Source organism: Rhinoderma darwinii, chromosome 2 (genome assembly GCF_050947455.1).
Source record: "Rhinoderma darwinii isolate aRhiDar2 chromosome 2, aRhiDar2.hap1, whole genome shotgun sequence".
In the NCBI taxonomy this organism is placed as follows: domain Eukaryota; kingdom Metazoa; phylum Chordata; class Amphibia; order Anura; family Rhinodermatidae; genus Rhinoderma; species Rhinoderma darwinii.
The window spans coordinates 19,756,004-19,900,182 of NC_134688.1; the positions used below are offsets into that span (position 1 = coordinate 19,756,004).

Here is a 144,179-nt window from a genome sequence, read left to right on the forward strand (position 1 = left end):
TTTATTTTGCAGGGAACGAAATCTAAATGACTGATGTATTTTCACCACTAGAGGGCAGTATAATGTTCTATACTACATTTGCCTGAATTCATATACTTTGTGTTCCAAATGGTGTAACCGCAGTAGGATTAGTTACTTACTAATGTGCTGTCTGTAGATGAGATGTCTCAGTACGTCAGTCTCACGTGCAGTCACATGAGCAGGTTCCTGGTGATTATCTCCTACTTGTGCGACGTCTCGTACCCTAAACACGTGGGTACGGTATCTCCGTGGCTGATTTTGGCCCGGGACCTGCCACAAAAAATCTGACGTGTGAACTAGCGCTTACGTTGTGACTGTTTATTTTTGTACAGCTATGATGATGGGTGGCTTGCTAGAACCTAAATTGTAGGCGCTATTTTGTTTGCGTTGACGCGCCTTATAAATGTTCCGGAATGACAACACCGCGCCCTGGTGCTGGGGGCTTGGTCTTAAAAACGGCACCGTTTGCGCCAATACTTGTTCAGTGTTTCGGTGGGAGATTAGTAGAGTAGTGAACCTGAAATGTGTTATTGATAGAAAGAGTTGTGAAGTGTTGGAGAGCTGAGACAAACTGGAATTGAATAACGGCACTGACATTGGGCATGAGTCTGGGTCCTGGAGCGTGTTGTGGGTGCCTGGCAGGAGCCTCCCTGTGTGCGGAAGTCATGTGAGCAGGGGTGGGTACGGGCAGGAGCCTTCCCACAGACAGCAAGCAGTCAGCTATTTACGGCCTACTAGGCATATATTGCCAGACAAAACCCCTGTATCAGGAGGTGCGCCCTTGGCCCTGTTTGCGACGCCAAACAAGCTAGTCAGGTAGCCATCATCATCCACTTGCCTGAGCAATGTCTAAGCCTCTCACATTGAGAAGTGTTATTGCTGTTTTTTCTGCTGTGACCATGTGTACCCTGAATACTGTCAAAGTAAAGTTGGAGTCTGCAACAAATCTCCTGCTTTATACAATAATTGCCACCCAACACACCTACAGGAGCCGAACACCATTGAAGCCCTCACCTTACATCTCCACTGCACTCTGCTCTTCACTCTTCCTCCCTGTCTCTGGATGGATTGTGTTTCACATGCTGGGCAGCAGATAGAGTGGTATGTAGGCAATGTCTGTGAGAGGAGAGAGTAATTATGGGAACTGTCCCGCTGTCAAACTAATTCTGATGCAGGGAACCATCAGCTCCCTGCTTCAGAATTAGTTCAGAGCTGAGGAGCAGAGGGATCACCTTCGCTCGCCGAGTACTCCGCAGGCACAGCGCTATTGTAAGCGCTGTGCTCGGGGAAGCCTTTGATGTTACTGTCCATATGTGGACAGTGACATCAGTGGCTACTCTTGGAGCGGAATCCCCGGCAAGAGTCGGCAAAACAGAGATTCTGCTCAAGGAGTAGCCACTGACGTCACTGTTCATGTATGAACACAGCAGCGTTGTGCCTCGGCGAGCGGAGGAGCTCCCTCTGCTCCTCCGCTCTGAACTAATTCTGAAACAGGAAGCTGATGGTTCCCTGCTTCAGAATAAGTGACTACTCGTGGAGTGGAATTCCCGTTGCCGATGATCTGGTCAGGGATTCCGCTCTTAGAGGAAACCCCTGAGGTTACTGTCCATTTATGGACATTGACGTCAGTGGCTCCTCCTGGATCGGAATCCCCGGCCATAGTCGGCAACAGGGATTCCGCTAAAGGAGTAGCCACTGATGTCACTGTCCATATATGGACAGTACTGACGTGCACAGCGCTGTGCCCGGGGAGTCCTCGGTGAGCGGAGGAGCTGCCTCTGCTCCTCCGCTCTGAACTAATTCTGAAGCAGGGAGCTGATGATTCCCTACTTCAGAATTAGTGGCTACTCCTTGAGCGGAATTCCCGTTGCCTATGATCTGGCCGGAGATTCCACTCTTAGTGGAAACCCCTGGGGTTACTGTCCATATATGGACATTGACGTCAGTGGCTCCTCCTGGATCGGAATCCCCGGCCAGAGAGGGCAACAGGGATTTCGCTAAAGGAGTAGCCACTAATGTCACTATCCATATATGGACAGTACCGTAGTGCACAGCGCTTACAGTAGCGCTGTACCCGGGGAGTCCTCGGTGAGCGGAGGAGTTCCCTCTGCTCCTCCACTTTGAACTAATTCTGAAGCAGGGAGCTGATGGTACCCTGCTTCAGAATTAGTGGCTACTCCTTGTGCGGAATTCCCGTTGCAGATGATCTGGCCGGGGATTCCGCTTTTAGATGAAAAAACTGAGGTCACTGTCTATATATGGACATTGACGTCAGTGGCTCCTCCTGGAGCGGAATCCTCGGCCAGAGTCGGCAATGGGGATTCCGCTAAAGGAGTAGCCACTGACTTTGCTCTGGCTGGGTATTCCACTCATAGAGGGAGTCCCAATGGTGCTATCTACAGGGGGGGGGGGGCCGGCGCTATCTTCATGGGGGTGTGGCACTATCTACATGGACATTGTGGCACTATATAGGGGCACTATCTACAAGGGACACTGTGGCTCTAGGTACATGGGCACTATATACATGGGCACTTTGTCACAATCTGCAAGGGCACTGGCACTAGGGGCAGCTAAGGGGGCATTATAATGTATTGGGCAGCTAGGGGGGCATTATGCTGTATGGGGGAATTTGGGCCTTATACTGCATGGGAGAATGTGTGGGCATTATACTGTATGGGGGTATCTGTGTTGGCTTTATGCTGTATGGTGGCAGCTATGGGGGCATTATACTGTATGGTGGCAGCTATGGGGGCATTATACTGTATGGTGGCAGCTATGGGGGCATTATACTGTGTGGGGGCAGCTATTTGGTATAATACTGTGTGGGAGGCACTATGGGAGCATGATACTGTGTGGGCTGAATCGGGTATGTATGGGTGGGATTAGAGGCATGGCTTAAAAGAAAAAAATTGTCGAGACGCGCCAGTTGTCCCTCTTTGTGATTCTTGAAAGTTGGGAGGTATGCTTTACATGATAATCCCGTCCACAGCAAGTCCTAGCAAAATAAAAAAAACAGTGCTGCACAGAACTGGGCAACATAATGAAAAATAACTACTTCTGATCTATGGTGGCATCATCTAGTGAGCATTCAGACACATACAGGTTTTCTGTCTGTTTTATAAGCATGGAGAAAAACCTTTAACAGCACGCCCCATGTTTTGCAATGCAGAAGATGACAAAGATCTGCAAAGAAAATCCGTGACTAATCCGGAGAAGAATTGGAATGCTGCGGATCTGAAAATCTTCAGCATTCCCCGATTTGTACACAGATTATTTTCACCACATATGAATAGAGCTTTCAAAACCCCATCCACATGCATTGTACTGTAAATTATGGCAGATTATAGGTATGGAATCTGTGACGTGTGAATTCACCCTAATAAAACATGCCTTTTCTATGGGGAGTCCGTTTGTCCCTGTCGGTCGTCTCCACGCTACTACATCTGCACAATTCCCATTGGCCCGCATTTATTAAGACTGGTGTATCCTGTATCAGTCAGGTCAGCGGCACTGACGGGTTCATTGTCAGTGGGTCATGTCTCTGACATGCAGGATGGAGCTGTTACCGATCACATCTAAGTTCATGAGACCACGCCGACTTTTTTCGTGACTATCCAAATTGGCCGAGTGACAAGAAAATTCTGCTCATTTTTCAAAAATGTCTAACAAAAAGACTTAGGCCTCATTCACACGGCAGGGTTTCCCGGCCGGGTGCCGGCCGTTCATAAATCGGCCGGCACCCGGCTGCATTAGGAATAATAGACCCCTAATGGGGCTATTCACACGACAGATTTTTAAAAAAATAGGACATGCTCTATCTTCGCCCGGGTACCCGGCCGCCCGGCTCCCATAGAAGTCTATGGGGCCGGGTAATACACGGCCATCACCGGGATGTGTCCCGAGTGATGGCCGGGTTTTCCGGAGCTTGCGCTCTATCTCCTCCTCCTCACAGCGCAGAGTGAATGTGAGGAGGAGGAGTTGATGCCATTCTGACGAATGGCATCGCTGTACACTGTGGCAGGGCCGGGGTGTACAGCAGGTGGAAGGGAGCGCTGCGCTGGCTCCCTTCCCCTGCTTGTTTTAAAAGCACCCTGGCCCGGGGACACCTTCGATGGCGCCGCTAGCAGCTGCAGCTGCTACTACTGTAGCGACGCCACTATAGCAGAGCGGGGAGGTATCTCCCCGCTCTGCTATGTGCTAGCCGCACTTTAGCTCCTTGAAGGAGCGGAATCCCCGTTTTTTCGGGGATTCCGCTCCTGGACAGAGCGCTTGATGTCTCTGTCCATATCTGGGCAGTGACATCAGGGGAAACTCCTGAAGCGGAATCCCCGAACACATGGGGATTCCCCTTCAGGAGTTGCCGCTGATGTCACTGTCCGGATCTGCCCGGCCCGGCACGGACGCAAAACTTAATGCAAACCGGCCGGGCAAAATGGCCGATTTTACCGGCCGATACTCGGGCTCGGGAACGACCCGGTCGTGTGAATCCCGCCTTAGAGACAAGAACAAAAAGCACGGCGCCACATAGTGCAGATGAACCTAGCAGGCAAAAAATAAAAATATTCAATCGTAGGCTCACCTGGGTACAATAAGCCAGGGCTCAAGAATGGTAATCCAATATGTGCTGCTGCCAAGACCCAAAACTGGTAAACCATATGGTCACCGCAAGTAATGATAAGATCAAAGAGTAAAAGGAAGTCATCTTTTAGGAGGCGCTGCTACATTGCGAATAAATGATGGGACACGGAGAATGGTAGTCACATAAAACATACATCTATTTAATAACGGCCTGAAGAAGACGCTAGTTCAGCGTCGAAACGCGTTGCCACTGATATTACTTTTATTATTATTAAATAGATGTATGTTTTATGTGAATACCATTCTCCGTGTCCCATCATTTATTTAAGAAAAATCCAAGAAAATATGATCGACTCAAGCACATGAAATTTATGAAAAAAATACAAAATTTTATTGACATAAAAACATAACAAGATAAAATTGGAACAGGGAATGAGTCACTCAATAAAAAGACATCAAATCGATCACGCACCGGATGTAAATATCAAGTGATTATGTGAGCACTAAACATGTAGTAAAACAGCAAGGATGATGTAAGTATACATGCAGATCTACGTCTAATGGAGCCGAGGTAAGTAATGACAAGAGGAACAGTTCAAGAAGATCCAACAAAAATGTATGTATGTACTGGCCCGCCTATGTAAGGGCATACAACAACAGTTACATATACATACAGGTACGCAAATGCAGTGGTGGTCTGAATAAATCTGAAGGGCTAACAAGGACCCTAATGTAAATACTGGAGGATCAACAATGAAAAGTCAGGTGTACCATGCACTTGGGCTCAAAAAAGAAGACATGACATAAAAAGCTCAATGACAGCTGTCTAACAAGGAGAATTTGTAAACCATACCGGTGGACATGGAAGAAGCGTGAAAGAGATGTCTGTACCCGACGCGCGTTTCGGCAACTGCCTTCGTCCGGGACGAAGGCAGTTGCCGAAACGCGCGTCGGGTACAGACATCTCTTTCACGCTTCTTCCATGTCCACCGGTATGGTTTACAAATTCTCCTTGTTAGACAGCTGTCATTGAGCTTTTTATGTCATGTCTTCTTTTTTGAGCCCAAGTGCATGGTACACCTGACTTTTCATTGTTGATCCTCCAGTATTTACATTAGGGTCCTTGTTAGCCCTTCAGATTTATTCAGACCACCACTGCATTTGCGTACCTGTATGTATATGTAACTGTTGTTGTATGCCCTTACATAGGCGGGCCAGTACATACATACATTTTTGTTGGATCTTCTTGAACTGTTCCTCTTGTCATTACTTACCTCGGCTCCATTAGACGTAGATCTGCATGTATACTTACATCATCCTTGCTGTTTTACTACATGTTTAGTGCTCACATAATCACTTGATATTTACATCCGGTGCGTGATCGATTTGATGTCTTTTTATTGAGTGACTCATTCCCTGTTCCAATTTTATCTTGTTATGTTTTTATGTCAATAAAATTTTGTATTTTTTTCATAAATTTCATGTGCTTGAGTCGATCATATTTTCTTGGATTTTTCTTATGTTAATTTTTGATCGATGCACCAAGGTTATCTTGGTTATTCTAGGACTTAATACAGTAGATTCTATATAGTTCAGCAACGTTGCCTTACATTGAACATTACTCTGTATTTGTGTCCTTCTCTGTTGGTATCTCATCGGTGTATACCCATCATTTATTTGCAATGTTGCAGCGCCTCCTAAAAGATCCGTTCCTTTTCCTCTTTGCTCTTATCATAACAAAAAGACTGGCCTTGTAGACCGTCTTGATAAATGAGGCCCAATGTGCGGTGCGCAAGCAGTTCATCAAGTCTTTTCGTGAAGTGTATTATGTATTTCGACTTTTCTTAGAACTCTCTTACGGAACGGTGTTTGGCGTCTTGAGAAATGACAAAACACGACCTTGATACTTTTAGTGTAACGTTCCCTGCGAGAGATGAGTCATCAGTAGCGATCATTGCGGCCACCACAACACGTTCATTGGATTTTATTTAACAACTGAACCAAGGCAAGAACAAATAATAATAAAAATTAGAACTTAAAGCAAGCAGAACAACTAGGTATTTTAGAGGAATTCAATTGGGGTTTTACAACGTCCGGCTCCACAGATTGCATTATGTCGCTCTCACTGGCAATGATGTGCTTCACCAGACACCTCGAGGCCTCGTCAATGTTTATGTTTTCCTGCAAGAAGAAAAAGTAAAAGTTAGAATTTATAAATTCTAATATCTGGCCAAATTTTTAGGGTCAGTTCACACGTAGCGTAAATAGTGCAGGTTTTGTTGCGAAAATCTATAGCAGAATTACAGTGGCGGCAGAGAGGATGAGAGTTGTACAAATCTCATCCAGATGCTGCGTAAGTGATAAGTGGAAAAAATGCTCGGAAATTGACCTGCGGTGCAGTTATTATTCCGCAGCATGTCAATCGTATTCGCGTAATTGCTGCTTTTTTGTTGGAAAAGCAGAGATTCTGCCGCAACTCAGAAAAAAAATCTTATACTTACCCAGAAATTCTGTGCTTCTTTCTCCAGGTCGGCCAACTGGGATGACGTTTCATCCCATGTGACCGCTGCAGCCAATAATAGACTGCAGCGGTCACATGGGATTAAATATCATCCCAGGCAGTGGCGTAACTACCGCCGTAGCAGCAGTAGCGGCTGCTACGGGGCCCGGGGCATGAGGGGGCCCGGGGCATGAGGGGGCCCGTGTCGCCCGCCGGCACGGCCCCCACCATGGCCGGAGGCTCCGCTAGCAGCCGCTATGGCTGCTACAGCGGGACGCCACTGAACACTACGGCAGAGCAGGGAGGTATCTCCCCGCTCTGCCATTAACTGGTTCCCGACCGCTGGCTGTATTTTTACGGCCAGCGGTCAGGGTCCTTAAAACCCGAGCCATAGACTTTCTACGGCTCGGGTTTTAACTTGCTGCCCGCGCGATCGGGCAGCTGAATGTCGGGTCTCCGGCTGTCAGTGACTGCCGGGGACCCTGAGGAGAGGATAGAAGCAGCTTTCATTGCTTCTGTCTTCTCCGATGTCTTTTTACACAGCGCTCAATGAACGCTGTGTATAGGAATAGAGACAGCAGCAGCGGCGCTGTCTCTATTCCTCCCGGTGATCATGTGACTGGTCACATGATCGCCGGGTGCCATTAGTGACAGACTGCTGCTGGGTCTTACTAGACCCAGCACAGCCCTATTAGTGACAATCGTCACTATGAGAGGGCTGATTTCCCTGCTGTGCAGCTCCAGTTACAGTGGAAAAGATGGTGTAAAAGAGAGAAAAAATATATAAAGTTCCCCAAAGGTCTTTTTTGACCATTGGGGGACAGACCATAGTAATAAAAAAATTATAAATTAAAGTGCAAAAAAAAAATAAAATAATAAAAACACATAAAATACCCACCCCAAAAAAAAAACGTTCCCCCCCCCCCGCAAATCATTGTTGTAACGCTAGCGCTGACCCAATTACCCTAATATAGACATGTAATATATAAAAATTTACGGTAGACAATGGCGATCACAAATAAAAGGTCTATTTTAGGGTAAAACTATGTTATTACCAAAAAAAAAATAGCTGAAACGTAAAAAAGCTTATTTTTTTACTATTATTTTCAAACTTTATGAATAAAAATTCGAAAATAGCAAAAAAGGTGTGTATAAAAACGATAAAAAATGAAACCTGCATTGTCTACGGAAAAAACGTCGCAAAAATCACGTCGTTAGCCCAACAAATAAAAAAGTTATAGCCATTTAACTAACACGTGCTAAAAATGGCTAAACGGTGTCTGGTCCTGAAGGTGCAAAATAGAGCAAAAGACATGTATCCCCCCCCTCTCCACAGGACATGTATCCCCTCTCCACAGGACATGTATCCCCTCTCCACAGGACATGTATCCCTCTCCACAGGACATGTATCCCCTCTCCACAGGACATGTATCCCCTCTCCACAGGACATGTATCCCCTCTCCACAGGATCTCCACAGGACATGTATCCCCTCTCCACAGGACATGTATCCCCTCTCCACAGGACACGTATCCCCTCTCCACAGGACACGTATCCCCTCTCCACAGGACATGTATCCCCTCTCCACAGGATCTCCACAGGACATGTATCCCCTCTCCACAGGACAGGTATCCCCTCTCCACAGGACATGTATCCCCTCTCCACAGGACATGTATCCCCTCTCCACAGGACATGTATCCCCCCCCTCTCCACAGGACATGTATCCCCTCTCCACAGGACATGTATCCCCTCTCCACAGGACATGTATCCCCTCTCCACAGCACATGTATCCCCCTCTCCACAGGACACGTATCCCCTCTCCACAGGACACATATCCCCTCTCCACAGGACACGTATCCCCCCCCTCTCCACAGGACATGTATCCCCTCTCCACAGGACATGTATCCCCCTCTCTCCACAGGACATGTATCCCCCCCTCTCCACAGGACATGTATCCCCCCCTCTCCACAGGACATGTATCCCCTCTCCACAGGATCTCCACAGGACATGTATCCCCCCCTCTCCACAGGACATGTATCCCCCCCTCTCCACAGGACATGTATCCCCTCTCCACAGGACATGTATCCCCTCTCCACAGGATATACACAGGACATGTATCCCCTCTCCACAGGACATGTACCCCCTCTCCACAGGACATGTACCCCCTCTCCACAGGACATGTACCCCCTCTCCACAGGACATGTACCCCCTCTCCACAGGACATGTATCCCCTCTCCACAGGACATGTATCCCCTCTCCACAGGACATGTATCCCCTCCCCACAGGACATGTATCCCCTTTCCACAGGACATGTATCCCCTCTCCACAGGACATGTATCCCCTCTCCACAGGACATGTATCCTCTCTCCACAGGACATGTATCCCCTCCCCACAGGACATGTATCCCCTCTCCACAGGACATGTATCCCCTCTCCACAGGACATGTATCCCCTCTCCACAGGATATCTACAGGACAGGGGATACATGTGTGATCGCTGGCAGGGATAGGGAGAACGGGGGACTGAAAGTCCCCTGAAGTTCTCCATCACAAACCTCGGACTTCCGGGGTCTGTGTCGGCAGCTCTGTAGAAATGAATGGAGCGCCGGTCGTGCTTGTGCGCATGCGTGACCAGCGCTCCATTCATTTTTATTGAGCCGCGCAGACGCCGGAAGTCAAAGGTTAGTCATGGAGAACTTCAGGGGACTTTCAGTCCCCCGTTCTCCCTATCGCTGCCAGCGATCACACATGTATCCCCAGTCCTGTGGAGATCCTGTGGAGAGGGGATACATGTATTTTGTAGGACACACTGTAGGTTGCATTTTTTTGGGAGGGGGGACGCTGTATGGCGTTCCCTACAGGGGGGATGGCTGTATGGCGTTCCCTACAGGGGGGGCTGTATGGCGTTCTCTACAGGGGGGGCTGTATGGCGTTCTCTGCAGGGGGGCTGTATGGCGTTATCTACAGGGGGCTGTATGGCGTTCTCTACAGGGGGATGTATGGCACTATCTACAGAGGGGGGGCTGTATGGCGTTATCTACAGGGGGTGTCTGTAAAAAAGGCACTATCTACAAGGGGGGGGTTGTGTGACACCCAGGGGAGGGGGGGCCCCAGTCAAAAGTTTGCTATGGGGCCCAGTCTTTCCTAGTTACGCCCCTGATCCCAGGGGACCGGTTTGCAGGACGGCAGAGGGACGTGTAGCCATGGCTACGTAAGTTTAAAAAAAATGGTGTCGTTTTCCGCAACAGACGTTACGGCTGAAAAACTGCACCACAATTTGGTGCTGTTCTTTGGTTGGAATTCCCTGCAGCAACCAAGGAGAATACGCTGTGTGCTTTTACGTAGCGTATCTGCCCTGAGTGAACATACCCTTAAAGGGAAAGTTCACCTTTAATAATCTGGGCCTATAAGACTGGGATCATGAAATATTAAAAAGGTTTTATAGACCACAGTACATTGCTGAGTCAGTTTATGCAGCTCTGAGGACGAGATGTATACATAAAAATAAATGTACAAAAGTAGCAGAGCTGAGTTTGTCATTTGCCGCAATTCATTGTGTTAGGCCTCATGCACATGACCGTAAGGGTTTTTACTGTCCGCAAATATGGATCCGCAAATAAAGATGCACCTCCGTAACAGTCCGTATTTGGGGAAGTGCCTATGGACTTCTATGGGCGAGTCCGTGCCAGAATTGTGGACAAGAATAGGACATTTTCTTTATTTTGCGGATTATTTTTACGGCCCGGACACACAACCGCAATTTAACCCGTAATTACCTGGTCCATAATTTTGGATGAAAACTACGGTCGTGTGCTTGGGGCCATATCTATGGAAGTGTATGGCATTGTTATTTCTGAGCACTGAGCAGTTCTGTTATTTTTGGGCACTGTTGGGCACATATAAGTATTGCAGAGCTGAGCTTTATCAGCTGTAGCAGAGCTGAGTTTATCATTTTGCATAACTCATTGTGATATCAATGTATTATCTGTGTTTTTACATAGAACTGCAGGTCATCCATGGCTTTACATAGGACTGCAGGCAAACATAGTGTATGATCTTAACCGAGTTATCACAGTGCACAAAAGAAGCCGTTAAAAGACCAATTCAACTTTGCTACATCCGTAAATCAAGTAGAACCCAGTTACAAATGTTAATGTATGTACAGTTCTGTCTCCAGTAAATATTCGACACAGGAAAAAAATATCCCTTGTGCTACTTCTCTGTGAGTTAGGGCATGACCACAAATAACAACTAATACCCCATGTTTCATGGATATTTCTTACTACGTATACTACACTTTTTTTCAGGACGCAGCCGGGTCTTATATGCTGGGAGGGCATGATGTGCTGGCGTTTGGTTTGGAATGCAGAGCAGCCCGCTTTAGCTAACACTAGCGGCGTTACAAATAGGCTGTTATTCGGCAAGATACGCCATGCCTGACGACCAGCACATTATCCCTCCACGTATTACACATAGTACTGACACCCCATGTACTATTCACAGCACTGACCCCTATTCATCACATTTATTTATTTATTTATTTATTTATTTTTATTACATTATTACACACTTTCATACATACATATTTATTTTTTACCATCCATTCACACCCTAGCACTACACTGACACTCATTTATCGCACACCTTTGAGCACTTAGTCCGCCACTCCCCTCAAGACTAGTGGGAGGGGCTATCACTACTTAATGCACACTCCTTCTGCAGCATTCTTTGACCCGTCTGCGTCCTGATGGGAACGGGTTTTCACCCACCCACCTACCTAGTGAGTATGGCCTTTTTTGTGGTTTTGATGATCTTTATCAGCTGTAGCAGAGCTGAGTTTATCATTTTGCATAACTCATTGTGATATCAATGTATTATCTGTGTTTTTACATAGAACTGCAGGTCATCCATGGCTTTACATAGGACTGCAGGCAAACATAGTGTATGATCTTAACCGAGTTATCACAGTGCACAAAAGAAGCCGTTAAAAGACCAATTCAACTTTGCTACATCCGTAAATCAAGTAGAACCCAGTTACAAATGTTAATGTATGTACAGTTCTGTCTCCAGTAAATATTCGACACAGGAAAAAAATATCCCTTGTGCTACTTCTCTGTGAGTTAGGGCATGACCACACATGGCGGAATTCCTCCGCAACTGTCCGCATCAATGCCGCACCTAATCCGGGTTGCGGATTACGGCTGCGGATCTGCACAAAATGTGCAGAAAATTGATGCGGACTAGCTGCTGCGGACTGCGGGAAAAGTGCTTCCCTTCTCCCTATCAGTGCAGGATAGAGAGAAGGGACAGCACTTTCCCTAGTGATAGTAAAAGAAATTCATACTTACCGCCCGTTGTCTTTATGACGCGTCCCTCCTTCGGCATCCAGCCCGACCTCCCTGGATGACGCGGCAGTCCATGTGACCGCTGCAGCCTGTGCTTGGCCTGTGATTGGCTGCAGCCGTCACTTACACTGAAACGTCATCCTGGGAGGCCGGACTGGAGACAGAAACAGGGAGTTCTCGGTAAGTACGAACTTCATTTTTTTTTACAGATACATGTATATTGGGATCGGTAGTCACTGTCCCGGGTGCAGAAACAGTTACTGCCGATCGCTTAACTCTTTCAGCACCCTGGACAGTGACTATTTACAGACGTCTCCTAGCAACGCTCCCGTCATTACGGGGGCCCCATTGACTTCCTCAGTCTGGCTGTAGACCTAGAAATACATAGGTCCAGCCAGAATGAAGAAATGTCAAGTTAAAAAAGCAAGACGCATCCGCAGCACACATAACATGTGCATGACAGCTGCGGACTTCATTGCGGAACTTTGAATCTCCATTGAAGTCAATGGAGAAATTCCGCCATGAGTCCGCCACTGCTCCGCAACAGACAGAGCATGCTGCGGACACCAAATTCCGCTCCGCAGCCTATGCTCCGCAGCGGAATTGTACGCATCGTGTAAACGAACACTGCTAAATTAAAGTGAAAGTCAATGGAGAAACGGCTCCGCTGCGGAATAACGCTGCGGAGTGTCCGCAGCGGAATTTAAGTGAAATTCCGCCATGTGTGAACCCGCCCTAATGGCTGAATATAGCCCAAGTCCTGACAACGAGGCATAAATCACAGGAGGGTATTTTGAGGCCGGGTTCCCAGATTCCACAGCTCTATAACATCACTATCAGATCGCTGTGAAAATCTAATCAATGCAAAGAACCAATCAGGAGCCGGCGCTTCACAGCGGGTTACACGGATAACGGGAGATTAGGAATGCACAGATGAAAATAGTTCCAGCTCCCGAAACATCACAAGGGTTTAGGTGGACCTTGGAGATTAGCGCAGGGATGTCTATGTTCCCAGCGTCCTAGGCAGAGCGGTGTCTCCGATCTCATGCAGGTGTTCAGCCCGTGTGACCTTATTACTTACTTTTGAGGAACTACAATTCCCATCATGCTTTGTGAGCTCAGAAGATCCTGGGAGTGACATTTGATTTTTAGTGCAAATATACAGAAATATAGTATAACATTGTTTGTATGCATCTATATTTAATATTGTATACTAGCTTATCGCTTAAGCTCTAGTCACATCTAAAGCTGCATTTCTTTGCATTTCTATTCGGAATCCATCAGCTCTGTGATGGGAGGTATGCGGACAGCCCACCTAATTATTGAGTTCAGGTGTTTCTGTCACACAGGTGCGTAAAATCAAGCACACAGTCATGTAGACAAACATTGCTAGTAGTATGAGTGGCGCTGAAAAGCTCAGTGATATTAAGTGTGGCACTGTCATAGGATGCCACCTTTGCCACAAGTCAGTTCCTAAAATTTCTGATCTGCTAGATCTGCCTCGGTCACCTGTGTTATTATTATCTGCTATATCTGCCTCGGTCACCTGTAAGTGTTATTATTATCTGCTAGATCTGCCTCGGTCACCTGTAAGTGGTATTATTATCTGCTAGATCTGCCTCGGTCACCTGTAAGTGGTATTATTATCTGCTAGTTCTACCCCGGTAACCTGTAAGTGTTATTATGATCTACTAGATCTTCCCCAGTCACCTGTAAGTGTTATTATCTGCTACGGTCACCTGTAAGTGTTATTATAATCTGCTAGATCTGCTACGGTCACCTGTAAGTGGTATTATTATCTGCTAGTTCTACCCCGGTAACCTGTAAGTGTTATTATGATCTACTAGATCTTCCCCAGTCACCTGTAAGTGTTATTATCTGCTACGGTCACCTGTAAGTGTTATTATAATCTGCTAGATCTGCTACGGTCACCTGTAAGTGGTATTATTATCTGCTAGTTCTACCCCGGTAACCTGTAAGTGTTATTATGATCTACTAGATCTTCCCCGGTCACCTGTAAGTGTTATTATCTGCTACGGTCACCTGTAAGTGTTATTATAATCTGCTAGATCTGCTACGGTCACCTGTAAGGGTATGTTCACACGAGGGCGTCCATAACGGATGAAATTACGGGGATGTTTCAGCCTGAAAACATCCCCGTAATTTCAGCCGTAACGGCATGTGCAGGCGCTTGAACGCCGCGTCAATTACGGACGTAATTGGCGCTGCTATTCCTTGGAGTCAATGAATAACGGCTCCAATTACGCCCAAAGAAGTGACAGGTCACTTCTTTGACGCGGGCGTCTATTTACGCGCCGTCATTTGACAGCGGCGCGTAAATTACGCCTCGTGTGAACAGACAAACGTCTGCCTATTGCTTTCAATGGGCAGATGTTTGTCAGCGCTATTGAGGCGCTATTTTCGGACGTAATTCGGGGCAAAAACGCCCGAATTACGTCCGTAATTAGTGCGTGTGAACATACCCTAAGTGTTATTATTATCTGCTAGATCTGCCCGGGTCACCTGTAAGTGTTATTATTATCTGCTAGATCTGCTCCGGTCACCTGTAAGTGTTATTATTATCTGCTAGATCTGCCTGGGTCACCTGTAAGTGTTATTATTATCTGCTAGATCTGCCTCGGTCACCTGTAAGTGGTATTATTATCTGCTAGATCTGCCGCGGTCACCTGTAATTGTTATTATTATCTGCTAGATCTGCTCCGGTCACCTGTAAGTGTTATTATTATCTGCTAGATATGCCTGGGTCACCTGTAAGTGTTATTATTATCTGCTAGATCTGCTCCGTTCACCTGTAAGTGCTATTATTATCTGCTAGATCTGCCGCGGTCACCTGTAATTGTTATTATTATCTGCTAGATCTGCTCCAGTCACCTGTAAGTGTTATTATTATCTGCAAGATCTTCTCCGGTCACCTGTAAGTGCTATTATTATCTGCTAGATCTGCTCCGGTCACCTGTAAGTGTTATTATTATCTGCTAGATCTGCTCCAGTCACCTGTAAGTATTATCTGCTAGACCTGACAGGTCACATGTAACTGTTATTAATATCTGCTAGATCTGCTCCAGTCACCTGTAAGTATTATCTGCTAGACCTGACAGGTCACATGTAACTGTTATTAATATCTGCTAGATCTGCTCTGGTCACCTTTGAGTGCTATTTTATCTGCTATATCTGCTCCGTTCACATGTAAGTGTTATTATTATCTGCTAGATCTGCCCCAGTCACCTGTAAGTGTTATTAATATCTGCTAGATCTGCCCCTGTCACCTGTAAGTGTTGTTATTATTATCTGCTAAATCTGCCCAGTCACCTATAAGTGTTATTATCTGCTAGACACAGATACCTGCTCCGGTCACCTGTGTTATTATTATCTGCTAGATCTGCCCCAATCCCCCGTAAGTGTTATTATTATTATATGCTAGATCTGCCCCGGTCACCTGAAAGTGTTATTATCTGCTAGATATGCCCTGGTCACCTGTAAGTGCTATTAATATCTGCTAGATCTGCCCCAGTCACCTGTAAATGTTAATATCTGCTAGATCTGTCCCGGTCACCAGTAAGTGTTGTTATTATTATCTGCTAAATCTGCCCAGTCATCTGTAAGTGTTATTATCTGCTAGACCTGCTTCGGTCACCTCTGTTATTATTATCTGCTAGATCTGCCCCAATCCCCCGTAAGTGTTATTATTATTATATGCTAGATCTGCCCCGGTCACCTGAAAGTGTTATTATCTGCTGTATCTGCCCGGTCACCTGTAAGTGTTATTATTATCTGCTAGATCTACCCTGTCACCTGCAAGTGCTATTATTATCTGCTAGACCAGCTCTGGTCACCTGTAAGGGTATGTTCACATGCCTCGAATTACGCCTGAAAAAACGCCCCTAATACGCCTACAAACATCTGGCCATTGCTTTCAATGGGAATTACGATGTTCTGTTCCCACGAGCCTTTATTTTACGGGTCGCTGTCAAAAAACGGAGCGAAAAAAGACGCTACGTAAAAAGAAGTAGCAGGTCACTTCTTGAGGCGTTTTTTGGAGCTGATTTTCCATTGAACACTATGAAAATGCCTCAAAAAACACCTCAAAAAATGGCTCCAAATTTCATTTTTAGGGTATGTGCACACGATAACGTCAATTACGGCTGAAATTACGGAGCTGTTTTCAGGAGGAAACAGCTCCTGCATTTCAGATGTAATTGCTCGTACTCGCGTTTTGCGCGGCGTCAATTACGGTCGTAATTTGGAGCTGTTCTTCATTGGAATCAATGAAAAACGGCTCCAATTACATCCCAAGAAGTGTCATGCACTTCTTTGACGAGGCTGTTATTTTACGCGCCGTCTTTTGACAGCGACGTGGAAAATGACATGTCGTCGGCACAGTACATCGGCAAAACCATTGAAATGAATGGGCAGATGTTTGCCGACGTATTGGAGCCGTGTTTTCAGGCGTAATTCGAGGCGTAAAACGCCTCCATTACGCCTGAAAATAGGTCGTGTGAACCCAGCCTCAGCTTCAAAAACGCCTGAAAATCAGAGGCTGTTTTCTCTGAAATCAGCTCCGTATTTTCAGACGTTTTTGTTAAGCGTGCGAACATACCCTTAGGCTGTGTTCACACAGAGTTTTTTGCAGGAGGAAAATTCCTCCTGCAAAAACTGCTCCAGACGTTTTGCAAAAACTCGTCAAAACACTCGTCGAGGCGTTTTTTTTCCCATTTCTGACTGATTGAAATGGGGTTTTGGAGGCGGAAACCGCCTCAAGATAGGTCATGTCGCTTCTTTTTACCGCGACAAGATTTTTCTACTCGCGGTAAAAAAACTTGTCAAAAAAACTCTGTGTGAACAGGGCCTAAGTGTTATTATTATCTGCTATATCTGCCCTGGTCATCTGTAAGTGTTATTATTATCTGCTAGATCTACTCTGGTCTAACCAGAAGGCCAGGTTACATAGGTTTAAAAAAGACACAGATCCATCAAGTTCAGCTTCTCTCAAAAAATTATCCATCATTCATTGCTAGATTAGTTATAACCCTCAATGCCATTTGTATGTAAATAATCATCTTGTCTTATTTTAAATGCTGACATAGTATCTGCCATCACTACCTCTTGGGGAAGGGCATTCCATAGCTTGACCACTCTAACTGTAAAGAACCCTTTTCTATATTGATGTCTAAAACGTCTTTCTTCCACATGCAATGGGTGTCCCCTGGTCCTTTGTAGAGTCCTTGGAGGGAACAGATCATGTGCTAGTTCTCTGTATTGACCACACACTTAATAAGATCCCCTCTAAGGCATCATTTACATGACCGTGATATACGTCCGTGCGACGCGCATGCTTTTCACGCGGGTCACACGGACCTATACAAGTCTATGGGGCAGTGCAGACAGTCCGTGAGTTTTGCGCAGCGTGAGTGCGCTGCGTAAAACTCACGACATGTTCTATATTTCTGCGTTTTTCGCGCATCACGCACCCATTGAAGTCAATGGGTGCGTGAAAACCACGCAGGTCGCACGGAAGCACTTCCGTGCGAACTGCGTGGTTCGCGCAACAGCTGTCAAACTCTGAATGTAAACAGAAAAGCACCACGTGCTTTTCTGTTTACAAACATCCAAACGGAGTGTCAAAATGATGGCGGCTGCGAGAAAATCTCGCAGCCGCGCATCATACACTGATGACACACACAGCTGTTAAGTGCCTTTTGCGCACGCAAAACGCAGCGTTTTTTGCGTGCGCAAAACGCACACGCTCGTATAAATCAAGCCTCAGACTTATTTTTTCCAAGCTGAACAAGCCCAATTTTTCTAGCCTTTCATTGTAAGCGACACCTCCCATCCCATGTAATAATCTCGTTGCCCACCTCTGAACCCTCTCCAGTTCTCCTATGTCCTTTTTACAATGTGGAGCGCAAAAATTAATTCCATATTCTAGATGTGGCCTTACTAGGGATTGGTAATAGGAGTGGGAGTGGTAATATTACATTTGAATCAGAGGTTTTTATCTCTTTTTTATACACCCTAAAATCCTATTTGCTTTTGCAGCTGCTGCCTGACATTGAGTGCTGCTGCTTAGCTTATTTGTTACCAGAATACCCAGGTCCTTCTCTTGTTCCGCTATCCCCAGTTTTATTCCATTTAATGTATATGAATTAATACTATTATTGCGTCCTAAGTGCATTACTTTACATTTATCAACATTACATTTCATCTGCCATGTTTTTGCCCGTGCTGCCAGCTTATCTACATCTTTCTGTAATATTTTATAATCAAGAGTTCACACGTAGATGCAGATTTTTCACAACTAATTTAATTGCGGAAAATCCACAATGTATTCTAGTAGCAGCAAAGTGGATGAGATTTAAATAAATCTCATCCACACGCTGCGTAAAAAAAAAACGGCTGAAAAGCTGATATAAAACTCATAAATTGACTTGCGGTGTCGTTTTTTAATCTGCAGAATGTCAATTTATGTTGCGGAATCGTTGATTTTCTGTTGCAGGTTTTCTCCATTGAATTCAATATAGAGGTAAAACCTGCAACAAATAGCAGATGTTGCGATTTTGGCGGCGGAAAATCTGCAATTCCGCTGCAAAAATCACAACTCAGAAAAAAAAAAATCATACTTACCCAGAACAGAACTCTCTGCTCCTTTGTCCAGCCCGTCCTCCAGGGATGACATTTCATCCCATGTGATCGCTGAGCCAATCACAGGCTGCAGCGGTCACATGGGATGAAATATCATCCCATGAGGCCGGGCTGAAGGACGTCAGAGGGAAGCGTCGCCATGGCTACGGGTAAGTATAGGCTTTTTTTTTTCACTTTCTACAATTTGGTGCGGTTTTTCGGACAGAATTCCCTGCGACGTCCAAGGAGGATACGCTTTGTACTTTTACGCACCATATCTGCGCTGTGTGAACATACCTGAAGAGTGAAGGCTGTTAAAAAAAGGACCAACTTCATATTAACCCTCATGGTTTTGGAATGGGATGTCCAACAAAGTCAAATAAGTGTGATGGTCAGGTATCCATATACTTTTGGCGAGACAGTGTACAGGGCGCAGCGATTTTTTTACTTTTTATCATTTTCGCATTTCGAAAGCCATAACTTTTTTTTTTTTCAACATTAGGGCGGGGTGTCGACTGCATAATACAGCCGACACTCGTAAGTGAAAGCACGGACGACACAGCTCCTGCGCCTATACCATCACTGCAGCATAATAGTATGGCGGTAAGCGGGAACGACCCACTAACTGCAATGTACTATTGCTCCTCATGCACACGACCGAGTGCGCCGTCCGACCATTTTTCACGGACCCGATTCACCCGCTAAAGTGAATGGGTCCGTGAAGACTATCGGGTGCCACTCGGTTGCCGTCAAAAACGGCCCGAGTGGCACAACGGTCATGTGCATGAGCAGGGGCGTAGCTAAGGGTGGGCAAGCGGGGCATGTGCCCCGGGCGCAGTTCAGAGGGGGGCGCCAGCGCCCCCTCCTCCTGCACTATAATTGCACCTGTGTCGCAAGGACACAGGTACAATTAGAAGCAATGAATGACCGGGCACGTTCCGTGCCCGGCCATTCAGCGCCTTTCCACGAATGAAGCGACTGGTACCTTTTGTACCAGTGACGCTTCCGTCGATGAAAGGCGCTGACTGACAGGGAAAGTCATCCTGCCCAGCCAATCAGCGCCTTTCATAGACGCCGCGTTCAACCCCCAGGAGACCTGCGCAGAAGAGAGCAGGTCTCCATGACTGGCGGACGGCGTGGGAGCGGGAATAAGGTGAGTTTGAAATGTGTTTTTTTTTAAAAATTGTAATAGAAGTGTGCGGGGGGGGGGGGGGACTTTGTCTACTCGCGGGGGGCTTTACGGGGGGTGTCTATCTACAGGGCTGGGCTATATACAGGGGGACTATATCTACAGGGGGACTATATCTACAGGGCTGGGCTATATACAGGGGGACTATATCTGCTGGGCTATATACAGGGGGACTATATCTACAGGGGGACTATATCTACAGGGGGACTATATACAGGGGGACTATATCTACAGGGGGGCTATATACAGGGGGACTATATCTACAGGGCTGGGCTATATACAGGAGGACTATATCTACAGGGCTGGGCTATATACAGGGGGACTATATCTACAGGGGGACTATATCTACAGGGGGACTATATCTACAGGGCTGGGCTATATACAGGGGGACTATATCTACAGGGGAGCTATATACTGGAGTGGGCTGTCTATAGAGCACCATATACAGGGGTGGGCTATATTCAGGGGGACTATATCTACAGGGGGGGCTATATACTGGAGTGGGCTGTCTATAGAGCACCATATACAGGGGTGGGCTATATAGTATATAGCCCCCTGTAGATATAGCCCACCCCTGTATATGGTGCTCCATAGATAGCCCACCCCAGTATATAGACCCCCCTGTAGATATAGTCGCCCTGTAGATATAGCCCAGCCCTGTAGATATATTCCCCCTGTAGATATATTCCCCCTGTATATAGCCCCCCTATGTATAGCCCACCCCTGTAGATATAGCCCCCCTGTGTATAGCCCACCCCTGTATATAGCCCCCCTCTGTAGATATAACCCCGCTGTGTATAGCCCACCCCTGTATATAGCCCCCCTGTGTATAGCCCACCGCTGTAGATATAGCCCCCCCTGTCTATATCCCAGCCCTGTGTATAGCCCACCCCTGTAGATATGGTCCCCCTGTAGATATAGCCCACCACTGTAGATAGTGCTCTACAGATAGCCCACTCCTGTATATAGTCCCCCTGTAGATATAGCCCACCCCTGTATATAGTATCCCACAAATAGCTCCCCCTATAGTGCTCCACAGAAAGCCCACCCCTGTATATAGCCCCCTTGTACATATAGTCCACCCCTGTATATAGTGCTCCACAGATAGCCCACCCTTGTATATGGTATATACAGGGGTGGGCTATCTGTGGAGCACTATATACAGGGGTGGACTATCTAGTGGAGCACTATATACAGGGGTGGACTATATGTACAAGGGGGGGGGGCTATATACAGGGGTGGACTATCTGTGGAGCACTATATACAGGGGTGGACTATCTAGTGGAGCACTATATACAGGGGTGGACTATATGTACAAGGGGGGGCTATATACAGGGGTGGGCTATCTGTGAAACACTATATACTATATGTGGAGCACTATATACAGGGGTGGGCTATTTCTACAGGGGGGCTACATACATGGTTGGGCTATCTGTAGAGCTCTATATACAGGGGTGGGCTATATCTAAAGGGGGCTATATACAGGGGTGGGCTATCTGTAGAGCACTATAGGGGGAGTTATTTGTGGGACACTATATACAGGGGTGGTCTATATGGGGGCACTATCTACAGGGGCTCTATGTCAGGCACTATCTAAAGGGGGCTCTATGGCAGGCACTATCTATAGGGGGCACAGTGTGTGTGTGGGACACGGTGTATGGTGCTATTATAATTAGAGGTGCAGTGTATGGCGCTATTATATTTAGGGGCGTAGTGTGTGGTATAATGAGAACTTTATATTTATTTATAGGTCCAGAAATGTTGGAAAAGTGAGAAGCTGAAGACATGTGAGCGGCAAACTGCAGAAATGGATCGGTAGAAGTCACCATAGAGGTCTGGACCGGATGGAGAAAAAGAACTAGAATCTGAGACGTCACCGGTGAGTCACTTAATGTAAATGTTCACTCTGCCTCTAATCAGCACTGTAGTCACTGTACGATCTGCAGCGAGATGATGGGTGGTATGATTATGATAGGATTTATTTTTTGTGAAACGGCATCTCCCAGCATATCCTCACCATTGTTCAGGCCATGCTGGGAGCTGTAGTTTTACGCCGTACAAACCTATACGGCAGGGGTTGCACAGCTGTATTTGTTCTGGGGCTGTATATATGTACCGAGCTTGGTTCTTGTGTTGTGTATAGAACCGTATTGCTTGTGAAATGTACAAATAATTTTATGCTCGCGTTACATAAAAAGAAATGACACGTCGATTGATAGAGAAAACAAACACGGCGAGGGGGAAGGAGATGTCGGGAAAGAAGCTGGGGGGGGGGGGGCGCCAAACTGAATCTTTGCCCCGGGTGCTGGAGAACCTAGCTACGCCTCTGGCATGAGGCATAACTGCAGGGTAGGAAGGGGTTAAAAAATAAAAAGCAAGTGTGACTGAGGCCTTAGATGTATTGGTAGCTTAAACTGACGTCTTTGTTCGTAATTATGTGAACACCGGTGTTATACCATAAATAGATCGCACCTCGTTTCATTAACGCCGGGAACAATAACGGGGATTTTTATAGTAATCATTGTTTTCCAGCTCATTCTTCTGATGAATTCCTCTCTCTGGTAATAACTGTGCAGTAATTCACTGCTAAATTTACAGTACTTTGTAATCAGCAGACTGGATGTGAAATCAATAGTCCCGTGTTTCATGAATGCTCAGGGCCTATTTATTGGTAGACGACGCGCTGGCTGCTTGTTTTACTGCGAGCGTTTAGCAGAAACATAAAAAATGGGCAAGAAGCGTAGACTAAAAGGAGAAAATCCAGGTCTAATACAGAAGTGTGATATTTTTGTCGGAGTCCCAAATTCCAGGTGATGTCCTGCTGTCCCGGGGAGGCCTGTCGCATTTCTCGATTTTAACTGAATCCGTGTCCTCAGGACGCAGATACAGTTGACTACAATGGTAGAGCAGGGAGCCATCTGCTCCCTGCTCCATCCGTCACACTGTGACACCTCCCGTTAGCAGATTGGTGATGCAGTGACATCATCGTGCCTGCCTGCACAGAGCCACACACCTTGAGGCACTAAATCAAATAGAGAAAGTGCCTGGGACTGTATGTGATAGGGGGATGGAAGGGGGGAAAAAAGTGCGGGAAAAAATCAGGAGCAGGGATTGGTTGGGCAAGGGGATAGAGGAGGGGTTAGGAGCAGATAAATAGTTGAGGTCAAGGGCAGTTCACTATCTTACCTGCTGGAGCTGCAAACGTCAGACGTCTGGTCCTGTGAGAGATCTTCCTCTGCGGTCCAGGGCGTTTTCCGGAGTACAGATGGCGGATGAGCTGATGAGGCAGGTGGCACAGCGGGTTGCCACGGAGGGTACAAGCTGGCTGGAGGTGTTCCTGGCAGGGGATCGCAGGCAAGAGGTGTTACCTGCGGCGGTCGTCGGTGTCAGCAGCGGTGGAGTCCCGTCGGCGTCGGCAGTTAGAGGTAGGCCGCGCCGGGTTTCTCGGCCTCCTCCCCGTTTGAGCCCCAGTCCACCTTCAGCCACACAGAGGCGGGCCGGCACCGTTCGCTCGTCAGGAGCGGGACGGAGGCGCCGTCGCCTGCTCTCCCCTTCACCCGGTCCCGACGTCGTGCCACCCACTCCCCTGGCTGGGGGAGCTTCTGCAGTTCTCCCCATCCGGGCTGCAGGCAGTGCAAGGCCGCAAGCAGCCGCAGAAGCCGGGGCCGTGATTAGTGCACCGCTGGTTCTTCTTCCCGGCCCGACAGCTTTTTCCCTCTCACAGCAGGCCGTGGTTGAGAGGGGAGCTGGAGGGGGCGGTCTCAGGAGACCAGAGACGCAGGCCTCAGGCACCAGCAGGTTAGGTGTGCAGTTGCTGCCACCTGCTGGTGGTTCTGAAAATGACACAGAGCTGGGGAGAGAGCTGGTGAGTGGCCTGTTTTTACCAGGCACAGGCACTGTGAATGAGAGGAGTGCGCTGGGTGGATTGTCGTGCGGTAGCAGTGATCTGTTGCCGTGCAGGCAGTCTGCGGAGCAACGTGATTTGCCAGTTTCTCTTTCGGAGTTTTCTCTTCCAGGTGCGGTGTCGGCGAGACGCAGACGGCGAAGGAGACGGCATGGAAGGGGACATCGTCGTGGTGGTCACGGGCGTCCACGCCATCAGGTTGAGAGACGTCGCCGTTCCCGGAGTAGGAGTGTGTCTTCCAGTACAGCATCTTCTTCGCCGTCCCAGTCGTCGTCGGGAGCTAGTACACCCAGCCGCACGGGAAGGAGATACACGAGGAGTCATCGGCGGGAGCACAGGGATCGTCATTCGTCTTCGCTGGTTCCAGTTCCAGAAGTCGCCTCAGCCTGTCCACCTGGTGGGGATCTGTCTGTGGTTCCGGTATCTGGGAGAGTTGATGCACCCTCGGAAGTGACGAGGACGCCCTTCTCCGGTGAGTCTCCATGTGGGAACGCATGGCTACCTAAGGGTGATTTATCTGCTATTGATTTAGTTTCGGCATTAAAAAGCTTGTTGGATGGTTTGGGTACAAAAGGCGGAGCTTCGGTTCCGTTGGTTTTGCCAGGGGGGGCTCAGCCTCCGCCTGAGCGGGCGGCCAGTATGTCTGGCTTGGCATTCCGTGATTCGCTGTTTTGTGGTGTAGCTCCTTTAGGTACTCACCTGTCTGCGGAGATCAAGGACAAGATATGGGCACATGACTTTGTGGATGTTTGGTCCTTGGTGTCGGTCGATCATGTGACGATAGATAAGGAGCGTGTTTTCGAAAGAGGTTCGGAGAAAAAGGTGAAAGTCGCGAAAACGTTTGGCAATTGGCTCCAGGGTTTTTCTACCTTGGCTCATGTCATCTGTCAACGTTTTCCGGAAAAAGGGGCCGAGCTGTTTGTGTATGTAGACACTATATTCAGTGCCCACAAATTGCACGGAGGTGCAGCTTGGTGGAGATATGACGAGGAATTTCGCCGTCGGTTGGCGATGACGCCTGACATTGGTTGGGCGTCGAAGGCGACGGATGTGTGGTTACAGCTAATTTTGGCTCAAAAGCAGGCTCGGCCCTTTCAGGCAGGAGTCGCAGTTTCGGGTTCAGCACCCGGGATTGCGGCGCAGCGCCCAACAGGAGCATGTTGGCTCTACAATGAGGGACATTGCAGGTTCTATTCTTCCTGCAAGTTTCGTCATGAGTGCTCCATCTGCGGGGGTGCCCATTCCGCGCTTCGCTGTTTCCGACGGGCAAAACAACCTTCCAAGGTGGATCCTGCCGGTGTAGCGGAGAACTCCGGTGAGCGCTCTCGCGATGGAACCGTGGCTCGCCAGGTATCCCAAGAGACAGGAAGCAGACTTGTTAGGTCGGGGCTTCAGTGAAGGTTTTTTCATTCCGCATGTTTTTTCTTCGGTTTTGATGTTGTCAGATAATTTAAAATCGGTGAAAGAAAACGTGTTTGGCACGGGAAAAAGTGCTGAATGAGGTGTCTTTAGGCAGGATGGCGGGCCCCTTTGGGGAGCCACCTTATACGAATTTACGGGTTTCTCCTCTTGGCTTGGTCCCCAAAAAGGAACCGGGGAAGTTTAGGTTGATTCATCACCTTTCCTTCCCTCGTGGGGATTCGGTCAACGATGGGATTTCCAGAGATGAGGCTGCAGTGTCTTACACGTCTTTTGATGTGGCTGTGCGGTTGGTACGGGAGGCAGGCGTAGGTGCCTTGCTTGCTAAATCGGACATAGAGTCAGCTTTTCGTTTGTTGCCTGTGGATCCTGCCTGTTTCCATTTGTTGGGATGTCGGTTAGATGAGCAGTTTTTTGTAGACATGTGTTTGCCTATGGGTTGTGCCATCTCATGTTACTATTTTGAAGTTTTTGGTTCCTTTTTGGAACGGACGGTTCGTTTCAAGACAGGTATTTCTTCGGCCATTCATTATCTAGACGACTTTTTATTTGTAGGTCCAAGTGATTCAGGGATATGTGGTTATTTGCTGAAAACCTTTCGAGTTTTAATGTCCGAATTTGGTGTCCCGGTAGCAGAAGAGAAGACGGTTGGTCCGGCTACGATTTTGTCGTTTCTGGGTATTGAAATTGATACGCAAGAGATGGTTTTCAAATTACCTGACGACAAGCTTGCGCGTCTGCTTTGTACCATTGACGAATTTGTTTTATCAAAAAAGGTTACCCTGAAGCATCTTCAGTCACTGTTAGGGTTGCTGGTTTTTGCTTGCAGGATCGTTCCCATGGGTCGCGTTTTCTCTAGACGCCTATCATTGGCGACTAGGGGTATTTCGCGCTCAAATCATTTCATTCGTGTCACTAGGCAAATGAAAGATGATTTGCGCGTGTGGCAGACTTTTTTGCGATCTTTTAATGGTAGGGCGATTTGTCAGTCGGAGGAGGTTTCCAGTTTTGAGTTACAGCTGTTTACAGATGCTGCTGGCAGTGTCGGTTGCGGTGCGGTTTTTGGAGCGGAGTGGTGTTTTGCACGTTGGCCTGTGGGCTGGAGTAGTATGGGTCTGACATTGAATTTGACTCTTTTAGAACTCTTTCCCATTGTGGTTGCAGTGGAGTTGTGGGGTTCAAAGATGTTGAATAGTCGCATACGTTTTTGGACGGACAATATGGCAGTGGTGCAGGCTGTTAACAATTTGTCTTCTGGGTCATTGCCGGTTTTGGCGTTACTTAGGCATCTAGTTCTACGTTGCATGCAATGTAACATTTGGTTTCGGGCTACACATGTGCCGGGTGTTGAGAATAAAATCGCAGATGCCTTATCTCGTTTGCAGATGGGGGTCTTTCGGGAGCTTCACCCGGGAGCACGGCTGGAAGGGGAGCGTTGCCCGAATCACTTATGGGCCCTGGTCGAGGGGAACTTGCCCGGCTAGTTCAAGGTTCTGTGGTACCAGGTACATGGCGGAGCCATAATAAGTTTTGGGCGGAGTGGTTGGAATTATCTGGCGGGGTTTTTCCTACAAATGATGAGCGGCATTATGAGGTTACGTTGGAGTATTTGTCTCGGATGCGTATTAATGGTTCTTCGGTGTACACGGTGTCAAAAGGTTTGACTGGTATTGCGTTTATGTTGAAGTTGTGGGGTTGTACTGATGTGACGAAAATGTTTGTTATTAGACAGGCATTGAAGGGGTGGAAGAAGGAGCATATTGTGAAGGATGCTAGGAGGCCTATTACATATGCTTTATTACTAAGGATGCTGATGGTTGTTCCGGCTGTTTGCTTTGATCCTTATGAGTCTGTTTTGCTACGTACTGCTTTTTCTTTGGCCTTTTTCGCAGCATTGCGGGTGAGCGAATTGGTGTCACCGAGCGCAAAGCGGTTTGGGGGTCTTCTGTTTGCGGATGTTTTATTGGAGGAAAAAGTGGTCCGGGTATGTGTGAGACGGTCCAAGACTGATCAGATGGGCGTTGGTGTTGGTTGTGCGTGAATTCATTGGGTGGTGAATTCTGTCCAGTTCGTTTGGTGCGTGAGTTTTTGTCTTTTCGAGCTGATGGGGTTCCTTTCTTGGTACATTCTAATTCTTTGCCGCTTACTCGATTTCAATTTGGAGCCGTTCTTAAGTCTTGTTTGGAGCATTTGGGCGTTGATCCTGCTGAGTTTGGGACTCATTCGTTTAGAATAGGGGCAGCCACGGAGGCTAATGCTTTAGGTATGGGGGAGGAAGATATTAAACGTCTGGGTAGGTGGAGTTCAACTTGTTATAGGTCCTATGTGCGTCCGGATCTGGTGTTGTTTTGATTTTCTTTGTCAGTTCAGAACATCGGCCGGAAGTATGGATAGTTGGCCATTCTTTTATTTTCTGGGCAGCTCGGCGGGCTGAATATCGGCCTTTAGGCCTCAGTCTTGGGGTGTCATCGGCCGAGGTGCACTGGAAAGGTATCAGAGGGCTGAGGTGGGTTCAGCTGTTGCCGTTAATAGTTGAAGTTAGTTGGGAATGCCGTGGTCCAATTGTGCTCGTTATACATGTTGGGGGAAATGATTTGGGAAAGGTGAAATTGTCGGAGTTGTTGTCCCTTATCAAGGCTGATTTAGGTCATTTCAAACAGCTTTTTGCTGATTGTGTGATTGTCTGGTCTGAGGTGATTGCACGAACTCATTGGCGAGGAGCTAGAAGTGCTGTGGCCATCGAGCGGTCAAGACGGGTGTTGAATGTTCGTATTTCCAGGTTTGTTCGTTCCATTGGGGGGGGGTAGCAATTCGTCATTTGATGTTGGAAGGTGACAATGGGGACTTATTGTTATCTGACGGCATTCATTTAAATGACATTGGGATCGACATCATGCTGTCGGGTCTGCAAGATGGAGTGGAGGCTGGTTTGGCATTGTGTGGTGGGGGTGGTCGGAGTACCGCATAGGTGTTCGCGGTATCCTCCTTGGCGGAGATAGGCTCTGAAGAGTAAAATCCGGAGAAGAACCTACATGCGCGCCGCTTCACAGTGGGCGGCATCACAGGAGATGTGAATAAATTAAGTGGTTACTTCAGGGCCATGTGATACAAAAATGTTTGGTTGTGTTAAATAAAGCTGTGGCCATTCCCACATTCTCCAAGAAACAGGTTTCGTTGCTTTATTGGTTTATTAAATGGGGTAATGATGCATCAGCGACACTTAATATGGGGATAACATTAGTACATGCAGTCTCACAGACCAGAGGAGACCTGCAGAGTGATCTGCTCCTTTCGTCATGAGAACGGGGCTAGGTGAGTAATTTTTTTTTGCTATTTTTAGGTACACTGTGTCTGTGCAAAAAGCACTATGGGGGCATAATACTGTGTGGGGGCACTATCAGAGCATGATACTGTTTGGGGGCACTATAAGAGTATGATACTGTATGGGGGCATCATGCTGTGTGTGTGGCACTATGTGGGTAAAAAACTGTGTTGGGCCCTATGTAGGCATGATACTACGTGGGGAATCAGGAGGCTATTATACTGTGTGGGGTACGATAGGGTCATTGTAACCTGTGTAGGGGGCACTATAGAAGCATTACACTGTGTAGGGGCACTAAGGGGGCACCATTTTGTGTGGGGGCACTATGGGGGCATAATACTATGTGGAAGCACTATATTGGCATAATAATCTGTGGGGGCACATGGGGCCATTATACTGTGTGTGTGGCACTATGGGGGCATCATACTGTGTGGGGCACTATGGGGGCATCATACTGTGTGTGGGCTACTATGGGGGCATCATACTGTGGGTGGAGCACAATGGGGTCATAACACGGTGTGGGTGCACTATTGGGGTATGATACTGTGTGGGCGCACAAGGGGCCATTATACTGTACCATGAGGGAATCATACTGTGTAGGGGGCCCCAGGGAGACATTATCCTGTGTGGGGGGCACCAAGGGGGCATCATACTGTGTGTGGGGCACTAAGAAGGCATCATTAATTTGAGGAGGCACTAAAGAGGTATCATCACTGTGTGGGGAAACTATTTAGGTATGTTCACACGCAGTGTTTTCATGTGTATTTCGGGGCGTTTACGGCTCAAAGAAAGCCTGAAAAAATGGAAGCTGAACGCCTACAAACCACTGCCCATTGAAATCAATGGGAAAAACAGCATTTAGTTCATACGGGGCGTCTTTTTACGCCGCTTTTTAAAAAAACGGAGCTTAAAAAGACGCTCCGTAAGAAGAAGTAGCATGTCACTTCTTGGGGCGTTTTTTTGAGCTGATTTTCCATTGAACACTTTGAAAAATGCCTCAAAAGAAGCCTCAGGGTATGTTCACACGCACTGTTTTCAGACGTAATTCGGGCGTTTTACGCCTCAAATTACGCCTGAAAAAACGGCTCCATTACGCCTACAAACATCTGCCCATTGCTTTCAATGGGTTTTACGATGTTCTGTTCCTACGAGGTGTTATTTTACGCGACGCTGTCAAAATACAGCACGTAAAAAGACGCCCACGAAAAAGAAGTGCATGTCACTTCTTGGGACGTTTTTGGAGCCGTTTTTCATTGACTTCATTGAACAACAGCTCCAATAAGGTCCATAAAAAACGCGAGTAGTTAAAAAAACGTCTGAAAATCAAGAGCTGTTTTCGCCTGAAGTATTTTGCTAAGCCGTGTGAACATAGCCTTAAAAGAAGCTCCAAATTCATTTTCAGCTTCAAAAACGCCTGAAAATCAGGAGCTGTTTTCGCTTGAAAACGACTCTGTATTTTCAGACGTTTTTGAGTTTGCGTGTGAACATACCCTCACTGGCGTAGCTATAGGGGTCGCAGCGGTCGCAATTGCGACCGGGCCCCGAAGCCAGGGGGGCCCACAGCCCCCCGCACCACATCAATAAAAAGTTACTATAGGCCGCGGGCCCCTGTTACTATAGTAACAGACTTTACTTACCTTCCTGGTTCCGGATCGCAGCGGAGGCCCTGACGTCACAGCGCTATGCGCCGCGCACAGCATCGAGACGACAGAACTTCCGCCGCGACTGAAGAGGAAGGCAAGCTTAGCCCTGACTGGCGGGGTCCGACTCCCGGGACCCGCCAATCAGCTGTTTTGAAGGGGCCGCAGCACTCGTACGAGAGCTGCTCCCCTTCATTCCGGTCACACTGTGAATCGGTGTCGGCGATTCACAGTGTGGGCGAGTAGTGAAATGAAGGGGAAGCAGCTCTCGTACGAGTGCTGCGGCCCCTTCAAAACAGCTGATTTGCGGGTCCCGGGAGACACATCAGCTATTGATGGCCTATCCTGTGGATAGGCCATCAATGTTTAGGGACTGCACAACCCCTAAGCCTACGATGTAGCAGGCTTAGGGGGCCCATGAGACAGGATCACAGATTGTGTGATCCTGTCTGCTGGGCCCTGTATCTAAGCCAATCACATGGTAGGCTTAGATACACGGCCCATGCGTGATCCTGTCTGCTGGGCCCTGTATCTAAGCCAATCACATGGTAGGCTTAGATACATGGCCCATGCGTGATCCTGTCTGCTGGGCCCTGTATATAAGCCTACCACACTGTAGGTTTAGATACATGGCCCATGTGTGATCCTGTCTGATGGGCCCTGTATATAAGCCTACCACACTGTAGGTTTAGATACAGGGCCCCAGCACACAGTAATCTTATACTGTATAAGATTACTGTCTGCTGGACCCTGTATCTAAGCCTACCTTGTGGTAGGCTTAGATACAGGGTCCCACAGACAGTATCACACATAGGCCCTGTATCTAAGCCTAACACATGTGTTACTAATCGTTTTTTTGTGTGTTTTCTTACAGGTTCGGTCGTTGGACTACGGCGGATTCCAGGACTACTTCGATGACAGTTTTTTTTTTATTATCAATAAAACGGTTAATGAGGGTTGTGGGTTTTTTTTTTTTTTATTTCAATAAAATATTTTTTCTATGTCTTTGTGTTTTTTTTTTAAACTATATTACTACCGCCTTAGTAATGGCCGCCGGCTGATTGACAGCATCCATTGCTAAGGCGGGGCTTAGTGTTAGCCGGTGCAGAGGCTAACACTAACCCTCTTTATTACCTCGGTACCCAGCGCCACCAGGGGTGCTGGGAAGAGCCGGGTACGATCCAGTACCTGACCATCTGTAGTGATGGTCGGCCACTGGGGTGGTCGCAGGCTGGTATTATCAGGAGGGGAAAGGCCAGATACAGTGGCCCTTCCCACCCTGGTAATGCTAGGCTGCTGCTGCTTTATTGTATCTGGCTGGTTATGAAAAATGGGGGGACCCCACATCATTTAAAAAAATAAAAAATAATTGGAAAGAACGATGTCGGGTCCCCCCCAATTTTCATAACCAGCCAGATACAACACAGCAGCAGCAGGCAGCATTACCAGGGTGGGGAGGGCCACTGTTTTTGGCCTTTCCCAGCCTAATATTACCAGCCTGTGGCCGTCCCGGTGTCTGACCGTCACTGCAGATGGATGGGTACTGGTCTGCTGAGCCACTGTATCTAATCCTATCATGTGTGATACTGCCTTCTGAGCCACTGTATCTAATCCTATCATGTGTGATACTGTCTGCTGAGCCACTGTATCTAATCCTATCATGTGTTATACTGTCTGCTGAGTCATTGTATCTAATCCTATCATGTGTGATACTGTCTGCTGAGCCCTGTATCTAATCCTATCATGTGTGATACTATCTGCTGGGCCACTGTATCTAATCCTATTATGTGTGATACTGTCTGCTGAGCCACTGTATCTAATCCTATCATGTGTGATACTGCCTTCTGAGCCACTGTATCTAATCCTATCATGTGTGATACTGTCTGCTGAGCCACTGTATCTAATCCTATCATGTGTGATACTGTCTGCTGAGCCACTGTATCTAATCCTATCATGTGTGATACTGTCTGCTGAGCCACTGTATCTAATCCTATCATGTGTGATACTGTCTGCTGAGCCACTGTATCTAATCCTATCATGTGTGATACTGCCTTCTGAGCCACTGTATCTAATCCTATCATGTGTGATACTGTCTGCTGAGCCACTGTATCTAATCCTAGCCATAGTTTATAGGGGTAATAGCAGGGAAAAAGGAAAAGGGAGGAAACCTCCAGCTCACCAGCTTCACACTCCTGTGTTGAGTATCGCCCGGATCAGCCGCCACGGCTCGCGGCAGGTAACAATAGCAACGAAGAGAAAGGATCCAGCGATGTATAGTGTAGATAAGGGAAAACTGGGTTCCCACTTTATTGAAAAATAATCCACGAACAGTGACACAAAGTAACGGAAACACCAGGAGGGTAACAAGGTGGAAAAATGGCAAAGAATGAAGCCTACGCGTTTCAAGCACTGGCTGTGCTCTTAGTCATGGCTCAGACATGTTTCCGTTACTTTGTGTCACTGTTCGTGGATTATTTTTCAATAAAGTGGGAACCCAGTTTTCCCTTATCTACACTATACATCGCTGGATCCTTTCTCTTCGTTGCATAGTTTATAGGGTCGTAGTGCTATAGATATTCTGTGCTGTCTCATATACACACACTTTTTTTTGGGCGGACACATATGTATTGGGGCTATTTCCCTGACATTTTAAGCCCTGAGGGTATGTTCACACGGCAGCGTCTGTTACGGCTGAAATTACGGAGCTGTTCAGGAGAAAACAGCACCGTAATTTCAGCCGTAATGGCATGTGCAGGCGTCTTTCGCTGCGTCCATTACGGACGTAATTGGAGCTGTTTTTCCATGGAGTCCATGGAAAACGTCTCCATTTACGTCTGAAGAAGTGACAGGCACTTCTTTGATGCGGGCGTGTTTTTTACGCGCCGCCTTTTGACAGCGGCGCGTAAAAAAAATGACTGTCGGCACAAAACATCGTAAGACCCATTCTAATGAATGGGCAGATGTTTGCCAACGCTTTTGAGCCGCATTTTCTGACGTAATTCAATGCTAAAACGCCCGAATTATGTCCGTAAATAGGGTGTGTGAACACAGCCTTAGTGACGCCCCGGCTGCTAGTGCTGCATTGTTGGATCACTTAGGAGACCCAGCGATGCAGCTGAAAGCTGCGGACCGTCGGCCATGAGAAGTTTGCGGGGGGGGGGGGCAATAAGAACTTTTGCATCGGGGCCCGTGAGCCTTTAGCTACGCCCCTGCATACCCTTACTGTGTGCCACACAAAGAGGGCACTATGAAAGTGTGTGGGACACCAAAGAGCAATTTTCTGCGGTGCAGAATTTTCCCTCCGCGGCATGCACATTATGTTGCAGAGAAGCAGCGGAATTTCACTGTCAATTTTCAGACTGAAGATGCAAAAACTGAAATCTTCGGCAATATCTGCAACGTCTGAATTACCTGACAAATATGCAAATGTTGGTGAAGATTAGTTGCGTAATTGTCCCGAATCTGCACCAACATTTGCAGCGGAAAAATTCTGCCACGTGTGAACGTGGCCTTACTGTGTGGGGGCACAAAGTGGACTGGTCGTGTATGGACAAAGATTGGGCAGGTTTAGGGGCATGGCCTAGTGGTAAAAAACCTTGCTGTGTGCGCCACATAAGTTGTCCCTCTTTAAGGTTGTCCTCATTTTATTCTTCAGATTTTGAGCTCAATATCAGAAAAAAGATGCTCCAACCACAGATGCATTAGGGAATTAAACAGTAGAATTTACAGTAAAAGAACAGTGCAAGCACCAAAATCAATTCCGCAGCGCACAAAACTCCCTTCATTTCAGGTCTCCCTGAAAATGAGTCTCAAAAGTAGGCAAATATGCTTTATAGGCCATAGTGGTGGATGATTCCGAGAACCCATGATGTCGTTTTAGAAAACCTACATTTAATGGTCCAGGTCAACAGATGTCAATTTAGAAGGATTGTCCAATTTGGACAGCACCTGCCCAGCTAGTGCTATTCATAGCAGCCAATCCAAACAAGCAGAGCTGCAGTATAAAGCATGAAGGAGATGCTGAGTCACTGATGAGAGAGCAAATGTGTTACAGACTACCCCAGACTTTCTTTCCAGCAGGCACCTAAGATCATACAGTAGCTGTGGGGGAAGAACTGAAAAGCAGCTAAAACCGAAGTAACTAAATAAAAGGTAACATCATCCACATCACTCGGATATGTTTGCACGTTTTTAGACCTCAATTGGAATTTTGGCTTTAAATAACAAATTCAGCTCTGCTGCATCTGCATGATGTGCTGGGGGAAGGATTATACCTCTGATAGGCTAGATTAGTTGTGGTCAACCTAAAAAGTTATGGGGGCCTCAGATGCAGCCCTCGACACCAACAGGGGGCCCCAGATTACATTCCGGAGGGTGCAATAAAGAAACAAAAGTCCCCAGCTTCTTTTGCTTTGTATCTATACGCCATTCGCCGTGCGGTATAAATAATGCTATGGGCCGTTACGATTGCGGACGTACCTAATATTTATTTTTTTAAGGTCAACCACTTTTTAAAAATAATTTAAAAATGCAAAAAGAGATAATTTTTTTTTTTTTTTGGGGGGGGGGTAGTTTTTCATTTTATTAAACTATATGAAACTCAATTTTTCTTTGTCCCACTAACAGGCTTGAAGCAGCGATAATTTGGGCTCTTGTATTGTATAATGCTTTGGAATACTTAATATTGCCTGCCAATATTAGGCCACAGGGTATCATGGTAACCCATCGGCGCCCGCGCTTATGTCTCAGGTTGCCGATGGACTGTCAAACACCTAAGATGCCACGGTCAGGGGGTTACCTCTTCACTACACTAGACCACCAGGGAGGATTACCTTTCTCTGCTGGAGACCACCAGGGATGTGCTGACAATAACTCCTAAGACTATGTTCATAATGCCATCAGGGGTGAGGAGAATAGCACTGCATGTATGGAGACACCACGCCGAAACCTGACGGACCAGAATGTAAATGAATTGGGTCTATCGGGTGCTGGTGGTATCAGTCATACGACGTATCTGGCAATGCGTTTGCTTTAACACCTTAAGGGCCTGTTCACATCAGCGTTGGCTTTCCGTTCCGGGGCTCCGTCGGAGGTTTCCGTCGGGTGAACCCCGCAACGGAAAGTGAAACTGAAACCACAGCTTCCGTTTCAGTCACCATTGATATCAATGGTGACGGAAACATCGCTAATGGTATCCGTTCGTCACCATTCCGGAAGATTTCCGTTTTTCTGACGGAATCAATAGCGCAGTCGCACGGACGTATATCCCGTTCGTCTGAATAAGCCCTTACAGTACATATATGGAAGAAGGGAGCTCGAGGCCACTGGGTGAGCCCCCGAGGGCTACATGTGATGCCTGTTCACCAGTCGGTGAAGGAAAGGCTGGATTTGTCTAAGTTTGGGCAGATACGGGTGTAGTAAATTAGGTTGCAGATGTGTCAATCAAAAAAGTAGCGGGGGGAGGATGGGGGGTCGAAGGCGCTGGGAAATTACAAGCAAATTAAGAAATAGTACAGACTTTTTATTTTCAGTATGCCACGAGACTGGCATCTACCACCCAGAGGCTATTAGTGATGTACTGGAGTCACTGTCATCAAACCTGCCAAAATTTGAATCCTCATTCGCGGGGCATTAAGCCCTTCCTTGGCTCCGCCCATGAACAACTAAAAACTTTTATGGTCAGGGGCGTAGCTAAAGGCTCATGGGCCCGGGTGCAAGAATTCAGCTTGGGCCCCCCTACCCCTCCCCAACACCACCATCATCAGACCCCTGCGCGCGTCTATGCCCAGACACCTTGCCCAACAGCCTGCATAGTATAATGCCCCCACACAGTATACTGCTCCATAACGTATAATGCCCCCATAACAGCCCCATACCATATAATGTTCCCCATATCAGAAGCCACAGTATAATGCCCCACATAGCTGCCCCCATACAGTATAGTGCCCCACATATCAGCCCCCATACAGTATAATGCCCCCCATATCAGCTGCCCATACAGTAAAATGCCACCCATATCAGCCCCCCATACAATATGCCCCCCATATCAGCTCCCCATACAGTAAAATGCCCCCCATATCAGCTGCCCATACAGCAAAATGCCCCCCATATCAGCTGCCCATACAGTACAATGCCCCCCATATAGTTTAACGTCCCCCATATCAGCCCCATGCAGTATAATGCCCCCCCCCATCTTATCAGCCCCCCATGCCATATCAGCCCCCATGCAATATAATGCCCCCCCCCAATATCAGCCCCCATGCCGCATAATGCCCCTCCATATAGTATAATTCCCCCATATCAGACCCCATGCAGTATAATGCCCCCATATGTGTATAATCGGAAAATAGCATAATTACTTACCTATCCCCGTTTCTTCGCCTCCTCCGGTGTGTGCTATGAGTGACTCGGCGCAGACAGGCGCGATGATGTCGCTACATCCCACCAGCCTGTGTCGAGCCGCTCAGGGCACAGTGAATGCTGGATCAAGGAGACGTCAGCTCCTTGCTCCAGCATTGAATGGAACCGGGACTTCGGTGAGTGACTCGCGACCCCCCGGAGGTCTTCACACGAACCCCCAGGGGGACGCGACCCACAGTGTGTAATGTATTGTGCAGTTTGCAGTGGAGAGAGAGGGGGGGGGGCTGTAATTTAACGGGCCCCCCCTCTCCACCGCAAACAGCACAATACATTACAAGGCAACACAATACATTACAATACATTACATTACAGACTGTGCAGCTCACCTGGAGTCCTCTGCACCGGCTCGTCCACTGCACTGGCTGGAAGACGTGTCACATGACAACACGGTCACATGGTACACTAAGTGTACCATGTGACCGTAACTAGGAAGTGCCGGCTTCACGGCACAGAAAATGTATGTAACAAGCCTGCTGTATGGCAAGGGTGGCCCGAGGGGCCCCCCAGGCTAAGGGGCCCGGTCGCAACTGCGACTGCTGCGACCCCTATAGCAACGCCACTGCTGAAGGGGTAAAACACTGATGTGATCTTGAGTACTTACATATACATTCACATTTGGGAAAAGTCTAAAGCGCACTTGACATCAAACCCTTGTTTTTGGAATATTTCTGTACAAATAGTTTTACAATGATACAATTACTAGATTTTATATCACCTGTGAAGAATGAGTAGGAGTAATTTCCCATTCAAAATATAAATGTTATTTCACATGGATTAAAAATACCATATAGACAATAACAATTGATGGAAAACCTGGAAAAAGAGCGTCACAAATTACATATAATAGGATATATTTCCATTTGGCTGTATATAAACTGCTGCTATAACATTCAAATGAAAATCACAAGTAGTAGCCACGCCAGTAACAGTAGTAAAGCATCCAGACGAACGATAGAATTAGGCTGGGTTCACACGTGGCGGAATTTCACTTAAATTCCGCTGCGGACACTCCGCAGTGTTAATCCGCAGCGGAGCCGTTTGTCCATTGACTTACACTTTAATTTAGCAGTGTTCGTTTAGATGAGGCGTAAAATTCCGCTGCGGAGCATAGGCTGCGGAGCGGAATTTGGTGTCCGCAGCATGCTCTGTCTGTTGCGGAGCAGTGGCGGACTCATGCCGGAATTTCTCCATTGACTTCAATGGAGATTCTAATTTCCGCAATGAAGTCCGCAGCTGTCATGCACATGTTATGTGTGCTGCGGATGCGTCTTGCTTTTTTAACTTGACATTTCTTCATTCTGGCTGGACCTATGTATTTCTAGGTCTACAGCCAGACTGAGGAAGTCAATGGGGCTCCCGTAATGACGGGAGCGTTGCTAGGAGACGTCAGTAAATAGTCACTGTCCAGGGTGCTGAAAGAGTTAAGCGATCGGCAGTAACTGTTTCTGCACCCTGGACAGTGACTACCGATCCCAATATACATCTATCTGTAAAAAAAAATGAAGTTCATACTTACCGAGAACTCCCTGCTTCTGTCTCCAGTCCGGCCTCCCAGGATGACGTTTCAGTCTAAGTGACGGCTGCAGCCAATCACAGGCTAATAACAGGCTGCAGCGGTCACATGGACTGCCGCGTCATCCAGGGAGGTCGGGCTGGATGCCGAAGGAGGGACGCGTCACCAAGACAACGGCCGGTAAGTATGAATTTCTTTGACTTTCACAAGGGAAAGTGCTGTCCCTTCTCTCTATCCTGCACTGATAGGGAGAAGGGAAGTACTTTTACCGCAGTCCGCAGCAGCTAGTCCGCATCAATTTACTGCACATTTTGTGCAGATCCGCAGCAGAATCTGCAACGCAGATTCTGTGCGGCATTGATGCGGACAGTTGCGGAGGAAATCCGCCACGTGTGGCCATGCCCTTAGCCAACTGAATCAGTTAGAATGCACTTACTTACATTTGACAGTTTGGCGGTTATCTCCTTCTTTCACGTGTGCTTTATCAAGACGCGTGGTTAAAGTGGGGATCGGCTGCTTTTTAAAGAGGTAAGGGGCCAATAGAAAGTTGTGAAGGACTTACGTGTTGTATGCCGCGTGTTCAACAGCATCTCCTAACTGATAATGGCTACTTCAGCATGCCGCTACGAACTGCGCATGACCGAGGCCGTGACCGTGGGGAAGCGTCCCCTGTAGTTAATAGCTTTGGGCTATGTTCACACGGGGTATTTTGCAGGAGGAATATCTGCCTCAAAATTCTGTTTGGAAGTTTGAGGCAGATATTCCTCTTCCTGCACGTTGATTTTCGCTGAGTTTTTCGCGCCGTTTTTCGCCCGCGGCCATTGAGCTCCGCGGGCATAAAACAGCGCAAAATATGCTTTCTCTGCCTCCCATTGAAGTCAATGGGAGGTCAGAGGCGGAAGCGCCCGAAGATAGGGCATGTCGCTTCTTTTTCCCGTGAGGCAGTTTTACTGATCGCGGGAAAAAGACGCCGACGCCTCCCATTGAAATCAATGGGAGGCATTTTCGGGCCGTTTTTGCCGAGTTTTGCGACGCGGTTTCCGCATAAAAAAACTCGGCAAAATACACCGTGTGAACATAGCGTGGATTCACACGACCGTGTATTGCGTCCGTGCGGGCCGCATGGTCAATATCTCCGCGTATTTCGCGCATCACGCACCCATTGAAGTCAATGGGTGCGTGAAAACCACGCAGGTTGCACGGAAGCACTTCCGTACGAACTGCCTGTTTCGCGCACCAGCTGTCAAAAGGATGAATGTAAACAGAAAAGCACCACGTGCTTTTCTGTTTACAAACATCCAAATTGCGTGTCATAATGATGGCGGCTGCGCGAAAAGCACGCAGCCGCGCATCATATGATGCTGCCTCACGGAGTAGGCAAGTGGCTTTTGCGCAGGCAAAACGCCGCGTGTTTTGCGTGCGCAAAACGCCACACACGTCTGAATCAGCCCTTAGACAGGCGAAACTCGTTGCAGCAGCAGTAATAAAGTGCCCAGCTCGGGCTGCTGATTCAATGTGTTCCAGGAAAAATATTAGCTTTTAAGGTAGACGGACAAATGTTTAGTTAATATGAGTATATCTCATAAGGGAGGGAAAAAGTGAATGGGATCAGGGAATTAAAGAGGCTCTGTCACCAGATTTTGCAACCCCTATCTGCTATTGCAGCAGATAGGCGCTGCAATGTAGATTACAGTAACGTTTTTATTTTTTAAAAACGAGCATTTTTGGCCAAGTTATGACCATTTTTGTAGTTATGCAAATGAGGCTTGCAAAAGTACAACTGGGCGTGTTTAAAAGTAAAAGTCCAAGTGGGCGTGTATTAGGTGCGTACATCGGGGCGTTTTTACTTCTTTTACTAGCTGGGCGCTCTGACGAGAAGTATCATCCACTTCTCTTCAGAACGCCCAGCTTCTGGCAGATCACGCTGTGACGTCACTCACAGGTCCTGCATCGTGTCAGACGAGCGAGGACACATCGGCACCAGAGGCTACAGTTGATTCTGCAGCAGCATCAGCGTTTGCAGGTAAGTAGCTACATCGACTTACCTGCTAACGCCGATGCTGCTGCAGAATCAACTGAAGCCTCTGGTGCCGATGTGTCCTCGCTCGTCTGACACGATGCAGGACCTGTGAGTGACGTCACAGCGTGATCTGGCAGAAGCTGGGCGTTGTGAAGAGAAGTGGATGATACTTCTCGTCAGAGCGCCCAGCTAGTAAAAGAAGTAAAAACGCCCCGATGTACGCACATAATACACGCCCACTTGGACTTTTACTTTTAAACACACCCACTTGGACTTTTGCAAGCCTCATTTGCATAACTACAAAAATGGTCATAACTTGGCCAAAAATGCTCGTTTTTTAAAAATAAAAACGTTACTGTAATCTACATTGCAGCGCCGATCTGCTGCAATAGCAGATAGGGGTTGCAAAATCTGGTGACAGAGCCTCTTTAAGGAAGGGCAAGCCCTAATAATAAGGAATACATGAGTTTACACAGTGTGTAATGTATTGTGCAGTTTGCGGTGGAGAGAGGAGTGGGGGCTGTCATTTAACGGCCCCCCCACCCTCTCCACCGCAAACAGCACAATACATTACAAGAAAACACAATACAACACATTACATTACAAGACAACACATTACAACAGCTTACCTGGAGTCCTCCGCACCGACTCTTCTGCACTGACTGGAAGACGTGTCACGTGACAACACGGTCACATGGTACACTAAGTGTACCATATGACTGTAACCAGGAAGTGCCGGCTTCACGGCACAGAAAATTTATTTAACAAGCCTGATGTATGGCAACGGGGGCCCGTTGTCCCCCCAGGCTTAGGGGCCCGGTCGCAACTGCGACCGCTGCGACCCCTATAGCTACGCCACTGTTTATGGTCCTTTAAACGGGACAATCCCTAGGAAAACAGGATGGTTGGGAGGTGTGCTGTCATTATCAGTGGTGTCTCACAAGGTCCGGGCCTGTATCAGCATCAGGCAATGTAAAATCTTGTGTGTCTCGCACATCTCAGCCTTCTCCAGATGAGAACTCTCCAGAAAATTATCACCTTGCCGCAAGTGCACTCAACACAAATACTGTCATCTCTGCAAATGTTCCTCTTACCCAAGTCCTAGAAATGATGATTTACCAAAGAAATGTCGGACGTGACTAAAAATAAGAATCATCTGCCGTCTGAAGCTTTCAATATTTGTGTTTTTTAAAGGTCATGTCCGGTCGCAGTGGAAATTAAAGGGGATTTCCGGTTTTATACAAATAATTCTTAAAGTGGTATTCCTATCGCAGACATTTATGACACACCATATGCACAGAATATGCCATAAATGTCTGATAGATGCGGGTCCCACCTCTCTCCATTTACTTCCCTTGGCGTTATAGAAACAGTAGAGCATACTTACCACCTCACCAGGTGGCACGAGGGTCGGGCACCCTCATTCTCGACATAGGTGCAGGTCCCAAAGGTAGGATCAGCATCCATACAACATTTATGGTAAATGCCATAAATGTCTGTGATGGACTACCCCTTTAAAGGGGACCTGCCACTTCTCCAATTTTAGTACATGCTTGTATCCCCCATTGAATAACAATTCTGCAACATTCTTTCTCAGAACTTTACACTGTGCCGTTCCTCTGTTATTCCTCCTAGAAATTTATGATTACCTCGGCAACTGGTGGTTACCATTCCCCTTGTCAAATGGGCGTGTCCCTACACAGTCTAACACTTTTAGCACTGATTGGACTGTGTAGGGACACACCCACAACTGGTAACACCTAGTTGGCAACTTATTCATAGATTTATAGGAGGAATAATGGAAGAACGGCACAACGTAGTTGTAATGACAGGGTAGGGAGACAGACAGGTGAGCCCTAATCTACCCGCCACTCAGTTCCTGCCTACCTGCAAAGACCCGTCCTAAGCGACGGGGTACAACTGGGCGACGGTCCCTACAAGACAGACAAACAGACAAGGGTACACAGAAGCTAGGGAAAACGGGGCAGCTGCCCACGGAGACACCGTGAACAACAAGAGTAGTGAACGAGCCGAGTCAAACCAGGAGAGAACGAGGTACAAAACGCTGAGCAGGAGAGTGGTCAGTAAGCCAAGGTCAATAATAAGCAGATGATGAGAAGTACAAGCAGCAGCAGCAAGCCAGGAAACAAGCATAGAAGAATCACAGGCAAAGGAGGAACAGGAAAGGCACTTAGAAATAGACAGTGGGCGGGAACTAGCTCCGTCTGGCCTGGCCAGGCCAGGCTGTGATAGGCTCTCCCACTCCTAAGCCTGCCATCCTAAGTGGTGGAATATGGAGTCAGTCTCACAGACATAGGAGCAGGTGCAGACTGATTGCCTATGGGCGTTGACACAGAAGCTGTGCCTGGCAGATCCTTCACAGTAGTGTTCTAAAAAACGCTGTTACATAAATAATGTTAAATGGGAAATACACGTATGTACTAAAATAGACATGTGAGGAGAGGTGAGAGGTGACAGGTCCTCTTTAATCAATTCCTCATCATTTTCAAAATATGTTTGATGTCAGTGAATGAGAACTTTCTTGTTTACATTCACTGGCTGCAAACCTGTACATACCACGCCACTGCCGCAATTCCTGCAGTACTCATGGCGATATGTCACCATGGCTATCAGACTACGGCATCCCTCCTGTGGCAATATGGGGCAAAGCAGTAATCTAAGATTGTACTGGGGCCTATAATAGACATTAGTACCATCTACATGAATGGAGCGGGCACAGCTGGTCACGTACCAGCATCTGCCCACCTTCTCCATTCTGAAGCAAGCAGAGGAGCTGCAGCTGAATGGAAAATTCAAGCATTTAAGGAAAATTATCTGAATGCCATTTTTCATTCTGAACGTCCTTCCCACTATTCATCAGGTTGGTGAGGAGATATTTTATAATATCTTGACTCCGGACAGAGCTTTCACCTATGCCCATTCTCGCTCCCTGCTGGGCGTAATGTAATGTAATCCTTGGTTACAGACTACGAACAATCCCTGTGTATGTGCACACGTGGAGTTTTCAGACGTTTTTCAGGCAGTAAACGTCCTGAAAAACGGCTGAAAAATCGGAAGCTGAACGCCTCCAAACATCTGCCCATTAATTTCAATAGGAAAAACAGTGTTCTGTTCCGACGGGGCGTTTTTTTTACGCCTCATTTTCAAAAAATGATACCCGCGAAAAAGAAGTACATGTCACTCCTTGAGCAGTTTTTGGAGCCGTGTTTCATTGACTCTATAGAAAAACAGCTCCAAAAACGGCCGTAAAAAACGCAGCGAAAAATGTGAGTTGCTAAAAAAACGTCTGAAAATCAGGAGCTGTTTTCCAATGAAAACAGCTCTGTATTTTCAGACGTTTTTAATTTTGTGTGTGAACATACCCTTAGGGTATGTTCACACGCTTACTAAAAAAACGTCTGAAAATACAGAGCTGTTTTCAAGGGAAAACAGCTCTTGATTTTCAAACGTTTTTTTAGCAACTCGCGTAAACGCCCCGAAATACGGCTGAAAACACTACGTGTGCACATACCCTCAATCTCTTCCATCCTGACTCTACTTCTTGATAACCTGCAGACAGTAGAAGAGGAGAGAGATGGAAAAGAGTAAAACATGGGCCCTGGATCTGACTACACACATGTTTTTTTGTAGTCTGTAACCATGGAGGCACATAAGTTATGCATAGATGCTGTATGCCTAAAATAGTAGACTTTTTGCAAAGTTGCAAATGAATGTATTATCGTTGGGGCAAGACAACTGTGACCCTCACGATCAATAGCATAAGAAGGTGATGGTACTAGGAAATCTCTGCGCCGCTTTATCTCCTGTTGGCTCCGCTCAGCTTTTTCCAGGCAGCTTCATAGTAGACGATTTGCGTTGTAGTCTCTGTTTCAGCGCTATTTTTACAGTCAAAACAACGGACACCAGAGACGGACCACACAATGAGTCAATAGGGTCTGTCAGACACAGGTGATATCCGTCGTACGATGGATCCGGCACTGCGTCATTGCTATTGTTCTATACGGAAGCTACAATGCCGGTGTGAACTGAGCCTTAACCACTCCCATATCTCTTTACACCTACCTCAACAATTTGAAAAATGTAAAAAGTCTCAAAAACACATAATACATTTGGCGCACATCATTTATTCCATCTTTTTGGCACACTTTGCTTAGTAAATCCCCTCATTCATTTATGTTTTTATTAGGTTTTATGCTTTTAGTGTTTTTACTTTTTAATTATCCTTCTCTATTTTTAGTCTTTGTAATCGAATTTCACGCTTGACCAGAGTATATCAGAGCAGCTACATATAAGCGGCACGCTCCCATCCTGTCTTCTCTATACTCTCCACTATATTCTACTCCATGGAGAATGGACTGATGCTCCATGGTTTATAAGAATCATCTATCAAGGGGAGGTTTGTGCTAAATTTGTATGTTTTTGTTTTCATTTATCTACAAGCAGAAGCTTTAACATGACCCCCCAAAGCTAATTTAAGGGGCTGTCTTATCATAGACAACCCGTTTCATATGGGAGCTGGCGCCTGACAACCCCCGGCAAAAGTGGATTTTGCTGGAAGAAGCCTCGACAAGCCAGACATTTCCCCGGCAGAGGCCACTTCAGGGAAATGTAGAATTACACGAGCGGGAGTTGTTCGTACGGGGCAGCTCCCCTTTGTGGCTTATAGAGGGGGCCCAAGGATAGGCCATCAATATCAAAGTCCTGGAAAAACCCTTTAATATTAAATTCTGCTTATGGGCCGAGCTGTTAATTGACTATTTCCGTTAATGGCGCTGAACTAATTGATGCTTGAAGGAATGTTTGAAACGTTGTTATTACTAAATTAATTCAACTGCGGAAACTGAAATAGTAAATTAAGTGGATAATTTTGGGACAAAGCATTTTGTAACCAGTGAGGTCAGGTCGAGTTTAAGGACTCGAGTATAAAATGTTTGGGAACATTACAATCAGCAGGGCCGGCTCCAGGTTTATGTGGGCCCTTGGGCGACACAGACTTAGTAGGCTTCTTTGCGGGGGAACTCACGGCTTTGTGCCCCCATATAGATGTTAGGCCCCCAGTTTGTACCCCCATAAATTTAGTGCCCTCTGTAGATAGTGCCGCACAGCCCCTCTCCCTGGTAGTGCCACACAGCCCCCCCCCCCGGTAGTGCCACACAGCCATCCCCGCTGGTAGTGTCACACAGCCACCCTCCCTGGTAGTACCACACAGCATCCCTTCCTGTAGGAGTGGAATCCCCAGCCAGAGCATTGCCGATGCTCTGGCTGGGGATTCTGCTTCAGGAGAAACCCCTGACGTCACTGTCCATATATGGACAGTGTTGTCAGGGGCAACCCCAGAGCCATAGTCCCGGGCAAAGCAGTACTAGCACTCTGCCTGGGACACTGCTCTGCTCCTGACAACACTGTCCATATATTATATATATATTTACTAGTATTTACTATTTTTAGGGCACATACCTTGGCTGAGGTTTCAAACCAGCCCACAAATCCGTGCTCCTTGCAGAACTGGTCCATCTTGCTGCAGTTGTTTTGAATGCCATCTTTGCCCTGGTCACATTTGTTGGCTAGAAGTACTGCAGAAACTGGCAAACCATTAGAGAGAGTCAATTTTGAGTCTAAATCCTCTTTCCACTTTGTTACAGCCTCAAAGGTCGCCGGCCTCGTGACATCAAAGACGATGAATGCTCCGACAGCTTCTCTGTAGTAGACCCTGGTCATGTTCCCAAATCGCTCCTGGCCTGGGAATGAAAGTTGGTGTTAAATACAATAGACAATGCGGTGAATACAGGATTAACGGCTGTACTGATATACTCTGTGCTGCTGTTAACACTTTAATGCTGTGTCTCTTCGCTATCAGCAGAGATCTCATAGCTAAGGGGTTGTTACAATTGTATCTAGGCTATGACATCAGCAGACACCAATACAAATCTCTCTCAGGTCCTGATGGTTTGCTACAATGTATCAGTGTAGGAAAAATGTATCAGTCTGGAGTTAGACTGTTTAGCTGACAGATGATTATCTATACTGGATACAATTGTAACAAACACTCAGCTGTGAGAAGTATTATATCTGCATAGGTTTCAGCCTCTGGGTGTAAACAAGAATGTTTCTATTCACTGACATTTACATACATATCACTTTTATGTTGTTTTTTTTTCCAGTGTTTACAATCCTTTCTATCCGTTAGGTATTAGGTTTGCCTAGACTGGATACAACTAAAGTATATACTATTCACCTCTCTGCTGCGTGAGCAGGACTGGATCAGGACAGGTTTTCTGCCTTTAGATATAAGCAAGAATGTTTCCATTCACTGACAGCAAGTGGAGATCTTGAAAATAGCGAAAAATTGAAACATAAGGCCTGATTTAACCTTGTGTATGAAATTACAGATCAAATACAGATGCGCAATAAAAATATTATTTTTTTTGCAATTTGTTCCATTTGTGTTTCCGTATTGCAGGCGTTTGCTTCCGTGTCATGATCTGATTTGTTAGTTTTTCTACCGTATTTGTTCCGTTTTTTTAATGAGGGATCAAACTGTTTTTGCTGCTTTTTTAATGTTGTGTAATGTCATAGAAAAACAGATGATAAGAAACAGTAGAAATATGGGGGCCGAGCAGCTGCGTGCCAGCCTTACATCACCAAGCACAATGCCAAGCGTCAGATGGAGGGGTGTAAAGCCGCCGCCACTGGACTCTGGAGCAGTGGAAACGTGATCTGTGGAGTGACGCTTCTCTATCTGGCGTCTGATGGATGAGTCTGGGTCTGGAGAATGCCAGGAGAACGTTACCTGCCTGACTGCATTGTGCCAGCTGTAAAGTTTGGTGGAGGAGGGATAATGTTATAGGGATGTTTTTCAGGGGTCGGCCCTTTAGTTCCAGTGAAGAGAAATCCTAATTCTTCAGCACACAAGACATTTTGGACAATTGTAGCTTGTAACTTTTGGAGAATAGTTTGGGGTTCGGCCCTTTTCTGTTCCAGCCTGACTGCGCCCCAGTGCACAAGGTCCATAAAGACACGGCTGGTTGGTTGGTTGGTTGGTTGGTAGGCTGGTTGGTTGGTTGGCTGGTTGGTTGGCTGGTTGGTTGGTTTGGGGAGTTTGGTGTGGAAGAACATGATTGGCCGCAGAGTCCTGACCTCAACCCCATTCAACACCTTTGGGATGAGCTAGAACAGAAATTACAAGCCCGGCCCCGTCCCCCGCATCAGTTTCGGAACTCACAAATGTTCACAGACTCTCTAAAATCATGTAGAAAGTCCCCAGAAGAGTGGAAGATGATTTAATTGCAAATGGAGAACCAACTCCTATTAATGTCTATAGACTTAGGGTATGTTCACACGCAGTGTTTTCAGACATAATTCGGGCGTTTTACGCCTCGAATTACGCCTGAAAAAACGGCTCCATTATGCCTACAAACGTCTGCCCATTGCTTTCAATGGGTTTTAAGATGTTCTGTTCCCACGAGGTGTCATTTTACGCGTCGCTGTCAAAATACGGCGCGTAAAAAGACGCCCGCGAAAAAGAAGTGCATGTCACTTCTTGGGACGTTTTTTGAGCCGTTTTTCATTGACTCCATTGAAAAATAGATCCAATAACGGCCGTAAAATACGCTGCGAAAAACGCGAGTTGCTACAAAAATGTCTGAAAATCAGGAGCTGTTTTCGACTGAAAACAGCTCCGTATTTTCAGACGTTTTTGGTCACTGCGTGTGAACATACCCTAAGAATGGGATGTCAGAAAATCTCCTGTAGGTGTAATGTGGAGTTGTCCCAATACTTCTGTCCATATAGTGTATATATATATATGAACGGGTAGTGTAGTATAATTAATATATCGGAACAGACTTTGCTATGTGCCTTTGACATACTGAGAAACCTAAAGAGAAAGAGGTCAAGTACATTCAAAATAATGTGTAATAGAAAAACTTTCTTTATTAACAGATAGAAAGACAAACAGTTAAAAATGAGTCATACAGTGTAAAAGGGCGTCAGCCAGTGGCGTAACTACCGCCGTAGCAGCAGTAGCGGCTGCTACGGGGCCCGCGGCATGAGGGGGCCCGTGTCGCCCGCCGGCACGGGCCCCCACCATGGCCGGAGGCTCCGCTAGCAGCCGCTCTGGCTGCTACAGCGCGACGCCACTGAACACTACGGCAGAGCAGGGAGGTATCTCCCCGCTCTGCCATTAACTGGTTCCCGACCGCTGGCTGTATTTTTACGGCCAGCGGTCAGGGTCCTTAAAACCCGAGCCATAGACTTTCTACGGCTCGGGTTTTAACTTGCTGCCCGCGCGATCGGGCAGCTGAATGTCGGGTCCCCGGCAGTCAGTCACTTCCGGGGACCCTGAGGAGAGGATAGAAGCAGCTTTCGCTGCTTCTGTCTTCTCCGATGTCTTCTTACACAGCGCTCAATGAACGCTGTGTATAGGAATAGAGACAGCAGCAGCGGCGCTGTCTCTATTCCTCCCGGTGATCATGTGACTGGTCACATGATCGCCGGGTGCCGTTAGTGGCAGGCTGCTGCTGGGTCTTACTAGACCCAGCACAGCCCTATTAGTGACAATCGTCACTATGAGAGGGCTTATTTCCCCTGTAACTGGGGCTGCCGTGCAGCTCCAGTTACAGTGGAAAAACATGGTGTAAAAGAAAGAAAAAAAATATATAAAGTTCCCCAAAGGTCTTTTTTGACCTTTGGGGGACAGACCATAATAATAAAAAAAGAATAAAGTAAAGTGCAAAAAAAATTTAAATAATAAATACACATAAAATACCCACCCCCAAAAAAAACGTTCCCCCCCCCCCCCGCCAATCATTGTTGTAACGCTAGCGCTGACCCAATTACCCTAATATAGACATGTAATATATTAAAATTTACGGTAGACAATGACGGTCACAAATAAAAGGTCTATTTTAGGGTAAAACTATGTTATTACCCAAAAAAAAATAGCTGAAATGTAAAAAAGCTTTTTTTTTTACTATTATTTTCAAAGTTTATGAATAAAAATGCTAAAATAGCAAAAAAGGTGTGTATAAAAACGATAATAAATTAAACCTGCATTGTCTACGGAAAAAACGTCGCAAAAATCACGTCGTTAGCCCAACAAATAAAAAAGTTATAGCCGTTTAACGAACACGTGCTAAAAATGGCTAAACGGTGTCTGGTCCTGAAGGCGCAAAATAGAGCAAAATACATGTATCCCCTCTCCACAGGACATGTATCCCCCCCCTCTCCACAGGATCTCCACGGGACATGTATCCCCTCTCCACAGGACATGTATCCCCTCTCCACAGGACACGTATCCCCCCCCTCTCCACAGGACATGTATCCCCCCCCCCTCTCCACAGGACACGTATCCCCCCCCTCTCCACAGGACATGTATCCCCCCCCCCTCTCCACAGGACATGTATCCCCTCTCCACAGGATATCCACAGGACAGGGGATACATGTGTGATCGCTGGCAGCGATAGGGAGAACGGGGGACTGAAAGTCCCCTGAAGTTCTCCATCACAAACCTCGGACTTCCGGGGTCTGTGTCGGCAGCTCCGTAGAAATGAATGGAGCGCCAGTCGCGCATGTGTGACGAGCGCTCCTTTCATTTTTATTGAGCTGCGCAGACGCCGGAAGTCAGAGGTTAGTCATGGAGAACTTCAGGGGACTTTCAGTCCCCCGTTCTCCTTATCGCTGCCAGCGATCACACATGTATCCCCTGTCCTGTGGAGATCCTGTGGAGAGGGGATACATGTATCTTGTACGGCACACTGTAGGTCGCATTTTTTTGGGAGGGGGGACTCTGTATGGCGTTCCCTACAGGGGGGAAGCGCTGTATGGCGTTCCCTACAGGGGGGGGGGGGTGACTGTATGGCGTTCCCTACAGGGGGGGAGCTGTATGGCGTTCCCTACAGGGGGGGGCTGTATGGCGTTCTCTACAGGGGGGGCTGTATGGCGTTCCCTACAGGGGGGGCTGTATGGTGTTCTCTACAGGGGGGGCTGTATGGTGTTCTCTGCAGGGGGGCTGTATGGCGTTATCTGCAGGGGGCTGTATGGCGCTATCTACAGAGGGGGGGCTGTATGGCATTATCTACAGGGGGGGGCTGTAAAAAAGGCACTATCTACAAGGGGGGGGGGGTTGTGTGACACCCAGGGGAGGGGGGGCCCCAGTCAAAAGTTTGCTATGGGGCCCAGTCTTTCCTAGTTACGCCCCTGGCGTCAGCCCACACGGAATACATGAAAAGATACTGATGATGGTATTAAATAACAAAGACCCAGGGTTAAATGTTAACAGTGAACAGCTCGATACATGTAGCATAAGTATAAGGGAATAGATCAAGTGATCAAGTGATTCTGATGTCTATAACACCATAAGCTGGTATTGGTAGTTGTAATCAGTAAATATAAGTTAATATCATGTACCGTGTTTCCCCGAAAGTAAGACAGTGTCTTACTTTCTTTTTATCCCCAAAAGCCCCACTATGTCTTACTTTCGGGGTATGTCTTATATTGAAAAAAAATTGTCGAATTATTATTATTTTTTTTTTAACAAACTTTATTTAACTGTTTTACATTTTTTTTTTTAGTCCCACCAGGGGACTTCACTATGCGATGTGCCGATCGCATATATAATGCTTTGGTATACTTAGTATACCGAAGCATTATTGCCTGTCAGTGTAAAACTGACAGGCAACCTATTAGGTCATGCCTCCGGCATCGCCTAACAGGCAGATGCTGAAGGCAGACCTGGGGGTCTTTGTTAGACCCCCGGCTGTCATGGAAACCCGACGGCCACCCGCAATTTGTTTGCGGGGGCGCCGATCGGGTGACAGAGGGAGCTCCCCCCTCTGTCAAACACATTAAATGCCGCTGTCACTATTGACAGCGGCATTTAATGGGTTAAACTGCCGGAATCGGCGCGCGCTTCGATTCCGGCAGTTGCAGCAGGAGCCAGGCTGTGTATAACAGCCGTGCTCCTGCCGCTGATCGCGTGGGTACAGTCTCAGTACCCGCGCCATCACAGGACGGATATATCCGTCCTCCTGCGCGAACTAGCAGCTGCTGAGGACGGATATACCCCCGTGTTTCCCCGAAAGTAAGACATATGTCTTACTTTCGGGGTACGGCTTATATTAGCCGACCCCCCTGAAACCCCCGATACGTCTTACAATCGGGGGTGTCTTACTATCGGGGAAACACGGTAGCAGTATAGCTGAGACTGATTGAGGAGCAATACAACCTGGATCTAAATGGCCATGTGCATTAGGTAAATAGAACATGTCACGTACCCGGATTCATGTAGCCGCATGGGGGAGACGCCAAGCCCGACGCGCGTTTCGGCGGATGCCTTCGTCCGGGGGTGGCGTCTTCCCTGCGGGACCCTCCCTTATATCTGAACATAATTAGAGAAGATTGGTATCTGTGTGGGTAATATGGGAGGTTATTTCGGCGACACGCACGTCCGCCTCGATGACGCGGTTCACCGGAAGTGGGGCAGTAGCCATCTTGCTACCCCCGGCCTGTCGCCGAAATAACCTCCCATATTACCCACACGGATACCAATCTTCTCTAATTATGTTCAGATATAAGGGAGGGTCCCGCAGGGAAGACGCCACCCCCGGACGAAGGCATCCGCCGAAACGCGCGTCGGGCTTGGCGTCTCCCCCATGCGGCTACATGAATCCGGGTACGTGACATGTTCTATTTACCTAATGCACATGGCCATTTAGATCCAGGTTGTAGTGCTCCTCAATCAGTCTCAGCTATACTGCTACATGATATTAACTTATATTTACTGATTACAACTACCAATACCAGCTTATGGTGTTATAGACATCAGAATCACTTGATCACTTGATCTATTCCCTTATACTTATGCTACATGTATCGAGCTGTTCACTGTTAACATTTAACCCTGGGTCTTTGTTATTTAATACCATCATCAGTATCTTTTCATGTATTCCGTGTGGGCTGACGCCCTTTTACACTGTATGACTCATTTTTAACTGTTTGTCTTTCTATCTGTTAATAAAGAAAGTTTTTCTTTTACACATTATTTTGAATGTACTTGACCTCTTTCTCTTTAGGTTTCTCAGTATATATTCATGGTCAGAGTACCAGGTCATGTTGGGTTTACATGTATGTTCCTCCTACTTCATAATCCTGGTTATTTATGTCACTTTGACTGTTACCGGTACTTACGAAGATATATATCTTTAGTATCTTTTCTGATGTGGAGTGCATACGTTTGCTGCATGTGTACAATTTGGTTTTCTATGTGCCTTTGACATATAGAACCTGGACTACACACTGAATTCTATGGTGATATAGAAACACGCTATGGGTGGGATTCGCTTGACTGTGGGGTCTCTTATATAAAGTTTAACTGAATTGTGTCTCGTGATTGCGGAGAGTGAATTTATCAGATGAGCCGTGGAGTCATGTGTCCTTCAACAGACTCGTTCTTACGCATCATTTCCTGACAGAACATATAGTGGAAAGATAATATAATACTTGTCACATTATGAATGCTCCATTTCCCTGCCAAAGCTACAAACGAAAATCTCACCAGGGTAACGGCCTGTAAGACAATATCTACATTACTTTTATTTAGGCTGAGCGACCAGTAATCTTAAAGGGGATCTCCTCTTCTGACAACTCCTTTCTTTCAGAAGGGATCCCCCGACGATTAATAAGCTGATCACAGGGTGTCCGTCTTGGGATCCTAGTGATCAGCTGTAATTTGTGGGGGAACCTGGCCAAGTGTTCAATTTCACTGCAGCGCCACCACAGGACAAATAAAGCGTTACACAGTTCACATTGAAATCAATGGGCTGTCCATGTATTGCACAGGTATGTTGGGTCCCCCAGAGAGAGACATACGCCTCATGCTGCTTTCCACTCTTTGTTATAGATGAGGTTTCTGATCAAGGGATCCCACTCTCTTAACATAGAATTCCCTAATAACTTATTTGATATTGGGTTTTATAAAGCAGACAAACCCTTTAAGGCATAACTTCACTAAAAACCTAAAACTTTAGCTGTGAATAAAGTTTTTTTACAATACCCTCTCACACACACACACACACACACACACACACACACACACACACACACACACACACACACACACACACACGCACACACCACAAGTGACATTCATAAGGATTCAGGGAGCTGAGATGTGAGGTGTTGTTTGATGGGGTTTTAACACTGGTCATCGAAAATTATATTTCCCTACTTAACAAACAATTAGGGTATGTTCACACGGCTTATTTACGGACGTAATTCGGGCGTTTTATGCCTCGAATTACGTCCGAAAATGCGCCTCGATAGCGTTGGCAAACATCTGCCCATTGAAAGCAATGGGCTGACGTTTGTCTGTTCACACGAGGCGTATATTTTCGCGTCGCTGTCAAAAGACGGCACGTAAATAGACTCCCGCGCCAAAGAAGTGACATGTCACTTCTTCAGACGTAAATGGAGCCGTTTTCCATGGACTCCATGGAAAACCAGCTCCAGTTGCATCCGTAATGGACGCGGCATTCAAGTGCCTGCACATGCCATTACGGCTGAAATGACGGGGCTGTTTTCTCCTGGAAACAGCCCTGTAATTTCGGCCGTTACGGACGCTGCCGTGTGAACATACCCTAAATCTCTGGAAGGTCAAGGAGTAAAATATACATCAAACAGCACCTCATATCTCAGCTTCCTGAACCCTTAGTGTTGTTCGATTTAGTGGGTGCTGCGGTGCCTTGGAGTTGGATTTTTTTCATAAGCCAGTCTTAATATACCGATCGCTGGAGTCAACTGCGACTAATTTATTAAGAGGCGCATGCTTCATAGTAATTTAGGTGCATCTCTGGCTATACATGCGCCAGATGGAAATAATCAACATGTTATTTAAAATGACAGTGCAACAATCTCAAAAAAGTCCACTCTCCTTTTCCACCTCATACACATGCCAAGCATTATGTGTATATAGTGTTATTATCCTGCATTATCTAGGAGCTGTCATTAAATGTCCCACCCTAATAAGATGACTCTGTTTATTCTATCACAGTCTACACAGCAAAGCTAACAGATGAAAACAAGGACATTTTTATATCGATAGTTTACTTTAAAGGGGGTCTGCTCAGGTAGGTCCACTAAAAATCTGCTGGCTTCTGGTAATGCCCTTTATGTTGCTTTAGGGTCTATTCATACGGTGTGGTCGGATCACAGTTTAATCGCTGTAAAGATGTAGTTTTGCTGTGGCTCTGCAAAAAACGCGGCACTATGCTGGTTTTACCGTAAACACAGTAATAAACCGCGATATAATACTACACTGGGTAAATATTCCACTTCAGTGCTGCCGTCTATGTGCAGTAATTTCCAGACACAGGATTGGGGCATAACAACACCTGCAGTCTCACCCATATTCAGATTTAGCTGCTCACATTGTAAACATTGAGGGCAACACAGCAGTGGTCAGTATAGAACAAGAACGGTGTTGCTTTTTAATTTTGTAAAAATTTCTAATTATTTCAAATTGATAAATATTCATATTATTTTTTTATAATATGCCATACTGTAAAACAACATATCTACAATATATCTTATGAGGCACCTTATAATGTCCTAATACTTTTTCTTCATTTCCTAAAGAAATGTTCATTAAGAAAAAGTATGGTCTCTATAAATTCTAGGTCAAATTTCTGCCTGTAATGCACTATATGGGACATATAAATTATAACCTTTATATATCAAAAGTCCTAATTATGCAGAATGTTTCATCAAAATCATGAGAAGCGGCTGCCTGTATCGGATAATGAGATTTCATTCACTGGGAAATCCCACTGAGAAATTACGTTCACATGACTTGTGATGATATTATTGACTGCTGGAATCTTAAAGGGACATATGGCCTCTATAACAAAAAAGCTTTTCTGTTTTATAGCCCTGAGAAACAGGCAAAAAAGAAAAATACATTATCTGGCCAAAGTATGAGGACCTCTGACTATCACACCGTACCATCAAAAACCATAGGCGTTAATATGGAGTTGGTCCCCCCCTTTGCAGCTATAACAGCTTCCACTCCTCCGGGAAGGCTATCCACAAAATTTTGGGTTGTCTGTGGGAATATTTGCCCATTCATCCCGAAGAGCATTTGTGAAGTTGAACGCTGATGTTGGAGGAGAAGATCTGACCCACAATCGGCATTACAATTCCTCCCAAAGGAATTGGATGGGTAAGAGGACAGCCACCGGTGTTCCTCCACACTAAACTCATCACCCCATGTCTTTAGGGAGCTCGCTGTGTCCACAGGGGTGCAGTCATGCTGGAACCGCAACCTCAAACTGATACCACAAAGTTGATAGCTCCAATTGTGTAACTTGTCTTTGTATGCTGTAGCATTACCATTACACTTCACCCTTCATTGGAAATAAGGAGTCAACCCGCAAAAACAGCCCCAGACCATTACCCCTCCTCCACCACATGTTACAGTAGTCACTATATATTCCGGTAGGTAGCGTTCTCCTGGCATCCGCCAAACCCAGATTCCTCCATTACACTACCAGATAGTGAGACGTAATTCATCACTCCAAAGAAGACAGTCCTGCTTTACACACTCCAGCTGCCTCTTGACATTGTGCATGGTGATCTTAGATTTGTGTGCAGTGACCATGGAAACCCATTCCATGAAGCTCCGGACACACAGTTCCAGAGGTAGTGTGGATCTCTGTAGTGAGTGATATAACAGAGAATAGGCGATTTTTATAAGACACCCACTTCAAAACTTGCCATTCCTGCTCTGTAAGTTCTACCACTTTGTGGCTGAGCTGTTATTACTCCTAAAAGCTTCCACTTCAGAATAATCGCGCTTACTGGTGACTGGGGCAGATCTAGCAGATAATAATAACACTAACAGGTGACCGGAGAAGATCTAGCAGATAATAATAACACTAACAGGTGACTGGGACAGATCTAGCAGATAATAATAACACTCACAAGTGACCGGGCAGATCTAGCAGATAATAATAACACTTACAGGTGACCAGGGCAGATCTAGCAGATAGTAAAAGGGTTTTCCCATGAGAGACATATAAGACATATCTACAGATATGGTCGGAATTCACCTCATTCAGCCGCAACACAGAGTGGCGGAAAGAGGTTTAGGGGACACTGTTCTTGGGATGGGTGCGGGTCCCAGAGGTGGGAGAGAAGATCTAGCAGATAATAATAGCATCATAATTTCATCAACTGACTATGGCAACATTCTTTGACAGTGCCCCGTGTAAAGTCACTGAGCTCTTCAGTACGACCTATACTACTAGAAATGTTTGTCTATGGAGAATACATGGCTGTGTGCTTAATTTTATGCACCTGTTTACAATGGGTATGGCTGAAACATCTGAACTCAATAATTAGGAGGTAGTTTGAAACAGAGGACATTGTGGAGTCCCCGCAATGTATCATAGACCCGCCCTGCATTATTACGGCTAATCCTCTGCAAGTTAGAGACATCCCTCCGGGGAGGACTTTTTTGCGGTTGGTAGACAAGAGGAGAATCGTTTGCTGGGGACACTACTCCAAACTGGCTGGACTCGTGGGTGTTTGTAAGACTCGAGACATGATAATTCGTCATTTATGGTGGCCTACGCTGCCCAAGGATGTTGTGGACTTTGTCTCTTCCTGCACTGTGTGTGCTTCTAACAAGGTTGCTCACTCCAAGCCTGCTGTCTGCTCCAACCTCTGCCTGTGCCCAATGCCCCCTGGCAGCATATTGCAATGAACTTTGTCACTGACCTTCCTCCCTCAGCAGGATGCAATACGGTCTGGATGGTGGTGGATCGGTTCTCCAAGATCGCTCATTTTGTTCTGACTGGCCTACATTCTGCTCCTCGAGTGGCTCATCTCTTCACTCAGCACATCATCCGCTTGCATGGCTTGCCCCTTCACATCGTGTCTGACTGGGCGGTTCAATTCACCTCAAAATTGTGGAGAGCCCTCTGTAAACTCCTGGATGTGAGATTGGACTTTTCCTCAGCCTATCACCCCCAGTCCAATGGTCAAGTCGAGAGGATTAACCAGATCATGGAGAATTATCTCCACCACTTCATCTCCATGCAGCATGATGACTGGGTACAGCTTCTTCCATGGGCCGAATTCTCGTACAACAACCATACAAGTGAGTCCACCACTTCCACTCCGTTTTACATTGTGTACGGTCAACATCCTAGAATACCTCTTCCTGTGTCGACTACATCTCAGGTACCCGCTACTGATTCTGCATTTGGGGGACTTTCTGCAAATCTGGTGACAGACCCGGTCTTCTATTCTGCTGGCAGTCAATCTCATGAAGCGAAAGGCGCATACTAGAAGAAGAGAGCCGCCACAGTATCTTCCAGGTACCAAAGTCTGGCTGTCCTCGAGGAATATCCATCCTTCATGCAAATTTGCTCCCAGGTTCCTCGGACCTTTTCAGATCCTGCAACAGATTAATCCTGTCTCCTACCCTCAAAATCCCCAACTCCTTTCATGTGTCCCTCCTGAAACATGTGGTGCTGAACCGCCACAGTAAGACTCCTAGTCCTGTGGTTGCTCCCAGCGTTTTTTCTGATGTGTTTGAAGTAAAGGAGATTCTGGACTGCAAGTGGGTAGGAGGAAGGACTGTCTATTTAGTGAATTGGAGAGGGTTTGGTCCTGGGGAGAGGTCCTGGGAGCCAGAAGAAAATCTTAATGCCCCTACCCTCATGAAGAAATTCCTGTCTCGCTCTGGACCCAAGAAGAGGGGGCATAAGGGGGGGGTACTGTAACCGCCTGTAACGACGGGGTAGGGAGACAGACAGGTGAGCCCTAATCTACCCGCCACTCCTAGGCGACGGCGTACAACTGGGCGACGGTCCCTATGCTCAATATGTGCACGACAGACAAACAGACAAGAGTACACAGAAGCTAAGGGAAATGGGGCAGTTTCCCACGGCAACACCGTGAGCAGCAGGCATAGTGAACGAGCTGCGTCAAACCAGGAGTGTACGAGGTACAAAACGCAGAGCAGGAGCGTAGTCAGTAAAGCCAGGGTCAAAATGAAGCAAGGTGAATAATAATAGCAGGAGCAGCAGAGCCAGGAAACAGGAAAGAGTCACAGGCAGGGACAAGCAGGAAATGAAGGTATAAATAGACCGAGGGTGGGAGCTAGAACCGTCTGGCCAGGCTTTACACCGCCCCTTTCATCCTGACGACGTCTTCCTCTTCGGAGATGCCAGCACAAATGCGGCCATCCTGTCCTGCAGTGACCACAAGGGTGTGCGCGCGAGCTCATTCCTGGCCTTAAAGGGCCAGCGCCCGCACATGTTAAGAATTAACTAATTAGTCTCAGACCCCTGGACTATAAAAAGGGCTCCGCCCTTTCACTCCTTGCCTGAGCGTTGTTTGTATTCCTTCGTTGTTAGTCTTGAAAATGGTTCCTTAGTTGTTTCCATTTCCCGTGCCCTGCTACCTGTATCCCGTGTTCCCTGCTGTATTTGTCCCTGTGCCCTCTATAGTGTTGGAGTCGTGTTGTGCCGTTTACCACGTCTGCTGTGTTACACCACGTCTGGTGTCATCTGCCACGCTTTTCATCATCTGCCGTCTCAAGTTCCATCTGTGCATAGCCACCTCGACTGTCTGGACTATTCAGGTACCCTTGTGCTGGACTTTGCATTGATTAGGTGCTCTGTTGTTTGGCGAGCTGACTCCCTGCTATGGGGGTGTGGCCTAGTCCACATACCCACAGATCGTGACATCCACATACTTTTGGCTGTATACTGTAGTGTACAAAATATAACAAGATATGATGCACTGCCTTAGATTAGAATGAGCTGGTTATAAAAGTGCAAATATCTGTGGACTATGTATCGTCCATGGCCGCGGACCGCCAGGTTTTACTCACCCCCCGGCGGACGCAGCCATGGATCTGTGAGCGCTGGCTCGCATCTCCTTCCCAGGAGACGCCAGCGCTCACTTCCTCTACGGTGTCCCGTAGGGTGCGTGCGCATGCTCGTGCCTTGTCTTAAGGGGCCAGCGCACGCACAAATGGAATCATCGTCAACTGCCCATGATTCCCTGGACTATAAAAAGGGCCCTGCCCTTCTGATCCTTGCCTGAGCGTTGTTAGTGTTCCCATGTCAGTCTTGAAAATGGTCCCTCAGTGTTATCCTGTTCCTGTTGTTACCCGTGCCCTGTATACTGTATGCCGTGCTGTGTCCTTGTTCCAGAGCCTGTTAGTGTTGGAGTCGTGTCCCTCAGCACATGCTGTTGTCTGCCACGTTCAGTACCATCTGCCACGTCCAGTGTGATCCACCACATCTGGTGCAACCTGCTGTCATCCACGTGTCTGGAGTAACCAGCTGCATCCATCTCCATCCGTGCCAAAGGCTCAGCCACTCTCTGGACTATTCAGGTACCCTAGTGCGGGACTTTGTATTGCTGGGGTACTCTGTTGTTTGGCCAGCTGCCTCCCGCTACGGCGTTGCGGCCTAGTGGGTCCACATATCCACAGACCGTGACAGACTATATCAGCAGTACTGACATTTTTAAATTGCTAATCAGACATCTGACTATTTTATCAGTGTACAATTCTTTTAATAATTTATCATTAACTTCCTTTAATCCGGTACCTCCTAAAATTCTGTCTACCAGCAGCTGTCACTAGAGGGAGCTAAATTAATACAGGTCTATACAGCTTTGATGAAGCTTCGACCCCTGTAAGAATATAAAGAAAAGTCTGTAATATACTGTCAAAATTCCTTGCCGGTCCCAAGTGCCCCGATGAGACGACTAGGCCACAGTTACCCCATTAATAGTGCCAGCATAGGGCCACCTGATAGAGTGCCAGTCAATGTAAGCAATATAAATAGATATATAGCAAGTTCCCCAAAGTGGCAGCTGTCGGTGGTGTTTTACAGAAGACTTGCCTGTTGCACCGGCAGTCTGGGAGATTTCCCCTATTTCGGTAGACCCCCGGATCATCCGGGGAGTAGACAAGTAGTTACAGTAGTTGTATCTAATTTTAATTTGACGGCAAAGCGAATGGACTTAATAACTTTTATTTAATTCAAATTTTATACAGCTTCGCATACTGTATGAACCAAATAATTGATGGGCTATTTGAGAGGATTCTTTCAAAGAATCACACACAGGATGTGTAATGCTTGTGAAGTGCAAATTAAAGCCGAGTCATGTCAGCCAAGACTGTCAATGAGAACATGGATCCAGGCGTGTTATGTCCTTACAAGTTACAAGAGGAGAACGGTGCAAGGTCACCCCCAAAGAGTCGGACATCTAATACTGTCTGCAGGACATCATAGAATTTACTGACATGGAACACGTACAAAAATTACTCACCTCAGATGCACATCTACCTCTCCGACTCTGTCTCATGTTTATTGCTTTACCTTTTTCACATTGACGCTGTGCATATTCCTATTTAGGTTGTTAGTTGATCATTTTAAAGTCAATATTTTAACAGATTCAACACATCAGCATATGGAGAACAATTATAATTCACAGGGGATGTCCACATTTGAACACCATTTTATGGTTTATATATAAAACTGATCTAAAGAAAAATTTGAGTCACTTTCTAAACACAGTTTGTATTATACTCCAGAGCTGCACTCACTATTCTGCTGCTGGAGTCACTGTGTACATACATTACATTACTTATCCTGTACTGATCCTGAGTTACATCCTGTGTTATACTCCAGAGCTGCACTCACTATTCTGCTGGTGGAGTCACTGTGTACATACATTACTTATCCTGTACTGATCCTGAATTATAGCCTGTATTATACTCCAGAGCTGCACTCACTATTCTGCTGGTGGAGTCACTGTGTACATACATTACATTACTTAAATTGTACTGATCCTGAGTTACAGCCTGTATTATACTCCAGAGCTGCACTCACTATTCTAATGGTGGAGTCACTGTGTACATACATTATATTACTTATCCTGTACTGATCCTGAGTTACATCCTGTATTATACTCCAGAGCTGCACTCACTATTCTGCTGGTGGAGTCACTGTGTACATACATTACATTACTTATCCTGTACTGATCCTAAGTTATAGCCTGTATTATACTCCAGATCTACACTCACTATTCTGCTGGTGGAGTCACTGTGTACATTCATTACATTACTTATCCTGTACTGATCCTAAGTTATAGCCTGTATTATACTCCAGAGCTGCACTCACTATTCTGCTGGTGGAGTCACTGTGTACATACATTACATTACTTATCTTGTACTGATCCTGAGTTACAGCTTGTATTATACCCTAGAGCTGAACTCACTATTCTAATGGTGGAGTCACTGTGTGCATACATTACATTACTTATCCTATACTGATCCTGAGTTACAGCCTTTATTACAATATACTCCAGAGCTGCACTCACAATTCTGTTAGTTGTCACAGGAATCAGTCAACAAGCTTGCTACCAGGCAAACTCCTAATAGTTTAGCTGAGCACTCATAATATAGGGGGGGGGGCAGATTACATCAGATTACTGTGTCATCCATCCAAATGAGATTCAAATTTGTAACAAGTTCCCTACTTCATGTGCAAGATGCCTGCGTTGTAGCGCGCTGCAGAAAGTTATTCTTACTCTGACAATCAAATAAACCAAATGCCAAGTCAGGTTAACGCGTACTACAGAAGTGTTTACCATGTGAAACTACATCACCCAGTATGATCTGAACAATGGTTAAAGCATGCTGAGAGTTGTCGTTTCATAAACTAGAAAGGTGCCAGACATCATCTCACTGCAGACAACACAAGTGACTACAGACTTATAAGACGCAGTCAGATGCAGAATACACAATGGCTTTAACTGACTCACAGGTGACACCTTCTCTAATTAGAGTCGCTCTCTTTCCTGTTCTTCTTTATTTTGCCCAGACCATCATAACACTTTTTCCAGTTATGTCTCAACTCTGTAACGTTTGCTGCCAAGACATCTTTGGTATGTCACTTTTGTATCTAATTCTAAAACTCCATACTAAGACAAGCTCCGAATGCTGCCACACGCTGTGCCCCTGGATATAATAGTTTCACACACTGTGCCCCCTAAAAGGAAGTAGATTTACATATTGTGCCACATACTGTGGCACATACAGCCACACATTATACTGATACCCACTGTGCCCTTGAATATAATACTGCCACACACTGTGCTCATGAACATAATACTGTCATTCTCTGAGCCCTGAATAATCAGAATGCATTTCACTGTACCCCCTGAAAACAATAACTCCAGACACTGGGCCACCTGAATATAATAAAGACACAAGTTGTGCCTAGGAAAATAGTAGTGCCATGCAGACACTGCGTCACCTAATAATAGTGCTACTCACTATGCTGAAGGTGCGGCACACCAGACAAGAACAAAGAGATGTAACCAATGGACGAGCCAGGGGTTGATAAGAAGGAGAACGAACAATAGGTGACAGAATGAGAAGGAGAAATATGATGGCGTAAGCCAGAGGCAAGGCCAAGATCATTGTCGAAACTCAAAACAAAAATAGCTAGTAGAAAGCGAAATGTAACTTAACAAACAGGTAGTTGTTCCATAGCGCAATTTCCCTTAAGCTCTTGAAGTCCAAGCCATTTTTCGTTTTGTTTTTTCTTTAGTTTTTCACTTTTCCCGCTTTTCAAGAGCCATAACTTTTTTATTTTCCGTCAATGGAGGGGTGTGAAGAATTATAGTTTCTATTGGCCCTATTTAAAGTACCATATAATGTACTGGGAAAGACAACTTAACTTCATTCTGCTGGTTGATACGATTACGGTGATACCAAATTTATAACAGTTTTTTAATGTTTTACTACTTTTACAAAGACATTTTTTTTTGTGTTGCCGTATTCTAAAAGCCATAACTTTTTTATATTTTCATCGATTCAGCGGTGTGATGGCTTATTTTTTGCAGGACGAGCTTTATTTTTTTACGGCGTTACGTAATATTTCTGACTTTTACGCACACGGCAATATCAATTTTCACAGATTACTTTAGAGAAAAATGGGAAAAGGGTGTTTTTTTGGAACTTTTAAAAAAATTTTTTATTTTTTGTACACTACTAAAAACTTTAATTACTTTTCAAAAATTGAATTAGTTCCCCAGGGGATTTGAGACAGCGATTTTCAGGTCTCTGGTACAATGCACTGCAGTAATAATGTATTGCTGTGTATTTAGCTTTTTTACCGGCCCCTATTAAGCCCCATTAACAGGAGCAGAAAATGTCAGACCTGGGAGCCTTCATCAGGCTGCCATGATAACCTTCGCGTCACACGGGGGGTTGATGGGCTATCGGAGGCTGCCTCCCCCTCTTTCTTTTATTTTTACATTACAATATGTCTTTATTATTTTTAACATATATATATAAAAATAAAGTTACATATTATACAAATCAGCACATATTATATAACTCCAACACTACATCAATAGCATAAAGTACATGCCTTTATACATATTACATATTCCCCTCCTTTCTAACAGCTTAGTTGCCGAGGTCGCTATTGACCATGGCATCTAAGTGGTTAAATAGCCAGGATCAGAGTTCTCCCAGTTCCTGGCCGTTAGTGCGAGGTGTCAACCGTAATACACAGCTGACACCCGAAGCATATGGAGCGGCCTTAGCCTGTGAGCGTGCTTCATACTTTAACACCCGCACCATGACGTATAGTGTTGTCATGGTGCGACAAAGGGTTAAAAGCAGCTAGAAGCTACTCCTACTGTCTCTTAAATTGCATGTAAGAGACTCAACTAATTAATTTCATACGTCACAATTACTAGTGGATATATGATGTTATATGATGAGCTATCGGTGAGCAAGTGGCTCATATAATGTTCTTTCACGGGGACCCTCTGCTGTCTGTGTTCACCTCTGTATGGTAGGGCTGTTAGTTTATTGGATGACAATGTTGTTTAGGAACTATAGGATACTATTATGTGGGAACAGTGTGGCAATATTATTTGGCAACCATTTAGATGTATTATTTGCACTGCTTTTTGCAAACTGTTGGCAGCATTATTTGGGGACTGCATAGCATTATTATTTGGCCACCGTATGACAGTATTATTTGAGCACTGTATGGCAGTATTATATGGGCAATGTATGGCATTATTATTTGAGCACTATATGGCAGTATTATTTGAGCACTGTATGACAGTATATCTTAAGCACTGTATGGAAGTAATATTTTGGCACCTTATAGCAGTATAATTTGAGCACTGTATAGAAGTATTATATGACCAATATATGGCAGTATTATTTGAGCAATGCATGGCATTATTATTTGAGCACTATATAGCAGTAATTAATCTCTTGTCCCAAACGTGAAGCCATGAGAGAGTATATCCAGGAATGCCTGGGCAAGGGTTACATTCGCCCCTCTACGTCTCCGGTAGGCGTTGACTTCTTCTTCGTAGGGAAGAAGGATGGTAGTCTTAGGCCGTGCATTGACTACCGAAACTTGAATAAGGTCACTGTAAGGAACCAGTATCCCCTTCCTTTGATTCCTGATCTCTTCAATCAGGTTCAGGGGCCCAATGGTTCTCTAAGTTTGATCTACGGGGGGCTTATAACCTTATCCGCATCAAAGAGGGGGATGAGTGGAAGACTGCGTTTAACACGCCCGAAGGTCATTTCGAATACCTCGTCATGCCCTTTGGGCTGTGTAATGCTCCCGCGGTCTTCCAGAATTTCATAAATGAGAATTTAAGAAACTACCTGGGGGTATTTCTTGTAGTGTACCTTGATGACATACTTGTGCTTTCCAAGGACTGGTCCTCCCACATTGAGCATGTCAGGAAGGTGCTCCAGGCCCTTCGCGAAAAGAAACTGTTTGCTAAAACCGAAAAATGTGTGTTTGGGGTGCAGGAGATACCATTTTTGGGTCAAATCCTCACTCCTCATGAATTCCGCATGGACCCTGCCAAGGTTCAGGCTGTGGCTGAATGGGTCCAACCTGCCTCCCTGAAGGCGTTACAGTGCTTCCTGGGGTTTGCTAATCATTACTGGAGATTTATTGCTAACTTCTCGGTCATCGCTAAGCCTCTTACGGATCTTACTCGCAAAGGTGCTGACCTCCTCCACTGGCCTCCAGAGGTGGTCCAGGCTTTTGAGGTCCTTAAGAAGTGCTTTATCTCGGCCCCTGTGCTGATTCAGCCTAACCAAATGGAGCCATTCATCGTGGAGGTTGACGCGTCTGAGGTGGGAGTGGGTGCTGTCTTGTCCCAGGGTACCAGGTCCCTCACCCATCTCCGTCCCTGGGCCTACTTCTCCAGGAAGTTCTCGTCCACTGAGAGTAACTATGATATTGGCAACCGCGAACTCTTAGCCATTAAATGGGCATTTGAAGAGTGGCGCCACTTCCTGGAGGGGGCTAGGCACCAGGTAACGGTCCTTACCGACCACAAGAATCTGGTTTTCTTAGAATCTGCCCGGAGGCTAAACCCGAGACAAGCTCGATGGGCGTTGTTTTTTTACTAGATTCAACTTTTTGGTCACCTATAGGGCTGGGTCTAAAAATATTAAGGCTGATGCACTGTCGCGTAGCTTCATGGCCAGTCCTCCTTCGGAGGAAGATCCTGCATGTGTTTTGCCTCCAGGTATAATATTTCCTCTGTTGATTCTGACTTAGTCTCCGAAATTGCGGCTGATCAAGGTTCAGGTCCCGGGAACCTTCCTGAGAACAAGCTGTTTGTTCCCCTGCAATTCCGGCTAAGGGTACTCAGGGAAAATCATGACTCTGCACTATCTGGCCATCCAGGCATCCTGGGTACCAAGCATCTCATTGCCAGAAACTATTGGTGGCCTGGGTTGCTTAAAGACGTTAAGGCCTACGCCTACGTCGCCGCTTGTGAAATTTGTGCTAGGTCCAAGACTCCCAGGTCCCGACCAGCGGGCTTACTATGTTCTTTGCCCATTCCCCAGAGACCTTGGACCCATATCTCCATGGATTTTATCACCGATTTGCCTCCATCTCAAGGCAAGTCGGTGGTGTGGGTTGTAGTAGACCGCTTCAGTAAGATGTGCCACTTTGTGCCCCTCAAGAAACTACCCAATGCTAAGACGTTAGCTACCTTATTTGTCAAACACATCCTGCGTCTCCATGGGGTCCCTGTCAATATTGTTTCTGACAGAGGGGTACAATTTGTTTCATTGTTTTGGAGAGCCTTCTGTAAAAAGTTGGAGATTGATCTGTCCTTCTCCTCTGCCTTCCATCCTGAAACTAATGGCCAAACTGAGAGGACTAATCAGCCTCTAGAACAATATTTAAGGTGTTTTATCTCTGACTGTCAGTATGATTGGGTCTCATTCATTCCCTTAATAACCGGGTTAGTAACTCGTCAGGGGTCTCCCCCTTTTTCTGTAATTTTGGGTTTAATCCACAGTTCTCCTCCGTTTCACCTGGTAGTCCCAACAATCCCAAGGTAGAGGTCGTTCATCGGGAACTGTGCACAGTCTGGGCCCAGGTTCAGAAGAACCTAGAGGCGTCCCAGAGCATACAAAAGACTCAGGCAGATAGAAGACGTTCTGCTAACCCCTTGTTTGTGGTCGGGGATCTGGTGTGGCTATCTCTAAAAATGTGCGCCTTAAAGTCCCGTCCAAAAAATTTGCTCCCCGATATATAGGGCCGTACAAGGTCATTGAAGTCCTTAACCCTGACTCCTTCCGGCTGGAGTTACCCCCGTCTTTTCGAGTACACGACGTGTTTCATGCCTCCCTCCTTAAAGAGGCTCTGTCACCACATTATAAGTGCCCTATCTCCTACATAAGGAGATCGGCGCTGTAATGTAGGTGACAGTAATACTTTTTATTTAAAAAAACAATCTATTTTCACGTTAGGAGCGATTTTGGTTTATGCTAATGAGCTTTCTTAATGCCCAAGTGGGCGTATTTTTACTTTCGACCAAGTGGGCGTTGTACAGAGGAGTGCATGACGCTGACCAATCGGCATCATGCACTCCTCTCCATTCATTTACACTGCACTAGCGATATAGTTATATCACTATGTGCAGCTACATACACAAGCCCTAACATTACTACAGTGTCCTGATAATGAATACACATGACCATCCAGCCTGGACGTCATGTGTACTCAGAATCCTGACACTTCTGAATCTTTTTTGTGAGATTCCGGCAAGTGAAACGAAATCTCGCGAGATTACGGAGCTAAACGAGATTTCGTTTCACTTGCCGGAATCTCACAAAAAAGATTTAGAAGTCTCAGGATTCTGAGTACACATGACGTCCAGGCTGGATGGTCATTTGTATTCATTATCAGGACACTGTAGTAATGTTAGGGCTTGTGTATGTGGTGACAGAGTCTCTTTAAACGCTGCTCCCCATCCTTGGCTCCCTCGAGGAAACCTCCGGTCCCTGTTCTCACCCCTGAAGGGGTAGAATTCGAGGTGGCCAAAATTGTGGACAGCAGGATGATCCAAGGCTCCCTCCAGTACCTGGTCCATTGGAGAGGATACGGGCCTGAGGAGAGGACTTGGGTACCCGCCCGGGATGTTCACGCTGGGGTATTGCTCAGGAGGTTCCATCTTCGCTTCCCCAATAAGCCAGGTCCACCTAGAAAGGGTCCAGTGGCCCCTCTTAAAAGGGGGGGGGGTACTGTAAAGGATCTGCCAGACACAGCTTCTGTGTCGACGCCCGTGGGTAATCAGTCTGCACCTGCTCCTAAGGGCAGATTCAGACGAACGTTGCGTTTTTGCGCGCGCAAACAACGCTGCGTTTTGCGCGCGCAAAAACCATTTGACAGCTGCGTGTGTCATCCGTGTATGATGCGCGGCTCCGTGATTTTCGCGCAGCCGCCATCATAGAGATGAGGCTAGTCGACGCCCGTCACTGTCCAAGGTGCTGAAAGAGCTAACTGATGGGCAGTAACTCTTTCAGCACCCTCGACAGTGAATGCCGAACACAATATACAGCAACCTGTTAAAAAAAAAGAAAAAGTTCGTACTTACCGAGAACTTCTCTCCCGGCCGTTGCCTTGGTGACGCATCCTTGGTGACGCGCCTCTCGACATCTGGCCCCACCTCCCTGGATGACGCGGCAGTCCATGTGACCGCTGCAGCCTGTGCTTGGCCTGTGATTGGCTGGAGCTGTCACTTGGACTGAATTGTCATCCCGGGAGGTCAGACTAGAGGAACAAGACGGGAGTTATCGGTAAGTCAGAACTTCTTTTTTTTTTACAGGTTCATGTTTATTGGGATCGGTAGTCACTGTCCATGGTGCTGAAACAGTTTAACTCTTTCAGCACCCTGGACAGTGACTATCTCCTGACGTCGCGTACCGGAATTTTTTTTGCCTGGTTCGGCCAAAACGAGTTCGGCCGAACCCGGTGAAGTTCGGTTCGATTGTCCGGTTTCGCTCATCTCAAAGACACTCCATTTGGATGTTTGGAAACAGAAAAGCATGTGGTGCTTTTCTGTTTACATTCATCCTTTTGACAGCTGGTGCGCTGTTTCAGTCGGTTCGCACGGAAGTGCTTCCGTGCGACCTGCGTGGTTTTCACGCACCCATTGACTTCAATGGGTGCGTGATGCGCGAAATACGCGGAGATATTGAACCTGTCGCGTTTTGTGCACACTGTTTGAACTGCCCCATTGACTTCTATAGGGCTGTGCGTGGCGCGCGAAAAATACGCGGCCTGCACGCACGAAAATCACGCTCGTGTAAATCCTCCCTAAGTCTGAGAGAATGACACGATCTTCTACCAGTCAGGCTGGGAGGCTGAGGAGTGGGAGAGCCTATCACAGCCTGGCCAGATGGAGCTAGCTCCCGCCCTCTGTCTATTTATACCTGCATTTCCTGCTCCTCCTTTGCTTGTGATTCTTTTCTGTTTCCTGGCTCTGCTGCTCCTGCTATGATTATTGACCTTGCTTCATTTTTGACCCTGGCTTTACTGACTACGCTCCTGCTCTGCGATTTCTACCTCGTGCACTCCTGGTTTGACTCGGTTCGTTCACTACTCTTGTTGCTCACTGTGTGGCCGTGGGCAACTGCCCCATTTCCCTTAGCTTCTGTGTACCCTTGTCTGTTTGTCTGTCGTGCACTTATTGAGCGTAGGGACCGTCGCCCAGTTGTACGCCGTCACCTAGGACGGGCCGTTGCAAGTAGGCAGGGACTGAGTGGCGGGTAGATTAGGGCTCACCTGTCTGTCTCCCTACCCCGTCATTACAATGGCAGTATTATTTGAGCACTGTGTGGCAGTATTATTTGGACACTGTATGGCAGTATTATTTGAGCACTATATGTCAGTATTATTTGGGTACTGTATGGCAGTATAATTTGAGCAATGTACGTCTTTAAAGTGTAGCTAAACGTTTGACAAACTTCTGACATGTCATAGTGACATGTCAGAAGTTTTAATTGGTGGGGGTCCGAGCACTGAGACCCCACTAATCGCTAGAACGAAGCAGCTGAAGGGCTTGTGTGAGCGCTCAGCTGCTTCGTTTCTGTTCGGCTTTTTCCGGAAAGCCGATGTATCGGAGTACGGGCTCATAGACTTTCTATTGAGTCTGTACACCGATACATTTATTTCCGGAAAAAGTCGAAAAGAAACGAAGCAGCTGAGCGCTCAGTGCTCGCACCCCCACCAATCCAAACTTCTGACATGTCACTATGACATGTCAGAAGTTTGTCGAACGTTTAGCTACACTTTAGTGCATCTAGATGACTTTGTGAATGAATATATTTTTCCAACCCTTCTGATCAGGCACAACAAATTGAAAACTGTGGTTTAGGGACAGAGGGAAATCCTCTAGCAGTCTAAATCCACCCAAGTGCACTTCACTGATCCCAACTGGTACCTACAATCAGTTTATAATACACTAATCTTTCTACTAATAGTAACTCATTGTAGCAAAACAAATGTGTAACATACTTTCAGTTCTTTGCTTAAACTAAATTAATCCCTTAGAAAAATGTCTCAAAGTATGGGAAAGAAAAAAGTGCTAATCTGCCCGACCGGCAGTCATTTCCATTCACAAGTTTTACTGACCCCTTTTTCGTAGAAAATCTGCCAACGTTTTAATTGTAAAAGAATTACAGTTGTATTTTCCCTTGATTTGCACATGAACGTGTTATTCTACTGCTACTGTACAACACTGTACTATTGTATTTATAGAGGATTTATCACATTTGGGATTATGCTGAAAATCTTAAGGAGCTTTTCCCACAGACCCCATATTATACATAGCAGTCATAGATACAGCACTGCCTACTGAAGATAACTGTACTCCTACATGTCAGAGGCAGCATTTTCTTATGTGGTTGATACCTACAGTACATCTTCCTCGTTCAAGAATAGAATGCCAGAAAAGCAGTGATGACTGACACAGGCAGCAGAGGGAGCAGCAGAAAATAAAATATGGAGATTTATATGTCATTTTTATGTCAATCAGGCATGCCACAAGAGTCAAATCAGATCATTGCACATACGCAGTCCCTTAATAGTTATTAAAACCTCCTCCCATTCATGTCAATAGATTGGGAGCACGAAATGGGGACTGGGACCATGTCACTCATGATCTAAGGAGATATCAGCTACCAGACCCCCACCAATAAAATAATTACTTTCTTAAGTTTTTTTTATAGACAGTGCTTCCTAACATGAAATTTCAATATGACCTATTAAAGAAGCACTCCAGTAATTTTTTTTGCCTATATATAGCGGCATAGACTGCTATTAATGTAGTGGCTCCTTTGTATACCTTGTGTATACCTGTTCTAGTTGATGTGACATTTATAGTTTGCCTGCCATGTTGGTTCCTTCTTCTTGTCTGATATGGTTCCCCTAATGTAGACTACATTTCCCATGATGCTTTTGGCTTTGCAGAGACAGAGGGGCGGAGTCTTCTCACACTGCACTTGCTCTTATGTGAGTCCTATCTAAGTGCAGCAACTGATTAATCAGTGACATAGAAGTTCTGTCCTCACACTGCAGAGTCTCAGTGTATCCTATGTGATGCAGCTTCAGCCAGTCTCCTCTGCCTCCTGCTAGTAATACCGTAGATCAGTGACAAAGAACGTCTGTCTTCACACTGCAGTCTCAGTGTATTCTATGTAGCTTCAGCCTGTCTTCTGCTAGAAATAGATTTATCCATGTCAGTTTTTAGATAGGAGGCAGTAAGAGGTAGCATCTCATAGAAATACACAGATAGTATAGACAGTCAGTGTGAGTCAGGGGAGTATAATAACTCTGCAGCTAATCATTGTATAGACTCACCTATTATATCACTGCACTCCTGCTCCCTTAGACAGGGCAGACATGATCTCTTCAGCAGCATTATATGCATGGGGACATACAGAGGAACAATGAGGGTGGAGCACATGACACAGCTGCCCATAATGAAAGGGTTGAAAATGTATAGATGCAACTGAGCAAATGTCACTGCTAGAATATTGCTGGTGATTTAGCATGATATGTGCAAACAAAAACAAAAAAGCTGGTATGATGCTTTAAGTAAAGTGTAAACCCCATAAACTGTTCTAGGCAGGTGTAGAGGGAAAAAAACACGGCGCCACATAGTGCAGTTTACCCAGGTAAAAAGTAGTAAGATGATAAAGATACTACTAACCTGGTACAGGGTGATAACGGGCAATTCGAGATATATGTGCTGCTGCTGCCAGGACTCAATGCCGGTGATCCAAGGGAAGACCGCAAATAGTGTGCTGAGGTGCATCCTGCACCTCAGCACATCATAAACTGTTCTACAAACTGAAAATTGTATATCTAAGGCTTCACATTGACATCCATATATCCAGGAGAGATTAGAAAAACATGGCTGCTTTTTGGGTTTTTTTCTGAAACAGCGCCACTATGTCCACAGGTGGTGTCTACTATTACAGCTCAGCCCCATTAACTTGGATGCTGCAGTAGATAATGGTCAATCTCACTGACACATGATAACTATGGGTGATTCAACTAAATGGCCACTAATATAGACTGTTTTATTATATGAGCACAACATGGCAGTGTTTTAATTTGTATGTTGCTTGAGAACTACATGACACTATTATTTAAAAACTTTATACCAGTATTATTTGGGACTGTATAATAGTATTATAAGGGCACTGTTTGGCAGTATTATTTATGGTAGCATTATACGGCCACTGTATGGCAGTATTAATGATGGTAGTATTATATGGGCAATGTATGCCAGTATTATATATGGTATTATTATATGGGCACTGTATGGCAGTATTAATGATGGTAGTATTTTATGGGCACTGTATGGCAGTATTATATATGGTATTATATGGGCACTGTATGGCAGTATTAATGATGGTAGTATTATATGGACACTGTATGGCGGTATTAGTGATGATAGTATTATATGGGCACTGTATGGCAGTATTAATGATGGTAGTATTATATGGGCACTGTATGGCGGTATTAGTGATGATAGTATTATATGGGCACTGTATGGCAGTATTAATGATGGTAGTATTATATGGGCACTGTATGGCAGTATTAATGATGGTAGTATTATATGGGCAATGTATGGCAGTATTATATATGGTTTTATTATATGGGCACTGTATGGCAGTATTAATGATGGTAGTATTTTATGGGCACTGTATTGCAGTATTATATATGGTATTATATGGGCACTGTATGGCAGTATTAATGATAGTAGTATTATATGGGCACTGTATGGCGGTATTAGTGATGATAGTATTATATGGGCACTGTATGGCAGTATTATTTATGGTATTATTATATGGGCACTGTATGGCGGTATTAGTGATGATAGTATTATATGGGCACTGTATGGCAGTATTATATATGGTATTATATGGGCACTGTATGGCAGTATTAATGATGGTAGTATTATATGGGCACTGTATGGCGGTATTAGTGATGATAGTATTATATGGGCACTGTATGGCAGTATTAATGATGGTAGTATTTTATGGGCACTGTATTGCAGTATTATATATGGTATTATATGGGCACTGTATGGCAGTATTAATGATAGTAGTATTATATGGGCACTGTATGGCGGTATTAGTGATGATAGTATTATATGGGCACTGTATGGCAGTATTATTTATGGTATTATTATATGGGCACTGTATGGCGGTATTAGTGATGATAGTATTATATGGGCACTGTATGGCAGTATTATATATGGTATTATATGGGCACTGTATGGCAGTATTAATGATGGTAGTATTATATGGGCACTGTATGGCGGTATTAGTGATGATAGTATTATATGGGCACTGTATGGCAGTATTATTTATGGTATTATTATATGGGCACTGTATGGCGGTATTAATTATGGTAGTATTATATGCGCACTGTATGGCAGTATTAATGACGCCACTATTACATGGGCACTGTATGGCAGTATTATTTTTTGTCACATTTAATCTTGCTACAATATATCAAACCGTTTCTATAGGTGCCCTGTATATGATCATAAAACAGATCAGAATTAAATATACCTCAAAGGAGGCATGGTTTATGATAATGTACCCAAAGTGGGCATTTCTGGGAAGGTTTGTGGGCATTTTTGGGTGCATCGGAGCGGGTCTTACAATGCTCAATAAATGGGGATTAAGAAGATGGGAGATATGACTAAATAGAAGGTCTAGGGTGTGAATTTCTTTGGGGTCTGAGTTCACTTTGGGATGTGATGACAGAGTCATATGCACTACTTTTGATTTAAAGGCAATTGGTTAAGGATATTTTGAGGATGTGACCTATACAAAGAAGCAGAGCATATGTTAAAAAATAATATCTCCCGCATGTCACTTACCCCAACACCAAAGTCTCACTAACATGGTCCACGTTGATATTTGGAAAACCCTAGTGTTTTTGCTAGCAGGCCACTCAGGTTCTAGGCAGCGCTTGTCAAGGGCCGCCTGGGAATCTGTATAGGAAATATTCATTGTGCAGACTTTACATTGTATTATTCCCTATGCAGGTTCCCAGGAGGCTCATGGCAACCACTGCCGGGACATGAGTGCACAGGTTGCAGAAGCGGGCTGCCAAGAGACGCCCGATTGGCGAGGACAGGGCTGGTAAGACTTTGGGGTGGAGTCGGCACCTACGCTCTGGACTATAGCTTTTAGCTTTTGCCTGGAGTATCAATTTAAATGTTTCTAGTTTGTATTATCGTTCCACTTTAGATCATTTAGGGCTTCGATTTCTCTGGATCTGGAATGTTTCTTCCACGGATATTACACTGAAATGTTCTACTTGTTGTTAAATGCCCAAAAATTCAACTCATTTTCTGGTTACTGCAGGAAGCGGCATCATATGATCTGCCAACACATGACCCGCAGCATCTTACACAGGCTAACATTGTGTAAGGAGATGTTATCTCTCATTATGTTCCGATCTGATATATATAGCGCGTTCCTATGTCACTACACAGTTGCATGAAGCTGTAGAGTAAATCCACTGTAACATTATAGGAATGTTTAGAATAGTGAATGCCATGGTAAATATTAATCCCATAGAATTCAGTGGCGTGGCCAACTTTCCTACCCGTGGCTATAATAGTGGGTCAGGTGTCACTCAAATCTGGGATGGGGGCATCAGAAAAAAATTGTTGTTCCGAGGCTTTCTTCATACCATGTCATTTGTTATGGCAAAAGAAGTACAGTTGTAGCAGAGCAGAGTTTGTCCTTTGGCACAACTCATGATGTGTTATATCTTGTTTTACATAGGACTGTATGTTATTTAAACTCAGAGGGTTATAAAAAGTTAAAAAAACAGTTCAATGACAAAATCAGCTCTGCTACATCTGTATGTTTCTGGTTCAGACCAAATATAAAACAGCAGGACGCAGAATTTAACTAAGGTTGGTGGAAGCCTCTCGGCAAAAAATTGGGTGGGGGCCCCCATCCCAGATATGTGTGACACCTGACCCACTATTATAGCCACATATAGAAAGTTGGCTATGGGATGATTAATGGAGACGGCCAAGACAGTGACTTACTCACTTTTTCAGAAGAGAGCGCCACGTGCCGATGATCGTCACGTGACTACTGCGGAATCGGCAGCAAACGGGGTGTCAACGCTGTATCGTGGCAGCGTTTCAAAGGGTGACTACCTGTTAGCTTAGTATTTTATACTCTCCCCTGCCCTCCTGTTACATTTTAAAACTACCAGATAACCCCTTAAATATAAAGATTGCAGGAATCAGATGCATCTAATTTATTAAGCCTCCTCAAAGATTACCGTGCGTCAGAATTGAATTCTACGCCAGCTACGACCCTAGGAGCTTATGTTTATACATTCAACTCAATATTAGGACAATATGTAGTGAGCTCCTAAGCGCCATCTAGTGGCAGCAGTAATAAGCCCAAATTTTATAATTTGACACTAAGTCAATACAGAACAGGGGATTTGGAGCTTTGTATCAGAAAAAAGGCATTCCAACTATTATATATATATATATATATATATATATATATATACACGGCCCCCAAAGAGCCCTGATCTCGACAGCTTATCAAATCTGTCTGGGACTACATGAAGAGACAGAAGGATTTGAGGAAGTGACATCCACAGAAGATCTGTTCTTAGTTCTCCAAGACGTTTGGAACAACCTCCCTGCCGAGTTCCTTCAAAAACGGTGTGCAGCTGTACCTAGAAGAATTGATGATGTTTTGAAGGCAAAGGGTGGACACACCAAATATTAATTTAATTTAGATTTCTCTTCTTTTCATTCATTTTGTATTTTGCTATTTGATAAAAAAAACAAAACTATTAAAGGGGTTATGTGGGGACCGAAAAGTATTATCAGTATAGTCAGTGCAGTATGTGAGTACACGCGCTAATAGAATTCCGGTCCCCCGTCACGCTGATTATAAGATTTTAATAGATTTTTTTATAGCACTGCCGGGGGACAGGACGTCTAGTTGCACAGTCTTCTTCTTTGATGACGATACAACTCTTAGTCATGTGACTTTGTACAAGCAGGAGTAGTGGTACAGCGAGTACATGAAGTACAGCGGTGTCGGTCACATGATGAAGAGTCGTGCCGTCATAAAGAAAGACTGTGCCACTAGACTTCCGGTACCCCGCCAGCGCTATAAAAATCTATTAAAATCCCATAATTAGTACGATGGGGACCAGAATGTATATTACGTATGTACTCACATACTGCGGTGACTACAATGATAATAATTTTCGGTCCCCACATCACAACTTTAACACTTTTGCACAGTATTGTTTACTAAATTACTCAGCACAGAATGACGACTAAAAATATTCACTTTAAAGATTTACGAGACGCCCTTTACCTGCTTTGTTTGGGAGACACATATTATACTGGAGGCTGGAATACTATGACTATAGTCGTTATTGATGTGAAGTATTAGACAAAGCAATAACATAAAAACGCTAGTGATCCGTCAGCCACATTCAAGTCACAATAGAACGTGACCGGAGGAGTGAAACGCGTAGGGATTACATCGGCTGAACTATTTTTGTCAGTATAAGCGTCGGTCATGTGAATGATTTCATAAAGTCTGGGGGAAACCTTCAGCACGGTAATTCCCAACACAATCCTGTCCCTAAATCCCACATTGCGATGGGACCAGAAGTTTCTTAACTCCTTAAAGCATGTGGATGAAATAGAGGAGTGTCTCCCGACAGTAACCTACTAATTAATTGGAAATGTATAGTCAACTTATCTGCTGCCCTGCTCCTGAATGATCCGGCGTTCCTGTCCCCCGCTTTCCGGTATCCAAAATGGCCTCTGCTATCTCAGATTTTCCTATGGAGATCTTCTTTGAAAGTCTGAGACACGCCCTCACCCCTTCACTGCCCTCCGAGACCAGCACCTATCTCCAGAACAGGGCCGCTGACCCCCCTCCTAACTTCTGTCGCTGGTCCCTGGCCACTGTCTTTTGGCCGGGAGTAGGGAGACATTGTTTCGGAAGCTCACGACTTAAGGAACTGGCATAGCTCACTGTGCTACACCTTTTCCGCCACTTCCATTCCCTTCTATGGCAGTTGCGCAAATAGCGTAACAAAATGCACTCGGCTGTTTCTGGAAAAACAGGACAACCCGTAACTCAGCAGCCGGAGCCCATCGACCACAGCAGAAAGTAGGACGGAGGTCAGGGACCCCGCTTCTATCAGACATTATTCACATGATATGCCATAAATGTCCAAGGTGGGAATACCCCTTTAAGAAAAAAAACTATTCAATGCCACTTATAGTTAAAGGAACACTCCAGGCTAAACTGATACATTGTGTTATGTCTAGTTCAGTGACCGAGTGGGCGGAGCATGACCCAGGAAATCAAATAACACCAAGGAGAGAAAGACTGTGTTATGCTCCGCCCCTCATAACCTGCACAGTGTATCCGTTTTCCCCAGGGGGTCCATTTAATAATGGTGTGGAGTTTATTGGACTGAAACATGCACCAATGCAAAAGATCAAAAAGTGTAACTCCACCTCAGAGTTTACTTTGCCTCAATATATAGCAACTAACTTGACAGAGCTCCAGGATTACTAAGCATAGGGGGACCTGAATTCCGGAGGGGGGACCTTTAACTCGTATATCATTTATTAGCTATGTAGTCATAGTGGATCAGGCTGGGGGACTTCCTCTATGGTGCTTTGCTATGGGAATTATTTAATTTTAAAGAGTACACTTAAAAAGAAATTAAACAAATATTGTTGAATTAAAATATCCTACCGTTTTGTGTATACAGCTCTTATGCAAATCTATATAATCTGTATCCCTATCTAAATAGGACCCCTTCTATTATTTGGTTATGCCATCAAACCTCACAATCCAGGCAGAGCAGGTCTGGGAGTTTATCGCCTATCCCCACCCCAAATTTCCTTCCCAGCCTTTGCAGGATAGAAAGACCACAAGACCCTCTGGCCGTTTTCCCCTCATCTGTTTGATTACTTTGGTGTGACTGTGAATATGGGGAACACAGATGATACTGCAGGATTAGAAAACTGACTACATCGTTTGTTTGTAGTCTGTTACCATGGGGACGCATGAGTCTGCGTAGGAGCTGTATACACAACACGTTTTTTTTTTATTTCAGATGCATTGAAGCAATAAAAAAAAGATTTGTTGCAAAGTATATGTACCCTTTAATCATTTACAACAGTCCCTATTCCCTAGTGCAGCTCAGAAGATAAGTCCCGTATAATGATACAAACTCAAGGGCTATTTTCTTAAAAAGTTATATAAGAGGGCCTCTGGCAATTTGACTGTATTGGGCCCAAAAAAGTCTGCACATACACAGCCTATATGAAAGGGGATAGGGCTAGTGCAAGCTGTGTACCCTTTTCTCATGGGAACCAGTGGTATAGGTATAGGGGGTGCAGAGGTAGCAGTCACACCCGGGTCTTAGTGCCTGAGCAGGCCCCTCTGCACATAAGACCCCATTATTATAAATAACACATGGTAGATGCATGGGCTTCCTGTATGTTATGTACGCCCCCACCTGTACGCCATTGCTGTATGTCAGACCGCTGAGCGATCACATGACTTCTGTGAATCTCACTGGATACTTGCTGAGCACTTCACTTTTGGGATTGTAGAAGTCATGTGATTTTAAATAAAGCCGTAGCCATTTAATACTCAAAATGTTGTGCGTTTTGGGAACTGTTTTAATTTCCTCTGGTCTGGCTGCAGATGTAGCAGACAGTAACGTAACAATAGCGGCTGCTACGGTACCCGCGGCATGAGGGGGCCCGTGCCGCCCACCATCACGGGCTCGTCCCATGCCTGGCGGCGCCGCTACAGTGGTGACGATGCCACATTAGGACGCAGATACTATTGAACGCTATGGCAGAGCAAGGAGGTATCTCCCTACTCTGCCATTTACTAGGCTACAGGACACTTTCAGCCTGCAACTTATCTGGCGCAGGGACGGGATCCCTGCGCAGGCCGGCGTCATGACGTCACTGGATCATGCCGGCGTTGATTCCCTCCGTTCATCGCAGGAACGGGGCCTAGATGAGTATGAAGTTTCTATTATTTGTTTGGGGGTCGCTGTATGGCGCTATCTACAGGGGGGCCTGTATGGCACTATCTACAGGGGGGCCTGTATGGCACTATCTACAGGGGGGCCTGTATGGCGCTATCCACAGGGGGCTGTATGGTGATATCTACAGGGGGAGGTGGGGGCGCTATCTACAAGTGGGGTGTGACACTGTCTACAGGGGGAGGTGGGGCCGCTATCTACAAGTAGGGTGTGACACTGTCTACAGGGGGGCTGTATATCACTGTCTACAGGGGGTGGTGGGTGCGCTATCTACAAGTGGGGTGTGACACTGTCTACAAGGGGGGCTGTATAGCACTGGCTATAGGGGGGCACTATCTACAGGGGGCACTATCTACAAGGGGGGCTGTGTGTGGCACCTAGAGGAGCAGGGCCCAGTCAAAAGTTTGCTATGGGCCCAGTTTTTCCTAGTTACGCCCGTGGTAGCAGAGCAGATTTAGTTATTTGACACAACTTATGGTAATATTATAAACTCTATTTGTATAAATCGACTACATTATTCAGAGAAAAATTATAATGCATATTCAGCTCTGCTACATCAGGAAATTGAAGGTAAGATTTTCATTTCTGAAACACAAGTCCTGCAGATTAGAGATGTTCAGGCGAACAGCATTGAATTTTATACTTGCTATGTGACATTTGGCATATCCATGTCAATATATTTACAAATGGCTTGGGGTTCTGCCTTTTAAAATTAGTCACATACAGAGGTAGCAGAGCTGAGTTTGTCCCTTGGCAAAACTCATCAAAATATGAAAAAATGTTGACCTTCTGAAAGGGAGACTTCAAGTTTCTGCTAATATCTCCCAAGAGTGGGAAAAGAAGCAAGTAAGTACTAACCCTCAGTATATACATTGTTTCTCCTGCTTTGGTGTGGTAGTGCTGGTTCCAGCAATATTAGTGAATTGGTCCAATATTTATTCATTAGTGATTCTGAAGTTCTACTTAATGAATAATTTTAATGGGATAATTCAGTATCTGGTGTTTCCTTTTAATGATGTAGAGCTTATGACAAACTCAGCTCTGCTACATCTGTATCATTTAAATATATATTATTAGAGTTACATTGTATTAATGTTTCTGTAGAAATCAGATTATTCCTAAAACCACAGAAACATTAGGCTAAGCGAAGAGTCCACGGCGAATAGTCGTGGTAAAAAGGGGAATTACCACGACATGGGTACGACCACACAGTTTTCCTAGGGGGAAAGGGTCATATGACATTTGCAATTCCTGCGATCATCACAAGTTGCCCATGACGGTTGAGGTTGCACGCAAGTCGCGGTAGTGGCGCAATTTTATAGCGGCAATGTTCAAAATAGATTGCTTTACTTCTCCGCTGAGAAGCTTGTGGTAGAAAGAAGGACGCTCTAGAGAAACACTATACATAGGGTTTATTCACATTCTGAGGTAATAGAGCCGTTTTTACCAGGATTTTTGAAAAACTGCGTCAAAACCACTATACGACGGCGACGCATGAAAAGACCCTTATCGCGGATATTAGTAGAAGTTGATTTGAAGGTATAATAATAATAATAATAATAATAATAATAATAATAATAAAAATAATAACATCAATAATAATAATAATAATAATAAAAAAAAGTAATAATAATAATGCAAAAAATAATGCTAAATACTAATAATAATAATACAAAAAGTAATAATAATAATAGTAATAAAACAAAATACTATTAATAATAATAAAAGTAATAATAATACAAAATAATAAAAGTTATAATAATACAAAATAATAATAGTTATAATATATAATAGTAACAATAATAATTTAAAAATACCTATAATAATATTCAAAATATTCCTTTTTAATGGATTCTGCAGTGTTACATTTTTTTTAAACCTGCCCGCGCCACTCGCTCATAAGTATATTATAACCGTTAATTATCTGTCAATTTTTTACCCCAAAAAACACCTGTATTTTTGTAAACCTCCTCTAACTTACAAGGCAAAACACTGTACAAATTTAAAGGGGTTTTCCAAAACTGCTACAACTGAAAGTTCAGGTCACATCTTTGAGACTTTTGGTCCATTTCCTAAAATTTTTTTGGTGACCAAAAAAGCTCCAGAAACTGATTCATGGATGTCTTTCTAAGCAGTACTGTATTTCCATAGATGCTACTACAGTGTTCCAATGGCTCTCCAGCTGGTGCGAAACTACAACTTCCAGAATGGGCATGCTGGGAAGAGCACTATTTTACGGATGTTCACGTAGTTCCGTTCATGTATGCAGCAGATCCACAGACACTTCTTACAGTAGTCTCCAACCTGTGGCTCTCCAGCTGGGAGTTGTAGTTTCGTACCAGTTGGAAAGTCATAAGTTGGAGATCACTGCACTATTTAATGGATGATCATGCAGTTCAGTCTATGTATGTAGCAAATCCCTAGACACTACTACAGTAGTGTCCAACCTCCAGTTGTTGCAAGACTATAACTCCCAGCATGCAGCAAATCCATATACACTAGTGTATAGGTGTCCTTGTAGTTCAGTCTTTGTATGTAGCAGAACCAATATAAACTACCGTTCAGATGTTCATTTGGGATCAAACCCACCATGTCCTAAGATCTCGAATCTCAAGACGATTGGAACATATTGTAGCAATTCCAGCGTTCAAAGAACCTACAACTACAAGGCTGGATTCACACATCGCGTCATTGTTGCAGATTTTTTTTAGCCAACGCCAGACGTGGTTTCAAAGGGAATGGCAAATATAAAGGTAGAACTTCTCCGTCCTCCTGGATCTGCTTCTGGCTTTAGTTTTAAAGAAAAAAAAACTGCGCCAAAATTTGCAACAAATATGCAATGTTTGAATCCTACGTTGCGACTACTACTCCACTCACCTGCAATGTCCCATAGCTGTAGACGGACCACAGTATTCGAGTCCCAGCTGAGAACCTTCAAAGCGAAATCTACCCCGATGGTGGCGCGGTAATGTGGCGAGAAGTTCTGGTGGACATAGCGCTTGATGATACTAGTTTTGCCGACTCCCAGGTCACCAATCACCAGGATCTTGTAGAGATGTTCCGTGTGATGGCTGTGCATCTTGATTCCCAAACTTCCCAAAGACTAATCCCATGCTCTGTAGCAAATTCTTGCCAGGGTCAGGAGGATGGAAAGGGGGAGGGATGAGGGAACAGCTCTGATAAAATACAACAGACACTTAAGACTGAAGAGAAAAAAAATTGCGAGATTAAAGAAGACGGAAGTTTGTGTGGTTACGTTGTATCAAGATAAATCTTATCTCATTGGGTTCTCAGGGCAAAAAAATATGATTTCACTTGTTTATTACATTTTGTTATTAATCAGCTCCGCAGCATTAAATAAATTCTTATATATAAAAAAATAAATCCTTTAATCCAGCATAAAGGAGACCTGAGAGGTGCCAGATTATCAAATAGTTCAGATTATTAGACAGCCATACAAAAGTATATAACATTTCTAGTCTAGGGCTCCGTAATGAGTTCTTGGTCGCACTAAACGTCACAATTCTGACATATTAAAATCTCAGGTGCATGACCTTTTCAGTGAGGTTGCGATACATTCAAGCTAAACTGAGATTTTACCGTGGCCAAAAGTCACCATAGTGCCCTAGTTTTATCAGAGAGAATCACTCACTACACGGCACTCCTGAATATAATAGCACTATACACTGTACTCCTGAATATAATAGTACTATACACTGTGCTCCTGAATATAATAGTACTATACACTGTACTCCTGAATATAATAGTACTATACACTGTACTCCTGAATATAATAGTACTATACACTGTGCTCCTGAATATAATATTACTATACACTGTACTCCTGAATATAATAGTACTATACACTGTACTCCTGAATATAATAGTACTATACACTGTACTCCTGAATATAATAGTACTATACACTGTTCTCCTGAATATAATAGTACTATACACTGTGCCCCTGAATATAATAGTACTATACACTGTAATCCTGAATATAATAGTACTATACACTGTACTCCTGAATATAATAGTACTATACACTGTGCTCCTGAATATAATAGTACTATACACTGTACTCCTGAATATACTAGTACTATACACTGTACTCCTGAATATAATAGTACTATACACTGCGCCCCTGAATATAATAGTACTATACACTGTGCTCCTGAATATAATAGCACTATACACTGTACTCCTGAATATAATAGTACTATACACTGTACTCCTGAATATAATAGTACCATGCACTGCACTCCTGAATATAATAGTACCATACACTGCGCCCCTGAATATAATAGTACTATACACTGTGCCCCTGAATATAATAGTACTATACACTGTACTCCTGAATATAATAGTACTATACACTGTGCTCCTGAATATAATATTACTATACACTGTACTCCTGAATATAATAGTACTATACACTGTACTCCTGAATATAATAGTACTATACACTGTGCTCCTGAATATAATAGTACTATACACTGTACTCCTGAATATAATAGTACTATACACTGCGCCCCTGAATATAATAGTACTATACACTGTGCTCCTGAATATAATAGCACTATACACTGTACTCCTGAATATAATAGTACTATACACTGTACTCCTGAATATAATAGTACTATACACTGTGCTCCTGAATATAATATTACTATACACTGTACTCCTGAATATAATAGTACTATACACTGTACTCCTGAATATAATAGTACTATACACTGTGCTCCTGAATATAATAGTACTATACACTGTACTCCTGTATATAATAGTATTATACACTGTTCTCCTGAATATAATAGTACTATACACTGTGCTCCTGAATATAATAGTACTATACACTGTACTCCTGAATATAATAGTACTATACACTGCGCCCCTGAATATAATAGTACTATACACTGTGCTCCTGAATATAATATTACTATACACTGTACTCCTGAATATAATAGTACTATACACTGTACTCCTGAATATAATAGTACTATACACTGTACTCCTGAATATAATAGTACTATACACTGTTCTCCTGAATATAATAGTACTATACACTGTGCCCCTGAATATAATAGTACTATACACTGTAATCCTGAATATAATAGTACTATACACTGTACTCCTGAATATAATAGTACTATACACTGTGCTCCTGAATATAATAGTACTATACACTGTACTCCTGAATATACTAGTACTATACACTGTACTCCTGAATATAATAGTACTATACACTGCGCCCCTGAATATAATAGTACTATACACTGTGCTCCTGAATATAATAGCACTATACACTGTACTCCTGAATATAATAGTACTATACACTGTACTCCTGAATATAATAGTACTATACACTGTGCTCCTGAATATAATATTACTATACACTGTACTCCTGAATATAATAGTACTATACACTGTACTCCTGAATATAATAGTACTATACACTGTGCTCCTGAATATAATAGTACTATACACTGTACTCCTGAATATAATAGTACTATACACTGCGCCCCTGAATATAATAGTACTATACACTGTGCTCCTGAATATAATAGCACTATACACTGTACTCCTGAATATAATAGTACTATACACTGTACTCCTGAATATAATAGTACTATACACTGTGCTCCTGAATATAATATTACTATACACTGTACTCCTGAATATAATAGTACTATACACTGTACTCCTGAATATAATAGTACTATACACTGTGCTCCTGAATATAATAGTACTATACACTGTACTCCTGTATATAATAGTATTATACACTGTTCTCCTGAATATAATAGTACTATACACTGTGCTCCTGAATATAATAGTACTATACACTGTACTCCTGAATATAATAGTACTATACACTGCGCCCCTGAATATAATAGTACTATACACTGTGCTCCTGAATATAATAGCACTATACACTGTACTCCTGAATATAATAGTACTATACACTGTACTCCTGAATATAATAGTACTATACACTGTGCTCCTGAATATAATATTACTATACACTGTACTCCTGAATATAATAGTACTATACACTGTACTCCTGAATATAATAGTACTATACACTGTGCTCCTGAATATAATAGTACTATACACTGTACTCCTGTATATAATAGTATTATACACTGTTCTCCTGAATATAATAGTACTATACACTGTGCTCCTGAATATAATAGTACTATACACTACGCTCCTGAATATAATATTACTATACACTGTACTCCTGAATATAATAGTACTATACACTGCACTCCTGAATATAATAGTACTATACACTGTACTCCTGAATATAATAGTACTATACACTGCACTCCTGAATATAATATTACTATACACTGCACTCCTGAATATAATAGCACTATACACTGTACTCCTGAATATAATAGTATTATACACTGTTCTCCTGAATATAATAGTACTATACACTGCGCCCCTGAATATAATAGTACTATACACTGTGCTCCTGAATATAATAGCACTATACACTGTACTCCTGAATATAATAGTACTATACACTGTACTCCTGAATATAATAGTACTATACACTGTGCTCCTGAATATAATATTACTATACACTGTACTCCTGAATATAATAGTACTATACACTGTACTCCTGAATATAATAGTACTATACACTGTGCTCCTGAATATAATAGTACTATACACTGTACTCCTGTATATAATAGTATTATACACTGTTCTCCTGAATATAATAGTACTATACACTGTGCTCCTGAATATAATAGTACTATACACTACGCTCCTGAATATAATATTACTATACACTGTACTCCTGAATATAATAGTACTATACACTGCACTCCTGAATATAATAGTACTATACACTGTGCTCCTGAATATAATAGTACTATACACTGCACTCCTGAATATAATAGTACTATACACTGTACTCCTGAATATAATAGTACTATACACTGTACTCCTGAATATAATAGTACTATACACTGTGCTCCTGAATATAATAGTACTATACACTGTGCTCCTGAATATAATAGTACTATACACTGTACTCCTGAATATAATAGTATTATACACTGTGCTCCTGAATATAATAGTACTATACACTGTACTCCTGAATATAATAGTATTATACACTGCGCCCCTGAATATAATAGTACTATACACTGTACTCCTGAATATAATATTACTATACACTGTGCCCCTGCATATAATAGTACTATAACCTGTACTCCTGAATATAATAGTACCATACACTGTACTCCTGAATATAATAGTACTATACACTGTACTCCTGTATATAATAGTACTATACACTGTGCTCCTGAATATAATAGTACTATACACTGTACTCCTGAATATAATAGTACTATACACTGCACTCCTGAATATAATAGTACCATATACTACGCTCCTGAATATAATATTACTATACACTGTACTCCTGAATATAATAGTACTATACACTGCACTCCTGAATATAATAGTACTATACACTGTACTCCTGAATATAATAGTACTGTACACTGTGCTCCTGAATATAATAGTACTATACACTTTGCTCCTGAATATAATAGCACTATACACTGTACTCCTGAATATAATAGTACTATACACTGCACTCCTGAATATAATAGTACCATATACTACGCTCCTGAATATAATATTACTATACACTGTACTCCTGAATATAATAGTACTATACACTGCACTCCTGAATATAATAGTACTATACACTGTGCTCCTGAATATAATAGTACTATACACTGCACTCCTGAATATAATAGTACTATACACTGTACTCCTGAATATAATAGTACTATACACTGCACTCCTGAATATAATATTACTATACACTGCACTCCTGAATATAATAGTACTATACACTGTGCTCCTGAATATAATAGTACTATACACTGTACTCCTGAATATAATAGTATTATACACTGTGCTCCTGAATATAATAGTACTATACACTGTACTCCTGAATATAATAGTATTATACACTGCGCCCCTGAATATAATAGTACTATACACTGTACTCCTGAATATAATATTACTATACACTGTGCCCCTGAATATAATAGTACTATAACCTGTACTCCTGAATATAATAGTACCATACACTGTACTCCTGAATATAATAGTACTATACACTGTACTCCTGTATATAATAGTACTATACACTGTGCTCCTGAATATAATAGTACTATACACTGTACTCCTGAATATAATAGTACTATACACTGCACTCCTGAATATAATAGTACCATATACTACGCTCCTGAATATAATATTACTATACACTGTACTCCTGAATATAATAGTACTATACACTGCACTCCTGAATATAATAGTACTATACACTGTACTCCTGAATATAATAGTACTATACACTGTGCTCCTGAATATAATAGTACTATACACTTTGCTCCTGAATATAATAGCACTATACACTGTACTCCTGAATATAATAGTACTATACACTGCACTCCTGAATATAATAGTACTATACACTGTACTCCTGAATATAATAGTACTATACACTGTGCTCCTGAATATAATAGTACTATACACTTTGCTCCTGAATATAATAGCACTATACACTGTACTCCTGAATATAATAGTACTATACACTGCACTCCTGAATATAATAGTACCATATACTACGCTCCTGAATATAATATTACTATACACTGTACTCCTGAATATAATAGTACTATACACTGCACTCCTGAATATAATAGTACTATACACTGCACTCCTGAATATAATAGTACTATACACTGCGCCCCTGAATATAATAGTACTATACACTGCTCCTGAATATAATAGTACTATACACTGTGCTCCTGAATATAATAGTACTATACACTGCACTCCTGAATATAATAGTACTATACACTGTACTCCTGAATATAATAGTACTATACACTGCACTCCTGAATATAATATTACTATACACTGCACTCCTGAATATAATAGTACTATACACTGTGCTCCTGAATATAATAGTACTATACACTGTACTCCTGAATATAATATTACTATACACTGTGCCCCTGAATATAATAGTACTATACACTGTACTCCTGAATATAATAGTACTATACACTGTACTCCTGAATATAATAGTACTATAACCTGTACTCCTGAATATAATAGTACCATACACTGTACTCCTGAATATAATAGTACTATACACTGTACTCCTGTATATAATAGTACTATACACTGTGCTCCTGAATATAATAGTACTATACACTGTACTCCTGAATATAATAGTACTATACACTGCACTCCTGAATATAATAGTACCATATACTACGCTCCTGAATATAATATTACTATACACTGTACTCCAGAATATAATAGTACTATACACTGCACTCCTGAATATAATAGTACTATACACTGTACTCCTGAATATAATAGTACTATACACTGTGCTCCTGAATATAATAGTACTATACACTTTGCTCCTGAATATAATAGCACTATACACTGTACTCCTGAATATAATAGTACTATACACTGCACTCCTGAATATAATAGTACCATATACTACGCTCCTGAATATAATATTACTATACACTGTACTCCTGAATATAATAGTACTATACACTGCACTCCTGAATATAATAGTACTATACACTGTACTCCTGAATATAATAGTACTATACACTGTGCTCCTGAATATAATAGTACTATACACTTTGCTCCTGAATATAATAGCACTATACACTGTACTCCTGAATATAATAGTACTATACACTGCACTCCTGAATATAATAGTACTATACACTGTACTGCTGAATATAATAGTACTATACACTGTACTCCTGAATATAATAGTACTATACACTGCACTCCTGAATATAATAGTACCATATACTACGCTCCTGAATATAATATTACTATACACTGTACTCCTGAATATAATAGTACTATACACTGCACTCCTGAATATAATAGTACTATACACTGTACTCCTGAATATAATAGTACTATACACTGTGCCCCTGAATATAATAGTACTATATACTGTGCCCCTGAATATAATAGTACTATACACTGTACTCCTGAATATAATAGTACTATACACTGTACTCCTGAATATAATAGTACTATACACTGCGCCCCTGAATATAATAGTACTATACACTGTGCTCCTGAATATAATAGTACTATACACTGTACTCCTGAATATAATAGTACTATACACTGCACTCCTGAATATAATAGTACTATACACTGCGCCCCTGAATATAATAGTACTATACACTGCTCCTGAATATAATAGTACTATACACTGTGCTATTGAATATAATAGTACTATACACTGCACTCCTGAATATAATAGTACTATACACTGTGCTCCTGAATATAATAGTACTTTACACTGTACTCCTGAATATAATAGTACTATACACTGCTCCTGAATATAATAGTACAATACACTGTGCTCCTGAATATAATAGTACTATACACTGCACTCCTGAATATAATAGTACTATACACTGTGCTCCTGAATATAATAGTACTTTACACTGTACTCCTGAATATAATAGTACTATACACTGTACTCCTGAATATAATAGTACTATACACTGTGCTCCTGAATATAATAGTACTATACACTGTGCTCCTGAATATAATAGTACTATACACTGTACTCCTGAATATAATATTACTATACACTGTACTCCTGAATATAATAGTACTATACACTGCACTCCTGAATATAATAGTACTATACACTGCACTCCTGAATATAATAGTACCATATACTACGCTCCTGAATATAATATTACTATACACTGTACTCCTGAATATAATAGTACTATACACTGCACTCCTGAATATAATAGTACCATATACTACGCTCCTGAATATAATATTACTATACACTGTACTCCTGAATATAATAGAACTATACACTGCACTCCTGAATATAATAGTACCATACACTGTACTCCTGAATATAATAGTACTATACACTGCACTCCTGAATATAATAGTACCATACACTGTACTCCTGAATATAATAGTACTATACACTGTACTCCTGAATATAATAGTACTATACACTGTACTCCTGAATATAATAGTACTATACACTGTACTCCTGAATATAATAGTACTATACACTGCGCCCCTGAATATAATATTACTATACACTGTACTCCTGAATATAATAGTACTATACACTGTACTCCTGAATATAATAGTACTATACACTGCACTCCTGAATATAATAGTATTATACACTGTATTCCTGAATATAATAGTACTATACACTGTACTCCTGAATATAATAGTACTATACACTGCGCTCCTGAATATAATAGTACTATACACTGTACTCCTGAATATAATAGTACTATACACTGTACTCCTGAATATACTAGTACTATACACTGTACTCCTGAATATAATAGTACTATACACTGTGCCCCTGAATATAATAGTACTATACACTGTGCTCCTGAATATAATAGCACTATACACTGTACTCCTGAATATAATAGTACTATACACTGTACTCCTGAATATAATAGTACTATACACTGCACTCCTGAATATAATAGTATTATACACTGTACTCCTAAATATAATAGTACTATACACTGTACTCCTGAATATAATAGTACTATACACTGCACTCCTGAATATAATAGTATTATACACTGTACTCCTAAATATAATAGTACTATACACTGTACTCCTGAATATAATAGTACTATACACTGCACTCCTGAATATAATAGTATTATACACTGTACTCCTGAATATAATAGTACTATACACTGCGCTCCTGAATATAATATTACTATACACTGTACTCCTGAATATAATAGTACTATACACTGCGCCCCTGAATATAATAGTACTATACACTGTTCTCCTGAATATAATAGTACTATACACTGCGCCCCTGAATATAATAGTACTATACACTGCGCCCCTGAATATAATATTACTATACACTGTACTCCTGAATATAATAGTACTATACACTGCACTCCTGAATATAATAGTACTATACACTGTGCTCCTGAATATAATAGTATTATACACTGTACTCCTGAATATAATAGTACTATACACTGTGCTCCTGAATATAATAGTACTATACACTGCGCCCCTGAATATAATAGTACTATACACTGTACTCCTGAATATAATAGTACTATACACTGCGCCCCTGAATATAATAGTACTATACACTGTGCTCCTGAATATAATAGTACTATACACTGCGCTCCTGAATATAATATTACTATACACTGCACTCCTGAATATAATAGTACTATACACTGCGCTCCTGAATATAATAGTACTATACACTGTGCTCCTGAATATAATAGTACTATACCCTGCACTCCTGAATATAATAGTACTATACACTGCGCTCCTGAATATAATAGTACTATACACTGTGCTCCTGAATCTAATAGTACTATACACTGTACTCCTGAATATAATAGTACTATACACTGTACTCCTGAATATAATAGTACTATACACTGTACTCCTGAATATAATAGTACTATACACTGTGCTCCTGAATATAATAGTACTATACACTGTACTCCTGAATATAATAGTACTATACACTGTGCTCCTGAATATAATAGTACTATACACTACGCGCCTGAATATAATAGTAGCATACACTACGCTCCTGAATATAATAGTACTATACACTGCGCCCCTGAATATAATAGTACTATACACTGCGCTCCTGAATATAATAGTACTATACACTGCACTCCTGAATATAATAGTACTATACACTGTGCTCCTGAATATAATAGTATTGTACACTGTGCTCCTGAATATAATAGTACTATACACTGTACTCCTGAATATAATAGTACTATACACTGTACTCCTGAATATAATAGTACTATACACTGTACTCCTGAATATAATAGTACTATACACTGTACTCCTGAATATAATAGTACTTACTATACACTGTGCTCCTGAATATAATAGTACTATACACTGCGCTCCTGAATATAATAGTACTATACACTGTGCTCCTGAATATAATAGTACTATACACTGCGCTCCTGAATATAATATTACTATACACTGCACTCCTGAATATAATAGTACTATACACTGCGCTCCTGAATATAATAGTACTATACACTGTGCTCCTGAATATAATAGTACTATACCCTGCACTCCTGAATATAATAGTACTATACACTGCGCTCCTGAATATAATAGTACTATACACTGTGCTCCTGAATCTAATAGTACTATACACTGTACTCCTGAATATAATAGTACTATACACTGTACTCCTGAATATAATAGTACTATACACTGTACTCCTGAATATAATAGTACTATACACTGTGCTCCTGAATATAATAGTACTATACACTGTACTCCTGAATATAATAGTACTATACACTGTGCTCCTGAATATAATAGTACTATACACTACGCGCCTGAATATAATAGTAGAATACACTACGCTCCTGAATATAATAGTACTATACACTGCGCCCCTGAATATAATAGTACTATACACTGTGCTCCTGAATATAATAGTACTATACACTGCACTCCTGAATATAATAGTACTATACACTGTGCTCCTGAATATAATAGTATTGTACACTGTGCTCCTGAATATAATAGTACTATACACTGTACTCCTGAATATAATAGTACTATACACTGTACTCCTGAATATAATAGTACTATACACTGTACTCCTGAATATAATAGTACTATACACTGTACTCCTGAATATAATAGTACTTACTATACACTGTGCTCCTGAATATAATAGTACCATACACTGTGCTCCTGTATATAATAGTACTATACACTATACTCCTGAATATAATAGTACCATACACTGTACTCCTGAATATAATAGTACTATACACTGTACTCCTGAATATAATAGTACTATACACTGTACTCCTGAATATAATAGTACTATACACTGTACTCCTGAATATAATAGTACTATACACTGCACTCCTGAATATAATAGTACTGTACACTGTGCTCCTGAATATAATCGTGCTATAAACTGCGCACCTGAATATAATAGTACTATACACTGTGCTCCTGAATATAATAGTACCATACACTGCACTCCTGAATATAATAGTACTATACACTGTACTCCTGAATATAATAGTACTATACACGCTGCTCCTGAATATAATAGTACTATACACTGTGCCCCTGAATATAATAGTACTATACACTGTTCTCCTGAATATAATAGTACTATACACTGTACTCCTGAATATAATAGTACTATACACTGTACTCCTGAATATAATAGTACTATACACTGTGCCCCTGAATATAATAGTACTATACACTGTGCTCCTGAATATAATAGTACTATACACTGTACTCCTGAATATAATAGTACTATACACTGCGCCCCTGAATATAATAGTACTATACACTGTTCTCCTGAATATAATAGTACTATACACTGCGCCCCTGAATATAATAGTACTATACACTGCGCCCCTGAATATAATAGTACTATACACTGTACTCCTGAATATAATAGTACTATACACTGCGCCCCTGAATATAATAGTACTATACACTGTTCTCCTGAATATAATAGTACTATACACTGCGCCCCTGAATATAATAGTACTATACACTGCGCCCCTGAATATAATATTACTATACACTGTACTCCTGAATATAATAGTACTATACACTGCACTCCTGAATATAATAGTACTATACACTGTGCTCCTGAATATAATAGTATTATACACTGTACTCCTGAATATAATAGTACTATACACTGTGCTCCTGAATATAATAGTACTATACACTGCGCCCCTGAATATAATAGTACTATACACTGTACTCCTGAATATAATAGTACTATACACTGCGCCCCTGAATATAATAGTACTATACACTGTGCTCCTGAATATAATAGTACTATACATTGCGCTCCTGAATATAATATTACTATACACTGCACTCCTGAATATAATAGTACTATACACTGTGCTCCTGAATATAATAGTGTTATACACTGCACTCCTGAATATAATAGTACTATACACTGTACTCCTGAATATAATAGTACTATACACTGTACTCCTGAATATAATAGTACTATACACTGTACTCCTAAATATAATAGTACTATACACTGCGCTCCTGAATATAATAGTACTATACACTGTGCTCCTGAATATAATAGTACTATACCCTGCACTCCTGAATATAATAGTACTATACACTGCGCTCCTGAATATAATAGTACTATACACTGTGCTCCTGAATCTAATAGTACTATACACTGTACTCCTGAATATAATAGTACTATACACTGTACTCCTGAATATAATAGTACTATACACTGTACTCCTGAATATAATAGTACTATACACTGCACTCCTGAATATAATAGTACTATACACTGTACTCCTGAATATAATAGTACTATACACTGTGCTCCTGAATATAATAGTACTATACACTGTACTCCTGAATATAATAGTACTATACACTGTACTCCTGAATATAATAGTACTATACACTGTGCTCCTGAATATAATAGTACTATACACTGTACTCCTGAATATAATAGTACTATACACTGTACTCCTGAATATAATAGTACTATACACTGTGCTCCTGAATATAATAGTACCATACACTGTACTGCTGAATATAATAGTACTATACACTGTACTCCTGAATATAATAGTACTATACACTGTACTCCTGAATATAATAGTACCATACACTGTGCTCCTGAATATAATAGCACTATACACTGCGCCCCTGAATGAATATATATATATGTGTGTGTGTGTGTGTGTGTGTGTGTGTATAGGGGACACATATCTATAGCACTACAAGCCTATAAACTATGGATAGGATTAGATACAATAGCTCAACAGACAGTATCACATATTATAGGATTAGATACAGTGGCTCAGCAGACAGTATCACACATGATAGGATTAGATATAGGGACCAGCTCGCTGATATTCCGGTTCCAGTGCTGGACTCAGAAAAGGTAAGTATAAGAATTGTTTTGCCTTTTTATGTGTTACTAATTATTTTTGTATGTTTGTGTTATTTTACAGGTCCAGTTGTTAGACTACGTCGGATTCGAGGACTACTTCAATGACAGCGTTTTTTTTATTCTCAATAAAATGGTTAATGAGGGTTGTGTTTGTTTTTTTATTTCAATAAAATACTTTTTCTATGTCCTTGTATTTTTTTAAACTTTATTATTACCGCCTTATTAATAGCTGCTGGCTGATTGACAACATCCATTACTAAGGCGAGGCATAATGTTAGCAGGTGTAGAGGCTAACACTAACCCCCATTATTACCCCGGTACCCACCGCCACCAGTGGTACTGGGAAGAGCCGGGTACGAACCAGTACCCGACCATCTGTAGTGATCTGTAGTGATGGTCGGGTACTGGGTCAGCCACAGGCTGGTAATATCAGCCTGGGAAAGGCCAAAAACAGTGACCCTCCACACCCCCTGGTAATGCTAGGCTGCTGCTGTTGTATCTGGCGGGGTCCCCCCCATTTTTCATAACCAGCCAGATACAAGAAAGCAGCAGCAGGTTAACATTACCAGGGGGAAGGGGCACAGTTTTTGGCCTTTCCCAGCCTGATAATACCAGCCTGCGGCCGCCCCATTGCCCGACCATCACTACAGATGGTCAGGTACTGGATCGTACCCGGCTTTTCCCGACACCCCTGGTGGCGGTGGGTACCGGGGTAATAATGGGGGTTAGTGATAGCCTCTGCACCGGCTAACACTAAGCATCACCTTAGTAATGGACGCTGTCAATCAGCCGGCGGCCATTACTAAGGCGGTAGTAATAAAGTTTAAAAAACAAACAAGGACATAGAAAAAATATTTTATTGATATAAAACCACCCAGACAACCCTCATTAACCATTTTATTGATAATAAAAACGCCGTCATCTAAGTAGTCCTCGAATCTGACGTAGTCCAACGACCGAACCTGTAAAAAACACAAACACAACAAAAATGATTAGTAACACATGTGGTAGGCTTAGGTACAGGGCGCATGTGTGATACTGTCTGTCAAGGCAGGCTTAGATGCAGGGTCCAGCAGACAGTAATCTTATACAGTACATGTGTTAGGCTTATATACATGGCCCATGAGACAGGATCACACATGGGCCATGTATCAAAGCCTACCATGTGCTTAGATACAGGGCCCAGCAGACAGGAGCACACAATCTGTGATCCTGTCTCATTGGCCCTCTAAGACTGCTACATCGTAGGCTTAAAGGGATTGTCCAGTCCCTAAACATTGATGGCCTATCCTGTTTTGAAAGGGCCGCAGCGCTGGTACGACAGCTGCTTCTCCTTCATTTCCCTTACTGGCTCACACTGTGAATTGGCGACACGGATTCACAATGTGAGCAAGAGACCGGAATGAAGGGGAAGCACCAGCTCTCCTACGAGCGCTGCAGCCCCTTCAAAACAGGTGATTGGCGGGGGTCCTAGGAGTCGGACCCCGCCAATCAGCTTCAAGCAGACAGGGATATTTAACTTACCCTCCTCTTCAGCCGAAGCGGATGTCCTGACTATCCAGGATCAGGATGCTGTGCGAGGCGCATAGCGTTGTGACGTCATGCGCTGTGCACCGGAAACAGGAAGGTAAATACTGTAGTTACAATAGTAACGGACCCGCGGCTCCAGTTACTATAGTAACTTTTTATTGATGTAGTGCGACCCCTATAGCTACGCCACTGGTTGGGTGAGAGGTCCCGCTTCACTCCGGTTCTCTGAACCGGCTGTAATTTTAACAGCCGGTAAGGGAGAACCGGGGCGAACTGGGCCCCCTTCCAGCCTCGGGCGTCGGGCACTTACCCAGATTGCCCTCATTATAATCTGCCCCTGGGCAGGAGAACATGGTGCTTGTTAGCTCCCCATCTCCTTTTCCTGATCCTTAGTTTAATCCCCACACCCTCGTAATGTTGTAGGGCCTGTAACTAAGGAGGGGATACCTGCAAAGGTTTTTACAGCCTATTAAAATATGGGATAAGGCCGACCTGGCTGGGCTCCCTCTCTTCAGCTACCCAATATCAGTCTCATGGGCTACCTCTATCATACATACGCCCATCGGGGGCAGACATAAAACCAGTCTAGCCTGTTCAAGTGCAGAGGGGCCCAGAGGGGCACAGCGGCCCACTCTAGTCACAGGGGTTTTTAAAACAAGTATCTTGCTTCTCTTGCCCCTTCTCCCTGCTCACACTCTCTGAGGTCTCTCATAGATTACACATACAACACATCCCAGTCAGACACAATCACAGACATTCTATGATTGTCTCAGCTGCTCTGTGATTGACTGATAGCGGATGATGTAGTGTCTGAGAAGTCTACAGCCATAGATAGAGGAGCAAGAGGAAGGAGCCCGGCAGTCTTCACTGCTCTAGACCACAAGGCATGTTAAAATTACCTCCTTCATTGCCCTAGACCACCAGGGATGTTAATATAAACACTTTTACTGCCTTAGACCACCAGAGATGTTAATATTTACTCTCTTCATTGCCTAGACCACCAGGGATGTTAATATTAACCCCCTTCATTGCCCTAGACCACTAGGGATGTTAATATTAACCTCTTTACTTCCCTAGACCACCAGGGACGTTAATATTAACCCCCTTCATTGCACTAGACCACCAGGGATGTTAATATAAACACTTTTACTGCCTTAGACCACCAGAGATGTTAATATTTACTCTCTTCATTGCCTAGACCACCAGGGATGTTAATATTAACCCCCTTCATTGCCCTAGACCACTAGGGATGTTAATATTAACCTCTTTACTTCCCTAGACCACCAGGGACGTTAATATTAACCCCCTTCATTGCACTAGACCACCAGGGATGTTAATATTAACCCATCTACTGCCCTAGACCACCAGGGATGTTAATATTAACCCCCTTGAAAAATTAGGAAAATCTGTCCTTTTTCTGGAGCGATAACAGCAAAAAAACTTGACAGTCATTATTCATTTTTAATATAAGAAGATGCTAGGTATGCTGCAAGAAGGAGTCTACTCGCTGTTTTGGCAGAGAGGCCCTCAGGTGTCCATGCTCGCCCCACATCCATGGTCCCAAGGCTCTCCACTCTGACATTGATGAAGCTGTAGGTTTGGTCTTAGTGGTTTAGACGGCTCCTATTTGGTCTTATCCACTTAAATGGATACTAGTTTTTTTCCAGAAATGTTTTCTAGAAAAGTCTGCGTCACTTAAAACTTTCTCCACTTTAGATGTTTGCAAAGATTTATTACACAAATGGCGCGCGTGTTCCACTGAATGATATACATAGGAGGCAGATTGTGACAGATTTGGGATTTAGAGATGATGTGTTCGTTATCTAGGTGTTTACTTTGTCAACATAATTACTGACGTATGCAAATTAGAGCAACAATTTTCCGTTTATCCTCGGTGGAGAAGAGGCTTTTTGCATGATAATGAGACACAAAACACTCATTTGCTGCATATATTTAACACCCGACACTGTCCCTTTGTGCATTCAGACATATTCAGAATTTATGAGCCTTTTATAGGGTTTTTATCCTTTGTGTATTTCTTAACTTGTGCAGGATGAATACCGAGAATGACACAAACATTGGGAGAATGCAAAATGTTTGCGGGTGATGTTCTCCTGAGCTATTGCCTCTACTAAACCAGAATCTGTTTATAAGGAAAATTGATCTTAAAGGTTTTGTCTCCCAACGAAAAACCCCTTTCCACAAGCCCTATTAGAGTATATGGCTGTGACCGATTCGAATATGTAAAAATTTACAGAAATTTGCTATACAATTGACATAGATGGGTTTTATCTTGGCACAATACCTTTAGTTATAAGGGTATATTCACACATGCGGGCATAAAAAAACGTGCGTAAATTTGTCCGTGTGCGTTGCGTTTTTGCATCAGTCTTGTTTGCGTGTGCCATGTGTTTTTCACGCACTTGCATGGACTTCTTTTTTTTTTTTTCAATGTAATTGATGTGTGAAACACGGACAGCACACGGATGTGCGTAAGTGGGCTGTCCGTGGTTTTCACGCACCCATTGACTGCAATGGACGACTAGTTGTCTGAAAACGTACCAATATAGGACATGCAGTGATTTCCACGCAACAGACCCTCGCTGTGTGAAAACTCACGTATGTGTGAATGGCCCCATTGAAATCAATAGGTCCGTGTGCTGTACATCTTCAAGAATCACGCTTGTCTGAATGAACCCTTACTCTCAATATTATTTGTCATTGGATCTGCCATTACTACCTCTTGGGGTAGGGCATTTCATAGTTTGACTGCTGTAACTGTAAAGAACCCTTTCCTGTACCGTTGATGAAACCGCTTTTCCTCCACACGTTAATGTTGTCTCCTCGTCCTTTGTTCAGTAATTAAGAATTGTTGTGCCAATTCTTTGTATTATTCACCGATAAATGTATACATTTAATAAGATCGCCTTTTTCCAAGCTGATTGATCTGATTCCAGCAAAACTCCTGGAAAGAACCAACCGACGGCACAATTTCTTAAGATTTTAGTTAGTGTCGAGGTTGCCTTAAGTTATACAATTTGTCATCATACCCATTCAATCCAATCACGCGCCATCCAGAATAAGAATGCGAGTTTTTGGGCGATGGATGGCTGTTGGATGATACCATTGGAGGGTTCCATCGGCAGTTTATGTTTTTTTTTTTACATGTTTGACATCTCGCACCATACATCTCGGGATGTGTTGGCTTTAGAGATAAGCTAAGAAAGGACACATCTGTACTCGGCTGGACCCAAATCTTAGGTCTCTCTAGTTGGAACGGTGGTTGATTACCTGGATGTTTAGCAGGTGGGGAATCAGACCAAATTAGAGTAACAGGAGATGGGAACAGAAGTGTTGTCAAGCAGCCCAAAAATTGGCAATGGTAGTCAGGCAGATACAGATGCGGTACCAGGGGTGAAGAGTAGTCATAGTTGGCAAAGCCAATGGTCAGGAAACAGTAGTCAAGCAGGAAAAGATATGCGGTGCCGCCCAGCATCCCTGCCAGTTCTGCCGCAAAGCTCATTGTGACGGAGGCTGACAGGATGAGACGACACTCAACTTTTCCAGCCTCTCATTGAAAGAGAGACCTCCCATCCCATGTATTACACTAGTCGCCTGCCTTTAAACACTCTCCAGATCTCCTATATATTTAAAACTGGAAAATGACACCATACTGTATTCAAAATGAGGCCTTACAAGGGATTTAGGCCTCATGCACACGAACGTAAAAACGCCCGTAATTACGGGCCCATAGACTTCTATTGGCCACGGGTACCTTCCCGTATGCTTACGGGAAGGTGCCCGTGCCGTTGAAAAATATGGAACATGTCCTATTTCAGGCCGTAATAACGGCACGGGCAGGCCTATAGAAGTCTATGGGGATCCCGTAATTACGACGTCAGGGGATAGTCACTGTCCAGGGTGCTGAAAGAGTTAACTGATCGGCACTCTTTCAGCAGCCGGGACAGTGACTACCGCTGGAGTTAAAAGTATTAAAAGTTAACTTACCTGCTTCTTCCTCCAGTCCGGCCTTCTGGGATGACGTTTCATCCCATGTGACCGCTGCAGCCAATCACAGGCCAATCACAGACTGCAGCGGTCACATGGACTGCCGCGCAATCCAGGGAGGTCGGACTGGATGTCAAAAGAGGGACACGTCACGAAGACACGTATTCTTTTACTTACAATCTCTGCGGAAACTCTGCCCGAAAGGGCGGCCCCTTCTCTCTTTCCAGCACTGATAGAAACGGGTCCGTAAATACTGGTGGAATACGGGTCGAATACGTGTGACAAAGGACCCGTATTTACGCCAGTATTTACGGGAGGAAAAAAATAGAGTGACAATATATTTGGATCACAGGTTGTTATTTTTCTTTTTATGCATCCTATAAAATTGGAATGGCTTTTGCTGCTGCTGCTGCTTGCCATCACTAAGCTATTTATCTATTATATTATTTGTTATATATTTATAGTAACAAATGTTGAGGCTTTTTATTTTAGGTTTGAGGAAGTAAATTAGCAATTGAAGTTTTTTTCTGGATCGGTTTTGCACAATCTCTCTACATGGATCTGTGTATATGGGCAGAATCATTTGATACCGCACATTCCTCCATCTCAGATATCAAGGGCAGGCTCAGTACTATGCCCTGGTCTTGAGCTATAAGGTCTTGGTTCATGTGAGCTTTGATCTTCTGCAGACATTCTGTCTTACCCCTGCTGAAGTGTTTATATACAGTACATTATATTGTACTATATACAGCCAGTACGGGACACTCGTGCATCTCACATACTTGTGACACAGCCTCGTACTCACGTGTCACACACACTTATCACTTTCACATATTTCCGCTGCAAATTGGAATCCAGTAATTCGTTCTACTAGTTCTATCTATCTATCTATCTATCTATCTATCTATCTATCTATCTATCTATCTCATATCTATCTATCTATCTATCTATCTATCTATCTATCTATCTATCTATCTATCTATCTATCTATCTCCTATCTATCTATCTATCTATCTATCTATCTATCTATCTATCTATCTATCTATCTATCTATCTATCTATCTATCTATCTATCTCATATCTATCTATCTATCTATCTATCTATCTATCTATCTATCTATCTATCTATCTATCTATCTATCTATCTATCTATCTCATATCTATCTATCTATCTATCTCCTATCTATCTATCTATCTATCTATCTATCTATCTATCTATCTATCTATCTATCTATCTATCTATCTATCTATCTATCTCATATCTATCTATCTATCTATCTATCTATCTATCTATCTATCTATCTATCTATCTATCTATCTATCTATCTATCTATCTATCTCATATCTATCTATCTATCTATCTATCTATCTATCTATCTATCTATCTATCTATCTATCTATCTATCTATCTATCTATCTATCTATCTATCTATCTATCTATCTATCTATCTATCTCATATCTATCTATCTATCTATCTATCTATCTATCTATCTATCTATCTATCTATCTATCTATCTATCTATCTATCTCATATCTATCTATCTATCTATCTATCTATCTATCTATCTATCTATCTATCTATCTATCTATCTATCTATCTATCTATCTATCTATCTATCTATCTATCTATCTATCTATCTATCGTTAATCCCTTAAGAACTGGCCGCTTTTGGGCCTTAGGGGGGTTATCCAACAAAAAACATGTATCACCTATCCACAGGAAAGCTGATAAATGTGGGTCGCTGTGGGTTTGACCGGTGGATATTTCCATCATCCATAGAGCGCGCATGGGACCCTCGTTCTCATGATCACTAGGAGTCCCAACAGTCGAACCTGCAGCAATCATACATTTATAACCTATCCTATGCGTAGGTAATACATGTTTTTCATTGGACAACCACTTTTAGGATCAAGCAAGACTTTTTTATTTTTCCTTCGCTAGAGCTGTAATAGGGCTTGTTTTTTGCGGAACGGGTTGTAGTTTTTATTGCTAGCATTTTGTGGTACATATAAATTATTGACAAATTTCTAAAAAAAAATTTTGGGGCCATCGGTTTTTGTTCGTTTTTTTTTAAGCCATGCGTTTGTTTGTTTGTTTGTTTGTTTGTTTGTTTGTTTGTTTGTTTATTTGGTGACCAGATGAGCCCATTTTCTTTTGCTTGGTATGATATCCTTAAAGATCTCGGGATTGAGGTCTGCAGGCGAAGCAGCAACCGTGCTGATCGGAGGGCCGAGAATATTCTATACACGCATCCCAGAGTTGTTCCTGCTGTTTTGCACAACTCTGGAATGCGTGTATAGGAATATTCTCACGACTGGGCGGCTCGGTCCCAGTGGATTTTCTTACCCTTCTCTTTTTTACTGCACTATGGAGCACTTTTTGTGTTAATTTGCCCAACTGTGATATGGCCTATTACTTACCCTATTGTTAGCTGCCAGTTTTATAGTTTGACCTTCTCATAATGATCATTCATCACCTATTCACAGGATAGGTAATAAATGTCTCATCAGTAGGGATCAGATACCTGGGACTCCCACCGATCTCTAGACTGCCCTATGTGAATGGAGCGGGACTGTGCATGCTCGGCCACCGCTCTATTAACTTTCTATGGGGCTTCTTCTTAAAGAGGCTCTGTCACCAGATTTTCAAACCCCTATCTCCTATTGCATGTGATCGGCGCTGCAATGTAGATTACAGTAACGTTTTGTTTTTTTTCAAAAACGAGCATTTTTGGCCAAGTTATGAGCTATTTTATATTTATGTAAATGAGCCTTTCTTAAGTACAACTGGGCGTGTTTAAAGTTATGTCCAAGTGGGCATGTATTGTGTGTGTACATCTGGGCGTGTCTTGTGTTTGTAACATCTGGGCGTGTTTACTTGTTTTACTAGCTGGGCGTTGTGAATAGAAGTGTATGATGCTGACGAATCAGCATCATCCACTTCTCTTCGTTACCACCCAGCTTCTGGCAGTTCAGACACACAGCGTGTCCTCGCGAGATCACGCTGTGACGTCACTCACTTCCTCCCACAGGAACTTCATCGCGTCGGATGAGCGAGGACACGCTGTGTGTCTGTGCACTGCCAGAAGCTGGGTGGTAACGAAGAGAAGTGGATGATGCTGATTCGTCAGCATCATACACTTCTATTCACAATGCCCAGCTAGTAAAACAAGTAAAAACGCCCTGATGTACGCACATAATACACGCCAACTTGTACATAACTTTAAACACGCCCAGTTGTACTTAAGAAAGGCTCATTTGCATAAATATAAAAATGGTCATAACTTGGCCAAAAATGCTCGTTTTAAAAAAACAAAAACGTTACTGTTCTCTACATTGCAGCGCCGATCACATGTAATAGGAGATAGGGATTTGAAAATCTGGTGACAGAGCCTCTTTAACATAAAATTTTAGTGGTGCTATGACCTTCATAGTGGCATTAATGAACAATAGTAGCTGCCAAAGATGGAGAACCACTTGCAGGGGGCCTCTCGAGCCACTAGTTGTGGAACACTGCTGTAGACTACAAAGGGTTAACCTGGCAATCTCAGTATACTTTTGGGAACCGAAGGGGTCTTGCATGTTGAAGAGTGTCACAGGCCCATAGTATAATCGACCCCTGTATTATGACATTACTGTTTGTATGTAACGTTACAATGTGCATTATGCCTGTTGTTAGGGATCTGCCAGGTACTACATCTAGGTATACTCCTGGGATTAATCAATCCACACCTGAGGCCAGACCTGTTCGACTGACACCATCTCCCACCAACCAGGGTGGCAGGCTCAGGAGTGGGAGAGCCTATCGCGGCCTGGTCAGTCGGAGTTAGCTCCGCCCCCTGTCCTTTATTACCTGCTGTGTTCTCCTTCTCAGTACTTGTAATTCTTTTGGATTCCTGGCCCCACTGCTGCTTGCTCCAGCCTGCTTCTGCCGTGCTTCTGCCTTGCTGCTGTTCTGCTTAACCCGCTTTGCTTTGCCTCCGGCTTGCTTCCTCCTCCGTGCTCACTTGGGTATACTCCACTTCATCCTGGTCCTGGCAACTCATTCACCGCTCCGTTTCCTCGTGGCGTTCCGTGGGCTACTGCCCCTTCCCTTGCGTGTTCCCTGTTTGTTCTCCCGTGCACTTAGACAGCGTAGGGACCGCCGCCCAGTTGTACCCCGTCGCCTAGGGCGGGTCGTTGCAAGTAGGCAGGGACAGGGCGGTGGGTAGATTAGGGCTCACTTTCCCTTCACCTCCTTCCTGCCATTACATAATTACAAGCCCCTTACCTAGTCTACCATTTCCCCTACGTTGACGCTATCATGGACCCCCTTGAGACCCTGACCCAGCAGATGCAGGGCCTCTCCCTACAGGTCCAGGCCCTGGCCCAGAGGGTCAACCAGGGTGACGCTGCCGTAGTAGTTCCCCTCACCTCACCTCTAGAACCCGACCTCAAGTTACCTGACCGGTTCTCAGGGGACCGTAAGACGTTTCTCTCCTTCCGGGAGAGTTGCAGACTGTATTTCCGCCTTAAACCCCACTCCTCAGGTTCCGAGAACCAGCGGGTGGGTATCATCCTATCCCGACTCCAGGAAGGGCCCCAAGAGTGGGCCTTCTCCTTGGCTCCTGACGCCCCTGAACTTTCCTCTGTTGATCGCTTTTTCTCTGCCCTCGGACTCATTTACGACGAGACTGACAGGACTGCTTTAGCCGAGAGTCAGCTGGTGACCTTACGTCAGGGTAGCAGACCGGTTGAGGAGTACTGTTCTGATTTTAGAAAGTGGTGCGTAGCTTCTCGGTGGAACGATCCGGCCCTAAGGTGCCAGTTTAGGTTAGGATTATCTGACGCCCTGAAGGATCTGCTGGTTAGTTACCCCTCTTCTGACTCCCTTGACCAGGTTATGGCCCTAGCAGTACGACTTGACCGACGTCTCAGGGAACGTCAGCTTGAACGCTTCAATGTGCTCCCCTCTGACCTTTCTGCGATTCCCCCCGAGGTCCCGTCTCCTCGCCCCTCCACGGAGGACTCGGAGGTACCTATGCAACTCGGGGTCTCCATGTCCCCCCGACAACGTAGGGAGTTTCGCAGAATGAATGGTCTCTGCTTCTACTGTGGGGACGACAAGCATCTTCTGAACACCTGTCCCAGGCGCAAGAATAAAAAGCCGGAAAACTTCCGCGCCTAAGTGATCATCGGGGAGGTCACTTGGGCGCACAGGTATTTCCCGTTAATGTGAAACGCAATAAAATTTTGCTTCCCTTTCAGGTCTCGTTTGCTGGCCGGTCTGCCACTGGCAGTGCTTTCGTGGATTCTGGCTCATCTGCTAATATCATGTCTGTGGAATTTGCTATGTCTCTAAAAATGCCTTTTATTGATTTACCTTATCCTATCCCTGTAGTAGGTATCGACTCAACTCCCCTTGCTAATGATAATTTTACTCAGCATACTCCTGTTTTTGAACTCCTGGTTGGCTCCATGCATTTGGAGCAGTGCTCTGTACTGGTGATGCAGGGATTATCGTCTGATCTGGTATTAGGTCTTCCCTGGTTGCAGTTGCATAATCCCACGTTTGATTGGAATACTGGGGAGCTTACCAAATGGGGTAATGAATGTCTTATGTCATGTCTTTCTGTTAACTCTATTTCTCCCCGGGAGGAGGTAAACACGCTTCCTGAGTTTGTTCAGGACTTCGCCGATGTGTTTTCTAAGGAGGCCTCCGAGGTGTTGCCCCCCCATAGAGATTACGATTGCGCCATCGATTTGGTGCCTGGTGCCAAGCTTCCTAAGGGTAGGATATTTAATCTTTCATGTCCTGAACGTGAAGCTATGAGGGTGTATATCCAAGAATGCCTGGCCAAGGGTTTCATTCGCCCCTCGACTTCTCCTGTAGGTTCTGGCTTCTTCTTCGTGGGGAAGAAGGATTGTGGTCTTAGGCCGTGCATTGATTATCGTAACCTGAATAAGGTCACCGTAAGGAACCAGTACCCACTTCCTTTGATTCCGGATCTTTTTAATCAGGTTCAGGGAGCCCAATGGTTTTCTAAGTTCGATCTACGGGGGGCATATAACCTTATCCGCATCAAGGAGGGGGATGAGTGGAAAACTGCGTTCAACACACCCGAGGGTCATTTCGAATACCTGGTCATGCCCTTTGGGTTGTGTAATGCTCCTGCTGTCTTCCAGAATTTTATTAATGAAATCCTGAGAGATTACCTGGGTAATTTTCTTGTTGTGTACCTTGATGACATACTGGTGTTTTCCAAGGACTGGTCCTCCCACGTGGAGCATGTCAGGAAGGTGCTCCAGGTCCTTCGGGAGAATAATCTGTTTGCTAAGACTGAAAAATGTGTCTTTGGGGTACAGGAGATACCATTTTTAGGGCAAATCCTCACTCCTCATGAATTCCGCATGGACCCTGCCAAGGTTCAGGCTGTGGCGGAATGGGTCCAACCTGCCTCCCTTAAGGCGTTACAGTGTTTTTTAGGGTTCGCCAACTATTACAGGAGATTTATTGCCAACTTCTCGGTCGTCGCTAAGCCTCTTACGGACCTTACTCGCAAGGGTGCTGATGTCCTCCATTGGCCCCCTGAGGCCGTCCAGGCCTTTGAGACCCTCAAGAAGTGCTTTATCTCGGCCCCCGTGCTGATTCAGCCCAACCAAGAGGAGCCATTTATTGTGGAGGTTGACGCATCCGAGGTGGGAGTGGGGGCCGTCTTGTCCCAGGGTACCAGCTCCCTCACCCATCTCCGCCCCTGTGCTTACTTCTCTAGGAAGTTTTCGCCAACGGAGAGTAACTATGATATTGGCAACCGCGAACTTCTAGCCATTAAATGGGCTTTTGAAGAGTGGCGACACTTCCTGGAGGGGGCCAGACACCAGGTAACGGTCCTTACAGATCACAAGAATCTGGTTTTCCTAGAATCGGCCCGGAGGCTTAATCCTAGACAAGCTCGGTGGGCACTATTCTTTACCAGATTTAATTTCTTGGTTACCTATAGGGCTGGGTCCAAGAATATTAAGGCTGATGCCCTGTCACGTAGTTTCATGGCCAATCCTCCTTCTGAGAAGGATCCTGCTTGTATTTTACCCCCTGGTATAATCGTTTCTGCCACGGATTGATTCTGATTTAGCTTCTGATATCGCGGCTGATCAGGGTGCAGCTCCCGGGAACGTCCCTGGGGACAAACTGTTTGTTCCCCTGCAATACCGGCTAAGGGTACTCAGGGAAAACCATGACTCCGCTCTATCTGGTCATCCTGGCATCTTGGGCACCAAACACCTCATTACCAGAAACTATTGGTGGCCTGGGTTGCCTAAAGACGTTAGGGCTTACGTCGCCGCTTGTGAGGTTTGCGCTAGGTCCAAAACCCCTAGATCCCGACCTGCGGGCCTACTACATTCCTTGCCCATTCCCCAGAGACCTTGGACCCATATCTCCATGGATTTTATCACCGATTTGCCTCCATCTCAGGGCAAGTCGGTGGTGTGGGTGGTAGTAGACCGCTTCAGCAAGATGTGCCACTTTGTGCCCCTTAAGAAGCTACCTAACGCCAAGACGTTAGCTTCTTTGTTTGTGAAACACATCCTGCGTCTCCATGGGGCCCCAGTCAATATCGTTTCTGACAGAGGGGTACAATTTGTTTCCTTATTTTGGAGAGCCTTTTGTAAAAAGTTGGAGATTGATCTGTCCTTCTCCTCCGCCTTCCATCCCGAAACTAATGGCCAAACGGAGAGGACTAACCAGTCCCTGGAACAATATTTAAGGTGTTTCATCTCTGACTGTCAATTCGATTGGGTCTCATTCCTTCCCCTTGCTGAATTTTCCCTGGATAACCGGGTCAGTAACTCGTCAGGGGTCTCCCCGTTTTTCTGTAATTTCGGGTTTAACCCAAGGTTCTCCTCCGTTTCCCCTGGTTGTTCCAATAATCCTGAGGTAGAGGATGTTCATCGGGAACTGTGCACTGTCTGGGCCCAGGTTCAGAAGAACCTAGAGGCGTCCCAAAGCGCACAAAAGATTCAGGCGGATAGTAGATGTTCTGCTAACCCCCGGTTTGTCGTCGGGGATTTGGTCTGGTTGTCGTCCAGGAACTTGCGCCTTAAGGTCCCGTCCAGGAAGTTTGCTCCCCGATTTATTGGGCCTTATAAGATCATTGAAGTCCTCAACCCTGTATCCTTCCGTCTGGAGCTGCCCCCATCCTTTCGCATACATGACGTCTTCCATGCCTCCCTCCTTAAACGCTGCTCCCCGTCCTGGTCCCCCTCGAGGAAACCTCCTGTTCCCGTTCTCACCCCTGAGGGGGTGGAATTCGAGGTGGCCAAGATTATTGACAGTAGGATGGTCCAGGGCTCCCTCCAGTACCTGGTCCATTGGAGAGGGTACGGGCCGGAGGAGAGGACTTGGGTACCTGCCCGTGATGTTCACGCTGGGGTATTGATCAGGAGGTTCCACCTTCTCTTCCCTACTAAACCGGGTCCTCTTAGTAAGGGTCCGGTGGCCCCTCATAAAAGGGGGAGTACTGTTAGGGATCTGCCAGGTACTACATCTAGGTATACTCCTGGGATTAATCAATCCACACCTGAGGCCAGACCTGTTCGACTGACACCATCTCCCACCAACCAGGGTGGCAGGCTCAGGAGTGGGAGAGCCTATCGCGGCCTGGTCAGTCGGAGTTAGCTCCGCCCCCTGTCCTTTATTACCTGCTGTGTTCTCCTCCTCAGTGCTTGTAATTCTTTTGGATTCCTGGCCCCACTGCTGCTTGCTCCAGCCTGCTTCTGCCGTGCTTCTGCCTTGCTGCTGTTCTGCTTAACCCGCTTTGCTTTGCCTCCGGCTTGCTTCCTCCTCCGTGCTCACTTGGGTATACTCCACTTCATCCTGGTCCTAGCAACTCATTCACCGCTCCGTTTCCTCGTGGCATTCCGTGGGCTACTGCCCCTTCCCTTGCGTGTTCCCTGTTTGTTCTCCCGTGCACTTAGACAGCGTAGGGACCGCCGCCTAGTTGTAACCCGTCGCCTAGGGCGGGTCGTTGCAAGTAGGCAGGGACAGGGCGGTGGGTAGATTAGGGCTCACTTTCCCTTCACCTCCTTCCTGCCATTACACCTGTACTGTGACATCACTGTGCATTATCCCGCTATTGTGACATCACTGTATGTATGATTTATATGCTGTAACTACATTGAGTTAATGATCCCTTTACTATGACATTACCATGTGTATTATCTTTATACGGTCACATTCCTGTATGCAATATATCTGTTCTGTGAGATCACTGTCTATATTAATCCTGTGCTGTGACATCACTGTGTGCATTATTCCTCTATTGTTACTGTACATCACTTTGTGCATTATCCATGTGGAGGCCAAAATAATCCTAAGCTTTTCATACTCTGAATGTTGTTACAGTAGTGTGGGGCCCTATTTTAGTTTTGCTATGGAGCCCCTTGGTGATTTATTACGCCCCTGAGATGATGGAGTGATGGAGGAGGTTTGGGCACTCTGCCTAAAACCGGGTACACCTCACTTTTTGTAAAACAGTGGAGGTCACAAGCCACAGACTTAGGAGTGCACCATCTATCCCTGAGGGAATGTGAGAACGTTGTCTCAGACGGTACACTACTTCAACTGTGGGGGGGCGGCATTTTGGTAGAAATTACATATAAGAGGATAAAGTCAGAGTACAATTCCCCTTTAATTGGTTAGTCATATAAAATGCTTAGGCTGTGTTCACATCATGTTTGAACACTAAAGAGTATGCGTCGGAAAAGCTCCAGGGGAATACTCCAAATGTATCCGTAGGACCCCATTGACTCGAGATATACAAAAAGAGAGTCCTTTTGGCATACGCTGGGCTTCTATATAATGTCGTCATACCGTTTTTTTACTGTATGGAATAATGTAATTGACTACGCTATTCCATACAGAGCTACAAAGTGAAAAAAAAGTATACTGTGCGGTATACGTTTTTTTTTTTTTTTACAATGGGACCTTATGGGTGACGTATCCCACTGTATGTCCATACAGTGGGATACCGTACGTCAGAGCTGTTTGTCTGAGATATATACATCGGGTATACCGCCGAAGTAAACAGAGCCTATGGCAAATTAGATGAGTGCCACCTAGTGGCTCAAATGAGGAACAGCACTGTTTTATAATTGGCAATAACTGCTAACTAGATATTGTCATATAATGAAGTGAAAATGCAAGGCTGTGTAGAAGTCCAGATGTCAGGTTCATAAACTACAAGGCTGCTTGGTTTTGTAAGGACCCATAAAAGAAAACTAAGCACAAGCGAGGGCCTGGAATATCAATGCACTTATTGTTGCTTTGTAATTCTTACTGTCTCCGTCAGATGTTCACATGACATTACAGTTTGACCCCATCAGTGTGACGAATCACATGAGCAAAGAATCTCAAGGGATTATTCAGTGCGATTTTCTCATAGGTTTTTCATTTTTTCTTTTCAAACATATTTTTTAAATTTTGATACATTTTTTTGAATATCACTATAATGCAGAGTTGGGACATTTATACATATGACCGAGCAGCTATCCTGTATAACTATAACTATAAGGTCCTCTAAGGTCTTTAAATATACCGGGGGAGATTTACTAAGCATAATGCACCAGAATTCGGGCTGAAATTGTGCCATAGAAGTGGCGTACATGGCATATGCCAAATTTATTATACACTCCTCAACATTGAAATTGCAACACCAAGAAGGACGAGCCGTAGGGTTCTGCAAATTGAGGAAGTGGCAGGTGTCGCTAAGATCTGCAAATTATCAAATTTTCCAGCACCTCGCCCCAATCTGTGGCATGTGGGGAGGGGGGCGGGGGCATAACAGCCAGGTTGAAAGCAAAGTTTTTTAGCCACATGAAACCTAAAAAATCAGATCAGGTGGTTTGGGATGTTTGGGACCACTTGTTGCAAACTGAGGGGGACAGAATCCTTGAACTGAGAGACCTTGGTTTATCACTCTGGCAGATCGCTGCGCGCCTAGGCCGAGATGTCGGCACTGTTCAACGTTGCGTGTCCCGGAGTTTGGGAGAACAACAATGAACGGGAATGACAGCAAGAGGTGAGGAGAGGCGATCCTCTGCACTGATGGATCGCCTGATTGGAAGAATGGCGCGTAGTGATCGGTTCTGCACTGCAAGTGAAATTGAACGTCACATCCCAAGCCTAGGGCGGCAACCAGTGTCGACACAAACCATCAGAAGGCGTTTGCATGACATTGGGCTACGAGCCAGACGTCCAGCTACAGGTGTTCCATTGACTACCGCTCTCAAAGGCAGCAAGACGGCAATGGAGGCTGGAATGGACGTCTATCCTATTCAGCGATGAGTCACGCTTTTGTCTCGGACGCAATGATAGCCGGAGTTTGGTCTGGAGACCACGAGGGCAACGCCAGGAAGAGAAGCGCACAAGGGAATGTCACAGCGGTCCTACCCCCAGGATTATGGTGTGGGGTGGCATAATATACGGTAACCGGACCCCTCTAGTCTTCATTTCAGGTCCACTAACAGCTCGGCGTTACATTGATTTGGTTGTGGAACCAGTGGTACGGCCATTTCTCCAAAAGTGTCCCAGAAGCCGTTTTTCAACAGGACAACGCCAGGCCGCATTTTGCCCGTGCTGCTGTGAGCAGCCTGCGTGGCCTAAACATCCTACCATGGCCTGCAGCGTCTCCGGACTTGTCTCCCGCCGAGCACATCCGGGACGTCATTGGTCGACAATTGCAAAGGGAAATGCCAGCAGCCAATCTTGATGATTTGCATGCCCAAGTGCATTCAGCGTGGCATAACATTCCTCAGACAACCAACAATAAGCTCATTCATAGCACGACGAGACGTGTAAGTGCGTGTATTTCTGCACATGCCGCTCATACTCAATACTGAATAAATCAAGATATTTGGAATATTTTGCTTCCATTTTTTTTATTATTTGCATATCATTAACATGTCGATCGATCCTGTGATTTCCACAAATCCAAAACTTTCCCTTCTTGGTGTTGTCATTTCAATATTGAGGAGTGTATGTTTTACACAATTTATACGACTCCCTCGTCAGGTTTTAGAATAAAGGGCATGGCTAAGACTAGAAATAAAATGCTCCAGATTTATCAACAGCGTGCCCCATTTTTTTGGCGCAAAATTGTGGCTTAATGTACGTCATTCAAGAGGTGGCGAAGGGCGGTAAAAGTGAGTCATGTTTGTTAACACTGTCCTAAAGTTAGACAGGATAAAACCAGATCACACAGGCTGATTCAACCAAGTTTGGCGCAACTTGCTAGAAGTATTTCACACCAAGAATCTGCAAAAATGTCGCACCGCATTAAGAAATTGGTGCATTTTATGACTGTTTTTCTAGAGTCTTAAAAACTATTGCGTACGTTGTAAAAAAAAAGTCTAAAACACACAGTAAATATGGCTTACGGTATGTGCATCATCCGTTCAGATGATTTAGGGTCGGGACGTTCATCTTGTGCCTGAAGACAAAAAATATATATGTCAATAAAGAAAATGTTATGGCTCAAAAGGCAGGAACAGAATTCTTCAGTTATTTCACGGGACTGTTTAACTGTCATGACCTAAAAATGAATATATTGAAGAACAGCCCCTTGAACTCCATGGCCGGCGCCACATGTCCTGAATAAAGATAGTGTCTACAACATACAGATGTAGCAGAGCTGAGTTACTCATATTACACAGCTTATGGTGATATTGCGATGTATGACTTGACTAAAAGGAACAGCGCCTAGGGTATGTTCACACAGAGTTTTTTTGCAGGCAGAAAATTCTGCCTGGAGAAATCAGCTCAGTTTTTCTTTAAGTGGTTTTGAACCACACGCGATTTTTGACGTGATATTTTGACGCGATTTTTAGAGGCTTTTTTTTTTTTTTAGCTATCTCTTCAACAGAAAGATGGAATAACCACGAGCGTTTCCTGCGTAAAAAAAACGCATCAAAAAACGTGTTTATTTCCGTCTCCAATTGATTTCAATGGGGTTTTTGAGGCGGAAAACACCTCAAGATAGGGCATGCCGTGTTTGTGTAGGGGGCACTATGGGGGTATTATACGGCCTTAGGCCGGGTTTACACGAGCGTGTGCGTTTTGCGCACGCAAAAAATGCGGCATTTTGCGTGCGCAAAAGGCACTTAACAGCTCCGTGTGTCAGCCCTGTATGATGCGCGGCTGCGTGATTTTCGCGCAGCCGCCATTATTATGACACTCTGTTTGTATGTTTGTAAACAGAAAAGCACGTGGTGCTTTTCTGTTTTCATTCATCCTTTTCACTGCTGTTGCGCGAATCACGCGCGTCCCATGGAAGTGCTTCCGTGTGACATGCGTGGTTTTCATGCACCCATTGACTTCAATGGGTGCGTGATGCGCGAACAGCGCACAAATATAGGACCTGTCGTGAGTTTTACACAGCGGACACACGCTGCGCAAAAATCAGACTGTCTGCACGGCCCCATAGACTAATATAGGTCCCTGCGACGCGCGTGAAAATCACGCACGTTGCACGGACGTACACACGCTCGTGTAAATGAGCCCTTATACTGTGTTTGTGTAGAGGGGCATTATACTGTTTGTGTAGAGGGGCATTATACTGTTTGTGTAGGGGGGCACTATGGGGCATTATACTGTTTGTGTAGAGGGGCATTATACTGTTTGTTTAGGGAGCACTATGGGGCATTATACTGTTTTTGTAGGGTGACACTATGGGGCATTATACTGTTTGTGTAGGGGGCACTATACTGTGTTTGTGTAGGGGGCACTATGGGGCATTATACTGTTTGTATAGGGGGCAATATACTGTTTGTATAGGGGGCATTATACTGTTTGTATAGGGGGGCACTATACTGTGTTTGTGTAGGGGGCACTATGGGGCATTATACGGTGGTTGTGTAGGGGGCACTATGGGGCATTATACTGTTTGTATAGGGGGCATTATACTGTTTGTATAGGGGGCACTATACTGTGTTTGTGTAGGGGACACTATGGGGCATTATACGGTGGTTGTGTAGGGGGGCACTATGGGGTCATTATATTGTGTGTTATTTTGCACCCATGACCTCTTACCTGTCAGAGTGGGCGGCCTCATGATTCACTGCCGCTCTCTCGTGGTGGTGACACAATGTCTTCATATGATCAGTAACTCTGCATATTTATTGTTGAGTCTCGGGGCTATTTATACAAAGAGAAAAACAAGGCAGCACTTGTTTCTCTCTTTCTGCCTACACCAAGGGACTATGGACCAAGTCCTATTGAGGCGGGCACCCACATTTCTTTTATCCAGAATTGAAGGAAGAAGGAAGGGGCTGGCACTGTTGAACCAGTAATTAATAATTGAATGGAGGTTCACATTGGCATTATTCACATTAATGGATCACGGCAATCAATATCCCCCGGGGGTGCTCATCGATTAGTAGAGCACATATAACTTGAAACTCGAAATAGAAAACATTGAGGCATCCACTGACTTGGCAACACATTTCTTTTATTCAGGATCTTGGTCTATGATGTGGAATAAGCCTACGGCCGTTTCGCGTGCTTGCACGCTTTCTGACGGCCCCGGCGTCACTACCTTTTCTTGCCCTTTTTATCCAAATATCAATGCATGATGTTTCATAACAAACTTTCAAAATAACAAGCAGAAAAGTACACAACATATGATAATAGGTGATGCACCGTAATCATGTCATTGCATAAAACAACATTGTATTGTTTTTCTTAAAATAACAAGGTCTATGTTATGAAAGCACTCCGATCGTTTCAATCATTAAAACCGAGCGGTCCTAGTGCCCCTGTCTGTAGAATAATTTCAGCCTCTTTTTGTAAGAGGGTTTTGTGTCGATCTCCTCCGGACATTATTGGTTTGATTGGAATGATACTTACAAACTGCATACACCGTGCATTATCTGCATGTTTCTCCTGCATGTTTTGTATCAACCTAGGACATCCCTCACCTGTATTTAATGACCTTATATGGTCACGGAATCTTATATACATCGGTCGTATCGTTTTTCCTATATAAAATCTGCCACAGTTGCAAACTATACCACATATACATACTGTGTTTTACAGGTTATCAGCTCATTTATCTCAAACGCACGGCCCCCTCACCCCCAGACGAAGGCATTTGCCGAAACGCGCATCTGGGGTGGGCGTCCTCCCTATGCGAGGCCATGACTTTTGGTATGTACTTACTTCCTATACTTGTCTGTTATCCCATGTTGGCAGTTTGATGCGATTCAGTCCTTTGGATCTTGCAGCATATAATCATTAGCCCCTCCATTGATGTGTATATGGCATATTAACTATACATTTTTTCATTTATTATCGCATTTGTCGATTACTATTTCACATCTAGCAACTTTTCGATGCACTTTGTATACGGCTTGGCTGTTTCCCTTGGACTTTGATATACACTCGTCTGTATCCTGCTACAAATATATACAAACATGCCCGTTATATTCATGAATTTTTTGGTCTAGCATAGGCTGACGCCTTCTCATTGTGCGACTCATCTTTTTATTCTGTCATGTCTATTTGTAATAAAATGTATAGATTTTTATACTTTAATATTTTGTGCCGAAGTTGATCATTTTTCCACTTTGTAGTGTTCTTCCAGTTGTGTATTTGATCAACGCACCAAGTCCTACTTGGTTACTACTACGGATTTCTCATAGTATTATAAACCTAGACTGACATAATGTACTAATACCTTGATGCTATATACTGTATTATCACTATTGAGTTAAATCCCTCTGTGGGTATTCTTTTGGTTTTCATTTATCTCAAACGCACGGCCCCCTAAATTAAGGTTCCTGGGGCGTATTATGGAATTGCCAAAGTTGCATTGTCCACACTTGTAATTGCCTTTCGGCCCCATTGCTGATAGCCGATTCTCATTTCCTTTTTCCCCAACTTTTGCAAATTTATTTCTAGCCGATCTGGAAGAAAAAATTATCTACAATTTATCTAAGCCCTATGCTAGGTATTTACAATTGTATTTTTCACCGCCTGAAAGAACGATTAAAATTCACTTTATTAATTGGTTTCATTAAAACGTGGCTCAAAAAGCCCACTTATCCAAAAACAGGCAAAAGAAAGTGGTCAGAACAAAGAGAAGCGTCAGTGGGTGATAGTGTGTATTTACACCCGGAGACCGCAATCTCTCCTTATATCATTGACGTTCACTGAACCCTCGCCATTAGTTGTCCACGTAATCCTACGCGTTTCAGTACCACCTATCTATGTGATACGTCATCAGGGATTATTGAAACATTAATCAAACGACAGGATAGCAATGTTTTTGTACTTATTAAGCCTCCCGGCGCGTGTACGACTCAGATGTAATGGCCGCACACGCGCCGGAGAAACGCCGGACCTTTAAAGATTTGAGCCAACCTCTCTTTTGCCGTCATTGCGGTCAGCCAAACGGGACCAGAGCCCCGCATTAATTCATGATGTAGTGACATAGTCACATTGTAATAGTCGGGCATATAGGAGTATGTTGTGGTCTAATACACGTTGCCTAGCTAACAGCAACCAAAACCAATATGGACGAGACAGCATCCCCGTGTGTGCCTCCCCATATGTGCATATCCGTTACCTAGGCAACGTGTATTAGACCCCAACATACTCCTATATGCCCGACTATTACAATGTGACTATGTCACTACATCACGAATTAATGCGGGGCTCTGGTCCTGTTTGGCCGATCGCATATGCTGACTATTTTGGGAGAAGTTATATGGTATACTGTAGGTCTGGATAGACTATCATCTGTGAGTGATCGGACTGTGTATATGAAGCCGCCTTTAGCTCCCCAGTGTTACTAGGGACGCTTTGTCGTCCGGGTGCTCTGATTGGCTGTCAGAATGGAGGCTCGCCGCCCTCCGGGACGTCAGGAGTGACGTGCTGAACGCGGATTGGCTTGGCAATGACGGCAAAACAGAGGTTGGCTCAAATCTTTAAAGGTCCGGTGTTTCTCCGGCGCGTGTGCGGCCATTACATCTGAGTCGTACACGCGCCAGGAGGCTTAATAAGCACAAAAACAGTGCTATCCTGTCGTTTGATTAATGTTTCAATAATTCCCGATGACGTATCACATAGATAGGTGGTATTGAAACGCGTAGGATTACTTGGACAAGTAATGGCGAGGGTTCAGTGAACGTCAATGATATAAGGAGAGATTGAGGTCTCCGGGTGTAAATACACACTATCACCCACTGACGCTTCTCTTTGTTCTGACCACTTGCTTTTGCCTGTTTTTGGATAAGTGGGCTTTTTGAGCCACGTTTTAATGAAACCAATTAATAAAGTGAATTTTAATCGTTCTTTCAGGCGGTGAAAAATATTTATATTGAACGACATTCAATATCAGTTTATACAGTGAAGTATTTACAATTGTACTTGCGTTACATCGACGAAATTTTAATAGTGTGGTCTGGAACGCAAGAAGATTTCCTAAAATTTGTGCAATATCTCAATACAAATAGTATGAATATGAGTTTTACATGGAAGTTTGGAAACCAGGAGATTGAATTTCTAGATGTATATGTAACTATAGAAGGAGGAAGTGTTCAGGCAAGAGAATATCGAAAATTTACTGCTACCAACACACTTCTAAGGTATGATAGTTACCATCCTAAACATGTCACCCAATCCCTACCATATGCCCAATTTTGACATCTTAGGAGAATTAATAGCAGTTATAAAGTATTCTATAAACAGGCAGATGAGATGAGATGATTGGAATTAAGGGGATACCCTTCGGATCTTATTATGGAAGCATTGAATAAGGCAGATAAAAATAATCAAATATCCTTATTACAACAAAACAAAAAGAAGAAACAATCAAATGTAAGAGAATAACGGTTTGTTTTATCTTTTGGCCATAGCCCTATGAGTGATTCAATTCGTAATAGCATCAGAAAATGACCCGTTGTTAGCGGAGGTCGCAGTTAGACAACCAATAGTATCCTTTCGTAGATGTAAAAGATATACTGGTTAAGGGCCGCTTTTCACAAAGGGAAAAAGGTAATGAGAATTGGCTATCACAAGTGTGGACAATGTAATTTTTGCAATTCCATAATACGCCCCAGGAACCTTAATTTAGGGGGCCGTGCGTTTGAGATAAATGAGCTGATAACCTGTAAAACACAGTAGGTATATGTGGTATAGTTTGCAACTGTGGCAGATTTTATATAGGAAAAACGATACGACCGATGTATATAAGATTCCGTGACCATATAAGGTCATTAAATACAGGTGAGGGATGTCCTAGGTTGATACAACACATGCAGGAGAAACATGCAGATAATGCACGGTGTATGCGGTTTGTAATCATAATTCAAATCAAGCCAATAATGTCCGGAGGAGACAGACATAAAACCCTCTTACAAAAAGAGGCTGAAATTATTCTACAGACAGGGGCACTAGGACCGCTCGGTCTTAATGATTGAAACGATCGGAGTGCTTTCATAACATAGACCTTGTTATTTTAAGAAAAACAATACAATGTTGTTTTATGCTATGACATGATTACGGTGCATCACCTATTATCATATGTTGTGTACTTTTCTGCTTGTTATTTTGAAAGTTTGTTATGAAACATCATGCATTGATATTTGGATAAAAAGGGCAGGAAAAGGAAGTGATGCCGGGGCTTTGAGGAAGCGTGCAAGCACGCGAAACGCCCGTAGGCTTATTCCACATCATAGACCAAGGTCCTGAATAAAAGAAATGTGTTGCCAAGTCGTTGTGTTCCTCATTGTTTTCTATTTCGAGTTTCTTTTATCCAGTGCTGTGATATTTTGTCTTTCGTATATGGATTATTTATACGATAGCCGGACTACTTCAAGTTAAAAATCCCGGAATGCCGAGCGTGATGGACGTGTTTCTTTCAATCTATGCTAGGCAGTTATTAAAAATGGATTGTAGACGTTAGATGGCACATTTATTATGCTCATTTACATACCGTTGCTGCAGTAAGTAGGCACATTTTATTACCCTGGGTTGTGATGATGGAGAACGCAAATGGAGCAGATAAAGAAAGAGAAAATTGGAAATGTATTTTTTTTTTAAGCTCAAGGAAAAAAAATACAAAACAAGTGTATCCCCCAGAAAAACACAAAAGTGCCACAGTACTCTTATAAAAGTGCCCCATAACACAACCAGGTACAGTGTCAGATGTTCCCCTATTACACAGTCGCCTACAATACCGGCCAGTGCCCCATAACTTGGCCAGTCATAATACCAGCCAGTGCCCCATAACTTGGCCAGTCATAATACCATCCAGTGCCCCATAACACAGCCAGCCATAATACCAGCCATTACCCCATAACAAAGCCAGCCATAATACCAGCCATTACCCAGTAACAAAGACAGCCATAATACCAGCCATTACCCAGTAACAAAGCCAGCCAGAATACCAGCCATTACCCAGTAACAAAGCCAGCCATAATACCAGCCATTACCCAGTAACAAAGCCAGCCATTACCCAGTAACAAAGCCAGCCAGAATACCAGCCATTACCCAGTAACAAAGCAAGCCATAATACCAGCCATTACCCAGTAACAAAGCCAGCCATAATACCAGCCATTACCCAGTAACAAAGCCAGCCATTACCCAGTAACAAAGCCAGCCATAATAAAAGCCATTACCCAGTAACAAAGCAAGCCATAATACCAGCCATTACCCAGTAACAAAGCCAGCCATAATACCAGCCAGTACCCAGTAACAAAGCCAGTCATAATACCAGCCATTACCCAGTAACAAAGCCAGCCATTACCCTATAACAAAGCCAGTCATAATACCAGCCAGTGTCCCATAACAAAGCCAGCCATAATACCAGCCATTACCCCATAACAAAGCCAGCCATAATACCAGCCATTACCCCATAACAAAGCCAGTCATAATACCATCCAGTGCCCCATAACACAGCCAGTCATAACACTAGCCAGTGCCCCATAAAACAGTCAGCCATAATACCAGCCATTACTCCATAACAAAGCCAGTCATAATACCAGCCATTACCCCATAACACAGCCATCTATAATACCAGCCAATACCCCATAACACAGCCAGCCATAATACCAGTCAGCGCCCCATAAAATAGCCAGCCATAATACCAGCCAATACCCCATAATACAGCCAGCCATAATACCAGCCAATAGCCCATAACACAGCCAGCCATAATACAACCCAGTGCCTTATAACACAGACGGCCATGATACTATACGGTGCCCCATAACACGGCCAACCATAATACCAGCTAGCGCCCCATAACACAGCCAGCCATAATACCATCCAGTGCCCCATAACACAGCCAGCCATAATACCAGCCATCAGCCAGTGCCCAAAAACGTAGCCAGGCATAGTACCAGCTCGTGCCCTATCAGACAACTATGACGATGCGGACATACCAAATGTAGGTTAGTAAGATGTAGAATGGAAGGGGGCAACACATGACTGCAGGAACAGACTACACCCACCAGGTGTACATAAATGCGATTTCATTTTTTTTGGATGAAAGGGGGTGTAAGAGGGAGGTATTCCTGTATTTAATTCTTATTTAGACAACGCCTTTCCAAATGACCTATGTGGACATCATAAAAGGGGGGTTTCCCATTTGGGACCCCGCTCTATTAGCCAGAGTGGAGAGCCGCAGCAAACACCAGCCCTACTGGACTACATGGTTGGCTATTCACTTGAATGTGTGCCATGTAATACTACATTTCTGCTGCAGGGGATATGTATATTTAGCCAGAACTTCCCCAGGCAATAACAGATGATCACCATGGGTCTAAAACAGGATCGGTGGCGATCAGCTGATCATGCCAGCTTCAATATACAGAGCTGCAGGGCCTCGGCGTGCCACAGTACAATCTCCTGCACGCAGCTCTGTAGTACACGTGTCCTTATTCTTCTTTTTGCCATTATTGCTTGCATATGGAGGGGTGTGCTGAGATATTACTTCTATTTATTCTGCAGGATAATCATAGTTGCCAACATTTGAATTTATTTTCCAGGGACACTTAGGGTATGGTGTCTTTGGTGGGTGTGTCTTACGGAGGCTTACAGGGTGGGCATGGCTTTCTTCCCAGAATTTCTGCATACATACTGTATAAACATACAAAAATGTCTGCACTAGCTTGGCTGACAACTGATATGAAGGCCAGTATATCGCTCTGGTTATCCGATTGTTTACAGGCAGGTGATGTCTCACTTTATCACTAGGGCTAGATGTTGTGCTGACCATTACTGGTAGCGTAACAACCAGTGTAGATAGTGCCACACTCAGTGCCCCTTGTAGATGGCGCTCCACACTGCCCTAGTAGATCGTGCCACACACTGCTTCCTGTAGATCAGGGGTCTCAAACACACGGGCCGCAGGCCTCATGCGGCCCCTGAGGCTGTCATCTGCGGCCCGCGGAACAGAGCCGCTAGTATAGGCTCTGCTCCGGGACTCTGTGGAATCCCTTGACATTGCTGTCCATATATGGACAGTGATGTCTGGGGCTTCCCCAGAGCCAGAGTCCTGGGCAGAGTGCTAGTATAGGCTCGGCTCCTGGACCCTGGGGGAGCTTTTGACACCACTGTCCATATATGGACAATGTGGTCAGGGGCTTCCCCCAGAGGCAGAGTCGCAGAGCAGAGTGCTAGTAACGCTCTACCTGGCACTCCGGCTCTGGGGCTGCCCTGACACCACTGTCCATATTTGGACAGTGTTGTCAGGAGCAGAGCTGGTGTCCCAGGAAGAGTGCTACTAGCGCTCTGCCCCTGACATCTCTGTCCATATATGGACAGTGATGTCAGGAACAGAGCTGGAATCCCAGGCAAAGTGCTTGAAGCTGCTCTGCTCCTGGACTCCAGCTCTGCACTAGCCCCTGACATCACTGTCCATACATGGACACTGATGTCCGTGACTTTCCCAGACTTCCAGAGCAGAGCCTATACTAGTGCTCTGCTCTGGGGTTAACCCTGACATCACATTCCGGTCTAGGAGGATCCCCTGACGTCACTGTCTATGGACAGTGATGGCTGGGGCTGCTCCAGCAGAGGAATACTCAGCAACGCTCTGGCTGGGGATTCCACTCCTAGAGGGAACCCCAATGGAGCTATCTACTGGGGGGGGGGGGGGGGGTGTGGCATTATCAACAGAGGGCACTGTGGTAGTATGTACAGAGGGAACTGTGGTAGTATGTACAGAGGGAACTGTGGCATTATCTACAGGTGGGTGTGTGGCAGTATCTACAGAGGGCACTGTGGCATTATCTACGGGTGGGTGTGGCACTATCTAAAAAGGGGCTGCCCAATCTTGACATTCGTGTGTCTGCCAAACGCTGCCAACTGATCAGCCGTACTGCATTTAGCAACACTTAAACTGGATTGTTAAACTAAGCAGGTGGAGTAAACTCACAAATTTCTGGTAAGTTTAAACCTAGCGGTATTGTTATAGTAATGTAGTATTGATATAGTAGTTCAAATAACTAATTGATTAACAATAATTTTGTATCAAATTTGAATTCCCAGCCAGAGTGTTGGAGGCTCTGGTCAGGGATTTCTCTCATCGAAGGAGCCAGTGACATCACTGTCCATAATCAGCGACTCTCCGGCCGGGGATTCCGGCGTTCCAGGGGTAGCCCCTGACTTCATTGTGCATATACATAGTGACATCAGGGGCTTCCTCTAGGAGCGGAATCCAGGGCCAGATTGTTGGCTGATAGTTTCCTGCTCTGGAAAAGTATTCAATAGATATCTTCATGCGGAGGACACAGACACAATGGAAAGCAGCAGTTGCCGGGACTAGCTCTGTAAATTCAGGACAGTTGGCAACTAGAGAGTTTTTTTTTTTTCATGTTTTCAACACATTTTTGTTTTAATTGTAGTTAATTTCCATGACGCAAATTTTCTTCTATTTACTGTATAACATATTGGATTAGCAGTTGACCATGTGTTCGTCGTAATGTCCTATGTGAATGTGCTCATAGCTGAACTTCGGGCCAGACGTATAGCACCTTAGGTCTCCCTCTATTAGAGAACAATCAGACGGCTTGGCAGGGAACCAATACACCGCAGATCCTTGGATGAGCTCATGAACAAGATGATGGGCTGGTATCAGCAAGGAGCAATGATACCAAAGACTCGTCTGAAGAACCGAGTAATTAGTGGCACAGGTCTCTTGTTCTAACAGGTTATACAGGATTTTAAAAAAGCCAAAAAGTCTCAAACACCACACCTGTCTACTGGTTGCATCACCTCTTTACTTCAATGGAGCAGACAAAAACCCATGGACAGTGTGGCGCTGTTTTGGAAAGATAGCTGTCATATTTGGCATAGATGGCAATTCGACCCGCACCTACATTGAGAACGGGGGGGGGGGGGAGAGAGAGAAATGGGACTATGTGGAGAGGTGATCATGCATGCGTCTCTATTCTGTTCTCTGGGGCTTACAGAAAATGGGTATACTGTAAATGTTTGATATGGGAACAATTTACGGCTGGGGCTAGGCTAATTTATCGTTCCAAAAAAATAAATAAAAAAAAAAAACCCCTGTCCACAGGAATGCATTGAGAAGTTTCAAATGATCTTCAAAATAGTTCCAGACGAGCGATTTCAGAAATACTCACTTATCCGGAGAGATTTTGAAGATATCTTGAACCTGCTCCGTGCATACCTACGGACCGCGTAACCCTGGTCTAAAGCATTCTTATGGACAGTTTTCTTTGTAGTGAGCGATAAAAAGCCTACATCTAGCGCCAACCTTAAGGGGTTATCCACAACATCTCAGGATATGATTGTGGGGGTCCAAGCCCTGGACCCCACACCGATCAACTGCTACGGTGGCCTGTGGGTGCCAACACCTCAAGCAGATGCGCTGGTCATGGAATAGCAGCTGAGCTGCAGCACGGCCGCTATGCAAATTTACATTGCAACAACATCCAGTGCCCGCGGGCAGCTGATCGGTGCGGGGTCTGGGTGTCGGATCCACACCGATCATATACTGATGACCTATCCTGTGGAAAGGTTATCAGGTCATAGACAAACCTTGAATTTTTATTAAAAAAAATACTGGAGATACAGCTTTTCGGTATCCTGTATATAGAAACTATCTTGAGCGGAAACCCGAATTGGTCAGGTCTGCAGTACTGATGGCTTCAGTGAGAGCGGGTCTTGTGTGTCCGACATGCAGGATCCAGTGGTTATGGATCACATCTAAGATCATAACAGACACTGTCCAATTAATGCTGACAGGGACTAGGGACACACCCTATTAACAAGGGGAATGGTAAAAGCCAGTTGTCAATTTATTCACACATTTCCAGGAGGCTAAACAGGAATGTAGACTAAGAAAATATGTCTTTCCTACACAGGTAAAGAGATGTCCCCTGGTCCTTTGAATGACTAAATAGTTTGCCAATCCACCAACAGAAAAAAATAAAAACCACAAGTTGCCCACCTCATCTACATCTCCTATCCCATCAGTCATCAACTCCCTCCAACTCTCCTTCTCTAGCTCCCATAAGATAAAGGATTACAGGGGTTTTTATAGGAGAATCGACATTATATTTTCAAAAAACCAAACAGGATCATGGGGTATATATAAAAAACCTGCACTCCAGCTACTGCTTGACATTGAGCGCTGCATCTTGGGTATATTAGTTTCCAGTAAACCAAACTTCTCTTGCACAGGAAGTGTTGGAAGAGGGAGGCGAGAAGCCTAGATGACAAAATCTTTACAGGACGGCTGACAATCATTACGGTCAGATAGCTACTTCCTGTCTAAGACCAGAGAAGTGTGGAGCAACGAGCGGAGGTGATAAGGAAGACGGCACGCAAGGCTTCAGGAGAACAAGCACATTGTCATGTCTGACTGACAGCTACCGAGTGACGGCATAGTAGTCAACTGCTTTACCTAGTCCTACATGGACTATGGAAATAGACAGATGGCCATATGGTTATTGCTTATAGATAATACCAACAATGCTTCCTTCAGTGGTCTCAATTTTTTGAAAAGCGAAGAAATTAGGCGCATTTTTTTTCAATACAAACAAAAGCTTTATTCGTAATCAAAATTCACAAACTGGAACAAAATTAAAAAAAAAACAAAAACAAAAAAAAAGTCCCTGATTAAACCTCATTAAGGCACATAGTCCCTTTAAGGGGAGAATGCTCCAGAGCCGCTCGCCATTGAAGTGCTTTAAAGTATTTTTTTTTTAGGTTGATGGCAAAGCATTCTGTGGATATAATAGCATCCGAGAGAGACCTGCTATATCTTACGAGGGGAAACCCTGTATAACGAGGCAGATAAAAGCAATGGGACGGTAAATATCCCTGTCAGGCTGGCTTCAGATGGAAATAATGCAGTCACATCACCCACATCCACAGCGGTTCTACCAGAGCAGACTTGTGGCGATCCACGTTCTGTTCAGTCGATCCGCAAGGTGTTGGTCTTGTGACTAAATTATAATCTGAGTACTCCGTGACTGGAGCTAAGTTTTGGCATTGGTGGCACATCACCATGGGGTACAGCACTACACAGGTAAGTTGTCCCCAAAATAGGACTACATGGGAGTCAAGTATAGCCCACAAGTCATTGTCTAGCACATATGCAAAGCTTAAGGTTGTCCAGAATTATTTTTCCCCAAAATGGTGACTTTTTTCCAAAAATAGCGCCACACCTGTCCATGGTCTTGTCTGGTATTGCAGCGGAGGTGCATTACCACACACACCTACAAATGCATGGAGAGGTGCGGTTTATGGAAGAATGCAGCAAAGTTTTTTGAATCCTGGACAACCCCTTTAAGTCAGACTATAGAAGTTACAGCATGGTTGTGAAGGGTCACTGTGATTAATTCAGCATTGTGCAATTCCACCTCAGTTTGTACATCGGACGATTCCCTTTTTACAATTTTGGAATAGGAGTCGCACTGACGGCTATACTTTCGATAGCGCACTCGTTTGTACCCCTACGTATTCTGAAGTAACCCTCCTCACCCCATGACTCTCCCCAGCTGTTCTTCACGATCCAATATTTTTCCCCAGATTTGGAATCCACGCCATACCCAACTAAGAGTACAGCATGGTTGGTTAGCTGAAATGGGTTGAATCTATCCGCTAGCCCAGTATGGTGGTAGACACCTTCCGTATAATACATAAAGTCATCATAGACTTCAAAGGATATTGCCAAAGGACCCCCCAAAACCAATTCGTATTTCATATAGGCTTCATTGCAGCCCCCATAGAAGCCTCCCACGTAGTGGTACTCGGAGGAGTAGTACTTGTAGTAGCCATCTTTCAGGGCACAGGGGGAGGTTGTACCAGTGTATGGCAGATCAGACTCTTCTACGATGCCGAAGTCTTGGATGTATTTGCCAGAAATCAGATAAGGGAATCCACCATCACAAGCTGGAATGAAGACGACAATGGTGTGAATGAGAGACAGAAATAGACAAGATTCAGTTGTTTAATAGTTATTTTTTTTTCCTTCTAGCGGAAGCTTGTTTCTAGCGCCACCTATAGGCAACTACCTTGTCAAACTGAACCCTATATAGAGCGGACATTGTATAGAAAAACAATTATAGAGCAGGAGTGTGCTCAATAAGTTTTCCTAAAGGACTTGCATTACCAATTCGGCTTCTAGATACAGGATTGACTGCTCATAGTCCGTGCTGCAGCAACTCCGCTCTACAGTAGGAGGGCGCTTCCTGCTAGTTGCCATGGCTCCCATATACAGGATGGCCACCACCGTAGTGTGATCCTACAACACTGGCGGCTAGTCCGGATACAAGAGCCATAGAGACAAGCAGGACACTCACCTACTGCAGAGTTAGGAGCCGTTGGCAGCACATTCTGTATTTAGGAGCAGAATCGGTAATACAACTCATTTAGAGAACCGATAGTGCCAGAGTGTGCACAGTGATAGTTTTTTTTCTCTCCATACAATGGAAGTATAATTGGAGGTACTCTTCAATAAAAGGACATGGTTAACGGCCAAAATAGACACCCATCTGTTGACAGCACTGTTGCAGAGTTGTTGCTCCTCATCAGTACAGAGACTGGTTCTAGTTGGCTGAATAAGAAGCCATTGATTGCCAGGGGTTTGGACAGCACTAGGCAGTAGTGGGTGCACGAGTAGGGACCCAATCCAATGTTTAGCTATAGTAATTGACATAAATTAAAAATTAAGAATTTGACTCCAATCTGGTGTGCCAAGTACTTCTTTGGCTAAGAAGCCATTGATGCAGCTCTTGGAAGGCACAGATTCTCCTTGCGGAGATCCAACTGGTAGGGAGTTTTAAAGGGCAATGCTCCCTGGGGGGAGTAGATCGGTGGGGAAAAAAAAAAAACAAAAGTAAAACACAACCCAGTCACTAGTGCCCCCTATGGGTGACTACCCTGTCAGTCAATGTCTGGCACTTTATAGATGGTGTCTCTGGTATGGATATTAACCAGAGTCACGTTGCAAATCTCTACTGTGCAAGTCAACGTCAGTCTTTAGTCACCTAAAGGTGGCACTAGGGAGATAGTTTTCTTCCTTCTGAATTGGTACTTTACATACTTATTTGCTCAGGGAGTAATACCTTCAAGAACCCGGACCATACAGGATGTTTTTCTGAAATCTTAGAGGTGTTCAACCGGAGGCGCATTTATGCATTCAATCTGAGCAAGATGTTAAACACCACACGATGTAGCACCTCCGATTCTGAAATAAAGCTGAAAGGGGCGAAGCGTAACCCTGAATGCGGGTTTTGGGCTCTATAGCCCTTGCAGAAACCATGTAGATTTTATTTAACTACTATAAACCTGAAATAAAGACCTCAAATACCAATCTCCAGGGATCTACGATAACCAAGCCCGTCTACAAGCCAAAGCTCACCATCTAGAAGTCGAAGAATTGAAGTTTTTACCACTGGTTCTACAACGTGCGGCTTCATGCCAGGGCTGCGCGGGCCACATACATAGCCCCCTATCTCAGGTAGAAGTTACTGACCTTGTGAGTAATTACTGCAGGAGACAACTTGCTGGGTACTCAAGATGGGCGTCTGCTTAAGTCTGGTCATGAAACGGATACGGGATTCCAACATTCCCATGGTTGAAAAGGCGTAGCAACTTCCGCAAGATCCTAAATACAAACCGGTGTCAACTTTCTCCCCAATTTTATGCCAAAGAATTTGTTTTTATGTTTTATCACCGCACCTTGATTTCTAACAGGACTGACAAAGCTAACTCCCTGGACATTGCGCCAATCCCAAGCATCAGGGAGACCTTGATATTTCTCGTCGGTCGGAGTAGGTGCTGGAGGAGGAATGCTGGAAGATAAGACAGATCAGTTATAGGGTCACGTTTACTAACCCAAGTAAGGAGAGATCACAACCGCAGCTTCTATAAGGGAAATACTACAGAAAAGGCAAATGCTATTTGGGTGGACATTTTTAACTCTACGCCCAAGAGGAATAAGTGTAGCATCAATCTCCTGCGCCATCCCCCCCTAAATTTAGAACCCATAACAGGACCCACAAATCTACCATTGCCAATACGGATGCCTTATGTGCCCCCTGAGCCAAACTGCTACCTCTGCACCACCTACAGCTACAACTGTGTAGTGACATGGTTCATAAGTTTAGAAAGAAAAAAAAAAAATGATAATATTCTGTGTGGGGGGGGGGGGGGGGGGTAGAAGAGATTTCCATAGTGTGACTGCTCTTACAGTAAAGAATCCTCATCTATGCTTTTAATGACATGCTTTCCTGAATGGTCCAAAACAGACCCTGTATGGCAGAAAATGGAGTCCTTAAGGACCTAAATTTAAAGGGAATCTGTTAGGACTTTTGACCCATCCCCACACAATGCTAGATTTGATTTGGGATTAAAACTGGTCTCCCCTAAGTCAGTGCTCACAATGAAAGCAAAACTATGGTAAGTTTTAATCTTCATGCACCGAATGGATTGTCCTACTTTCTTCTGTAACCTCTCCCCACTGCTGCAGAGTGGTGGCTCTTGGATTGCATGGTGTATGAGGCAGAGGATGAGGAGTTACAGCGGGAAGCCAGACACTTCCAACGCGAGACTTAAAGGGGTTTTCAGGTTACAACAAGTTAAACCCCCCCCCTTCAGTAGGGTAAGGGATAACTTGCTCATTGGTGGGTGTCCAACAGCTGTGAACACCCCCGGTTACGAGAGCAGGTGTACCGTACCCCTCGCTTGAACCGAGCAGCAGGTCACACATGCGCACAGTCACTCTATTCATGGTCTATGGGAGTGCCGGAGACAGCCAAGTACAGCATTCGGTCATTTCCAGCGCTGCCAAAGAAACGACTGACCCCCCTCTGAATGCTCCATAACCAGTCTGACTAGTGATATAATGAAGTGCTATTCTATGGATACAATGTGGTCATAACCACAGTCTGGAAGAGCTTTGCAACCTCAGATCCGTGGTCTTATGTCAGCATCTGAGGACTACCCAGTCCTTGGACAACACATGCCTGGCTGAGATGCACTGTAGTTGCGGTTGCTTAACATGGCCTCACCCCACTGGTCCCATCATAGGTTACGTGGTCCAACGCTGCACCTTGAGGTCACAAAAACACTTCCGTAGTTCGTCTACAGTCACAATTGACAGATACCTTGGAATTTTTGATTTACGTCCGCCAGCTCTTCTCAGAAGATCCTCCATGGACAGTCCATCCAGTTCAGGGTACACCCCCGCGCTCCACGATTTCTGAACAGAGTTGATTTGTTGCACAAGTCCAAAGTTGCTCTTGAAGGGTGTGCTGGAGAGCCTGTGGCAGGGAAGGGCGAGTATTGGTTTATACATTCATAGTTATGTAGCGGGTTGACTTCATGACTACTGGTGTCCCATCCACAGTATAGGTCATCGGTATATGACCGGTGGGGGGGGGGGGGGGGGGGGGCAAAACCTGTACCCATCAGCTGTTCCAGCTGCCCCAGGGTGTTACGCAGTGGCGGGTGTCTCCGTACACTGTAGAGCAAACACGTTGGGTTACTGCAGTTCTGCTTCGATTCACTTGAATAGGAGCGGAGCCGCTATACGGTGACTGGAGCCACCTGCTTCCGGCATGGACATCCAGAGGCAGCCAATCGGTGAGTGGTGTGACTCAGACCCTCACCATGAGAAACCACCCAGACAGCCTATTTACGGCTTAACTTTGTTACGCCACTAAGGTTAAAGTGCACCAGAGTTTTGTGCCAGCTATATTTACTTAAAGAGGCTCTGTCACCAGATTATCAAATCCCTATCTCCTATTGCAAGTGATCGGCGCTGCAATGTAGATAACAGTAATGGTTTTTTTTTAAAACTACCATTTATGGCCAAGTTATGAGCTATTTTATATTTATGCAAATGAGCCTTTCTAATGGACAACTGGGCGTGTTTTCTCTTATTTCCAACTGGGCGTGTCTTGTGTTTGTAACATCTGGGCGCGTTTACTTGTTTTACTAGCTGGGCGTTGTGAATAGAAGTGGATGATGCTGACATATGATGCTGACAAACACTTCTACTCACAACACCCAGCTAGTAAAACAAGTAAACATGCCCCGATGTTACAAACACAAGACACGCCCAGTTGTCCATTAGAAAGGCTCATTTGCATAAATCTAAAAATGCTCATAACTTGACCAAAAATGGTAGATTTAAAAAAAAACGTTACTGTTATCTACATTGCAGCGCCGATCACATGCAATAGGAGATAGGGGTTTGAGAATCTGGTGACAGAGCCTCTTTAAACTAAAAATCTAAAAAGTGCTCTCCAATTTTAATGTGACTGGGGGACGTGGGGGCTAATGTACATTGTGCGCTTTATTCCTGCCCTCTGTTGGCACAATTCATATCACTAACTAGTTCTAGCGTCTAGTCCAGTGGAAAGTCAAACTACCGTAGTTCCATAACAACCACTTAAGCCGGAACGACCCCCTGCAATCAGCCGATATCCAGGGCCAGTCACAACCCCCCCCCCCCCATGACATCCATCTACCCCAATAGGGCATACAGATGGGTTGTTGCGGTGGCAAGTCCCTTTAATGACTGACTGTATATCCTACTTGTGTCACACACACACACACACACTACAAGACTCACCATCCTCCTTCCTTGGGAAACTGCGCTGGGCTTACTTTTTCACCTGATTTGGGTGAAACTTTCTTTCCGAGAAAGCAAGCCCAGTTACGGCCCAACACATCGTGCACCCAGCCGGGAAACGTCTCGTGACAGTAACTGGTGACGTTTGTTCCTTTTTGCTCATACTGAAAGGGAAGTAAAGAAGAACACGGCCAATCACCAGCTGCGACATTCATATTGGTACAAACCATACAAGGGACGATCAGGTATGAATGGACTAGAGGCTCGAAAGTTACACGTACTGGATTACCTCCCTCCTCGTCAGTCAGAGACTGGTTACCGGTAATAGTGAGCGAGCCCACGTGCCCCAGTATACTAGACGGCTATATGGACACTCACCACAACCTCAGCCCCTCTTACCTGGGAGCGGTTCTATATATTAAGTACATTACATGGGGGGGGGGGTATATTCACACGGCCTGTTTTCAGCCGATTTTCTGCCCGCAAACGCCCCGAAAAACGGAGGTTGAATGCCTTTAAACATCTGCCCATTGATTTCAATGGGAAAAACTTTTGTTCCCACGAGGCATTTTTTATGCACCGTTTATAAAATGCAGAGTAAAAAGACACCCTGGAAAAAAGTGCATGTCACTTTTTAGCAGTTATTAATTAATAGAAAAACAGCTGTAAAAAACGGCCTGGAGGAAGAAAAACTCCAGGGTTAGTAGGTTTTTTTGCGGTATAAATCGCTGCGAACCCCCAAAAAACACAACTATTTGTTGCAGGTTTCACGTCCATCAAATTTGATGGGGAAAACCCGCAACAAATAAGCAGCGTTTACGCAAATACAATTGACTTGCTGCAAAACAAAATAAGACTCGGCAGGTCAATTTGACAGTCTTTTTTCCGCTCAGTATTTACGCAGCGTGTGGAGATTTGTTTTATCTCATCCACTTTGCTGCTACTGTATTTGCTGCGGATTTTCCTTTTCTGCAGCGAATTCCATTGCGGAAAACCCGCAAGTATTTATGCAACGTGTGAACTGACCCTACAGTGTGTTAAAGTCAATGCGCTGTCTAATGCAGGACAGGCCCTCCAGATACTGCTCACCAAGAGCTGAATATCCTGGACACCCCCCCCCCCCCCTCCCCGTAGTAACTAGGAACTCACTAATGGGGTGTATGAAAACGGGTTCTCTAAACTGCACAAACCCTCCAAGAGGTCAGTTGTGATTAGAGGGTCTTGTTTAGCACTGCAGGTCCCCTGACCAGTGGCTGTTTGTGGAAAGTGACCACCGTGGAGACTTATGGGCCACCAGAACCTCCCTGCACACACTGAAGACAAAGATTTGTATTGGAAGTGGCTCTCCTAACAGTGGAGGTTCTGAGCGAGAAGAAGCCAATGCCAGACCGGTCCACACATACCTTGAAAAAAGCAAACCACTTGTAGCCATTGACGACGATCTCAAAGCCTTGATTGTAGATCAAGGTAACGAAGCCGACATTTCCAAACTCATCTTCAGCAACATCAAGCGGTCTTATAGTGATCTTCAGCGTTTTTTCAACCGGCCCTAGAGAAACGATAAACCCAGTCGTAAACTTCTTCAGTCACCTACCGGAAGACTCACCAAGGTGGCATGACTATTTGTGGAAGAGGCCACGTTCCCAGCCACCCCTCCCCCAGTATTCATGAACTGAAGATTCACAAACAAAAAAAAAAAGGAGGGAACTTTTTTTATTTGGAGGGCGCGCAACAACGAACAGAAATCAAAGTATTTGGGGGAAGCTTTAGGTACATTTAACAGAATCCAAGATAAGTTGGACCGGACAGGCACCAAAACACCAGGCGTCTTTTTAAAACTTGTCACAACACATAAAATCTCATGTACACCGGCTCCACAGAAAAACACTTGAGGCGCCCGGAGGTGGGACCTGCCCCCATTCCATTTTTTTGGGCATATCCTGGGTTTCATCCTCGTGACTTATAACCTTTACTGCAATCTAATCTGTATAACAAAAACAAAAAAGGTACGCCTCGTAAATCCCCCGCCGCTCCGGTGGTCCCCACTGGTCTTCATTTAGTTGTCCTGCAGCGATGATGCCCCGTTCATCCACATAACCGCTGCAGCCAATTATGGGCCCCTAAATGACAGGCGACCACTGAGGCCCGTGATTGGCTACTTGTCCTGCAGCAGTAATGGGACGTTCATTCACATGACCATTGTAGCCAAAAACGGTAGGTACTAGCGGCGCTGGATTCAGCAGCCTCTGATTTTTAGTGGCCGCCCACCGTCTTGACAGTAAGCGCCGCAGATTCACAGCGACCTTTTTATGTCACCGTAGAAAAATGTTACGAGGGCTCCAGTGGGTGTTCGTTCTCTAAGCAGCAGCAGTTACTAACACCTCCTGACCTTCCAGATGCCTCCCGAGTAGAGCTGGGATCAGAGGAGCCGCCGATCCCAGCCGTTTAACCCTTTGATTGTCATGATCTGTGACCGACATGATGAAAGGAGACCACCCCCCCCCTTCAATTGCCTCATTAAGTTTTCCCCGATTACTCAATCTGATACTGGGGAACCCTCAGCAGTCAACCCTGGGGGACCTAGAAAGCTCCTAAACTTAGAGAAGCCTTCCAATGACAGCTGGGATGAGGGGAAATGCCGACCCCAGCTGTTTAACCCTTTGACCGCCGCAGTCTGACCACAGCATGATCAAAAGGGGACTGCCCTCTGATCGAGTCACTGGAAACCTGGTGATGCGATTGCAGAGGGTTCCCCCAGTCAGCCCTGGAGAACTAGAAAGGACCCCAGGGCGGTCTGTTCAGTATGCCTGCTGGTAGGGTAACAGTGTGCCCTAACAGCAGCCGGGTGTCAGTGAGAAGATAATTGATTAGCATATAGGAGTATAGAGTTCTAAATAAAAAAAAATAGAATATTAAATACGTTTTTATTTTCAATATCTTACATAAAACCCTACACAAGATAGTCACACGACCATAATAACCTGAGGTTCTCATGGGACAATCCCGCTTAAAACGGCCACATTAGCGCAGCAGACGTTCACGTCGTAACTAAATCTTAGTTTTCTAAGCAGCGGCAACCAGATTGTCAGCCATCAGTTATCGGTTTGACAGAAGCTCCTCAGCAAGTGACAACCGGAGTCACTTCCTTAGGATGTGGGGAAGATTTCCTTGCAGCTGTAGTGTGCACAGAGCCTTATACAAGTGCTTTGGATAACAACGTAACACTAACAAAACATACCCAACCAACACCACCGAATAGAAATAGCGCGGCAGGAGGGGCCGGCATCAAAACCCTGCCCCTGTGGGTACAACTGGTGATCCCCAGCCATTGTGTAGACCAGGCTTTAGTGCAGCCGCCTGACCTCATGCAGATTACAGATAATCATACTTGGCGATCAGCTCCAGGTGACAAGACGGAACGCGTCGCTGCAGTGGAACCGGTAACATCAGTTTACTATAAGCACATTGCACAATATAGGGAACAAACCGTCGCTGGAATCAAGATTAACCGCTTAGCCGCTGCACAACCGTGTACAGACCAGTTATGTAACCAAGTCCTAAATCTAAACATCCACAGTATCGATGTCACGTAACACAATACAGAGAGTAGCCGCAGAAGACGCTCCACCTAAAACCGAAAGAACAACAACGCACTGACACGCTGCTCGCCCACACAAAGTGCCAGGGCTGAGGCTCCTCTACAGCTGCTGCAGAACATCTTCAACATTGGAAACAATTTAGATGCAATGTCTATGGGGGGGGGGGGGGGATTACAGCTCCCTCAAGGGTAGTCACCCAACTTCCCAAGACTCCTGAAAGGCAACTGCACAGACTAACCACCGTGTTGGTTGTCACCTTGCTTACCAGAAAATATAGCGAAGGGTTAATAGGATATGTAACTTAGTGGGGGAATTCCTTGACAGTGCATTGACAGTGATCACGACTAAATAAGACCACAGAGCTCACAATCTATAGCAGATACAGGGGGACATCACCAATCCTCACAGCTGCTGCAGAACCTCTTCAGCAACCAGGAGATTTCTATATAATTAATGTTTTCACTTATTACAGAAGGGGCTCTCAGACATGGAGATTACACAGGAGGGACTCTCCAGAATCACAAAACCTGGACCGCAGAGCTTGCAATCTATCAGAGCAGGTGAGGGTGCACATGATCCTGGAGCACAGAGCTCGCACTCTATCGTATAACATCAGATTAGCGATCACATGACAATCACCAGCCTGGACCACAGAGCTTGCAATCTATTGCACACTATTATGAGTGGATAAGTGATCACGTGACACCCATTAGCCTAGACCACAGAGCTTGCAATCTATTGTACATCAGCAGATAAGCCTGGGAGACTAATTATACACATGACCTAAACATAAAGCAGCCCCCTCCCCCCCATCTCACCCAGTTGGGAGCAATCAATGTCCTTGCTGCTGGCCCCTGCTTTACTAGGGCTCACTTGGAACTCCCAGGTCCCTTCTAGATCTGGGAAGGAGCAGTTGGCCGGGGTGTCAGAGGTCCCAGGCCGGCTCCAGGCAGCCAAGAGCGCAATCACGAGCACCGAGCGCAGCTTCTCCATCTTCCACAGACTACGGAAGACAAGTCACAGCGCAAGGGTTAAATAGTGTCAGCGGTCACATGACGCAGCGGGGGGAGAGGGTGTCTCGCAATTAAAAGATCATGTGATCTGTGGGAGGGTCTATTCTATGTGAGGTCATATGATCGACTACATAGGGTTAGACAGAGCGCAGTGTCGCGTACTAGGAGTGGTGTGGGAAGACGCCGAGCAGTTGCCTATAGTAACCAATCAGAGTTCGGTTGTCATTTTATCACAGAACAGAATAAAATGAAAGAAACTGTTCCATCTTATGGACTGTAAAACGAATGCAGACATGTCCATGGCAACCAATCAGCTTCTAGTTTTTCTAGAACATGAGGTAAAATGAAAGCAGCGGTCTGATTGGTTGCTATAGGTAACTGCACCCTTTTCTTAAAGGGGTTTTCTGGTTTGGCAGCCCCACCACTTGAGAAAGGTCCCCTGACCGTGTGGCAATTGTGTGGAGGAGGCGGACACGGTCAGCTGTTAACTATTATGGAGTTCCCCTTGAAATAGTAAAGCGCTGTGGAATATGTTGGTGCTAGATAAAGAATAATAATAATCTTATGTTTTTCATCACTCAGAAGAGATTGTCACCCCAGATTATCAACTCACTCCTCAATTGTCACCAAATTATTTGTTCCTCCTGTCAGTTTAACCCCTTGAGGACCAAGCTCATTTTGGTCATCAGGACCAGACCCATTTTTTCAAATCTGACGTGTCACTTTATGTGGTAATAACTCCGGAATGCTTTTAGCTATCAAAGAGATTCTGAGATAGTTTTCTCGTGACATGTTGTACTTTATGATAGTGGAAAAATTTAGTCGATGAATTCAATATTTATTAGTGGGAAAAACACCAAAATTGAGTGAAAACTTGCAAAAAGTTAGCCTTTTTCTAAATGTAAATGTATCTGCTTGTAAGACAGGCAGTTATACCACACAAAATTGTTGCTAATTAACATCCCCCATATGTCTACTTTAGATTGCCATCGTTTTTTGTACATCCTTTTATTTTTCTAGGACGTTACAAGGCTTAGAACTTTAGCAGCAATTTCTCACATTTTCAAGAAAATTTCAAAAGGTGATTTTTACAGGGGCCAGTTCAGTTGTGAAGCGGCTTTTAGGGCCTTATATATTAGAAACCCTCGATAAGTCACCCCATTTTAAAAACGTCACCACTGAAAGTATTCAAAACAGCATTTAGAACGTTTCTTAACCCTTTAGACGTTTCACAGGAATTAAACCAAACTAGGTGTAAAATTTACAAATTTCATTTTTTTTGCAGAAATTCATTTTTCATCGATTTTTTCTTTTGTAACACAGAAGGTTTTACCAGAGAAACGCAACTCAATATTTATTGCCCAGATTCTGCAGTTTTTAGAAATATCCCACATGTGGCCCTAGTGCAGTAATGGACTGAAACACCGGCCTCAGAAGCAAAGGAGGATCTTGGGGCCTTATTTTTATTAGAATATATTTTAGGCACCATGTCAGCTTTGAAGAGGTCTTGTGGGGCCAAAACAGTGGAAATCCCCCAAAAGTGACCCCATTTGGGAAACTACACCCCTCAAGGAAATTATCTAGGGGTATAGTGAGCATTTTGACCCCGCAGGTTTTTTGCAGAAATTATTGGAAGTAGGTCGTGAAAATGAAAATCTACATTCTATCAAAGAAAATTTAGGTTTAGCGTTTTTTTAAATTTACACAAGGACTAAAGGAGAAAAAGCACTGCAAAATTTGTAAAGCAATTTCTCCCGAGTAAAACAATACCCCACATGTGGTCATAAACAGCTGTTTGGACACACGGCAGGGCTGAGAAGGGAAAGAGCGCTATTTGGAGATCACATTTAGCAGGAATGGTTTGCGGAGGCCATGTCACATTTACAAAGCCCCTGAGGGGGCCTAAATAGTGAAAATGCCAAAAAAGTTACTCCATTTAGGAAACTACACCCCTTGAGGAATTCATCTAGGGGTGTAGTGAGCATTTTGACCCCACTGGTCAAAAATTTATAAAAATTGGGCAGTGAAAATAAAAAAAAATCCTTTTTCTTCAATAAGATGTAGCTTTAGCTAAAATTGTTTTAATTTTCTCAATAAATAAAGGAAAAAAAGTACCCACAACACTTGTAAAGCAATTTCTCCCGAGTACGGTAATACCCCATATGTGGTCATAAACTGCTGTTGGGCACAAGGTGGGGCTGAGAAGGGAAGGAGCGCCATTTGCTTTTGGAGTACAGATTTTGTTGGATTGGTTTCTGGGCGCTATGTCACATTTGCAAAGTCCCTGTGGGACCAAAACAGCAGAAATCCCCCAGAAGTGACCCCATTTTGGAAGCAAGACCCCTCAAGGTATTTATCTAGGGGTGTAGTGGGCATGTTAACCCCGCAGGTGTTTGGCAGAAATTAGTGTGCAATCGATGTTGCAGAGTGAAAATGGGATTTTTCCATAGATACGCCAATATGTGGTGCCCAGCTTCTGCCACCATAACGAAACAGCTCTCGAATTATTATGCAGTGTTTCCCAGTTTTCGAAACACCCTACATGGGGCACTAATCTTTTGCCTGGACATTTGAAAGGGTACCATGTAAAATTGAGGCCTAATTTGGCGACTTACAAAGTATTGGTTCACAATTGCAGAGGCTCAGATGTGAAATAATAAAATAAACCCCTGAGAAGTGACCCCATTTTGGAAACTGCACCCCTCAAGGCATTTATTAAGGGGTGTAGTGAGCATTTTCACCCCACAGGTCTTTTCCATAAATGATTGCGCTGCGGAAGGTGCAAAGTAAAAATGTAAATTTTTCCCTAGATATGCCAATTCAGTGGCAAATATGTTGTGCCCAGCTTGTGCCACTGGGGACAAACACACCAAAAATTGTTAAAAGGGTTCTCCCAGGTATGGCGGTGCCATATATGGGGAAGTAAACTGCTGTTTGGGCACACTGTAGGGCTCAGAAGGGAGGGAGCTCCATTTGGATTTTGGAGGGTGGATTTTGCTCGGTAATAATTTTGTTTGGAGTCTTACTGGTGTTTCCGTTTATAATGTGGGGGCATATGAGAGCTGGGCAGAGTATATCAGGGGCATAGTAAAGGGGTATAATAATAAGGTGAAAACATTTATAAAATGATCCATAGATGTGTGTTACGCGGTGACACAATCCTTTCTGCACAGACCGGTGTCCTTCCTTATCCGTCTTTTGGTCCACACTCCGCACCTGTGCAGTTTGGGGAATTTTGCTGGGAAGTGTTGGCCTGGTATAATACGGGCACCGTCGCTTCCAGCGGATATGTTTGGGCCCTCCCCTTCCTGGTTCCCTAATTTTAGTGCCTTGATAATTTGCCTCTTGAAACAGAAGAAATGTTCCCCTCGGGCTGCACAAGTGGATATTTTTCTTTCCTGACTTATTGGAGCCTTAATTTATTTTATTTTTTCATAGATGTAGTGGTATGAGGGCTGTTTTTTTGTGGGACGAGCTGTAGTTATTTTTGGTACCATTTTGGGGTACATGCAACTTTTTGATCACTAAGGTGACAAAAAAAACAGCAATTCTGCCATAGTTTTTTTAGCTTTTTTTATACAGTGTTCACCATGCGTTATAAACTACAAGTTAACTTTACTTTGCGGGTCAGTCCGATTCCGGTGATACCTAATTTATAGCACTTTTTTATGTTTTACAACTTTTTACACAATAAAATTACTTTTGTAAAGAGAATGTATTTTTTCTGTCGCCAAGTTGTGAGAGCCATAACTTTTTAATTTTTTCGTCGACGGAGCTGTATGAGGGCTTGTTTTTTGCGAGACGAGCTATAGTTTTTATAGGTACCATTTTTGGATAAATGCGACTTTTTGATCACTTTTAATTTTAATTTTTGGAAGACAAAGTGACCAAAAAAACAGCAATTAGGGCAGTATTTTTGTTTTGTTTTTTTTTACGGCGTTCAACACGCGGGATAAATAACATAATATTTTTATAGTTCAGGTCGTTACGGTCGCTGCGTTACCAAATATGTATGGCTTGATTATTTTTTTCAATAATAAATGGCTTGATAAGGGAAAAAGGGGGAGATTGTGTTTTATTTTATTACTTGAAACGTTTATTGTATTTTTTACAACTTTTAATTTTACTTTTTTTACACTTATTTTTTACACTAGGGGACTTGAAGATCCAACTGTTTGTTTGATGTTCTAATACATTTCACTGCCTATGTAGTGCAATGTATTAGAACTGTCAGTTGTTCACTGACAGCAAGGCTGCCGATTTGCTACAAACCGCTAAAATGCAGCATCGCAATGGATCGCTGCATCGAAGGGGTTAATGGCAGGAATCTAAGCTATCTCCGGTTCCTGCCGATACATTGGGGTGTCCGCTCTAACATACAGCAGACACCCACTGCTGATGACACCGGCTCAGCTTCTGAGCTGGCGCCATCTTGCCGATGGTACCGGAAGCCTTTTAGGCCCCGCCACCGAGTGGGGCATAGGAGGCTTCCGCTGCTGGCAGACTGGGAGGTAAGTATTAGGCCTCCGATCGCTTTTGCAGCCACCGGCAACCTAGCGATCACGTTGCTGGGGTGCCGGTGGCTACAAACTCCTCACATGCTGCGATATCTATTGAACGCAGCATCTGAGGGGTTAATCGGCCAGATCGGATGCTAGCTCCGGTCCTGGCCGATACCTCAGGGTGCCAGCTGTAACATACAGCCGGCAGTGAAGGCGCTGGCTCAGCTCCTGAGCCAGCTCCATCTCCTTCACGTACAGTTATGTGGAAATGCGTTGACACCAGTTTCCATCACGTAACGGTACGTGATTGGGCGGGAAGGAGTTCTCCACTCTGAAGAATATTTATTTGTTAGTAGGATTTCTTGACAATAAGATCACACTGTCCCCCTGCCGGGATACCCAGCGGTCGTCCATATTCTGTTAGGAAACCTGGAGCGCCAAAACAATCAAAACAAACAATGCTAGCTTTTCCCGCCTGTTGAGAAGATAAATGTCGCAAATTTTTGTGCAATTTATATGCACTTTTAGCGCGATTTTAGCGGTGACTTTTTAACTTGTGCAATTTCCACCAAAAATGGGCATAAACTGAACAATAAATGGCTATGGGTATAAAAATGGTCAAAAAAATATCTGTCACAATAAAAAAAGACTATAGAATCACATCATTTTTTTTCCCGTCACAGATTTGCAGAGGATTTACCACGGGTCTCCACAGTGAAAATCCGTGACAGTAAGGGTATGTTCACACGGCGGGGGTCCGTAACGGCTGAAATTACGGGGATGTTTCAGCCTGAAAACATCCCCGTAATTTCAGCCGTACCGGCATGTGCAGGCGCTTGAACGCCGCGTCAATTACGGCCGTAATTAGCGCTGCTATTCATTGGAGTCAATGAATAGCGGCTCCAATTACGGCCAAAGAAGTGACAGGTCACTTCTTCTACGCGGGCGTCTATTTACGCGCCGTCATTTGACAGCGGCGCGTAAATATACGCCTCGTGTGAACAGACAAACGTCTGCCCATTGCTTTCAATGGGCAGATGTTTGTCAGCGCTATTGAGGCGCTATTTTCGGGCGTAATTCGGGGCAAAAACGCCCGATTTACGTCCGTAAATAGGCCGTGTGAACATACCCTAAGAAATCTGCAGCACACCCTGAACTCTGCTTGGATTTTTTCCGCTAAACTTTGGTGGGGTTTTCAAAATTGCACCCAAATGCATTGTACTGTAATCGTCATAGATTTTCACTGTGGAATCCACACCGAAAATCTGGGACAAATTTGCAATGTGTTAACTCAGCCTTTTTTTTCTCTTTACGATGAAGTTCAATAGCAGATGTGTCCAATATATACCTAAACTTGACTAGACTAAGTCGAGTCGGTTTGTCTATGTGATTAACCTTTTACAGACTATAACTTTATGTGATGACCCATGAATTAAGACGCAAGACCAAGGAATTGGATAAGTTGGCCACATCAGCCATTTATTAAGAAAATACAACAGAATAAAAAATGACTCCACATTCCAAAATATATTCATCGTCGTGAACTATACCATAAACGATCAGCGTTAACAAAACATACCCAACCCAAAACATAAGTCCCCAACAGACAATTAACAAAAAACATAACGGGAAGTCCTTGGAGCTACAAACTTGTGAAAAACAGCCATCTGCCTACAATAAATTTTACCCCCAGGCGTAGGCTCGGCTCGGAGACACTAGCAAGCCCCTGTAGATAGCGAAAAATTGAACAGCCCCGACTCCTAAGGGATAACAACCTAAGGATCCCCTACCATCAAGCTGTATGTTGCCAAAACAAACTGTCTTTAAATCCAAGGGGATCCATACCCGCTATGTATCCCCCCACCACATTTTTTCCACCAACTCCAAGGACTCCCCCCCCCCCACCAAAGCGAACAGGCATTGACACCCTCAAGCCTGAGAGTCATGCCACAAACACAAAGCTCATTCGATTCCCTCCTGCAAACTCAAACACCACATATCCGCACCTACATAATTCAGATAAACTCCATCCGTCTGCCAGAAAGCACTCTCTCCTTCCTCAAGGTCCAAGTGCCGCACGCAGATACCGCTATTGCGGGCAACAATCTGGACAACACACAGTTGACTTTTATGCAGACTTTGTTAAGCCTCTCAACCGATCGAGCAAGCCTCCAAGTCTTGCGGGTTACTATGTCAGACCAAACCGTTATGACACCAGGGTGCAAGGACCACAAATGCAACATGTCCCTGACATGCTCACGGAATGGTTGGAGCCAGAGATCATTGCCCCCAGCGTACAGGATGAGGATGTCGGGAGCTCGGTCATGCAATAAATAGGCCGGGAACTCTGGCAAAAACCCTACCCCAAGCCATGCCACGGAACTCGAGCCACCGGATCATAGCAGCACTGCACGAAAAACCCAGCTGTCGCCCGTAATGCCGGACATCCGCACGGGGGGCATCCCAATAAGGAGTGCTCCGCTATCCAAACAAGGCATGGGTGGGCACCTAGAAGACAGTAAAACCAGGAAATAGCATGAAAAACACTGAATTCACATAAAACCCACACCACCCCATAGGGAAAGATCACAAAGATCCCATAGATGAAGTGGGCAATACAGCCCCTCTACGTCTGCATTGGGAACCAACTGCCAGAAACGATCCAACTGGTGAACGGAAGAGAGCATAACAGAATCAACAGATGAACAGCTACAACCCAGACATTTAACGACAAACAAACCAAAACCGGCTTCGTCAGGAGGCGGTCGCAGGCGAAACGCGCGTCGAGGCGTCTCTGTGCCATCTCTTCACGTTCCCTGCCTCTATCATGTCCA

General features: G+C 44.3%; 2 protein-coding genes across 3 annotated transcripts; both read right to left on the bottom strand.

The window, feature by feature from the left end:
- Window positions 1–6,568: 6,568 nt before the first annotated feature.
- RAB38 (RAB38, member RAS oncogene family) lies at window positions 6,569–82,720 on the bottom strand. Of its 2 annotated transcripts, XM_075851439.1 has the most exons (3): window positions 82,413–82,720; window positions 45,985–46,265; window positions 6,569–6,780 (listed from the first exon to the last, which is right to left on the bottom strand). In XM_075851439.1, exons 1-3 carry the CDS (start codon window positions 82,612–82,614, stop codon window positions 6,628–6,630), a joined length of 636 nt encoding a protein of 211 aa, XP_075707554.1. In that variant the 5' UTR covers window positions 82,615–82,720; the 3' UTR covers window positions 6,569–6,627. The 2 variants fall into 2 exon arrangements, 1 of the variants encoding a protein (XP_075707554.1); XR_012881271.1 differs by lacking the exons at window positions 45,985–46,265; window positions 82,413–82,720 and adding an exon at window positions 23,455–24,051 and having other exon boundaries at window positions 6,696–6,780.
- Window positions 82,721–126,167: 43,447 nt separating this feature from the next.
- On the bottom strand, window positions 126,168–136,995 carry CTSC (cathepsin C). Its single transcript, XM_075851440.1, has 7 exons — window positions 136,649–136,995; window positions 133,635–133,780; window positions 132,232–132,395; window positions 130,760–130,915; window positions 129,333–129,445; window positions 129,127–129,258; window positions 126,168–127,541 (listed from the first exon to the last, which is right to left on the bottom strand). Exons 1-7 carry the CDS (start codon window positions 136,821–136,823, stop codon window positions 127,039–127,041), a joined length of 1,389 nt encoding a protein of 462 aa, XP_075707555.1. The 5' UTR covers window positions 136,824–136,995; the 3' UTR covers window positions 126,168–127,038.
- Window positions 136,996–144,179: the final 7,184 nt, after the last annotated feature.

Excerpts from the sequence above, each read along its gene's own strand:
- RAB38 (XM_075851439.1), bottom strand. The coding sequence starts at position 82,614 with ATGCACAGCCATCACACGGAACATCTCTACAAGATCCTGGTGATTGGT. Across the intron at positions 46,266-82,412 it reads ACAGCTATGGGACATTGCAG|GCCAGGAGCGATTTGGGAAC; the intron begins GTGAGTGGAGTA and ends TTTCATTCCCAG. Across the intron at positions 6,781-45,984 it reads GGTTTGAAACCTCAGCCAAG|GAAAACATAAACATTGACGA; the intron begins GTATGTGCCCTA and ends TTCTTCTTGCAG.
- CTSC (XM_075851440.1), bottom strand. The coding sequence starts at position 136,823 with ATGGAGAAGCTGCGCTCGGTGCTCGTGATTGCGCTCTTGGCTGCCTGG. Across the intron at positions 133,781-136,648 it reads CATTGATTGCTCCCAACTGG|GGCCGGTTGAAAAAACGCTG; the intron begins GTGAGATGGGGG and ends TCGTTTCTCTAG. Across the intron at positions 132,396-133,634 it reads AGTGGTTTGCTTTTTTCAAG|TATGAGCAAAAAGGAACAAA; the intron begins GTATGTGTGGAC and ends CTTCCCTTTCAG.